Consider the following 144,179-nt stretch of genomic DNA (forward strand, 5'->3'; position numbering starts at 1 on the left):
GAGACAGAGAACAAAACCAAACATACTAACAAAATAAAATAAATAGAATAGATATGTACAAATAAAATAGAGTAAAAAATTAAACTCCATCCTGCCAGCGCTAAGCACAGTGCTTGTCAGACAGTAAGCACTTAACACCAGCATTCTTATCACTGTAGAAATAAAGAAAAGAATATGCCCATGTTGCAAGTCAGGGTTTCCTTCATATTCTTTGAGGTTCATATCTTTTTTTCTTCTCTGCTTTTCCACCGTTTGTGCTGAGGAGAGCCGCAGTCAGGGCGAAAAGCATCTTGAGGGCCAACTAATTCCTTTCATAGTCCATTTGTCGCCTTTAAAGCATTCCCCCACGGATACGTTTTGAACACAGATGCATCCATTTAGTGGGAACAATGTTCTGCTCGGGAAGAAACAGCCAAGCAGCAGCTTGGATGTACAGCTACAGAAACCTGAATTTCTCTTTCATTCCATCACATCCGTTTCCATTTCTGTCCATCTCCGACAGCTCGGTTGTCAGCTGGCCCAGCTCCTCCTCTCCTTTGCTCCCGTCCTTGCGTAAGAAGACCACAAGACCAGTTCCCTGCTTGCCTGCTATTTCATTATTCACGGAGGCTGGAGGGGAATCTGAGATTTTCCAGGCCCTGGAAGAAACTACGCGATTGCCACTTTACTGTTTCAGATTCGAGCAGGACAAACCAAGGTATGTGCACACACGTTGGCCCAGTGTAACGTAGGAGAAGGGGAGCTATTTTGCTGAAACTGCATTGTGGTTCAGATGAGGATGCAGTCTTTATTTAAAGCAGAATTAACAGGTGTTTGCAAGGGTGGCTAGCTGCTGGATGCATTCAATCGTATTTATTGAGCGCTTCTGCGTGCAGAGCACTGTATCAAGCGCTTGGAAAGTACAAATTGGCAACATACAGAGACCCAACAACGGGCTGGGAGAGTCCAGGGGCTGCCCTTCCTCCCGGAGGCAGGGGATTGGACTAGATGACCTCTCAAAGTTCCTTCCAGTTTTATGCCACTGCGGTGAATTATATTATTTGATTCTATCCTCACCAACCCTCAAATCTTGCCTTTTAAAAATCCACTGCTAAAGTACATATTACTGCTATATTTGGGTTTTGCGGTAATAATAATCATCATCATCATCAATCGTATTTATTGAGCGCTTACTATGTGCAGAGCACTGTACTAAGCTCTTGGGAAGTACAAATTGGCAACATATCGAGACAGTCCCTACCCAACAGTGGGCTCACGGTCTAAAAGGGGGAGACAGAGAACAAAACCAAACATACCAGCAAAATAAAATAAATAGAATAGATATGTACAAATAAAATAAATAAATAGAGTAATAAATATGTACAAACATATATACGTATATACAGGTGCTGTGGGGAAGGGAAGGAGGTAAGATGGGGGGATGGAGAGGGGGATGAGGGGGAGAGGAAGGAAGGGGCTCAGTCTGGGAAGGCAGACTGATAATTAATAATAATGATGGCATTTATTAAGCGCTTACTATGTGCAAAGCACTGTTCTAAGCGCTGGACGTAATTATGGAAGTAATACTTCCATAGGTACTTTTAAAAATTAGCAGAAACACAAGCGTTAGGAAGAATTCTTCCCCCCTACCCCCCCTTCAAAGCCCTACTGAAGGCTCACCTCTACCAGGAGGCCTTCCCAGACCAAGCCCCCCTTTTCCTCAGCTCCCCCCTTCCCCTCCCTATTACCCCTACTCGCTCCCTTTGCTCTACCCCTCCTCCCTACCCCGCAGCACTTGTGTGTATATGTACATATCTATAATTGTATTTATTTCTATTAATGCCTGTTCACTTGTTTTTGGTGTGTATATATCTATAATTCTATTTATATTGGTGCCCTTGTTGCCTGTTTGCTTGTTTTGATGTGTGTCTCCCCCCTTTAAGACTGCGAGCCCGTTGTGCGCAGGGATTGTCTCTGTTGCTGAATTGTACTTTCCAAGTGCTTAGTAAAGTGCTCTGCACACAGTAAGCGCCCAATAAATATGACTGAATTAATTGAATGAACTGGAAAGGTACATTTTGTGCTTACTTGATTCCCAGGTTAGAGCTGACATCCTTCCCATTTTAGAGACCGATGAAGGTCTTGTTAGTTAACGTACTTTTTATGATCACTGCCTTGGGTTACTTTCCCAAGCACTTAGCATGGCATGTTGTACATAGTAGTTTCCAAATAAACCTGTTACTGTTACTACTGACGTGCCATTAGAAAAAGTGAGGTGTGTAAACCTGCAATATTCTCCATGATCATCCCTCACTAATATAAAACAGTTAAAAGCCTGATCTTTCTTAGCTCAGACCTGAAAATAAGCACTGGATGGCCTTATCAAAATAAAATATTCAACTAGCTCAGGGCAGGCTCATAGTAAGGAAGAAAGAAGGCATATTGTCCGTGATCTGGAAATACGTGATTTTAAAACTGGTACCGGTGGCTTGGAAAAAATAAAAACTAAATAAATAGGGAAACTGAAACCTATGGATTCTCATGCTTTCTGCCCAAGTATTACCCTGGAAAGGAGGCAATGCCTTCTAGACTGTAAGCTTGTTATGAGCAGGGAGCATGTCTGCTAATTTATATTCATATTTATTTATATTAATGTCTTTCTCCCTCTCTAGACTGTAAGCTCATTGTGGGCTGGGAATATGTCTGCTTATTGTTGTACTCTCCCAAGTGCTTAGTCCAGTGCTCTGCACATAATAAGCGGCCAATAAATACTATTGATTGATTAATTGATTGATTGAGGTGCTCTCAGCTCTCAGGCAGAGGACACTTCCCCCAGGAGGTTGAGGGAAGAGTAGGAGGTAAGAAGGGAATGATATTTTCTATTACAGTTGGTTGAAAACTGAAGTCATGTGAGGAGAGAGGTGGCAGAAAGTCCTGGGGCTCGGTGAATGTTTGCGACCATCCCAGAGGAAACCGCCACTCATTTGTTCAGTTTGCTGTTCAGAGGTCAGCCCGGAGGAGAAATCATTTCAGGGCCTTTGCTCACAATAAAGATAAAAGGCAAAATAACTAAACTGGCAGTGCAGAACTGTTTAATCATTAATGTCTAAGTAGATATTGAGAATAACAATCTAAAATTTTGGAAATTGGCCATGAGGAAGAGAATCAGCATGGCCTAGTGGCAAGAGCACGGGCTTGGAACTCAAAGGACCTGAGTTCTAATCCCAGCTCTATCAATTGTGTGATTTTGGGCAAGTCACTTAACTTCTCTGTGCTTCAGTTTCCTCAACTGTAAAATGGTGATTAAATATCCCATTAAATATTCCTTCCTACTTAGACTGTGAACCCCATGTGGGACAGGGAAAGTGCCGAATTAAGTTGTATCTACCCCGGCATTTAGAGCAGTGCTGGACACGTGGTAAACACTTAAGAAATACCAAAAAAAGAGGAAATGGGTAAATGTTTCTGAATGCCTTAATTTCTTTTCTTCTTGATAGTGTCAGATCATCTGTTTATAATCAATCATCTTAAAAATCTTCTTATAGCACTTATTCCTAGGTTTCTGATAAGCAGGCATGAAGACATTCCCCAGCTTATCCTCACCTCATTCTTGATGATGATGATGATGGTATTTGCTAAGCACTTGCTATGTGCAAAGCACTGTTCTAAGCGCTGTGGAGATACAAGGTGATCAGGTTGTCCCACATGGGGCTCACAGTCTTAATCCCCATTTTACAGATGAGGGAACTGAGGCACAGAGAAGTTAAGTGACTTGCCCAAAGTCACACAGCTGACAACTGGCGGAGTCGGGATTTGAACCCATGACCTCTGACTCCAAAGCCCGGGCTCTTTCCACTGAGCCACGCTGCTTCTATCTTTGTCATAGTATCCCCACAGCCACCTCAGCATCTATGAATTTTCCTGACTTATTTGTCACTGATTATTTATTCACCCATGCTTATTTGCAGCTATTTATCTGTCAGTTACTAGAGCCTAGTCCATTTTTGTTAGCTCTCTTTTTCACTTCTTTTGAATCAATCAATCAATCACATTTATTGAGCATTTACTGTGTGCAGAGCACTGTACTAAGCACTTGGGAAGTACAAGTTGGCAACATATAGAGATGGTCCCTACCCAACAGTGGGCTCACAGTCTAGAAGGGGGAGACAGAGAACAAAACAAAACATATTAACAAAATAAAATAAATAGGGTATGTACAAGTAAAATAAATAAATAGAGTAATAAATGTGTACAAATATCCCCAGGAGTCTAGTTCAGGGCTTTGCAAACAGTATGACTCCAGTAAATATAGTTGATAAGATGTTATTCTAGCACAAGAACGAAATAGATGGGAAGAAAAAGTATAAGCTGAAGTCAATCAAATAGTGGTATTTAGGAACACTGATCATGTGCAGAGCACTGTAGTAAGCACTGAGGAGAGTATATAGAGTCGGTAGACACGATCCCTGCTTTCAAGGAGATTAAAAAAGAAACAGTGTTTTCTTTACGCTTGAAAGTAAACTGGCCTGGTGGAAAGAGCATTTGCCTGGCAGTCGGGGGACCTGGGTTCTAATCCCAGGTCTGCTGCTTACATGCTGTGTGACCTTGGGCAAGTCACTTAACTTGTCTGTGCCTCAATTTCCTCGTCTGTAAAATGAAGATCCAAAACACGTCCTCTCTTTACTTAGACCGTGAGCCCCATGTGGGGCAGTTTTCTTTGTCCGATCTGATGTTTCGACCCCGGCGCTTAGCACAATGCCTGGTCCGTAATAATAATAATGATAATTGGTAACTACTTGGACTTCGGTAGCTGTTTGCCTTCAACTACGGCATTTCTATCTCTACAGCCCAACTTCAGTGTTAGCAATGGCGAATGAAGCCCAGCCTTGCCCGTGTGACATTGGGCATAAGATGGAGTATGGGGGTATGGGAAGCGAAGTGCCAGTTGAGCACATCCAGGCTTATCTCCGCAAGCCACCATCCAGCACAGACAAAGCCGTGATTGTCGTTCAAGATATATTTGGCTGGCAGATGCCAAATACCCGCTACATAGCAGACATGATTGCCGCCAACGGATATACGTACGTATAAAACCTTTGATGTCGCTTCTGCTCAGAGCTCTGTCGGTTTTGTTTTCTAGTCCATCAAAACGAAACGTTTTTCATAGTAGTAATAGTTTCTATTACTCACGCTCTGCTCAAGCGTGGCTCAATGGAAAGAGCCCGGGCTTGGGAGTCAGAGGTCATGGGTTCAAATCCCGGCTCCGCCACTTGTCAGCTGTGTGACTGTGGGCAAGTCACTTAACTTCTCTGTGCCTCGGTTCCCTCATCTGTAAAATGGGGATTAAGACTGTGAGCCCCCTGTGGGACAACCTGATCACCTTGTAACCCCCCAGCGCTTAGAACAGTGCTTTGCACATAGTAAGCGCTTAATAAATGCCATTGAAGCAGCGTGGCTCAGTGGAAAGAGCACGGGCTTTGGAGTCAGAGTTCATGGGTTCAAATCCCGGCTCTGCCAATTGTCAGCTGTGTGACTTTGGGCAAGTCACTTAACTTCTCTGTGCCTCAGTTACCTCATCTGTAAAATGGGGATTAAAACTGTGAGCCCCTCGTGGGACAACCTGATCAACTTGTAACCTCCCCAGTGCTTAGAACAGTGCTTTGCACATAGTAAGCGCTTAACAAATACCATAATTATTATTATTATTATTATTATTAATTTTAGGGTGTTTGGGATTAGTACTGGGCATTAAGTTTCTAATGAGGTGAGTGGAGGTGATCTATATGTCACCAGCAAACCCTGTGTCATGTGTGCCATGGCGTTAGTGCATTCCAGGATCCAGAGAGTCTTCTACGGGGCATCGTGACCTGATGGGGCACTGGGCACCAGGTACAAAATCCATTCCAAAGAGGACCTCAACCATCATTTTGAAGTATTCAGAGGCATCTTGGGGACTGAGTGCTGCAGTTTGGACCAGAAAAAGCAAGGACAGCAGTGTGTCTCCTCACAGCTCTGATCTCATTTCCTTCTCCTGTAGCCATGCTGTCCTCTGAGTTGGCCAAGACATTTTCTTCTCATTTTGGGGAGACTATCTTTCCCATGGGTGTTCCCAAATAGAACATTATCTCCCCCTCCTCCCCCCTCCATCCCCCCGCCTTACCTCCTTCCCCTCCCCACAGCACCTGTATATATGTATATATGTTTGTACATATTTATTACTCTATTTATTTTACTTGTACATATCTATTCTATTTATTTTATTTTGTTAGTATGTTTGGTTTTGTTCCCTGTCCCCCCCCTTTTAGACTGTGAGCCCACTGTTGGGTAGGGACTGTCTCTATATGTTGCCAATTTGTACTTCCCAAGTGCTTAGTACAGTGCTCTGCACATAGTAAGCGCTCAATAAATACGATTGATGATGATGATGATATGGTTGTCTGTATTTATTACTCTATTTTAGTTGTACATATTAATTCTATTTATTTTATTTTGTTAATATGTTTTGTTCTCTGTCTCCCCCTTCTAGACTGTGAGCCCACTGTTGGGTAGGGACCGTCTCTATATGTTGCCAACTTGTACTTCCCAAGCGCTTAGTACAGTGTTCTGCACACAGTAAGCGCTCAATAAATATGATTGATTGAATGAATGGAATAATTCATAATGCAAGGTGGAAGACCTAGAACACAGACAACCCAACCGTTCGAGATTTACTTTCTAGACGCCTCAGATCCCTGGACCCCCTCTCTTTGCCCCCCCTATGCAGAGATCATTCCAGTCCCTGAGATACACGTCCAGAGAAGCTTCAGGAGGCCTGGGCAGTCATTGTTGTAGTGTATTCTCCCAAGTGCTTAGTACAGTTCTGCACACAGTAAGCGCTCAATAAATACGATTGAATGAACTGAATCCTATCTATTGAGCTCTTACTGTGTGCAGAACTGTTCTAAGCACTTGGGAAGTACAAGTCGGCAACATGTAGAGATCAATCAATCAATCAATCCTATTTATTGAGCGCTTACTGTGTGCAGAGCACTGTACTAAGCGCTTGGGAAGTACAAGGCGGCAACATATAGAGATCAATCAATCAATCCTATTTATTGAGCGCTTACTGTGGGCAGAGCACTGTACTAAGCGCTTGGGAAGTCCAAGTTGGCAACATATAGAGACAGTCCCTACCCAACAGTGGGCTCACAGTCTAAAAGGGGGAGACAGAGAACAAAACCAAACATACCAACAAAATAAAATAAATAGAATAGATATGTACAAGTAAAATAAAAAGATGGTACCTCCAGTAAAATTCCCAACTATGGTTTTGCCAGCAGAGGGTACTTTGGAAGAGCACAGCTTGTGGTCATCAGGGAAAACCCATACTAAAAAGGTTTAGCCATCCAATCAATCAATCAATCAATCAATCATATTTATTGAGCGCTTACTATGTGCAGAGCACTGTACTAAGCGCTTGGGAAGTACAAATTGGCAACACATAGAGACAGTCCCTACCCAACAGTGGGCTCATAGTCTAAAAGGGGGAGACAGAGAACAAAACCAAACATACTAACAAAATAAAATAAATAGAATAGATATGCACAAGTAAAATAAAAAGATGGTACCTCCAGTAACATTCCCAACTATGGTTTTGCCAGCAGAGGGTAGTTTGGGGAAGCGCAGCTTGTGGTCATCAGGGAAAACCTATACTAAAAAGGTTTAGCCATCCAATCAATCAATCAATCAATCAATCATATTTATTGAGCGCTTACTATGTGCAGAGCACTGTACTAAGCGCTTAGGAAGTACAAGTTGGCAACATATAGAGATGGTCCCTACCCAACAGTGGGCTCACAGTCTAGAAGGGGGAGACAGAGAACAAAACATATTAACAAAATAAAATAAATAGAATTAATATGTACAACTAAAATAGAGTAATAAATACATACAAACATATCATCATCATCATCAGTCGTATTTATTGAGCGCTTACTATGTGCAGAGCACTGGACTAAGCACTTGGGAAGTACAAATTGGCAACATATAGAGACAGTCCCTACCCAACAGTGGGCTCACAGTCTAGAAGGGGGAGACAGAGAACAAAACATATTAACAAAATAAAATAAATAGAATTAATATGTACAACTAAAATAGAGTAATAAATACATACAAACATATCATCATCATCATCAGTCGTATTTATTGAGCGCTTACTATGTGCAGAGCACTGGACTAAGCACTTGGGAAGTACAAATTGGCAACATGTAGAGACAGTCCCTACCCAACAGTGGGCTCACAGTCTAAAAGGGGGAGACAGAGAACAAAACCAAACATACTAACAAAATAAAATAAATAGAATAGATAGGTACAAGTAAAATAAATAGAGTAATAAATATGTCCAAACATATATACATATATACAGGTGCTGTGGGGAAGGAAAGGAGGTAAGATGGGGGGGGGATGGAGAGGGGGACGAGGGGGAGAGGAAGGAAGGGGCTCAGTCCGGGAAGGCCTCCTGGAGGAGGTGAGCTCTCAGCAGGGCCTTGAAGGGGGGAAGAGAGCGAGCTTGGCGGATAAAGTTGGGGTTTCCCTTCATCTTGCAGAGTCATCTGCCCAGACTTCTTTGCAGGAAAAGAGCCTTGGCAACCAAATGCCGATTGGTCCACTTTCCAGGACTGGCTGAAGACCCGTAATGCCAGAAACGTTGACAAGTAAGTTGGGAAAAGCCAGTTACCCTTTCAGGTGACGCAAGGTACATTGTAACTAATCGGGGGGTCGGGGGGTGGGGGGGTCCGGCCGGCCAGCCGCCTGCTCAAAGCACGAATTAGCACCTCCCCACTTTCAAAGTCTTAGAGAAGCAGCGTGGCTCAGTGGGAAAAAGCCCGGGCTTTGGTGTCAAAGGTCATGGGTTCAAATCCCAGCTCCGCCAATTGTCAGCTGGGTGACTTTGGGCAAGTCACTTCACTTCTCTGGGCCTCAGTTCCCTCATCTGGAAAATGGGGATGAAGACCGTGAGCCCCCCGCGGGACGATCTGATTACCTTGTAACCTCCCCAGTGCTTAGAACAGTGCATTGCACATAGTAAGCGCTTAATAAATGCCATTATAAAAAAGTCTTACTGAAAGCACGTCTCCTCCAAGAGGCCTTCCCCCGCTCCACGCTCATTTCCTCTTCTCCCACTCCCTACTGTACCACCCTTGCACTTGGATTTGGAATAATAAAGGCATGCCTCCGCAGCGTGGTTTAATGGAAAGAGCACGGATTTGGGAGTCAGAGGTCCTGGGTTCTAATCCAGGATTCGCCACTTGTCAGCTGTGTGACCTCGGGGAAGTCACTTAACTTCTCTGGGCCTCAGTTACCTCAGCTGGAAAATGGGGATTAAGACTGGGAGCCCCACGTGGGACCACCTGCTAATCTTGAATTTACCCCAGCGCTTAGAACAGTTCTTGACACATAGAAAGCGCGTAACAAACACCATCATTATTATTATAGGCTGCTACATTACAGAAGCATCGTGGCTCAGTGGAAAGAGCACGGGCTTTTGAGTCGGGTCATGGGTTCAAATCCCGGCTCCACCACTCATCAGCTGTGTGACTTTGGGCAAGTCACTTAACTTCTCTGGGCCTCAGTTACCTCATCTGTAAAATGGGGATGAAGACTGTGAGACCCCCCCCATGGGACAACCTCATCACCTGGTAACCTCCCCCCACTTAGAACAGTGCCTTGCACATAGTAAGCGCTTAACAAATTTGATGCCAACTTGTACTTCCCAAGCGCTTAGTACAGTGCTCTGCACACAGTAAGCACTCAATAAATATGATTGAATGAATGAATGAACAAATGACATTATTATTATTATTATTACATAAATACTGGGATTAGAACAGTGCTTGGCACATAGTAAGTGCTTAACAAGTACCGTCATTATTATTATTATTGCCCACTAGTATCCACGCTTGAACCAGTACCTTGAACCTGGGGCATGTCCTGACAGGGTGACCTAGAACAGATTTTCCCTTTTCTCAGTCCAGGGGAGGAGGTTCTAGGGAGAGGAAAAAGCAGAATAGAAATAAAGCTGGGCAAGACATAAGCACAAAGCAATGCAGCTTTTACAGAGACGCCATAGAGTAAAAATTTAACTCAGCTATTTTACAAATCCAACCCTGACCTAGCCCTTCATGTCTTTCACGCAGTCAATTAAAAACTGCTGCCAGTTTATTTCAAAGCTAAAACGGATTCCTCCGAATACCTTGTTATTGACATGCTATCAAGGTATGAAATCTCTCAGAACTCAGATATGTAATGTACTCACTGGTCAAGTGTGACCAGCTCTGATGGTGACGAAAAAAATCCGAAGGTCAAATTTCTCTTTGGTGAACAACGCTCCCATTAACTTTCAAATAGGCGCCGGGTTTGAGTCATCTCCAAAGGGGTCCCAACCAGGAAGAGATTGTCTCAGAGGGGGATCCCTTAATCTTCAGCCCAAGTTGGCAGATAATAATAATAATAATGATGGCATTTATTAAGCGCTTACTATGTGCAAAGCACTGTTCTAAGCGCTTAATGACTTTGTCCAAGTTGGACAAAGAACACTGATTTGCATTCTAACTTTGATGTTGGATTCATGTCCTTTTTGTCCCATTTCTATCAGTTTAATTTCCTCCAGAAGGCTCTAGCTCCAAGGGACCACGATCTTAGATGCAGGGCCCTGCCTGAGGGGCAGACCCAAGGGCCAACGTGGATCCGGTAGCTCAGAGCCGCTTTTGTCCCAGCACTAAATTGTGGCGAGACCAGTCAGCAGCGCGGTGGCCGCTGGATTCAGTCACGCTTGAGTGTCTCCAGGACCTGTCACCCTCCCCACCGAGTCATTTTGGAAGTGGTTCATACATTAAAATCAAATGGGCGGAAAAGGGGGAAAAAAAACCAGTCCAACACCCTGGATTTTCTTTCCACCCACACTTGAGACACATTTGAGCACTTACTCTTGCTTCTTCACCTTTGTTGGTTTGCAAAATAGCAATCCCAGCAAGTCCGCAATCCCAGAAAGGACTACTGTTGTGTAAATGGATTAATGCCAAAGTGGTGGCAAAGCCTGTGCTCTTTCCACTGAGCCACGCTGCTTCTCTAAGCCACTTAGAGAAGGCTCTATTTATTTTATTTTGCTAGTATGTTTGGTTTTGTTCTCTGTCTCCCCCTTTTAGACTGTGAGCCCACTGTTGGGTAGGGACTGTCTCTATATGTATGTTGCCGACTTGGACTTCCCAAGCGCTTAGTACAGTGCTCCGCACACAGTAAGTGCTCAATAAATACGATTGGTGATGATGATGATGATGGTGGCATTACGGGTTCACGGGGAGGTGCTGACTACGTAATAAGTATGTTAGTATGTTTGGTTTTGTTCTCTGTCCCCCCCTTTTAGACTGTGAGCCCGCTGTTGGGTAGGGACTGTCTCTATATGTTGCCAATTTGTACTTCCCAAGCGCTTAGTACAGTTCTCTGCACATAGTAAGCGCTCAATAAATACGATTGATGATGATGATGATGATGATGATGATGTTGGGTAGGGACTGTCTCTATATGTTGCCAATTTGTACTTCCCAAGCGCTTAGTACAGTGCTCTGCACGTAGTAAGCGCTCAATAAATACGATTGATGATGATGATGATGATAAGCTTCAGCTCTCGTACCAGATAGGGCTCTGGTGACTGAAAGAGTTAAAGCTGCTTTCATGAGGGGTAGACTTTGGCACTGGAAGAATCAACATAAATATTTGCAATGATTTAGCAGAATTGGCAGACTTCATTCACTCACTCACTTGTATTCACTCATTCATTCAATCTTATTTATTGAGTGCTTACTGTGTGCAGTCCACTGTACGAGAAGCTTAGGAGAGTACACTATAACAGAGTTGATACACACGTTCCCTGCCCACAAGAAGCGCCCAACAAGTACACAATAAGAGAATATGTTCCCTACTCCACGGCAGACCCAGAGAAATAGCCTCCTCCCACTCAATTTGCATTGGCATAAAAATGTAAATACCTTTAAAGGCACTAAATACTACTCTCGATGTTGATGTTCACAGATTAATTTTCTTTCAAGGGGTTTTTAGAATAGAATGGTAATTCTTTGTGATTTTTACCTGTTTCAGAGAAGCAGAGGCTGTATTGAGGTATCTGAAGAAGCACTGCAATGCCAAGAGGATTGGGATTGTTGGGTTCTGCTGGGGTGGAGTTGTTGTTCATCATTTGATGGTGAAATATCCAGAATTCAAGGCCGGGGTGTCAGTGTACGGTAAGCCTTTAATGTGACTAGAATTCTGTAAATAGACACTGCAGTCTAACACTACTGATTAGGCTAAAACTAGTGTGCCTTCAATCCAGCAGCTCTATCAAAACAAAGTGGAGGAGATGAAGTAGATTTGCTACAAAAGTGAGCCAGGGCAAGGTTACCCATTGACAAATCAAAAACTAACAATCATGTGGCCTAATAATAATAATGATAGTGGCCTTTGTTAAGCGCTTACTATGTGCAAAGCATGTGCTGGGAGGATACAAGGTGATCAGGCTCATGGGGCTCACAGTCTTAGTCCCCATTTTGCAGATGAGGGAACCGAGGCCCAGAGACTCAATCAATCGTATTTATTGAGCAAGATACTTAACATTTCATTAATAGTAACAATAATAATGGTTTTAAATGCTGGCTTTGAGCTAAGCGCTGGAGAACAGCATCACTTCTAGTGGAAAGAGCATCTGCCTGGGAGTCAGAGGACCTAGGTTCTAATCCCGACTCCACCACCGGTCCGCTCAGTGACCCGGGACAAGTCACATAACTTTCTGTGCCTCCAATTCTTCGAGTGCTAGAATTGGCTGAATGGATGATGCACCTCAGGATGCCGGGAAATATAACGGGAAAAGCTCGTAGGATTTGAATTTGAATCAGGGAGAGCTGTGGCCTCTCTGATGAGAGGACGGAGGGAGTTCTAAGCCACGGGTACAGTGTGATCAAAGGAACAGAGGCACGAGAGTGGAGAGTAAAGTGCAGTTAGATTGGCTTGGAAGAAACAAATACAAACAGCTGGGAAATAGCGGGAGAAGAGGATCAGTATGGTGGGGTCAGATGGCGGAAATACTTTTAGTGCTCAATTGATTACTGGGAAATAAATAATAATAATGATGGTATTTGCCAAGCACTGTTCTAAGCGCTGGGGGGGATACAAGGTCATCAGGTTGTCCCACATGGGGCTCACAGTCTTAATCCGCATTTTGCAGATGAAGTAACAGAGGCCCAGAGAAGTTAAGTGACCTGCCCAAAGTCACGCAGCTGACAAGTGGCGGAGCCGGGCTTAGAACTCATGACCTCTGACTCCCAAGCCCGTGCTTTTTCCACTAAGCCACGCCGCTGGAGATGAGCCCGCTGTTGGGTAGGGACCGTCTCTCTCTGTTGCCAACTTGGACTTCCCAAGCGTTTAGTACAGTGCTCTGTGCTCAATAAATACGATTGAATGAATGAATGAATGAATGTGGCTGAAAATTCATCTCCCTTTTAGATTGGCTGGTAGTAGCTACTGAAGCAAACAATGTTCATATGTCAGGTTTAAGTCACCATTTAAATATTATCTTTTTCAACGTATTCCAGGCATCATCAAAGACACTGAAGATGTGTATGGTTTGAACAATCCTACACTTTTCATTTTCGGAGAGAAGGATATTGTAATTCCTCTTGAGCAGGTAAGTTGTTACTTCAAAACCCAGTGGACTCACCTATATTTTTAATCCTCTCTAGTGGTTTACAAACATTTCACTATCAGCTCCACAGCTCTTAAGCAATTTCCACTAAAGGAACAGGAGAGGTGTTTATCGATTCCTCTAAAAACTAACAGTTCCACACTGTCCTGTATATATGTATATATATATATATATATATATGTATACACCTGTATATATGTATATATGGTTGTACATATCTATTACTCTATTTATTTATTTATTTATTTATTTTACTTGTACATTTCTATCCTACTTATTTTATTTTGTTGGTATGTTTGGTTCTGTTCTCTGTCTCCCCCTTTTAGACTGTGAGCCCACTGTTGGGTAGGGACTGTCTCTATGTGATGCCAATTTGTACTTCCCAAGCGCTTAGTACAGTGCTCTGCACATAGTAAGCGCTCAATAAATACGATTGATTGATTGATTGATTGATTGATTGTCCTTTCGACTCAGATGCAGCAAGGCCTAGTGGAAAGAGACTGGATCAGGGAATCTGAGGATTTGGGTTCTAATCCTGGTTCCATCACTTGTCTGCTGTGTGACCTGCGGCAAGTCACTTCACTTCTCTGTGCCTCAGTTTCCTCCTCTGTAAAATGATATCCCATACCTGTTCACCCTCCTACTTAGACTGTAAACCCCGAGTGGGACAGGGACTGTGTGCAGCGTGATTAACTTGTATTTACCTCAGTGCTTAGAACAATGCTTGACATGTAGGCACTTAACAAATACCATAATCACCAACCTGAAGTGCCCCTGTTGCACAGGAGAAAATGACCAAGAACTTTAATTTTCGTTAAGTTCTGTTGTACGAAACGCAGGATCTAGAGTCAGCAAGGATTACTTGATAACAATAAATTTTGGTTTCAGTAGCTAAAATATAAACAGCAGTGACCTCGGTATATGATCTTTGTCAGTTCTCCCTCTTATATAGCACAAGTGCTCTGAGTAACATTTAAATTGGCATTGCCAGGTGGGATTATACAGGGAAGAGAAACTCCTAATAATAATAATAATAATAATAATAATAGTGGCATTTAAGCGCTTACTATGTGCAAAGCACTGTTCTAAGCACTGGGAGGATACAAGGTGATCAGGTTGTCCCTCATGGGGCTCACAGTCTTAGTCCCCATTTTGCAGATGAGGGAACCGAGGCCCAGAGAATCAATCAATCGTATTTATTAAGATACTTAGCATTTCATTAATAGTAACAATAATAATGGTTTTAAATGCTGGCTTTGAGCTAAGCACTGGAGAATATAGAGAATAATAAAATCGGACATAATTTCTGACCCATACAGGGCTCCCAGTGTGAAAGGGAAGTAGAACAGGTATTAAATCTTCATTTACAGAAGAGGAAACTGAGGCAGAGAGAAGTCAAGTCATTAGCCCAAGGTCACAGAGGGGTCTAGAGGGGTCTGTCCACCCTGAAGAATAGCCATACTGGTGTCCAGTGGAAAGGGCACTGCTCTGGAAATCAAGAAATGTTTTTTTCTAGTTGGGGTGCTGTCATTGGTGGCAAATGTCAATCAATTATTTCAGTTAAGACTGAATCGTCAAATACTTTTTTTTACAGATTAATGTGCTAGAAAAGAAGCTGAAAGAACATTGTAAAGTTGATTATCAAGTGAAAATCTTCCCTGGACAAACTCATGGATTTGTGCATCGGAAGAGAGAAGATTGCAAACCTGAAGACAAGTCATGTATCGAAGAATCAAGGAAGAATCTGATAGATTGGCTGAACAAGTACATGTAACAAATGGAAAAAGGAAAGTTTTGCAAACAATTGTCTCCCTTCCCTGGTCCATAATTCAGTATTCCTTAAAAATTTGATAGGATTTCCCTTTTCTTTACAGAATGTATCACTCAAACCCAAATTTTCATCTTTCATCTGTTCACGAGTAGTTAGTCCTAACACAATTGATTCATTTCTGGAGTAAATACAAAGGAAATTTAAATACCTAATGAAGTTGAATGCAAAAATCACTGTCTATGGCCAGGCTTACATACCTGCTTGCATTTAGCTAAACATTTACGATCCTAAAGTTGATAAGCTATAAAATAAATATTTGAAATAGAGAGCACATGGAAACTCTTTCACAAGCTCAATTGTACTTTCTCTGTTCTCATAACTACTCCTGAATTTCAGTGCTTTTTGAGGTACCGAAAGTACAGCCCAATTATCAGGCCTCACCTGGAAAAAACCTATTGCTGAGCTATCTGAGAATTTCACCTGCTCTAATATGAAGAGTGAATTTTTCCTTTGCCAAAGAGTTCTTGATGCAGGTATGTTGAAAAGTAGAAAAATGAGAGTTGTGTAGCGTATGGCAAGAGGCTTCAGCATCACTTCTAGTTAACACAGCTCTTTTCTAGTCCATTTTTCTGTAGTCAAAGAAAGCAAAAAGATTAGTAGCCCCTTTCATGAATACTTAGCATGAAAGGATAAAATGAAAAATTTCATTTGGTTCCCCAAACACCCCCATTTGCTGTTCTAACTCTCCAGGAAATGAATGTAATTTCTCAGTATCTACTTTTATTATTTTTTCGTCATTATTTATGACTAAACTTTGAGACAAGCATACTCTGCTCACACAATGAACCAGATAGCTTTTTGGGGTTAAGTGATACAGGCCCTGAGAGAACCATGATGGACAGAGGTGGTACCAGCTAGTGGAAAGCACCCTGGGTTGGCAGTTAGAAATTTCAGGCTTTAGTCCCAAGCTTTCACTGGCCTGTAAGCTTGTTTTGGACAGGGAATGTCACTCTTTATTGTTGGATTGTACTTTCCCAAACACTTAGTACAGTCCTCTACACACAGTAAGTGCTCATTAAATACCACTGAATGAATATTTCTGACTCAATTTTCTCATCTCCATACCTCACAAATAGAGTCCATATGGCCCGTGGATTGTGTCTGATTTGATTGTAACTATTCCAGCTGTTAGCAGTGTTTAATATATAGTAAGTGCTTACTAAATAAATCAGAATTACCAAGTGTGTTTTCTCCTTTCGTGGTAGTACTGATTTGTAATTCAACCTTTATGCTTTTGTCTGACTACAGAAAGGACTAGATAAGGGCTGTTAACCATACTGATACCAAGGCCTCCTGCCGTACTGTCATTTTTCTACTTTTCAATGTGTTCAGTGTTGCTGTTCTATCCTGAGCACTAGCTGTTCCCATCTTGAATCACATTTTTAACAGACTTGTGGAGGACTTTTTTTTTTACTCCAAAGACTTCCAGCACACAAACTAGAACATAAAGGCTTTGAATTTGTGCCTATTAAGCTTGATAATATTTATTAAGCACTAAGTACGTGCGGAGCACTGTACTAAGAATTTAACTACAATTCAGACTCAATAGACACATTCCCTGCCCACAAGGAACTGCTCAAATCTTATGACAGCAAAGAAAAATAAGTTACAGAGAAAAGTTCCTACAGGATTCTACTTCACAATTTCTTGGACATTAAGTGCGATCTGGGATTACTACAAAGGGAAACTAAGAAAATTAAAATGTGTAGTGGTTCAAGTTGTCAAGTATGCCTTACATTTAGGAAAATGAAGAGCTCATACAGTCTCTTCTAAAACATTTTTCTGCTTTGGATAGAATATTGCTGGGGAATGGTTTTTTGACAGTATAGATTAATTTGGACACAATTGATGAGGCGTTAGAAGACAGTTATAGCTATATATGTTGTTGGTGAAGGCACAAGGTGCAACTAGATTTTTTTCCTTAATGCCTGGCTTTTCAAGAGTGCAACTCCTGAGTTACAGAACGGACACAATAAATATGAACATTTAAGGAGCAGCTTCTGCTACTGTCAAAATATGGATTAGGTGGGGAGATGAAGCCAGAAGCACGACAGGATCAACAGTTCCGCTTGGCACTTGAGCAAATAACTTTCTACACCGCAGCAAAACCACTATGGAGTTACTGATCTTTTAAATTTTCCTTTCTCTAGCCTGAATTGAGAAAAAAGCATTTTCAGTTTATCCACTTCTAAACAGAACATGCGATTCATCCTTCCACTGAGGCACATTTACAGTTGAGAATACCAACTTGTTTTCTATAACGAAGAAAACCAAGACTTCTCCATTACAACAAATGCATGTTATATGAAGTACATTATCAATACAGCCTTTTGGCCTTGAAAGAAATGACCCCTCCTCATGGGCATTCTCAAGTCATCCTTACATGGTACAAGGTCCAAAGAGTAAATGTCCTTTGTGGTGAATGATAGGAAGATGATGATATGCTATATTTTAGGAAGCTAAAATGGTTATCTTGATTGGAATACTACTGCCAATGATATGGTGCTCCAGAAATGGGTCAAAAGCAGATGGTAATCTACTGCTGCAGCAGGACTGACTATAGAGGAAAAGATATGTACACTTCAAAGAGATCCCTTTAATAATAATAATGATGGCATTTATTAAGCGCTTACTATGTGCAAAGCACTGTTCTAAGCGCTGGGGAGGTTTCAAGGTAATTATGTAACAACAATACGAATACTTCATATTTGTTCAATGATGTGAACAAGTGAAACTGATAACTAAAGAGTGATTTTATTGACTTCAGCATCTGGAACTTACAGGTGCTGTAAAAATGAAAAAAAAAAACAGAAATAAATAGCTGTAGATGTAACACAGGCATCCTTCTAATTAGTCATGGATGTGGCTTCACTACAACATTTTTATTCCATGTTACTTCATTCTTCAGATTCTCCTGGTTTACGGATATCGTCGATCTTCAGAATCATTCTAACCATTTGCGTAGCAAGAGAAATCTGTTGCTTTTTGCCAATCAAGGTTTCAATGACGTGTTGGTGCTTCATGTCTGTAATTTAAAAAACATGTGATTTGAATAATGCCGAGAGAGTCACCATTTTACCATTTAATAGTCACTTTGATTCTCATGGACACAGTCCAAAATTAAATTCTACAAGATAAAATACCAGCCCAGAACTGAATTCCAAATGATGCAACGAATTTACTACTACTAATTGGTTGAAAGTGGTCTCTTCTGGTTCCATGTAGGTAAAATCATACTGACATTTATGACAAATATCCAACCATTTGCTCTACTTTCTAGGTCACTGAACATACCAGAAACCAAGACAAGAGTTATGGATCGATTATAGTTCAGTTCCAATAAATACATGTACTCTGCCAGATAATTCATCACCAGTGACCTACTTATAAAACAGATGGCATTTTTCTGAGAAATCCCCTTTCAGTTCAAAATTTAAGGCAACTTCTCCCTACTAGCTAGTGAAGGAACATTTCCCAAACTTCCACTGTTTCTTCTACAAACTACTTCGGCACTTAAAAAGTAATGATGGCACAAAGAAAACAAAACACAAAAACCCACTACAGTTTGATTGTAATGGAAGTTTTTTTAAAAAAAAATTAGAATACTACGTTAAGGGGTTTGATTGTTCAATGTTCTGCCACCAAGCAATAATAATAATAATAATGATGATGGTATTTGTTAAGCGCTATGTGCCAAGCCCTGTTTTAAGCATTGGGGGAGATAAAAGGTAATCAGGTTGTCCCATGTGGGGCTCACAATCTTACCCCCCATTTTACAAATGAGGTAACTGAGGCACAGAAGTGAAGTGACTTGCTCAAAGTCACACAGCTGACAAATGGTGGAGCAATGAATGGGCTGGAGTTTTTTTACCATTGGTTCCCTTGTGTAAGCAGTCAATCCCAAGAGCGGGGTTCTTCTCTTTCACTTGTCTAGCCCGAACTTCAGTCATTGTCTGGATGGGGTTCATACCACTGTTTTCAGAGAGGGCCATAGGGATGACTTCTAATGCATCGGCAAATGCTCTCATAGCATACTGCTCCAAAGATGGACACTAGAAATAACCAAAAAATACCGCCGCAGGTTACCACAACACACTTGGTCTGAGATAATGGTCAGGGGTTAGCCAGAGAATAAAAACAAATTAGACCTTGAAAACCAAGCCTATATGACATTAGAAAATGAAACCCAATTTCAATAGAATGGATCCTCCTCGCTCATCAATTTCCTGTTCCACTTTGGGAAGCCCAGTCTGTCTGATCAAATGAGCGGTGAAGAAGCTTGGTTGATAACTGAGAGCTATTCTAAGACTAATAGTACTTTTATATCCAGAGCAGCTATAAAATACCCTAAGGTGGAGACAGAATAAGTACTCTGGATAATAGAAAATAGCAGTTCACACACGTGCAGGTGTCATCTCTCTACAGGTAACTGGGACTGTAATATAACCCGGTTTTCCCTGCATTTAATTTTCTAACTCGACCGAGAAGCAAACTACCGTCACTCGAGAGACGTACCTTATCCGCCTTTTCACCAACGGCTAAAGCACAGGATATCTCTGCGGCCCCACCTCCGTACACAATGCGATTATCACGAACTAGGTTCCGGATCACACACAGTGCATCGTGGAGGGATCGTTTTGCTTCCTCAATGATCTTCAATTAAAGTACAAAAAAACCAAGTATGAGCTCACAATAATTTCATCATAACATCATTGAAGAGTAATTCAAGGTCTGTCCCTCTGGCTCAAAGACTGCGTATGTGTACATACATACATACATATGCACACACATTTTACACATTTTCTATATTTACATATATGAGAAAAGGCACATGAAATATGCATTTGACTCTTTGGCTTTAGTTAATTTTATTTAACAGCACGTTTGACTTGATAAGATTCTGGTTCTGTCTTTCCAAAATAGCAAGCAATTCACTTGTGAGAGAAGAACTTACCATCTTATTTCCTCCTCTTATGAAGATGGTCACTGCTCTGGAGTTTTTGCACTGCTCGATAACAAGCATTTTATCTTTTGTGGTCCCAAACGAGATCTCCTTTACAATGCCAGCAAAACCCAGCTTTTCGGCTGTAAGTTCTGAGAACCGTGGAACAATGCGCCCGCCAGTTGCAATGGCGATCAGCTGATGAGGACAAAGGAAAGAACGTTTTAATAAAGACATCTTTCAAAATACCTGAGGGTAAAGGGTGACCCGCAACACCTTAAGCTCACATCTTTTCCAAGAGGCCTCCCCCAAGCCCTCTTTTCCCTGATTCCCTTTCCCTTCAACTAATGTACCCTCTTTATAAATTTATATTAATGTCTGCCTTCCCCTCTAGATCTTAATCTCCTTGTGGGTAGAAAACAAGTCTACCAATTCTGTTGTATTGTACTCTGTCAAGCGCTTAACACAGCGCTCTGCAAACAGAAAGCACTCAATAAATACCACCTACTGATAAATCTATGTAGTTTCATTCATTCATTCATTCGTATTTACTGTGTGCAAAGTACTGCACTAAATGCTTGGGAGAGTACAATATAATAACAACATTCTTGCCCACAGCGAACTCACACTCTAGTGGGGGAGATAGACATTAATATCAATAGATAAATAAATGAATAAATATTCTGACTATAAAGTCACTTACACATCGGTTTTGACTTTACAACACAGCTGACGGTGCACAGAAACAATTGAACCAATCCCTGTTTATTATACTGTTTCTATGTGAAAACTGCTTCTAATTTATGATGTATTTTTCAGGAACCATTTGAGCCGTAAGTTCAAAGACTGCCTGAACAGTCAAAGAGAGGTTACGGAAAATATATTCTCCTACGACGATCCAGGTCAGCCTCTCAGATCTAACACGTAATTCCAATTCTTAATAGTTTGGTTCCGGCCGTGCACTTTTTTTAGTATGTCAGGTATCACAGTGCAGTTTTAACAACTGTGAGGAAGTAGAAATGTCTTGCAGATAATTCAACCACTTCCTAGAAGGTCTCTGGAAGAAATGGGCAAACTTTCAGAAAAATTCTTACTTCAATTTCAGGTCCTCCTACCCAACGAACTGCAGGCAATTCATTCTGAAGGAGTAAATGATTTGCTTCATCATCAAAGCCCCACTGGCAAATAGCTAGGTTAGCACCGGTATCTTTTATCTGAAAACACACAATTCTTTCATTACTGCAAAACACAAATAAAGGTAAAACCAATACTAATCTGCAAGAGCATTATATTTTATTTTACTCGTACACTAAATATTCTGCTGTGGGTGATTTTAACTGAAATGAGGTCGACAAAATTGGCTTTTCAGCCAACATCAGTGATGTCTTCTTCAAATACAAAAGATAACTAACTACATACCGCTACTGATAATTGTGTTATTTGTTAAATGCTTACTACAGTGCCAGATACACTGTACTAAGTGCTGGGGTAGATACAAGACAATCAGATTGGACCAGTCTCTGTCCCACATGGGACTCACAGTCCAATAGCAATACCATCTGTGGTGTGTGTTAAGCACTTACAATGTGCCAGGCATTGCACCTAGGCTGGACACAACTTAAGTAGGAAGGAAAACTGGCTCTTCATGCCCATTTTACTGACAATGAAGCTGCGGCACAGAGAAGTTAAGTGACTCGCCCGAGATCACACAGCCAGTTAGTGGCAGATCTGGGATTAGAACCCAGGTTCGCCAACTCCCAGGCCCAAGCTCTCTCCACCGAGTCAGGCGGCTTTTCAAGTACCGTGCAGATGTACTCCGACTCAAAACTTAGGCTCCCTTTCGAGTGTTAAGCGCTTAGTACAGTGCTCTGCACATAGTAAGCGCTCAATAAATACGATTGATGATGAGTGTTCCTTTCAGGTATGCTTAATACGAAAAGGCTCACCTGCTTAATCATCTCTTCAAACTTCTCTTTCTCATATTTCTGTAGGGCTTTGTAATCTTCCACAGATGTCACGTCAAGCTTATGCTTTGTTTTAGGTTTCGGGGGCTCAAATGGGCAGGTGAGGATGGCAATTTTAGCATTTTTCACTTCCTACAATTTAGAATAGCGAATTTCATTCAGATGTACAAAAAGTTATACAGGGAATTCTAACCACCAAAGGAAACCCACTTACTTTAGGCATCTGTGGATGGCTAAAATCCTTATCCACAATCACTCCCTTGATAAGCTGAGTGTCCTCAAGACGGCCTCCCACTTTACCTTCTACTTTGATGAGTTCAAAATCAACATCTCGGCGCTCTAAATCTGCTACTGTCAGAACAGCATTCACAGCAATTTCTGCCATTTGCCGATGACAGCTATTGATTCTAAGAAAAAATGACAACAGCGTGAGATGATCTTTGAAATTTAACAGAGCAGTTAAAAAGAATAAGTAGGGCATCAAACCCAATGTGTAAGCAGCACAAAGTACACAAACTTGAATGCTGAAGATGCAGACAAAAGGACTGAAGCTGAGGATGAGATGCAATCATGACTGTAATAGAATGTATACGTATACATAATATATATATATTTTAAATATAATTCTGGAACCGTGGGTTTGAGGGAATCTTTGGTTTTCTCTTGCTCTAGTAACATTCTTGTTAGTTATGTAATAGCTATGGCCTGGGTTTCACCTGTTTTTTACATTTACTGCACTTAGGTAGATATCTATAAATTATTTATTTATATTAACGTTCATCTTTTCCTCTAGAACGCAAGCTCGAGAGGGCAGGAAACACATCTGTAGCAGTGTATTCTCCTAAGTGCTTAGCACAGTGCTCTGCACATAGAAAGTGCTCAATAAATACCACTGACATTGATTTACCAAGAAAAAGACTTCTGCTACACTGTCAAAGCCATATCTACTTCAGCACCCTCTCCCAAGTGCTTAGTACAGTGCTCTGCACACAGAAAGTGTTCAATAAATACCATCGATTTCAAAAACGACATTAGAGATTTATAACAGGGCATGGAAAACAAAAAGAGGTCAAGAACTAATGATCTTAATCAAAGCCTCGTATTTTCTTGCGCATAAAGAGAATCAATTTCCCTATTCTTTATTTCTATTTTTAAAACCTAAATAATTTTCAGAAATACTCCAGAAAGACAACTGCCACTTCTTTCACCTCTTCCTCTTCTTTCACCTCTTCCTCAATGTCCCTCCTCTGCATTTGCTTTATTTTTTAGGTAAACTTCTTGCGCTCCAAATACTCCGATTCTGAGCAACGTGAACTCCAGCAAAGGATGGGGCCCGACTAATAATCAATTGGCACGCAACCAAATGCTATGAGAACAACAGCTGGAACAACTAATTCAAAAATACTTTAAATGATTGGCACAGCAAAATGCCCGGCTGGCCAAACATTTCACGAAGAAACAATTTCAATTATTTTGGAAAAAGAAGTAATGAAGATACTAGACGCTGCCTTGCTTTAAAACAAAACGACAATGTTTCCGCTGCATTTAGTACAATGAACCCAGTATGGATTTGGGAACACTTGTATTGTGCTCCAAAATATTTGTGCTTTGGAGCTCACTGGGGAGTCCACAGATCCAACATTTGCTACAGAGAAGCAGCGTGGCTCAGTGGAAAGAGCCCGGGCTTTGGAGTCAGAGGTCATGGGTTCGAATCCCAGCTCTGCCACATGTCTGCTGTGTGACCTTGGGCAAGTCGCTTAACTTCTCTGAGCCTCAGTTACCTCATCTGTAAAATGGGGATTAAGACTGTGAGCCCCACGTGGGACAACCTGATCACTTTGTATCCCCCCAAGCGCTTAGAACAGTGCTTTGCACATAGTAAGCGCTTAACAAATGCCAACATTATTATTATTATTATTACAGAGCCGTGTACTCAGATCTTCCTAAGGTTTAATATTTTAGTTTACCCATTTTGGGGGGCGGGGGGAGAGGAACAGCAACATTAACTAGCACAATGATCACAGCGGCCGCTTTAACTGTATTATTTTGTTTGCTACGTTCAAAAAAATGATTTTTTTTTGGTGTAGTGTGTTACACTGTACTCTCCCAAGCACTTAGTACAATGCTCTGCCCACAATAAGTGCTCAACAAGTATGACTGATGAGTAAAAATCATTCCAACAATTCAACCGAGGACCAAAATATTTTACCTCCATCAGTATGCAGGGAAAAGTGGTGCCACACAAGCAATTTTTTTACTATAAACTTACACTTTGGAACCAAGGGTGGTTTTGGCAGTCTGAATGAGGGGTTCCGTGTTGTTAACGTCAACTGGAAAACTGTCACTGATCTGGTCCAGGTGTTCAATGGCAATGCGGGCGGCCTGTTCATAACCGTCTGCGATTCTGATGGGGTGAATGCCGCGATCTAATAACTGCTCAGCTTCTTCCAGCAAAGCCCCAGCCAGAACTATAAATGAAACAAATGAAAAGATCAATTTTCTCTTCCTTACCACAGTCAATAAAGTAATCTGAGGTGACACGCACCTGGTTGAAGAGTCAAGGGGAAATCAATACTTTAGTCACGTAGTTGAAATCAAATGCGGCTACTATTATTCATTAGGCGAAACAGTTCTAACGAGAAAATGACTTTCTTACCAACTACTCCCGTAGTTCCATCCCCGATCTCATCGTCCTGGGATTTGGAGAGTTCCACCATCAGCTTAGCAATCTGATGGTCCACATCCATCATACTTAAAATGGTGGCTCCGTCGTTGGTCACAGTCACGTCACCGTCTTTATCCACCATCATTTTATCCAAACCTGAGAAAAACCTAAGGTTAGGCTCTGGATTTAGTAAATCAAATTATTAAATTAAAAAAAAAAAAAACACACATTCACGCTTACCATTGGGGCCAAGTGATGTTCTCATTGTGTTTGCTACTGCCTTTGCTGCCATTATGTGAGACTACATAAAAAAAGAAAAGAAAAATTAAGTTGTTGCAATCTACCACCCTATAAATAATAACTACGGCATTTGTTAAGTGCTTACGACGTGCCGAGCACTGTTCTAAGTGCTGGGGTAGATACAAGGTAATCAGGTTGTTCCATGTGGGGCTCACAGTGTTAATCCCCCTTTTACAGGTGAGGTCACTGAGGCACAGAGAGGTGAAGTAACTTGCCCAAGGTCACACAGCAGACAAGTGGCAGAGCCGGGATCAGAACCCATGTCCTCTGACTCCTGGGCCCAGGCTCTTGCCACTAAGCCGAAAGAACTGGACAACAATCAATATTTTTATGCTATCCTTTCTCAGTCCACTATGTGCGGCTGAATATCAAAAATCTAATTCGATTCTACATTAATTTGGGTGTGTGCTTTTTTCCCCAGAAGGTTTTTTGTTAAGCGCGTGCTTTGTGGCAGGTACTGTAACTAAGTGCTGAGGTTGACACAAGCGAATTGGGTCGGACGGAGTCCCTGACCCACACGGGGCCCAGAGACTCAATCTCCATTTTAGAGGGGAGGTAACTGAGGCACAGAGAAGGTAAGTGACTTGTCCAAGGACACCTAGCAGGCAAGTGGCGGAGCCAAGATTAGAGCCCGGTTCGTGTTAATCCAGAGTGTCCCCCTTCAGCCAAAGGCACGATGCAGACAATTTTTTTTCATAGGGCAAGAACAGCATGGACATACAGTACATTCCTTTATTGCTAGCCTGGCATTCGAAGCACACAGCTAACTGGACAACAATCAATATTTTTATGCTATCCTTTCTCAGTCCACTATGTGCAGCTGATTATCAAAAATCTAATTCAATTCTACATTAATTTGGGTGTGTGCTTTTTTCCCAGAAGGTTTTTTGTTAAGCGCGTGCTTTGTGGCAGGTACTGTAACTAAGTGCTGAGGTTGACACAAGCGAATTGGGTCGGACGGAGTCCCTGACCCACGTGGGGCTCAGAGACTCAATCTCCATTTTAGAGAGGAGGTAACTGAGGCACAGAGAAGGTAAGTGACTTGTCCAAGGACACCTAGCAGGCAAGTGGCGGAGCCAAGATTAGAGCCCGGTTCGTGTTAATCCAGAGTGTCCCCCTTCAGCCAAAGGCACGATGCAGACAATTTTTTTTCATAGGGCAAGAACAGCATGGACATACAGTACATTCCTTTATTGCTAGCCTGGCATTCGAAGCACACAGCTAACTGGACAACAATCAATATTTTTATGCTATCCTTTCTCAGTCCACTATGTGCGCCTGAATATCAAAAATCTAATTCAATTCTACATTAATTTGGGTGTGTGCTTTTTTCCCAGAAGGTTTTTTGTTAAGCGCGTGCTTTGTGGCAGGTACTGTAACTAAGTGCTGAGGTTGACACAAGCGAATTGGGTCGGACGGAGTCCCTGACCCACGTGGGGCTCGGAGACTCAATCTCCATTTTAGAGAGGAGGTAACTGAGGCACAGAGAAGGTAAGTGACTTGTCCAAGGACACCTAGCAGGCAAGTGGCGGAGCCAAGATTAGAGCCCAGTTCATGTTAATCCAGAGTGTCCCCCTTCAGCCAAAGGCACACTGCAGACAATTGTTTTTCATAGGGCAAGAACAGCATGGACATGCAGTACACGCCTTTATTGCTAGCCTAGCATTCGAAGCACACAGCTAACTGGACAACAATCAATATTTTTATGCTATCATTTCTCAGTCCACTATGTGCAGCTGAATATCAAAAATCTAATTCCAATTCTAGATTAATTTGGGGGTGTGCTTTTTTCCCCAGAAGGTTTTTTGTTAAGCGCATGCTATGTGGCAGGTACTGTAACTAAGTGCTGAGGTTGACACAAGCGAATTGGGTCGGACCGAGTCCCTGCCCCAAATGGGGCCCAGAGACTCAATCTCCATTTTAGAGAGGAGGTAACTGAGGCACAGAGAAGATAAGTGACTTGTCCAAGGACACCTAGCAGGCAAGTGGCGGAGCCAAGATTAGAGCCCGGTTCGTGTTAATCCAGAGTGTCCCCCTTCAGCCAAAGGCACGATAAAGACAATTTTTTTTCATGGGGCAAGAACAGCATGGACATGCAGTACATTCCTTTATTGCTAGCCTGGCATTCGAAGCACACAGCTAACTGGACAACAATCAATATTTTTATGCTATCCTTTCTCAGTCCACTATGTGCGGCTGAATATCAAAAATCTAATTTGATTCTACATTAATTTGGGTGTGTGCTTTTTTCCCCAGAAGGTTTTTTGATAAGCGCGTACCATGTGGCAGGTACTGTAACTGAGTGCTGAAGTTGACACAAGCGAATTGGGTCGGATTGAGTCCCTGACCCACACGGGGCTCGGAGACTCAATCTCCATTTTAGAGAGGAGGTAACTGAGGCACAGAGAAGGTAAGTGACTTGTCGCAGGCAAGTGGCGGAGCCAAGATTAGAGCCCGGTTCGTGTTAATCCAGAGTGTCCCCTTCAGCCAAAGGCACAATGCAGACAATTTTTTTTCATAGGGCAAGAACAGCATGGACATGCAGAACATGCCTTTATTGCTAGCCTGGCATTCGAAGCACACGGCTACCGGACTAATTCTTCTCTCTCTTTATCCTGATGCCCCGGGTATGAGGATGACTGAATTTGGGCCGCTGCCCTGGCTAGCCTCCAGGAACCAGAAGGTAGCCATGAACTGGAGAGCCGAGGAAGTATCGGCTTTAGCCGAGTTTCTGAACCCCACACAAAACCGCACACACGCTGGTATAGATCCTAAAATGGGATAAATCCTTCAATCATCAATCAATCAATCGTATTTATTGAGCGCTTACTGCGTGCAGAGCACTGTACCTTCAGATGCTCGATGATAAGACTAATGTCAAGGCACTTCTAAAGAGGATAGTCTAACTATGGACCTCGATACAGTTGTTTTTTTTTAAACTTTTCTTTAGGTTTCCTAAATGAGGTAGTTTTGAAAGAGCACTAGGAATCCCAACGAACACAATGAGGGCACCATACTTTCCCTACAGATCAACAGGCACAACTGGTGGTTTAGATCGTTTATTTGACTCAGCGTTCAACTTTTTCTAAATGCTTTTTCGAACAGGACCTGTCGTTCTTCCAAATGAGGCACGGTCTCCAACATTTGGTACAGTTTTAGTCCTCTCACGGGGGTTTTAATCAGTATTAAAATAGGAGTTTCTAGCCGACAGGACAGCCAGGATGGCAAGAAGCAGCAGGATGGGAGGAGCATGGGCTTGAGTCGTAAGGACCTGGGTTCTAATCCCAACTCCACTGCTTGTCTAAGTGACCTAGGGCAAATCAATCAATCAATCAATCGTATTTATTGAGCGCTTACTGTGTGCAGAGCACTGTACCAAGCGCTTGGGAAGTACAAGTTGGCAACATACAGAGACAGTCCCTACCCAACAGTGGGCTCAGATACCCCACCTGTAAAACGAATCAAATCATCATCATCAATCGTATTTATTGAGCGCTTACTGTGTGCAGAGCACTGTACCAAGCGCTTTGGAAGTACAAGTTGGCAACATATAGAGACAGTCCCTACCCAACAGTGGGCTCAGATACCCCACCTGTAAAACGAATTAAATCTGTTAGTGCCATGTGGGACAGGGATTGGGTCCAACCTGATTACCTTGCATCTACTCATTCATTCATTCATTCAAATTTACTGGGCACTTACTGTGTGCAGAGCAACGTACTAAGCGCTTGCCAGCACTTAATACAGTGCCTGGCACATAGTAAGCGCTTATCAAATGCCATAAAAAGATGCTCTTGGGAGAGTACACTAGAAGGGAGTCCTTCCCAGACTGAGCCCCTTCCTTCCTCTCCCCCTCTCCATCCCACCTCCTTCCCTTCCCCACAGCACCTGTATATATGTATATGTTTGTACATATTACTCTATTTATTTATTTATTTTACTTGTACAAATCTATTCTATTTATTTTGTTAGTATGTTTGGTTTTGTTCTCTGTCTCCCCCTTTTAGACGGTGAGCCCGCTGTTGGGTAGGGACTGTCTCTATGTGTTGCCAACTTGTACTTCCCAAGTGCTTAGTACAGTGCTCTGCACACAGGAAGCGCTCAATAAATACGATGGATTGATTGATTGATTGATAGTAGACACATTCCCTGCCCAGTTAAGGGAGGCGAGGCGGGCCACAGGCCGACCAAAACCACCAGTTCGGTCTCCCACGTGCCAGTCACCTCCCCGAAACAAATCGCACCAAGGTAACGTTCAATAAATACCACTGATGGATTGATTGGTTGGTGTAATCCCCCTTTAGACTGTAAGCTCATTCATTCACTCCACCCTATTTTTTAAGAGCAGCCCAGTGCCACCTCTCCAGCCCCAGGCCTGGCTACCTGGGCTCCCATCATCATCATCATCATCAATCGTATTTATTGAGCGCTTACTATGTGCAGAGCACTGTACTAAGCACTTGGGAAGTACAAATTGGCAACATAGAGAGACAGTCCCTACCCAACAGTGGGCTCACAGTCTAAAAGGGGGAGACAGAGAACAAAACCAAACATACTAACAAAATAAAATAAATAGAATAGATATGCACAAATAAAAGAGTAATAAATCTGTACAAACATATATATATATATATATATTATATATATATATACATATATACAGGTGATGTGGGGAAGGGAAGGAGGTAAGATGGGGGGGATGGAGAGGGGGACGAGGGGGAGAGGAACGAAGCCAGACTAAGCCCCGGCGTTCCTCATATCCCCCTCTGGACTGTGAGCTCATTGTGGGTAGGAACACAGCCCTCTCCCGAGCTCTTAGTACAGTGTTTTGCGCACAGTAAGCGCTCAATAAATACGACGGAATCTCCCACACTCTTCCGCAACGCCCTGACTTGCTCCCCTTGTTCTTCTACCCTCCCAGGTCCACAGCACTTAATAGTAATATTTATGGTATTTAAGCGCTTACTATGTGCCAGGCACTGTTCTAAGCACTTAAGTCCATATCAGTTTATTTACTTAATAATAATGATGGCATTTGTTAAGCGCTTACTATGTTCAAAGCACTGTTCTAAGCGCTGGGGGGGGGGGGGATACAATGGGATCAAGTTGTCCCACGTGGGGCTCACAGTCCTAATCCCCATTTTTACAGATGAGGGAACTGAGGCTCAGAGAAGTTAAGTGACTTGCCCAAGGTCACACAGCAGACTCGTGGTGGAGCCAGGATTCGAACCCATGACCTCTGACTCCAAAGCCTGTGCTCTTTCCACTGAGCCACGCTGCTTCTACATTTACTTGTATTGATGTCTGTTGTCTCCCACCCCGCCACCCCCGAAGACTGTAAGCTCGTTGTGGGCGGTAAATGTGTCCGTTTATTGTTGTATTGTACTATACTTTCCTAAGCGCTTAGTACAGTGTTCTACACACAGTAAGCGCTTGGTAAATACTACTGAATGACATGACTGCACACGACTGAATGAATGAATCCGATGAGAAGCAGCAAGGCTCATTCATTATTCAATCATATTTATTGAGCGCTTCCTGTGTGCAGAGCACTGTACTAAGCGCTTGGGAAGTACAAGTTGGCAACATATGGAGACGGTCCCTACCCAACAACGGGCTCACAGTCTAGAAGAAGGAGACAGCTCAGTGGAAAGAGCCCGGGCTTTGGAGTCGGAGGTCATGGGTTCAAACCCCGGCTCCGCCAACTGTCAGCTGTGTGACTTTGGGGAAATCACTCAATTTCTCTGGGCCTCAGTTCCCTCATCTGTAAAATGGGGGTGAAGACTGTGAGCCCCCCCATGGGACAACCTGATCACCTTGTGACCTCCCCAGCAATTAGAACAGTGCTTTGCACATAATAAATGCCATTATTATTATTACTTAACTTCTCTGTGCCCCAGTTACCTCATCTGTAAAATGGGGGTGAAGACTGTGAGCCCCCCACCGTGGGACAACCTGATCACCTTGCGACCTCCCTAGCAATTACAACAGTGCTTTGCACATAGTAAGTGCTTAATAAATGCCATTATTATATTATTACTTAATTTCTCTATGCCTCAGTTACCTCATCTGTAAAATGGGGGTGAAGACTGTGAGCCCCCCGTGGGACAACCTGATCACCTTGTGACCTCCCCAGCGCTTAGAACAGTGTTTTGCACATAGTAAGCGCTTAATAAATGCCACCATTATTATTATTATTAGTTAATTTCTCTGTGCCTCAGTTCCCTCACCTGTAAAATGGATATTAAGACTGTGAGCCCCCCTTGGGACAACCTGATCCCCTTGTGACCTTCCCAGCGCTCCGAACAGTGCTTTGCAAATAGTAAGCGCTTAATAAATGCCATTATTATTATTACTTAACTTCTCTGTGCCTCAGTTCCCTCACCTGTAAAATGGGGATTAAGACTGTGAGCCCCCCGTGGGACAACCTGATCCCCTTGTGACCTTCCCGGCGCTTAGAACAGTGCTTTGTACATAGTAAGCGCTTAATAAATGCCATTATCATTATTATTACTTAACTTCTCTGTGCCCCAGTTCCCTCATCTATAAAACGGGGGTGAGGACTGTGAGCCCCCCGTGGGACAACCCAATCATCTTGAGACCTCCCCGGCGCTTAGAACAGTGCTTTGCACATAATAAGCGCTTAATATATGCCATCATTATTATTATTATTATTATTACTTAATTTCTCTGTGCCTCAGTTACCTCATCTGTAAAATGGGGTGAAGACTGTGAGCCCCCCATGGAACAACCTGATCACCTTGTGACCTCCCCAGCAATTAGAACAGTGCTTTGCACATAGTAAGCGCTTAATACATGCCATTACTATTATAACTTAACTTCTCTGGGCCCCAGTTCCCTCATCTGTAAAACGGGGGTGAGGACTGTGAGCCCCCGTGGGACAACCCGATCTTGAGACCTTCCCGGCGCTTAGAACAGTGCTTGGCACATAGTAAGCGCTTAATAAATGCCATCATCATTATTACTATTATTACTTAATTTCTCTGTGCCTCATTTACCTCATCTGTAAAATGGGGGTGAAGACTGTGAGTCCCCCCATGGAACAACCTGATCACCTTGTGACCTCCCCAGCAATTAGAACAGTGCTTTGCACATAGTAAGCGCTTAATAAATGCCATTACTATTATTATTACTTAACTTATCTGTGCCTCAGTTACCTCATCTGTAAAATGGGGTGAAAACTGTGAGCCCCCCATGGAACAACCTGATCACCTTGTGACCTCCCCAGCAATTAGAACAGTGCTTTGCACATAGTAAGCGCTTAATAAATGGCATTATTATTATTATTATTATGAGGCCTAAAAGTCAGGGCGGGAGCTTCTCGGCCTTTCCCTGGAGCACATGGTGAGGCCGCGCCCAGCCCACGCGCAGGCGCACAACACCTCCCCCCCCCCCCCCCGCCCCGGCAACTTGCGCAGGCGCACAACACCTCCTCCCGCCCCAATTTACGCAGGCGCACAACACCACCTCCGCCCGCCCCAACTTGCGCAGGCGCACACCTCCTCCCGCACCAATTTGCGCAGGCGCACAACACTCCCCCAACTAGCGCAGGCGAACACCCCCTCGCTCCCGCAACCTGCGCAGGCGCAGAACACCCGCCCCCCCCCCCAAACCTGCGCAGGCGCACAACACACTCCACCCCCCCCACTTACGCAGGCGCAGAACACTACCCTCCCATCCCCCTTTCCCACCCCCCGACTCTCCCGTTTTTCGATCCCGGCGACTACCTTCAGGGCCTCGAGCCCCATAAGGCGAGACTTGCGGTCCTGATCTTTGATGATGAGAAAAGGACGGCCATATTCATCAAACGCCAGAGTCCCCACGGACGACATGCTGCCGGAGGACCAGCTCCCAGCAGCCGGCTGAACTGAACGCTGGGGGGCGGGGCGAGGGGCCGAAGCTCTCGCGACACCTCCCCGAGCCGCGGCGCAGGCGCAGAGCGGCCCCGGCGGAACTTAATTTTCGGACGCGGGACGAGTTTCGCGCCGAGGCGTACCTTCTGGAATCGGCCGCCGCTCGACCTTTCCATTTTCAAAGAAGAGGGGGAGTGGGGGAGGGGGGAGAGTATCCGTCGGGAGTTCGGAGGGCGAAAACGATCGGGAAAAATCCAGAAATTATATATTTTTAGTCGGAAACTCTGAGGGGTCATTAGTGTGTTGGATTTAATAGCTGAAGGGAGGGTTTATCTCTTTGAAAGAGAGTTGCCCCCCCCCCCGTCCCGAGAAGTGGTGCAGCCCGCGCGGCTTGGAGGAGGAGATCTCGCGATAGGAGAAGGAGGTGAGCGGCCTGCGCGTTGCCTTGGTTTCTCCCATTGAGAGGGACGGGGGGGGGGGGTGGTCCAGGGTCACTGTGGCACTCGTGGCCCCTCCCTGGGCATCATCTTCATAATAAAATAATTATAAATAATACAAGAAGAGTAATTAATAAGTATAATAAAGCGCTTATTATGTTCATTCAGTCATTCAATCGTCTTTATTGAGTGCTCACTCTGTGCAGAGCCCTGGACTAAGCCCTAGGGACTTAGTTGTGTGACCTTGGGCAAGCCACATCTTTGGCCCGCCCCTGGGCATCATCATCATCATAATATAATAAAAAATAATGCAATAATAATAATAAGTATAATAAGGCGCTTACTGTGTGCAGAGCACTGGACTAAGCCCTAGAGACTTAGTTGTGTGACCCTGGGCAAGCCACTTCTTTGGCCCATCCCTGGGCATCATCATCATCAAATAATAATAAGTATAATAAAGCGCTTACTATGTTCATTCATTCATTCAATCATATTTATTGAGTGCTCACCGTGTGCAGAGCACTGGACTAAGCACTAGGGACTTAGTTGTGTGACCTTGGGCAAGCCACTTAACTTCTTTGGCCCGTCCCTGGGCATCATCATAATATAAAAAAAAATACAATAATAATAATAAGTATAATAAAGCGCTCACTGTGTGCAGAACACAGGACTAAGCCCTAGAGACTTAGTTGTGTGACCTTGGGCAAGCCACTTCTTTGGCCCGTCCCTGAGCATCATCATCATCATAAAAATAATAATAAATAAGTATAATAAAGCGCTTACTATGTTCATTCATTCAATCGTATTTATTGAGTGCTCACTGTGTGCAGAGCACTGGACTAAGCCCTAGAGACTTAGTTGTGTGACCTTGGGCAAGCCACATCTTTGGCCCGCCCCTGGGCATCATCATCATCATAATATAATAAAAAATAATACAATAATAATAATAAGTATAATAAAGCGCTTACTGTGTGCAGAACACTGGACTAAGCCCTAGAGACTTAGTTGTGCGACCCTGGGCAAGCCACTTCTTTGGCCCACCCCTGGGCACATTCATCATCATAAAATAATAAATAAGTATAATAAAGCGCTTACTATGTTCATTCAGTCATTCAATCATATTTATTGAGTGCTCACCGTGTGCAGAGCACTGGACTAAGCAGTAGGGACTTAGTTGTGTGACCTTGGGCAAGCCACTTAACTTCTTTGGCCCAATCCTGGGCATCATCATCATAATATAATAAAAAATAATACAATAATAATAATAAGTATAATAAGGCGCTTACTGTGTGCAGAGCACTGGACTAAGCCCTAGAGACTTAGTTGTGTGACCTTGGGCAAGCCACTTGACTTCTTTGGCCCGTCCCTGGGCATCATCATCATCATAAAATAATAATAAGTATAATAAAGCGCTTACTATGTTCATTCATTCAATCGTATTTATTGAGTGCTCACTGTGTGCAGAGCCCTGGACTAAGCCCTAGGGACTTAGTTGTGTGACCTTGGGCAAGCCACTTCTTTGGCCCGCCCCTGGGCAGCAGCATCATCATAATATAATAAAAAATAATACAATAATAATAATAAGTATAATAAGGCGCTTACTGTGTGCAGAGCACTGGACTAAGCCCTAGAGACTTAGTTGTGTGACCTTGGACAAGCCACTTAATCAATCAATCGTATTTATTGAGCGCTTACTATGTGCAGAGCACTGTACTAAGCGCTTAATAATAATGGCATTTGTTAAGCGCTTACTATGTGCAGAGCACTGTTCTAAGTGCTGGGGGTGGATACAAGGTGATCAAGTTGTCCCATGTGGGGCTCACAGTCTTAATCCCCATTTTACAGATGAGGTAACTGAGGCTCAGAGAAGTTAAGTGACTTGCCCAAGGTCACACGGCAGACATGTGGCGGAGCCGGGATTCGAACCCAGACCTCTGATTCCAAAGCCCGTGCTCTTCTCCACTGAGACACGTTGCTCCTCTGTCTGCTCCTCTGTTGCTCCACTTAACTTCTTTGGCCCATCCCTGGGCATCATCGTCATCATAAAATAATAATAAATAAGTATAATAAAGCGCTTACTATGTTCATTCATTCATTCAATCGTATTTATTGAGCGCTCACTGTGTGCAGAGCCCTGGACTAAGCACTACGGACTTAGTTGTGTGACCCTGGGCAAGCCACTTCTTTGGCCCGTCCCTGGGCATCATCATCATCATAATATAATAAAAAATAATGCAATAATAATAATAAGTATAATAAGGCGCTTACTGTGTGCAGAGCACTGGACTAAGCCCTAGAGACTTAGTTGTGTGACCTTGGACAAGCCACTTAACTTCTTTGGCCCGTCCCTGGGCATCATCATCATCATAAAATAATAATACATAAGTATAATAAAGTGCTTACTATGTTCATTCATTCATTCAATCGTATTTATTGAGTGATCACCGTGTGCAGAGCACTGAACTAAGCAGCAGGGACTTAGTTGTGTGACCTTGGGCAAGCCACTTAACTTCTTGGGCCCATCCCTGGGCATCATCATCATCAAGCACCTATGACCATTTTTCGATCTAGAAAGCTGTCCTTGGACCTCTTAACAGTGAAAGTATTGCTTCCATCCCTACTGAAGGTTATGCACTATGTTTAAACAAGTGGGAAAATACAACAAAAGCCCAAGACGTGTTTGCTGCATCAGCCTTCTCTCTGATCTCCCCTCCTCGTGTCTCTCTCCACTTCAATCCATCCTTCATGCTGCTGCCCGGATTATCTTTGTCCAGAAACGCTGTGGGCGTATCACTCTCCTCCTCAAAAATCTCCAGTGGCTACCGATCAATCTGCGCATCAGGCAGAAACTCTTCACCCTGGGCTTCAAGGCTGTCCATCCCCTCGCCCCCTCCTACCTCACCTCCCTTCTCTCCTTCTCCAGCCCAGCCCGCATCCTCCGCCGCTAATCTCCTCACGGTACCTTGCTCTCGCTTGTCCCACCATCGACCCCCGGCCCAGGTCCTCCCCCGGGCCTGGAATGCCCCCAATCCCTCTGCCCATCCGCCAAGCTCGCTCTCTTCCTCCCTTCAAGGCCCTGCTGAGAGCTCACCTCCTCCAGGAGGCCTTCCCAGACTGAGCCCCTTCCTTCCTCTCCCCCTCATCCCCCTCTCCATCCCCCCATCTTACCTCCTTCCCTTCCCCACAGCACCTGTATATATGTATATATGTTTGGACATATTTATTACTCTATTTTATTTGTACATATCTATTCTATTTATTTTATTTTGTTAGTATGTTTGGTTTTGTTCTCTGTTTCCCCCTTTTAGACTGTGAGCCCACTGTTGGGTAGGGACTGTCTCTATATGTTGCCAATTTGTACTTCCCAAGTGCTTAGTACAGTGCTCTGCACATAGTAAGCGCTCAATAAATACGATTGATGATGATGATGATGCTGCCCCAGAGCAGCTTCCGATCTAACAATTTTAAGTTTTGGGGTCTTAGTCGTTTTCCCAGTCTCAGGGTGCAACTTAGGCCAGGTTGAAATTTTTTGATCCAATCCTGTTTTAGTTTTGTCCTTCCTTCCCCTTTTCTCTTCTCTTCCCTCAGCACATAAAACTGGTCAGCTGCCTCTCCCACCTTGAGTTCTCAGCATCTTGTGTAGGTCAGTTCTTTGAAAATTGATTTTTCCTTCAGTTCTTCAAAATATTACCGAATAGACTATTTCAGATTCCCAAATTGATAAAAAAAATCTCGATTACTGGAAGCCCCTTCCTCTTCCCCTCGGACCCCCATCTTACCTCCTTCCCTTCCCCACAGCACCTGTATATATGTTTGTACATATTTATTACTCTATTTTACTTGTACACATCTATTCTATTTATTTTATTTTGTTAGTATATTTGGTTTTGTTCTCTGTCTCCCCCTTTTAGACTGTGAGCCCACTGTTGGAGAGGGACCGTCTCTATATGTTGCCAACTTGTACTTCCCAAGCGCTTAGTACAGTGCTCTGCACACAGTAAGTGCTCAATAAATACGATTGATGATGATGATGACTGTCTCTATATGTTGCCAACTTGTACTTCCCAAGCGCTTAGTACAGTGCTCTGCACACAGTAAGCGCTCAATATATACGATTGATGATGATGGAGTTCGCAAAGGTTGTTAAAAGCCGATGATGGCTTTCCTTAAATTAAAAAAGTGAGTATTCTCGAAAATAATTAGGGTTTAAATTTAGAATTGACAGCTTAAAGCATTTAGTATAAAGGATCATGAAGTAGGAACAGTATTTTAAAAATAACGGAAGCCAGGTTTTTGGTTGTGAAACAGTGCTACTGAGGACTTAGAAAAGTACACATTGATGGGTTCTAATTCTTATTAAGTGTCTCTATGTAAAAAGTACCTGTTAAATCAAATATTTTCTGACTACAAATTTATGGCTATTCTGTAGAAATACTAAGAGTAACCAAACAAGCGTGGAAAGGTAACTGCTGCAAACACACATCTGTGTCTAAAGAGGAAGTTCATCGGGATTTTTAGCACACACTTGTGGTGTTTGTAAACGGCAGCTGCGCTCAGCTCCCCTGAAGGAGCTATTCTGGTTTATCAACTAAAAGTCGCTATTATGAGACGTCTTGAATTGTTATTTACATAAGGGTAAGTATATCCAGCTGTCTTCCTGAGAAGTTGTTCCGTCAGGTGGAGAGTGGGGCTGGAGCGTCAGAATTGAGTGAACTCTGGATCTGACCTGTGTAAGACCTCTCCCCGTTTGCCTATTCTACAGAGAACAATATTTCATCGGGGGATTGGGGGGAATAACTAATTCAATTATGAAATATGGTACTTTCCTCTAAAGTGCTTCCATTGCAGTCAAAACATTTAACATTTCATTTTTTGACGTACGCTTTGGGCTGCAGGGAGCTCGAAAGGCCACCTCCAAACAACCACCACCAAGAAGAGTTCATGGATAGGAGCACTTAGAAGATAAGATTTAGGTGTTGGGGAAAAGAGGAGCAAAAGAGTATGTTTTTTCATGCTATCTCTGAGGTGTTTACTTTGTGATGATGATGATGACATTTATTAAGCGCTTACTATGTGCAAAGCACCGTTCTAAGCGCTGGGGAGGTTACAAGGTGATCAGGTTGTCCCACGGGGGGCTCACAGCTTTAATCCCTATTTTACAGATGAGGTCACTGAGGCCCAGAGAAGTTAAGCGACTTCCCCAAAGTCACCCAGCTGACAGTTGGCAGAGCTGGGATTTGAACCCATGACCTCTGACTCCAAAGCCCGGGCTCTTTCCACTGAGCCACGCTGCACTGTTCTAAGCACTGGGGTAGATACAAGTTAATCAGGCCAGGAACAGCCCCTGCCCCACATGGGGAACACAGTCAAGTAGGAGGGAGAACAGGGATTGCATGCCCATTTTGCAGATCAGGTATTGCAGTTGGGGAAACAGACACAGAGACGTTCAGTGACTTGTCCTTAGTCATCATCATCATCATCATCATCATCAATCGTATTTATTGAGCGCTTACTATGTGCAGAGCACTGTACTAAGCGCTTGGGAAGTACAAATTGGCAACACATAGAAACAGTCCCTACCCAACAGTGGGCTCACAGTCTAAAAGGGGGAGACAGAGAACAAAACCAAACATACTAACAAAATAAAATAAATAGAATAGATATGTACAAATAAAATCAATAAATAAATAGAGTAATAAATATGTACAAACATATATACATATATACAGGTGCTGTGGGGAAGGGAAGGAGGTAAGATGGGGGGATGGAGAGGGGGACGAGGGGGAGTGGCAGAATCGGGCACTGGCTTCAGGCCTGTGGTTTATCCTCATCAATCATATTTATTGAGCGCTTACTGTGTGCAGAGCACTGTACTAAGCGCTTATCCATTAGGCCATGCTGTTTCCCCAGTCTAACAAATTCTGCTAGTGCTTAACGAACTCAGTAATAACTGGGCCATAGCTACTTGACACTGCTGGAATATTCTGGAATCCGTTAATATAATATAACCTGTATATATGTTTGTACATATTTATTACTCTATTTATTTTACTTGTACATATCTATTCTATTTTATTTTGTTAGTATGTTTGGTTTTGTTCTCTGTCTCCCCCTTTTAGACTGTGAGCCCACTGCTGGGTAGGGACTGTCTCTATATGTTGCCAACTTGTACTTCCCAAGCACTTAGTACAGTGCTCTGCACACCGTAAGCGCTCAATAAATACGATTGATTGATGGATTGCTGAAGTCCTGCTTTGAAAAAGATCAGGTCTGTTGCTTCAAGCCGCTATTGGATTAAACTTTTTTTCTACCAAGTTCAAGAAGCATGTGAATAAAGTGAAATGAGTTACTCGATGCCTCTTATTGCAGTGGTGTTTTCTGACCAACTGGCTGTCCCCAAGTATGGGAATTTCAAAATGAAGTCTACAAGGGGTGGTGGTTGTCGCACATGATGACTTATTCACCTGACTTCCATGGAGGCAGATGACTTCAAATATAACGTTAGAGCTGGAGATTTCTTTGTGAATTATTGAGGCAGCCTGCTCCTGTAAAATGAGTTTGTCCAGTTGTAACATGCAAACGAAGGACTTCTCCCATACTTTTCCCTTTGTACTAAATATTGTTCTTTTTGAATGTGTGAAATACTGATTTACATATCCAGTATTTGTCATTTGACACTCTTCATAAAAAGCACATTCATTTAATCAATCAATCAATCAATCGATCAATCGTATTGAGCGCTTACTGTGTGCAGAGCACTGTACTAAGCGCTTGGGAAGTACAAGTTGGCAACATATAGAGACAGTCCCTACCCAACAGTGGGCTCACAGTCTAAAAGGGGGAGACAGAGAACAAAACCAAACATACTAACAAAATAAAATGAATAGATATGTACAAGTAAAATCAATCAATAAATAGAGTAATAAATATGTACAAACATATATACATATATACAGGTGCTGTGGGGAAGGGAAGGAGGTAAAATGGGGGGGATGGAGAGGAAGGAAGGGACTCAGTCTGGGAAGGCCTCCCAGACTGAGGACGACACTAAGAGTCCAATAACTCACTTCCTTTGTTTAATTTTCTTTAAAGATTATTACACCAGTAACTTGGTGCTATTCTAAAGAATATGTTGAATAAAGGAGAACTATGAGTTCTTATTACTGTATTTACATAAGTGTCATTTGTTAGGAAAAAATGCATGCATTATCTTGCATGCTAAAATGCTCGTTCATTTGGTGCTTGAGAACGTTATAGCCCAGATAACAAATTTAATCTTTACTTAGTGGCAGGATTTGTAGCATTTTTTCTTTTTTGCAATCACAAGACTTGTGTTCCCAATTTTCTGTAAATTGCATTCATGAGATTTATAATAGAAGTCAGCTCTCTTTGGCTGAGGATTTTCCCTGTCCCCAAGGGTCTGTGTTAAAAAATAAAATTGATAATACTGATGGTTGGATAATTATATGGTTATGTGGCTATGTTCTCATCAATAAATGTATGGGATTCATACTCAAAATCTGTGTTTGTGTTACTAGATTATTGTACCCATAAATCTACTCCAATCCAGATAAGAATAGACTGCCTTCCATTTTGCATTTATTCAATGTGCAGTTTCCTTAGATGACTATGGTCACACAAAAACAATGTGCTAGAAAGAAAACATTCTGGAATCCGTTAATATAATATAATTTTCTCTGAGACACTTGAATATTGGTAACAGGATTTATGGCTCTTATTTGTGCCCTTAGATTTTAAAGTAGATTATATTTCATTTATATTCATCATAGTTCATTCACAGCTTTCTGTCCTTCAATGAGATGAGATCACTGATGGTGAGATTTTATGTGTGTGCCTGTTTGCTAAAAACCAATGTGAGACCGACAATCCCTTCATCACTGTGCTTATTAAGAAGCTTCATTTGCTGCAGTTGTTACCCCCAGTGCCAACTGCTGTTTCCGTTTCTTCCGCTTGGTTCCATGATGTTCCCCAAATCCCTGCCCTATGTATCAGTAGAAAAACATTCTATTATTTCAGGTGATGTGATAGATTACGTTTGTCCCTTTCTAGATGCCTGTACGATGAAGACGAAAGAGCTTCAGGAAGGAAAACACACAAACGATGATGCGTTTGCCAGTTTTGATACTGACCATTTGGGGAAAAGAAATTGGGGTCTCTTGGTCCCTGGGGTCGTTGGGGGGACCTTGGTGGCTCTGTATGCAGTTGCAACTCCATTTGTAACCCCAGCGCTCCGAAAAATTTGCCTTCCTTTTGTACCGGCGACCTCAACCCAGATCGAAAATGTTCTGAAAATGTTACGGCGGCGAAGTGGATCCCTGGTAGACATTGGCAGTGGTGATGGGCGTATTGTGAGTTACATTCTGAAGTGCTCGACATACCTATGCAAAATGACATTATAGTGGGGGTCAGGGTGATTACTGTTGCTAAGGTGGTATATGCTCCTGGTCATTTGGGTAGGGACTGTCTCTATATGTTGCCAACTTGTACTTCCCAAGCGCTTAGTACAGTTCTCTGCACACAGTAAGCGCTCAATAAATACAATTGATTGATGGCCATGGCCTCCCTCCCTTCCTCTTTCCCTCCCTTCCTCTTTCCCTCCCTTCCTCTTTCCCTCCCTTCCTCTTTCCCTCCCTTCCTCTTTCCCTCCCTTCCTCTTTCCCTCCCTTCCTCTTTCCCTCCCTTCCTCTTTCCCTCCCTTTTTCTTTCCCTCCCTTTTTCTTTCCCTCCCTTCCTCTTTCCCTCCCTTCCTCTTTCCCTCCCTTCCTCTTTCCCTCCCTTCCTCTTTCCCTCCATCCCTCACCTTTTTCTCCTTTCTCCCCTTCCTCCTTCCCTCCTGACTCTGAAGGGTTGCGGAGCCCCCGGAAACCTCCATGGTAGGTGGGAAAATTCTCCGCGCGGTCCTCCCTCGGGGGAAGGGACAAAGGATTCCCCGGTGGGAACGGTGCAAGGTGAGCAGTCCTAGGGGCCCCATCCACAGCCACGGGTCCCTGGCCTCTTGGAAGTTGCCCCAACCTGGCCGCGGGCCCTAGGCAGACTTCCAGGCATAGATACCCACTGCCCTCTCACCCTGGCAGCAGTGTGGCTTTGTACCATCTGCTGCAGCTCCTATGGAGATCGTGGTGGCCTTGGATTACCCGTTGTGGGGTGTTTGGTGATGAACCCCACTTAGCTGAAGCCCTGGGTGGTGGTTTTATTAATAATAATAATAATAATAATGGTATTTGTTAAGTACTTACTATGTGAAAAGCACTGTTCTAAGTGCTGATTTTAAATGCCCCATCCACTTTCCAGCTGGAGAGAGACATTTGGTTTCAGGAAGAGCCAGATATGGCTCCCAGACCAAAGGTTGCAGACCTCCATGTGCCCCAGTAGAAACTCTGCATCTGCAATCTCAGTTGGACAAACTTTGTGCAATTATTGGATATGATGAAATGTGGTAGGCAATAAGAAGCCTGCTATAAAAGAATTTGATTTTGGCCGAAAACACAGGGAGCCAGACTCAAATACGGTCTTGTCTTTTAACTATCACGCCATGCTGATTTGCTTCTCGGGTTTGAGCGAATGTTATTATGTTTCTGTAGGTGATAGCAGCTGCAAAAGAAGGATTCAGAGCTGTTGGTTACGAGTTAAACCCGTGGCTAGTGTGGTACTCTAGATACCGAGCTTGGAGAGAAGGCGTACACCACACTGCCAAATTTTACATCTCAGATCTGTGGAAGGTATGTAAATTGACGCTGTCTCTGGAGATCGCTCTTTAAAAAGTGCAGCAAGTTGTGATTAAGAAGAGCCCAGGTCGTGCTCGGGTGCCAACTTTCGATTGTGGGGTTGAACTTAGGGTGGGGCTTTGAGGCGGCAGGGCAAGGCGAAAGAGGAGGGATGAAGGAGGATTAAATGGGTGGAAAATAATAATGGCATTTGTTAAGTGCTTACTATGTACAAAGCACTGTTCTAAGTGCTGGAGAGGTTACAAGGTGATCAGGTTGTCCCACCGGGGGCTCACAGTCTTAATCCCCATTTTACAGATGAGGGAACTGAGGCACAGAGAAGTTGTGACTTGCCCAAAGTCACACAGCTGACAATTGGCAGAGTCATGATGTGAACCCATGACCTCTGACTCCAAAGCCCGGGCTGTTTTCCACTGAGCCACAATAAGGGCGTGGAGGAGAAGGGGAGGCAGAGGCAGGGGGACAGTTTAGATGAAACAATAGTGATAATAAGATGAATTGGCAAGATATTCAACTTTCCTGCCATTTTGTCTTCTCTTTCTGCTCTGCTGCAACCTATGCCTTGCCCTTCCTGGTTGGACTGTGGCCTTCTCATCTCTGCACCCCTGAGATTGGGCTGTTCACCACCTTCACCCCATCCAAGTGCATGCCCCCGGCAATCTGGGGGACCCCAGGGGGATGAGGCAGCGGCTGCATCCTCCCCCTAGCCCTTGCCATACAGTGACTGCGTCTTCATTGCTTGCCGCTGCATTCCTGCCCCAACAGCCACCCACGCAACCTCCGCTATCCCCCCATGGGTCGCCCAGGACGGACCGGGTTGGGGTGGAGGCAGGCAGATAATAATGATGGTATTAGAGAAGCAGCGTGGCTCAGTGGAGAGAGCCCGGGCTTTGGAGTCAGAGGTCATGGGTTCAAATCTCAGCTCCGCCAATTGTCAGCTGGGTGACTTTGGGCAAGGATTAAAAGCTTAGTACAGTGCTTTGCACACAGTAAGTGCTCAATAAATACGATTGATTCTCTGAGCCTCAGTTACTTCATTTGTAAAATGGGGATTAAGACCGTGAGCCCCCAGTGGGACAACCTGATCACCCTGTAACCTCCCCTGCACTTAGAACAGTGCTTTGCACATAGTAAGCGCTTAGTAAATGCCATCATCATCCTCATTGTTAAGCGCTTACTATGGTCAAGCACTGTTGGGAGATACAAGGTAATCAGGTTGTCCCATGTGGGGCTCACAGTCTTTCATCCCCGTTTTCCAGGTGAGGTAACTGAGGCCCAGAGGAGTGAAGTGACTTGCCGACTCCTAAGCCCATGCTTTTTCCACTGAGCCACGCTGCAGATGGCTCAACCTACAGAGCATTGGAAACGGGAGGGTCACCCAGTCAGTCAGCCGTACTTATTGAGCGCTTACTGTGTGCAGAGCACTGTATTAAGGGTGCAATATAACAATATAACAGACACGTTTGCGAGGCTGTCCTGTTCCTCAAGTGGATGGATTCACAGATATCAAGCGCTTAGTATAGTGCTCTGCACTTAGTAAGCGCTCAATAAATACGATTGATGATGATATCGTAAAAGAAGTACTGAATAATGGGTATCATGCATTGGTACCACAGTCAGATCTCAATGGGAGTTCTTATTGATTATCATTTAGATCATGCCCTTGTCAATCAGGTCCACTTTATATACTGCTTTTTTCTTTAAAGCAGTGACTGTATTAAATCTACAGTAACAGTCCTCACTGTGCTTTGTATTTTAGGAGCATTTAAAACTCCCCCAGGTGTACACTACTTTCCACGGAGTATCTGGAACGTTATTTTTTCTTACATACGATTTCTCAAGTGTAGCAATATTAGTGTTTCGCTTTCCAAAATTCATTTGACGCTTCAGTAACCGGGACTCCCACGAATCAGCATTTCATGGCTTTGCTTCTGCAGTGTTGTAGTAAACAAATGCCTGCTATGCATGAATCTCTCTCTTTTTAAAAATAAAATGGGAATTTTTCCGTGTGCAGTGTTGGCTATATAATCGTTTACTTTTTTCATCTTGAAGACCGGTTTAATATTTATGGTAAAAGGAAGAAGGGGGAGGAGCACAGAACTGAAAAAGTTGCAACAATTGAAAGTGAATTAAGATAATTCTGGAGTGGCAGAGGTAGAAAGTGCTTATGGTTGCTTGCAAAATTCCGCTTTTATTAGAAAAGAATAAATGCAGACTGTCAACTCGTACTTGTCACTGCATCTATTCGGAGTGTGCTTAGTTGTCAGTTTTCACATTTAAGTGGATCTCAATTTTTTTTCCGTATAGGTTAGTTTTTCACAGTATACGAACGTCGTTATTTTTGGGGTACCTCAGATGGTAAGTGTTTTCTCTTTTTCTCCGTGTCCATGGGATTATTTTGATAAGATAGCCTGTGACTGCTTATTGATCTGTCGCAGATTGTTAGCATCTGTCGATGTGCGATAAAACAGGATTTTGCTTCAGGCTCTGGAAAAGTTTATAAAGTTTAAGATGTTGGTGCATTTAAAAATCTTTCAGATAAAAATCTCAATTATCTCTTCACGATTTGAATTTCCAGTTGGGAGTACTACTTCATGGGGTCCCAAACTGTAATATAGTTCAAAATCAGAATGGTATGACCACTTACACGCAGCTTAAATTACTTGGAAAAGTTTAATGGAATGTTCACTTGGAATTGATCATTCTTCAGATTTTTCGGTAAGATAATTTTCAGGGCGGATGAGCATTGACTAGTTTCAATTTACCTCTGTAGAATGAGCCGCCAAAGAACAGAATATTGAACTTTGATTACGTACTTTCAGAAGTGAAAGTACCGGCGCAAGGTCGTGGTGGGTAGTTTGATTATCCTTCCCAGCCTTTGGAAAGATTAGCATGATGGGATGTTTTTTATGCAACTGCTGGTTTGCAGGCCATTCAAGGAAGCTGTTTTTCATTTTTAGAAAATCAATATGTATCGCTTCAACTGTGTAGTGAAATTGTGTGTGGTCATTTAAAGTTTTTATGTAAATTTATTTTTGTTGAACTCATTCAGACTAATCTTTTCGAGAACTGTCATTTTTGTTCTCAGTACACAGCCTGGGAACATCAGTTTTATTTTCTGTACAGTTTATATTTTATTGAATATTCAGTGCTGTTTATCTTTTCAGTTGGTTCAGATGTTTCCTTCTGTCTCTCACCTCCCATAATTAGTCCTCCCCTCTCTTGATTTTGGGGGTTAAAGGTGGAGGTTGGTTTATTTAGCCATCTCTTCATTTCAGCAGTGAAGAGAGTAAAATGGCAACAATCTAGAACATTATTGGACTTCCAGTAATTTTGAAATCACAACAGCGTTAAGATCATCCTTATGCGATATTCTTTAAAGCACTCAATCAGCACTCTCCCCATCGTACCTCAGCCCACTAATGTACTCCAGCCCTGCGCGCACACTCCGCTCCTCTAGTGCCAGGTTACTCACTGTTCCCCGATCTCATCTGTCTCTCTGCCAACCCCTTCCCTCCGTCCTCCTCCATATATACTGGACCACCAGCCTCTCCACCTTCAAAGTATTACTAAAGTCACATCTCCTCGAAGGGAAAGCTGTGTGGCTTAGTGGAAAGAGCATGAGCTTTCGAGTCAGAGGTCGTGGCACATAATAAGCACTTAATACCATCATTATTATTAAGGGACCTCCCCCAATTAAGCCCTCTTTTCGCTCTCCCTCCTGTGTCGTCTATGCATTTCAATCTCTGAGCTCTGAACACTTGAGTTTTGCCCTCCCCCTTCAGCACCTAAGTACGTATAATAATGATCATAATAATAATGATGATGGTATTTGTACTTCATGATAGATGATTGTATTTGTATTTGTAGATGATGGTATTTCTTACTATGTGTGAAGCACTGTTCTAAGCGCTGGTATAGGTACAAGGTTTCCAGGTTGTCCCACTTGGAGCTTTCAGGCTTAATCCCCATTTTACAGATGAGGTAACTGAGGCCCAGAGAGGTGAAGTGACTTGTCCAGGGTCACACAGCAGACGAGTGCCAGAGCTGGGATTAGAACCCAGGACCTCTGACTCCCAAGCCCGGGCTCTTTCCACTGAGCCATGCTGCGTCTCTAATATAGCTTTAACACATCTTTCTCTAACATATCTTTAAATTATATATTTATAAATTACTTATTCATATTAACGTCTGTCTCCCCCTCTAGACTAGCTTGTTATGGGCCAGGAACCTGTCTGCTAATTCTGTTGCAGTGTACTCTCCCAAGAGCTTACTACAGTGCTCTGCATAGAGTAAGAGCTCAATAAATATGATTGATTGACTGACTAATGCTCTTTTTCATCATCATCATCATTTATCGTATTTATTGAGCGCTTACTGTGTGCAGAGCACTGTACTAAGCACTTGGGAAGTACAAGTTGGCAACATATAGAGACAGTTCCTACCCAACAGCGGGCTCACATTCAGTTTTAGGAGGTAAGGGGACTAGGTGTTGGTTTTAATAAGATAAAATTTTCAAACTCTGGTATATTTCTACTCTTGTACCTCTTTTAAAGAAAGTATTTTTATACAGGGAGCAGAAATGATATGAATTGATGAAAATTTATTGTTAGGGATAAGTAGTATTCCAGGAGAGGGCAGTAGACACCTTTACTAAAAGGACTGTTGCGCTTATGATATGAAGAAATACAGACAGTGGATATTAGCAAAACTCGCTTGCCGATAAAGAGAGGGTATTTTCCAGATCCTAAAGTAGGACAGGATGTGGGGCTTCCAGGGAGGTAGGTCCAGGTAAGTGATGAGAGATGGAGAGAATGAGAGAGAAAAAGAAGACGGGTGAAAAAGGGAGAGGGGGGAGAGAGGGAAAGAGAAACGTACCCACAAAGGAGGATCAATCAATCAATCGTATTTATTGAGCGCTTACTGTGTGCAGAGCACTGTACTAAGCGCTTGGGAAGTACAAGTTGGCAACATATAGAGACAGTCCCGACCCAACAGTGTTCTCACAGTTTAAAAGGTGGGCTCACAGTCTAAAAGAAAAAATACAGCACCCGGTATTCCCAGGCGGTCTCCCATCCAAGTACTAACCAGGCCCGACCCTGCTTAGCTTCCAAGATCAGATGAGATCGGGCGCGTTCAGGGTGGTATGGCCGTGTCCATCACGCAGACGGACATGTTTGCAGAGCAAAGCAACAACAACACGTTAAAGTAGCAGCTGAATGCAGCCACTACTGATCCCTTGGTGAAGTGCCTGGTCAAGACTCCATAGAGAAGCAGCGTGGCCTATTGGATAGAGCACGGGCCCGGGAATAAGAAGGACCTGGGTTCTAATCCCGGTTCCACCACTTGTCTGCTTGGGCAAGGCACTTCACTTCTCTGGGCCTCAGTTTCCACATCTGTAAAGTGGGGGTGAAGACCGTGAGCCCCATGTGGAACGCGGACTGTGTCCAAACCGATTAACTTCGTATCTATCCCAGCGCGTCAAACAGTGCCTAGCACACATGGCCCAGTGGAAAGAGCCCGGGCTTGGGAGCCAGAGGTCATGGGTTCTAATCCCGGCTCCGCCACTTGTCAGCTGTGTGACTTTGGGGAAGTCACTTGATTTCTCTGGGCCTCAGTTACCTCATCTGTAAAATGGGGATTAAGACTGTGAGCCCCAGGTGGGACAACCTGATCACCTTGTCTCCGCCCCCCCCCCCCGTGCTTAGAACAGTGTTTCGCACATAGTAAGTGCTTAACAAATGCCATCGTTATTATTATTATTATTATTAAATACCATTTTTTAAAAAGTCCATAGGCAGTGCTTCTATGGGGCAGGCAGAGGTGGGACTCAGGAGATCTTTCCTCTTTCTACAACTATTGCTTGGTTCAATGCTGGGCTTCCCACTTTCTTGCCAACCTTAGTGACAGCCACAGCAGTCATAGCCACCAAAGCACGCGGATAAAGTTTGCCAGTTCCTGTTGCTTTCTGGTAGTGGGCAGTTCCAGAGATAAAGGGCAGGATTTTCATCATCATCATCATCATCAATCGTATTTATTGAGTGCTTACTATGTGCAGAGCCCTGTACTAAGCGCTTGGGAAGTACAAATTGGCAACATATAGAGACAGTCCCTACCCAACAGTGGGCTCACAGTCTATGAGAGGAATGACCATTCTTTTGGAAATATTGGCTGTAGGTGAATTTGGACGCTTGCTGTTCCGTGTCATCTCAGAATACATACGCCCAGGGCAAGCACATTTTTTGAATGCATTTTTCTACTGGAAAATAATTATGCTAAGGCAGGCAGCACTCTGCTCGTAAATGGGCTGCAAATTCTAACTGTGGGGTAGCCGTCACTCCAGGGAAGCTTTCTGCCTGTTTTAACTAGTAGCCTGGACTTCATCGCTGCAATGTCCAGTTTGGGGTGGGCACTGGCCCCATGTCTAGGTGCTTTGCCTGTAGGGAGGGAAAAATAATTATTACAACTGCCACCTCTCCCCTTCTGACATCCTGCAGGCAGTGGTGGAGTCTTAGCTCCATTTCAGCATAATCCAAGGTTCCTGGACTCAGTGCGTGACTTCCTCATCTTGTATCCAAACCAGCTCTCCCTCTTTGGGGGTTTGACCTCTCTGATTATGCCAGCACCAGAGGTCAGCTCTTTTATCCCCGCTTAGTGGGGCGAGGGGCGAAGGGGCGATACCCAGTCAGGAGCAAAGAGGTGTATGTGTTCCATACTTCTGAAGAGGTCCTGTCCAGTGAGCATGTTGACAGATTCCAGAGGATGAGTGAACCGCTTCCTTGGCATAGTTGATGTGGTTTCCAGTGAGTTGCCAAGTTATCCCAGTCTGTTGGCTAGTTTGTCCTTGCCCAGGGGACGGTGGATAACACCTGCTGCCCTTAGGGATAGGAGGGGGATCCTAACTAAGGGTGAAAGCCCTGGGAAGTTTGGATCCAAATATCTACAGGCCACCCACCCCCTGCCATCTCAGGTAGGAAAAGCACAGGAGGAACATTGCGCTACTTACCCTACCTTCAGTAGGGACCGCCTCTATATGCTGCCAACTTGTACTTCCCAAGCGCTTAGTATGGTGCTCTGCACACAGTAAGCGCTCAATAAATACGATTGATTGATTGATTGATCTTTCAGCTGCCCTTTGCCAGCTGCCCTCCTCCAGGAGGCCTTCCCAGACTGAGCCCCTTCCTTCCTCTCCCCCTCGTCCCCCTCTCCATCCCCCCATCTTACCTCCTTCCCTTCCCCACAGCACCTGTATATATGTATATATGTTTGTACATATTTATTACTCTATTTATTTATTTATTTATTTATTTATTTTACTTGTACATATCTATTCTATTTATTTTATTTTGTTAGTATGTTTGGTTTTGTTCTCTGTCTCCCCCTTTTAGACTGTGAGCCCACTGTTGGGTAGGGACTGTCTCTATATGTTGCCAATTTGTACTTCCCAAGCGCTTAGTACAGTGCTCTGCACATAGTAAGCGCTCAGTAAATACGATTGATGATGATTGATAATGATGATGATATTTTCCTTCTTTTCCCCTCCGTGTCTTCCTTAAAATTATGATGTTATTGTGGAATTTATTAAGTACTTTTTATGTGTAATGCAGTGTTCTAAACACTGGACTAAATGCAAGATAATCAAGTTAGACACAGTCCCTGTCCCACAAGGGGCTCCCAGATTAAGGGGGTGGGAATAGGATTTAATCCCCATTTTACGGATGAGGGAACTGAGGCACAGAGAAGGTAATGATGACCAGGTGGGATTCGAACCCAGGTCCTCTGACTCCAAGGCCTGTGCTCTTTCCATTAGGCATGGCTGCCGCCTCCTCTTTTTTCAACTTTCTGTTCCTTCACCTTGGGTTCCTTGATGCAGTAAATCTGATGAGTAGGAGCACTGATGAACACAGCTCAGAAAAAGAGGTGGCAAACATATAAGCGCTTAGCGCTGTGCACACAGTAAGTGCTCAATAAATACGATTGAATGAATTTAAACACAAGTGTCTCCCCTAGGCTATAGAAGGCCAATCGAACAACACCATGTGCAAGAAAGTCACGCATTTATTTCACTTACAGGAAAAGAAACACACCTCTGGAAGATTTAACTTCTCGAAGCCAAGGTGGCTGCCAAAAACACAATGCCTGTAGTATTTATACACCTTTCCTACCTCTTTTCCCCATAGGTTACTAAATTTCATTATCAAGGAAAGACCAGTGAAAATATTGCCCTAATTTGGCCCAGGAGTGTATTACATTTTTCTACTACATTTCTAGAGCTCAGAAAGAGCAAATACTAGGGTGAAATGATTTAAAAAGTCCCATCAGCTCCTTTGATGTAAAAGCACATATCTAAGCCTTCAATGTGGCTGAGTCATTTATTCTTATTAATAGCTTTTTGGTGAGGCCAATTTATCTTGAGACTTTTGAGCTCTTAAACTTCTGCTATTTGAAGTTTTCAAGGTATAATTGGACTATCATGAGTTAGTGTCACTTTCAAACATAATTGTGTGTGTGTAATTTTGCCTTCTATTAAAGCAGACATACCACATCACTGCTTCTCTTTGTGTGTGATATCATGAATTACATTCATTGCATATTTATGCATAATTTAGTCAGTTAATTTCTTATGATGTAAGTAGTTCCTTTCATTTTCACATTTATCTTGACTCAGCACGACAGTTATTTTTATGTAAAAGAAACCCTAAAAAAGAAAAGAACACTAGTAAGATGAAGAAGCCTGGTATTGTCCTTGTTATGAGCAAAACTACCATATGAAGCCCTTGAAATTTTAGAAAAACAGTAAATACTGTATTCTTTGGCATATTTTAGTGCATTTTATTTTCAGGAAAGGAACTCATACATTTATCCTACTAGCAGTAAAATGATAGTTTTGAAATATTCTGAAATTACCAAAATTCTCACTAAGATTTTTATAAATGTCATTTGAGCCAATATTTTGTTAACTTTTTATCTTAATGAAGTAGTAAACCCACCTCACCACAACTACTTATAAATCCAAGGGTTCTCCTCAAATCTCTGTAGAATCATTTTTGATTAACTCAATACTAACTCCAAAAATATATTCATTCAGTCAATCATATTTATTGAGCACTTGCTGTGTGCAGAGCGCTGTACTAAGCGCTTGGGAAGTACAAATCGGCAACACATAGAGACAGACGTTCCCTAACCAACGACGGGTTCATAGTCCATTGTTACTAATTTGCTTCCTTTTTCATTTCTATATTTCAGGGTGGAGTGGAAAACTTGAAAACTGAAAAAAAAATAATTGTTTACAGTGGCTAAAAAGAAATAATTATTTCTTTAACTTACTAAGTCAATGAAGTAACTAACACAGCATTTGGAAACAAATTATAAAAAAGCCTGTTACAAGATGAATAGCAGCAATTGTACAAATAGAGATAAAATGAACAGTATTCATTTTCTTAGGTCAGATCTGATATTAATTAAAACTGGGAGAAATTTCCTCCGTATAGTATTATTTAGTTTTCTAGAAGCACTTTTTAACCTGAAGCAATAAGCTTTTGCACAAATGAGGTGTAAATTTGACATACCATTAATCTACTCAATAAAACCCATTGCAAATGGTAAGACAGATAAATCACTGTAAAGTGCTCTTGATCTTTAAGTTGTTATTGAATAAGATTTAGCCAAACCCAGTTGAAGACGTAGTTCCCTAATTTTTAAAGTGCTTTGAGATGAGCATATTTATAAATTTGCTATTTTAAGGTATGCGGATAACTGCTGCTTATTGTTCCGTAGATGCTGCAGTTGGAGAACAAACTTCAGTTAGAACTTGAGGAAGATTCTAGAGTCATTGCCTGCCGGTTTCCTTTTCCACACTGGACTCCAGATCACATAACTGGAGAGGGAATAGATACTGTATGGGCATATGATTCCAAGTCATTCAAAGAAAGTGGAAAGAGATGCCCGGTGGTACTCAGTCAAAGAAAAAAGAAGCATGACTGAAACATCTCCTTAAATGTTAAATGAGAGGATCTTCAAATGGTGCTGTTGACGTAACTGTACTGACAAGAAAGCTACCGAGGAGACATCGGGCAGAAATATGAACCGGTCTTCGTGTAGAATATCCCGAAATGATGGAGCAAGAAATCACAGAACGAAAGAATAGATGGTCAAGCATATAGGTAGATTTTTAAACCCCGAAAGTAAGTCCTCCCAAATGCCAAATATTTTGTCATTATACCTTGTAGATTCTCAATCAGAATGAATGGACAATGATAATGATGAAATATATCAGTGGGTAGAGATTTAAGAAAAGAGTGTCCTTTTGAAAATTTGAGTCTGGAAAAAAGCAGCAGTATTTCCGTGCCTTGAAATACGTGTTTTCTTAATGTCTTGGTCTTTGAGGATATTTTATCCTATTCCAACTCCAGAAACTCTAATCACACAAGGTTCATTATCAGCAACTTCACTGTGTTTGGCAAAGTTGTCAGTTGATAGTCTCTGAAGAGGCATTTAAATTTAGACATAGATTTGCTAAGTGTTTGGCACATAGCACTTAACAAATACCATAATAATAATTATTATTTTCTCAAACTAATGGAGGGCGATTGACTTTGTGTACTTAGTATAAGACTGAAGGTAGCTTGAAAGCATTTCATGGATTCTGCTGTTATCTCAGTGGCACAATTGACATATCTCTATCCAGGTAAATGATAGGGGGAGTTGCTATTTGAACTTGTGGTCACAATTTGACACAGTGGGGCTGAGATTAGGTTGAGTTTGCAGCTAAAGTGCTTGCATTGTGAGATTGTAGTTCTTCCACATGCCTCCTAATTAGCTCACTTGCTCCTCACCCCACCCTGTTCATCCAACTACAGCCTTTCTAAAATCTGTCAGTCTCCCAGGGCGGTAGGGACATATGCTACAAGACTGAGGGGTGGGAAAGTCTGAAACATTGTCAGTCTATCAGACTGATGAACTGATGACAGGGTCCCTGGTGTTCCAAATTGGGACTAGTCATATTTGCTTTCCCAAAACATCACCTCGTCTACTGGGCTTTTGGGGATATGGGTTGTGTTTATCCTGTATACATTATGGGCTTTCTCCCGAAAAGAAAAAGTCTTCAAAAAACATGCTTGTTTTGGGCAGCTATGACCACCATTTACCATTCTTCAGAAAAGACTGAATTGTTGATTACTCCCTTAATGTTGGAGGATGAGCAGATTTCTATCTATCTTTCATATTGATATAAAGGCTGCGTCGAGCCCATGGAGGAATATCATAGGAAATGCAAAGTGAAGGAAAATATTTATATATAGGGAGTCACGATTTTTATTACGAAATAGCGCGTTACACCTCAAGGGGATTCCTGTTTAGCATATAAATTGGCTGATTGGTGATAATATATTTCAAAATGATAAAACTTTGGTTGGTGATTTGATTGTTACTCCCTTGACTGGAAAGCTGATTTTTTTTTTTCAAATGAGAAGTAACAAGGAAAAAAATACTTCTCACACTAGTGATCCTGGAATTTTCGTTTTGAAGTTAAACTATAATGACGGTTTTAGCAGCTTTTTGTTGCTAAGGAAGGAACATTATTCATCAATTACTGGTTTACCTGAAGAGCTCAGTTATTGAGATGCAACTCATTTGGTCCTCACAACAGCAGAAGATATTCATCAAAGGTTTGTTTCTCCTACAACTGAAAGAGCCAGAATTAGATTAGATATTGGGTCAGTAACAGGTGCTAACTAAAACTCTTAAACAAAGAAATGACAGAGTTGAAGGCCTATCTTTTTGGTGTAATCTCATATCTTCCCATAACTTGTACTTCCCAAGCGCTTAGTACAGTGCTGTGCACACAGTAAGCGCTCAATAAATATGATTGATTGATATCTTCTAGATATGTGTATATAAATACATCATTTTACTTTAGCTCTCCTACTCTGACTCTTTTGAACTGTATTAATATGCGAAAGCACCATTAACCCAGATAGATGGACACACTGCTGTAATAACAGACTTTCGGTAAAAGAGATTTATTTTTTCTAAATGAGAGCCCACGTCAGAAATGAAGCCAATTTACAAGGCAGTATGAACGGTAATAGTGGTTTCTATTGAGCCCCTAAGCCTAAGGAACTTCTACATCACCACATCATCATCATCATTAATAGTATTGCGTTGCCTTCTTTATGCAGAGTACTGAAAAAAGCATGCGTGTTTATGACTTTATGTACTGGAGGCTCATACTGATGAGTCTCAGCGGAATTTACTGTGTGCAGAGCAATGTACAGAATTAGAGGACATGATCCCTGTCCTCTAAGAGCTTGCAGCCTAGACAGAGTCTAGAATAGTATCTAGAAGGACATATGAATTACCTTTTGGAGGAAGAATTAGAGTATTAAAATTTGTACATTAAGTGCCTTGGGGAGGAAGTGCTTAGGTTATGTGGAAAGCTGAAGAGGCTGTGGTGAGGAAATAGGGTGGGAAGATCAGAAATGAATCAGGGAAGGCCTCCTGGAGAAGATGTGATTTCAGGAAGGCTTTTAAAATGGGGAGAGCAGTGTTCTGTTGGAAGCAAAGGGAGGGAGTTTTGGGCTGGGGCGGGGAAGCTCGTGAGCAACCAGTTGATAGTGGGAGAGGTGAGCACAAGGCATGGTGAGTGGGACCTGAGAAGCTGCAGGAAAAAATGGATTAGAGTGCTTAGAATAATAATAATAATAATAGTACTTGTTAAGTGCTTTCTATGTGCCAAGCACTATTCTACGTGCTGACGTAGATACAGATAATTGGGTTGTCCCATGTGGGGCTCACAGTCTTAATCCCCATTTTACAGACTGAGGCCCAGAGAAGTTAAGTGACTTGCCCCAAGTCACATAGCAGACTGGTGGAGGAGACGGGATTAGAACCCATGACATCTGACTCCCAAGCCTGTGCTCTTGTTATGATTATGCCAGTCATCCTCTCTTATGTTCTCCCTGCCTGTCCTGTTCCCATGGGGTTAATGGACACCACGACCAACTGCAATGGTACAATAAACCTACTAATTTTATATGCAAAATGTATTTATGGCCAATATGACAAAATGAGTGCTGATACTGTAGTATCATAGACCAGCAGACTGTTGCCAGGATAACTGTCTTGAAAGCCACTCAGGCCTTGCTGCCCAGATTAGCTGTTTTTAGGATTTCTGTTGAATGTGTATATTTTACAAGATGCTTTAAGTGAAACTTTGGTCAGAAACTTTCACCACTGTTGGCAAAACCCCTATTGTTTCACTCCCTAACTCCCATCATGGTGAGCTGTAGGTAAGACTCGGGAGATAAGCAGCGTGGCTCAGTGGAAAGAGCATGGGCTTTGGAGTCAGAGGTCATGGGTTCAAATCCCGGCTCCGCCACTTGTCAGCTGTGTGACTTTGGGCGAGTCACTTCACTTCTCTGGGCCTCACTTCCCTCATCTGTAAAATGGGGTTGAAGACTGTGAGCCCCATGTGGGACAACTTGATCACCTTGTAACTTCCCCAGCGCTTACAACAGTGCTTTGCACATAGCAAGCTCTTAAGAAATTCCATCATTATTATTATTACTATTATTATATTTAGCCTAGGAAACTCCAGGAAGGGATGGGCATGAACCCTGCTAGGATGCTGTGTCCTGCAGGAAGTGGATGGATGGTGGCTTTTGAGAGCTCAATTAAAATTGTGAGCTTTATGTGGGACAGGAACTGTATCCAACCTGATTAGCTTGTACCTACCCCAGCGCTTAGTACAGTTCCTGGCACAGAGTAAGCATTTAACAAATACCATTAAAAAAAGGATGTCTCTGTTTTCACAGCCATCTTCAATGCTCTTGAGCTCCTGAAGCCCCTCAACTTCCTCTCCTCCAGTTTCCTTTAATTTGGGTTTCTCATGAACTGGATCTTTTTTCATCTCTTCTCTATCCCAAACCGGATCACAGCTCTTCCATCCCCTGCCCTTCTCTTCAGTTTGACAGTCTGTTTTCTTTCTCTAAGTAGCTCACGATCATTTATGTTACTACCTTTTCCCCTTGTCACATTTCGTCGTTCAGAGGTTGAAAAACTGGTACAAGTATTATTCGTAAAGAAAATATTTGAATAGTTATATAATAGCTGTTCAAGTTGGGGACTTTAGCAAGTAAATAGTGCAACCTACTTGAAGGTTGCTATTAAAAATGTAGTAACTTCCCAATAAAAAAAAATATTGAAAAATATAGACTGTTGTCCTGGAAGTCATCAGGCCGTCACTTACATTCATTCATTCATTCATTCAGTCATATTTATTGAGCGCTTACTGTGTGCAGAGCACTGTACTAAGTGCTTGGAAAGTACAAATCAGCAATAGAGACTATCCCTAAATCAGTTGGAAAAGATATTTAATCCCATTTTACAGTTGAGGAAACTGAAGCCCAGAGAAGTTAAGTGACTTTCCCAAAGTCGTGTAGCAGGCAAGTGGCAGAGCCAGAATAAAAGCCCACAGGAAGCGGTGTGGTCTAGTGGAAAGAGCAGGGTGATCCTGGGAGTCAGAGGATCTGGGTTCTAATCCCAGCTCCGCTACTTTTTGGTTTTTAATGGTATTTGTTAAATGCTTACTATGTACCAGGCACTGTTCTAAACACAGGGGTAGTTACAAGCCATTCGGGTTGGACACGGTCCCTGTCCCACATAGGGATCACAGTCTTAATCCCCATTTTACAGATGAGGTAACTGAGGCACAGAGGAATTGAAATGTCTTTCTCAAGGCCACAAAGCAGACAAGTGGCGGAGCCAGGATTACCTGCTGTGTGATCCTGGACAAGTCACTTTTCTATGCCTCAGTTCCGTCATCTGCAAACACATCTTAGAATAAGACGGTGCTTGTTTGACACTGACCTTGACCCCAGGGTTGGAAAGAACAGCTTCAACTGTGCTCTCTATAGCATAGTACAAGGTTCCCACCTGTCCTGCCAGCAATCCGTGGCCCACCTCCGACCTCTGACATGGAATGCCCTCCTTCCTCAAATCCGCCAATCACCCTCCCACCCTAAAAAGCCCTACCGAAGGCCTTCACCTTCTCACTTCCCAGGCTAAGTCCCTCTTTTCCTCAGCTCCCCCTCCTCTCCCCATCACTCCGATTCACTCCCTCTGCTCTCTCCTCTCCCCACCCCACAGCACTTGTATATCTATGTACATATCTATAATTCTATTTCTATTAATGCCTGTTTTACTTGTTCTGGTGTGTATATATATATATATATATATCTCCATCCCCACCTTCTTACCTCCTTCCCTTCCCCACAACACCTGTATATATGTATATATGTTTGTACATATTATTACTCTATTTTACTTGTACATATCTATTCTATTTTATTTTGTTCGTATGTTTGGTTTTGTTCTCTGTCTTCCCATTTTAGACTGTGAGCCCACTGTTGGGTAGGGACTGTCTCTATATGTTGCCAATTTGTACTTCCCAAGCGCTTAGTACAGTGCTCTGCACATAGTAAGTGCTCAATAAATACGATTGATGATGATACAAGGTGGTATAACCCTCCCAGAAGAATATTGTAGGTTTGCAGAGTAGTTTTGAGGTACTGTAGTTACCCTGTTTTCTGGCAAAAGATAAGCTGACTTTTGGGTAAGTTCACATAGGCTTACGTGCAAACGTTAGCATTTGCAGTAGTATAGGTTAGTTCCCCTAATGAGCTCTTTGACAGAGGCTTGGAAACTTGTTCCACGCAGAGATATGGCAGTATCTTGAAGCAAGACAGCTGGACCAGAATTGGTGCTCAGCAGAAGCGGAGACGGAGTATCACGGCGCCTTATGTTGTATGAGTGTTTAGTGATGCATAGGCTAAATGTTATTCTGTAGATGTGCCCTGACTATAAAACACTCTTCCTGCCTTTGGATTAGTAGAAAAATTCGGCTTTGTATATAGGAGAAGGAAGGAAAGTTGCCAGGAATTGCTGGTTTCCATCCGCTTCCTCCGGCCGGAAGAGGCCTCACGGAGAATTGGCTTGAGCTTGGTTCCTATTATTCCTTGGCCCACTGTGGCCTTGCCCAGCCTGTCCATTCACTTGGCCTGGTTTGCAGGACTTGAATGAAGAGTAAAATAGTGGAAGACAAGGGGGAAGGAGAGAGATGGAGACCATCAGGTTTAGCAGGAGAGACCCAGAACTCGTCGGATTCATGTCAGTGTCATTCCTCCGGTTCTTCTTGCCTTCCTGCCTGCCCTATATCTTTTCAAATTATGTTTCTGCTGTCCTTGCTTTCCTCTCTTAGACCCCACAAAACAGTGCAACTCCCTGCTGGCATGGTTGGGACGCGGGGGTGGGGAGCAGGAGGGAGCAGTCCCCGGCAAAGCCGGCCAGTTGAATGCTGTTAAGCTTACTGTATTTCCAAATTCAGTCAGTCGTATTTATTGAGCACTTACTGTGTGTAGAGCACTGTCCCCTCTCCATCCCCCCATCTTACCTCCTTCCCTTCCCCACAGCACCTGTATATATGTATATATGGTTGTACATATTTATTACTCTATTTATTTATTTATTTATTTATCTTACTTGTACATTTCTATCCTATTTATTTTATTTTGTTGGTATGTTTGGTTCTGTTCTCTGTCTCCCCCTTTTAGACTGTGAGCCCACTGTTGGGTAGGGACTGTCTCTATGTGTTGCCAATTTGTACTTCCCAAGCGCTTAGTACAGTGCTCTGCACATAGTAAGCGCTCAATAAATACGATTGATTGATTGATTGATTACAGAGTGCTCGGGAGGGCATAGTACCACAGTACAAAAGCATTTGGGTCAGAGACTAAATGCCTTGTCTTTGCCTTAGCTTTTTTAAAAATATTTATTCAGCACTTTGTGCAGAGCAACCTTGGTGTCATCCTTGACTCCGCTCTCTCATTCACCCCTCACATCCAAGCCGTCACCAAAACCTGCCGGTCTCAGCTCCGCAACATTGCCAAGATCCGCCCTTTCCTCTCCATCCAAACCGCTACCCTGCTAATTCAAGCTCTCATCCTATCCCGTCTGGACTACGGCACTAGCCTTCTCTCTGATCTCCCATCCTCGTGTCTCTCTCCACTTCAATCCATACTTCATGCTGCTGCCCGGATTATCTTTGTCCAGAAACGCTCTGGACATATTACTCCCCTCCTCAAAAACCTCCAATGGCTACCGATCAATCTGCGCATCAGGCAGAAACTCCTCACCCTGGGCTTCAAGGCTCTCCATCACCTCGCCCCCTCCTACCTCACCTCCCTTCTCTCCTTCTACTGCCCAGCCCGCACCCTCCGCTCCTCCACCACTAATCTCCTCACTGTACCTCGCTCTCGCCTGTCCCGCCATCGACCCCCGGCCCACGTCATCCCCCGGGCCTGGAATGCCCTCCCTCTGCCCATCCGCCAAGCTAGCTCTCTTCCTCCCTTCAAGGCCCTGCTGAGAGCTCACCTCCTCCAGGAGGCCTTCCCAGACTGAGCCCCTTCTTTCCTCTCCCCCTCGTCCCCCTCTCCATCCTCCCGTCTTACCTCCTTCCCTTCCCCACAGCACCTGTATATATGTATATATGGTTGTACATATTTATTACTCTATCTATTTATTTATTTATTTTACTTGTACATTTCTATCCTACTTATTTTATTTTGTTGGTATGTTTGGTTCTGTTCTCTGTCTCCCCCTTTTAGACTGTGAGCCCACTGTTGGGTAGGGACTGTCTCTATGTGATGCCAATTTGTACTTCCCAAGTGCTTAGTACAGTGCTCTGCACATAGTAAGCGCTCAATAAATACGATTGATTGATTGATTGATTGATTCATAGAGTACAATACAACAGAGTTGACAGATGCGTTCCCTGCCCACAACAGGCTTACATTTGAGGTTGGGGGAGGGTTTGTGCTGGGATTCCGTGGGCAGACACAGGACCCTGGAATGGTTCCAAACATGCCGTAGCTCATCACTTGGCAGGACTAGGGATGCTCCAGGCATTGGAATGATGCTCCAACCTCGGCAAGAACCACCGTTAGTCTCCAGGGTCTTCGGAGGCCCCAGACGGTCCAGCCCCAACATGAACCAACATTGGCCAACAGTGATCCAATACAGTGAGCTAATGGCTTATACCCTGATTGATCCTTCCACCTTACTAGTCATGCCATTCCATCGATCTTCAGTGCTCACGTACTTATCGATCTGTTTGTTGGATTCTACTCGCTTCTGAATAGAGACACAGGTATGTGTATATATTCTCTCTCCTACCCAGGATATATTTGTCAATTTGTGTTAATGGTCCTCCCCGTTAGATTATAAACTTCTCGAGAACCGAGATTTACTCGTTTCCCAAATGCATAGTACAATGCTGTGCACACATTAGGCCCACAATCAATACTATCGACATAATCAGTTCTCCCGTAAGACAGAAATTGCATTTTCGAAGAACCTCCCTCATATAGGTATTGTGCATATTTGCACAAAATTTCTCCCAACATTGCATCCCATTCCATCCTGACAAAAACGCATTGTTGGAAGAACATTCTCTAATTCCTCAATAGTATACTGTCAAAATGCCTAGTGAAAACATATGTTACGGGAGAACTGGCATTCAGTTTTCCATATTGAACACCCAGTAGGTCAGAAATACGTATATTGTGTAGTCCCAAAAAGGTTTTGCTTGAGTGTCAGAAGCTATGGCTATTTCTTCTTTATTATCTTTTTATCTGCTTTAAAAAAAAAGAAAAAAGAAAATCACTTGTATGCAGTAAACCTCAAGTGCCCTTGTCCCAGGTGACAAATTTAACAGAACTGGGGCCCAGCTGATCTTACCTTTTGGCCAAGTCCTCTGGCTTTTAAGAAGCTGGGGAATGGAGTTGGGAATTCTTTACTTGTCCCAGACTGGACCCCTGGGAGACAATTTGCCTTTCCCAGGCAACTCAGCATCCAGACCACCCCAGCAACAGCAAAATTCCCAGGAGCTGCAGCCAGCAGTGATTGGGAACAGAACAGAAATAAGAGAAACAGAACATAAGTGAGGGAGAAAGGTGTATCATAAAGAAGAGAGATTGGGAGGGGAGAAATAAGATGATAAAACGCTCCTAACCTCTTCCCTCACATAAATTTGGCCAAAAATATTTTTTAAATTATGAAAAATTTGCGGTTTCAAGAACCTCAACCTTTATTGGTTCCAATGGTTAAGAAGAAATGCTTTCATAATACATAGGGCGTTTTCCAATAATATGTGTTTTGCTGTACCAGCAGATGAATCGACGGAAAACCACTCTGTGCCTCAGACTGGTTCAAAACGTACGTTTCCGTGAAGCCCTTGCCAAGCCATTCCAGATGTGCATGTGAGGAAAAATCACCCATGTCTACATATTTTACCAATCGGTTCCTCCCTAAAGTAGAGCGTTGCCCTGCCAGGTCCAGTGTAAACTGAAAGTTGTATCAGTAAGCAGCCAGCTAAAATTCAAGTATGTTCGCCAGTCTATTTAATCGTCATCATCATCATCATCATCATCATCAATCGTATTTATTGAGCGCTTACTATGTGCAGAGCACTGTACTAAGCGCTTGGGAAGTACAAATTGGCAACATATAGAGACAGTCCCTACCCAACAGTGGGCTCACAGTCTAAAAGGGGGAGACAGAGAACAAAACCAAACATACTAACAAAATAAAATAAATAGAATAGTTATGTACAAGTAAAATAAATAAATAAATAAATAGAGTAATAAATATGTACAAACATATATACATATATATATAACATATATACATATATACAGGTATATACATATATACATATATTTAATAATAATAATGGCATTTATTAAGCGCTTACTATGTGCAAAGCACTGTTCTAAGTGCTGGGGAAGTTACAAGGTGATCAGGTTGTCCCACGGGGGGGCTCACAGTCTTAATCCCCATTTTACAAATGAGGGAACTGAGGCACAGAGAAGTTAAGTGACTTGCCCAAAGTCACACAGCTGACAATTGGCGGAGCTGGGACTGCCTGCATCTCATGAAGACCTGCCCTCCTGCTGCTCTCTCCTTCCTTGAAACGCCGTCATAGTGGGTTTCCTTCCTGAATAATTCTACTACATTTGAGGTTCTCACTGAAAATAATCTAGTGTTGCCACCGGGCTTTAACAAATTATTTATATTTTTGGCTCTTTAGACCGAAACCAGTGGGCCATTTTTTAGCACGTATCAGTATGAGTGATGAGAACAAACTGTGTCACATTCATAGTGACATAGAAGCAGTGTGGCTCAGTGGAAAGAGCACGGGCTTTGGAGTCAGAGGTCATGGGTTCAAATCCCGGCTCCGCCAGTTGTCAGCTGCGTGACTTTAGGCGAGTCACTTAACTTCTCTGTGCCTCAGTTACCTCATCTGTAACACTGTGAGCCCCCCGTGGGACAATCTGATCATCACCTTGTAACCACCCCAGTGCTTAGAACAGTGCTTTGCATATTGTAAGTGCTTAATAAATGCCATTATTATTATTATTTATTTTTGGATATTCTTGAATTGCAAAAATGAATGATTAGTCTCTTACAGTAAACCATTTCTTGATTCTTATTTTGTTTTTATTTACATATCCATTATATATTCTTTTCAGCGTGCCTGGGTTTTTGCTTTCTTCAAGTGTGTGTGTGTGTATGTGTGTAAATTCCTCTTCCGGCTTTTAGCTTTCTATTTGTTTTGATTTATCTACTAATTTGAATACCCTGAGTCTGCAGCCTACCCAGTGGGTGACCTGGTTATATTTCTTTGTACTTAATTAGTCTCTTGTATTTTTGTTTCCCCCTTCAAATTGGTCTCCATTGCTTTTCTTGTTCCTCTTCTTTTTCATGTATCCCGTTTTTGGGCACTTATAACTTTGGGCTCCATCTTGTTTTTTATGCTTATGTTTCAGCCCATGTGCTGATGCAGCATCATTTTTGTTTCCAGTAAATGAAAGAAAAACATGTCCACCCACATAGTCCTTAGACAAAAAAAAAAAGAAAAAAAAATAGCCTTAACACTCAGGAGTCTTCTGTGCTTAAACGAATAAAGTACTTGATGGTTTTACATTTTTAGTCTATTTCCCTATTTGGCACACACACAGACATTTTATGCATTCAGTAGTTTGGTGATTATTTGTTCAGGTGGATTTTGAGCTGTTTGCTTTTTAAGATATAAATTTGGATGGTCCGTTTTCCACTGAAACACTCCAAACTGTGATTACTTTGCAGCCTTAAAGAATTATGGTGTTCAGAAACCAATGGATTATGCTTGGTTTGATCAAAATAAACAAATATTTCAAATTAGTTGCACATTTCCAACAGACACTTAAATAATTCAGGTTGACTTCTTAGGATTACTTCTGCAGGAACAAACTCACTATTTCCTGAATTCTAACAAGAATGAAACTTCTAACTCACTGTTTGTGTGTGAAAGAAAATCATTAAGGAACGTTGTTTCACACAACCCTCTTTTGCTTTCCTGTGCCTGAGATTTTTTGTGTAGAAAAGTGGGAGTTTCGTGCCCGGGAAAATAAAAACATCTTCACGAAACAAAGACCAATAATTGTAATGCAGAAATACAGTCAATTTTCTCAAATGCGTTTTCCCTGCACATTTTGGATAGAACACTGTTGGGGAATTAGGGAACATTTTTCTTACCTACACGTCTGACTGGATAGAACATAATGAATGCACTGCGCATACAGTGCCTTTCTAAAATGCCACCCCTACAATGAGCCTTCTAGATTATTTTCTAGCTCCCTAAATCAAACAAACCCACTAGCACTCTGCATCACTGACCTTGGTTTAGCTGACATCGTACTCTCAGGCTCTCATCCAAGTTCTTCAAGTTCTTTCTTGTCCCTTAACTTTAGAGACCCCCCAACCCTCTGTTTTGAGTCCCATACTCTCTTCACTCTACATTCATTTTCTTGGCTATTCCATCCATTCATTTGGCTCAGCTACCGCCTCTACGCAGGTAATTCCCAAATCTAGATCACCAAACCCAACCTCTACTTGTCTTGTAATCTTGAATTTCCTTCTGCCTGGCTGCCAGCTCCACAGGACTATCCCAATGGCAGTTGCAGCCAATGTAGCTAAAATTGAATGCCTTATTTTGCCTCCTAAATTCTCAACCTTCTAATTTTCCCATAGTAGTTGACAACTTCATCCTCCCTGTCACAAAAGCTCCACATTTTGGTATTAACGTTGTCTTCCCTCTGTTTTTTTCTTTTCCAATATTCAGTCTTTTGTTATATTCTCCTGGATTTCCTATAAAGTACTTCCCAATCATCCCCTTCCTCTCTACGTTCTGACAGGACTACTGTACTAGCCTCCTTCTCCATCTTCCTGGCTCTAGACTTTCCCTTATTTTATTACACTCCTCCCCTGAGCATCCCAAATGTTATTCAGAACACTTCACTTCCTCCTTAAAAATCTCCTCAAACTTTTCTTTGCCTAAATTACAGCTTTTATGCAATTTTTCTTGTGACAGAATCCGACACTGTGTGGTGTTGTTATGGCCTGTTCTCTTGCTCTTGTTAATTTCCGTTCCTGTTGTTAGATGAAAATTGATCAAGATCAAGGTTCCTAGTGGTTAAGAGATGGTTAAATTACGGTTAAGAAATAGCTCCCTCACTAGCTTTTTTTCTCCTAATTATGTTCTGAAATTGACCATGGTAATCATCATTACTGAATAATTTTATGCTCATTTGATGAAGTTTGAAAATTTCCTCTCCAAAACGTCTTCAGAAATTTAAGGAGACAGTGGTTCTGAAAGGAAGAAATAACTAATTCTCACAGCTCAGGTACTTAGCAAGAAATGCTCAGCAATATGGATTGGAGAACTGGATTTAATAAACTAGAAATGCTCCCTTTGCTGGTGACATAATCATCTGAATTCCTTGAGTCTAATTTTATTTTAAATTACACAATGTGCTGCAGAAAGGGAGAAGGAACATAACTCGGATGGGAAAGGAGAAGATTATTGATTTTTTTCCCCACCAAGATGACAAATAATCCATGTGGGATTTTTCATTATAATTATTCTAATCTGAACTGGGGAAGAGATAAATTGAAAGGGAATTGCTCACTCCTGAGTGCTAGTTGGTGATTGTGTGTAATCATGACCCTTTGGAATGATGTCTTCTACTATGAAATATTTGTACATTGCATTATGAGATATGAAGAGATTATGATTAAAAATCAAAGTGGATTATGACGTAAAGCAAAACCATGTCTTCTTCTTTATTAAAAAAAGTCTTTGTAAAGTGTTTACTATGTGCCAAGCACTGTTCTAAACACTGGCATAAATACAGGGTAATCAGATTGGACACAGTTCATATCCCACATGGTGCTCACAGTCATTTAATTCATTCATTTAATTATATTGAGCACTTACTATGTGCAGAGCACTGTACTAAGCACTTGGAAAGTACAATTCAGCAATAGAGACAATCCCTGCCCACACCGGGTTTACAGTCTAGAAGTCTTAATCCCCATTTTACAGACGATGTAACTGAAACACAGAGAAGCCAAGTGACTTGCCCAAGGTCACACAGCAGGCAAGAGGCAGAGCCCGTATTAAAATCCTGTTCCTTCTTTCTCCCAGGCCGTTCCTCTATCCACTAGATGCATGTTGCTTTTCTAAATAGAACCCTTTTCGAGATACTTTATCTTTATGAAATTTCCGCAGACTTTTTTTGACAGAATCAAATCATCGATCCCTCTCATCTAACAACTTCAACTTCAACAATGTTAAATGCTTGATGCTTCTGAAGAAAATGACATTTATTTTTATTCATAAATATCTAGTAATGCTATTGTGTCAGTAGAAGACATTGATAACCCAAATCTTAACACTTTCATAAACTTATCCTCCCATTCAAACCCTCTCCTCCCTGTCAACTTTCACATTACTGTTGACAACATCACCATTCTCCTTTTCTCAACCATAACGGTGGCATTACCCTTGACTCAACTCTCTCATTCAACCCACATATTCAGTTAGTCACCAAATCCTGTTGCTTTAACCTTCACATCATCTCTAAAATCCACTCTTCCTCTCCATCCAAACTGCTACTGTGGTGGTCCATGAACTTAAATTCTTCCTCGACTACATCACTGACCGCATCAGCCTTCTCACCGATTCCCTGATTCCAGCCTCTGCCCTGTCCAGTTCATACTTAATAATAATAATAATGGCATTTATTAAGCGCTGATTATGTGCAAAGCACTGTTCTAAGTGCTGGGGAGGTTACCAGGTGATCAGGTTGTCCTATGGGGGACTCACAGTCTTAATCCCCATTTTACAGATGAGGTAACAGGCACAGAGAAGTTAAGTCACTTGCCCAACGTTACACAGCTGACAACTGGTGGAGCCGGGGTTTGAACCCATGATCACTTACTTCATTCTGTTGCCCAGGTCTTTTCTCTTAAAAAATCACTCAGTGCACCTCTCCCCGCTCCTAAAAACCTCCAGTGGTTTGTCATCCATCTCTGATTCAAGTGGAAACTCTTCACCATTAACTTTATGGCACTTGACCTATTCTTTTTCCTCTCTCCTACAACCTAGCCTACATACTTTGCGCTTCGAATACCAACTTCTGTATTGTACCTCCATCTCATATCTTTCACTGATGACCTCTTGCTCCCTCCCTTCTCTCTGTGGCTCCTTCTCCCCATTTTCATAGCCCTACTAAATTCACATCTCCTCCTTCCCTGACTAACCTCTCATCTCTCCACCCTAATCTCCCTCCCTTCTGTGTTGTGCCTATGCACTTTTATCCATACTTCCTAAGCATTCATTGTACCCTCCACCCCCTTATGTACTCATCTTTATATCCTATGACATCCTCTCATCTCTAATTTATTTTGCTGTCTGCCTCCCTGGCTAGATTGCAAGCTTCTTGAGGGCCGGGATCAGGTCTATTTTCTCAATTGTACTTTCCCAAGTATTTAGTACAGTGCTGTGCACACAGTAAGCACTCAGTGAATCCCACTGATTGATTGATCGGTGACCTCTGCAAGTTTTCTCAAAGATGGATTCATCTTCGGACTCCCATTTGAATGCTTTTCAAAATCTGAAGCAGAGCATATGCTCCCGTCAGAAATCCAGATTTCTGTTTTTACAGGGAATGGATGTAGAAACTCATAATTCAAAGCAAAAATCTCTGTCTGTACCAGGCAATCAAGATTTCCCTCCCCCTCCTCACCTACCATCCCCTCTCTGAGTTGGGCATTAAATCAGCTGCTGATGGCTCTCAGAAGATAGGTATTAAAGTCAGTTTTCCTTTAGGCGGGCAACCAATTTCAAGGTTTTCTTTCCCCTCCAGGCAGTAAGGGTCAAAAGTTTGGGGGGGGGGGGGGTGCTCTGGTTCACTTCTCATTCATCATAAACTTTTTTTCCTGTCAAACTTCTTTCCCTGTTCCCAGCAACTTTCACATCTCATTGATTTCTTCAGCCAGACTTCCTCCCCTTCTCCTCCATTATTTTCTTCCCTCCTCAACAGCTTTTTCTCCATTTCTGCCATACCATAATATTGTATACCCTCTCTCACCCCCAATCTCTTGTTCCTCTTCTTGCTATCTTTTTTTCTACAATTGCCCCTAAAGTATTTACAAACTACTGACAATCTATATGGAGTTTTATAAAATTTTGCTAGCAATGGCTGATTTTAAAGTTACTCCAAGCCAATACTCAGAATCTTTCCTTGTTTTATATAGGAAAGGGGAGCCTTTTGCCAAAAGATGCTTTCTTTCCTCTGCACTTTCCATCTTAAGGATGCTGGTTTGTCATTCTTGGATTTTATATTTTCTGTTTTCTTCTTGTCTGGTGAGTTCTCCAGGTGATTGGCATGTAACTGGCCCCAAATACGCTTCCATGGAGAATGTATATTTTTTCACCACTGTTGTGCTACTTCTCAGGATACTTCTAAATGCATGCAACAAGAAACAGCTTTGGAATGACTTGGAATTGGCTTTATAGACTTTCCCTGCTCCAGTGTGCATCACCTAGCAAAAACTCCCAAGAACTGGCTTACATCTCTTGAATGCCGTGTGTCTCTTTAGTTTTACTTTGGTTAGACCTGGTACCAGGATCAGGAACTTGGAAGGAAGTTTTCGGAACTTGCCATGTACAATTGCTTCAAGAAACCTTTCAGCCATTTGAGGCCCCAGGTAAAATTGTACCGAGGGGCCTCATATAGCCTAAAAGATTTGTGGGAAGGGAAATATGTCATTTTGAGGGTGGGACCCCTTGACTCTATCATAAATAATAAGCAGGGTTAGTTGTTTTTTCATGCAGCATTTGCTCTCTGAACACAGCCTCTCTGTGTCTAGCATGTCCCACCAAGGGCTTTTAGGAAACAGCCCTTTCTAGGACACTTCTGAAATGGAATAAATTCACCAGCTCAAATCCTTGGCTTTATTTCAAATGAGGAAAATGAAACACCCCTTCATCACCTCCAAACTTGGAAGTCAGGGTATAAATAGGAGTCCAGAATTCTTAAGTCTGGGGGCCAAAGCCAGAGACTGGGCTGGTTCCCATCTTCCTTCAGGCTAAAACTTAATTGGCTGCTCACAGGCTGGTGGGAAGGTGGCAGCCAGAATATTTATTAAGCACTTACTATATTTATTTATTCATTCTTTCATTCAATCACATTTCTTGAGCAAAGCACTGTACTAAGTGCATGGAAGTGTACAATACAACAGCAAATAATAATAATAATAATGCTGGTGTTTGTTAAGCGCTTACTTCAAGCCCTGCTTTCCATGTGGATAGAGCTACCACAATATCCAACAAAGGCTGGAAAATTCCCCTTGTGGAATGGCAGTGAAGCTATGGGGGAAGCGGGATGCTGGGGTTGAGGTCGAGGCATTATCTGAAATCAGAAAACAGTTTGGCTGGCCAGAGGCGCTTCCTTCCACGCCCTGGGGAGATGGCCAGGGTCACAATGTCCATTTTAGCCCTGGAGGCCCCAGGGTAGCAACTGGAGCTATGCTTATACTAATTAACGAGCTCTACTGTCTGAAATAGCACAAATGGCCACGATCATTTCACACCTAGTTTACCTGTAACAGGGGAGTCGCAGCCTCACAACACCCCATTGTAAGGAAAACACGTGTTGTAGCTACTCACTTTGATGACACAGGCTCGGACTCAACCATTCCTTCCGACACAGCACCACGTGCTATCCAGATGGATGCCCACGGTCAGATGAACGTTCCCTAATTCCCCAACAGCGTTCTTTCCAAAATGCCTAGTGAAAACATGCTTATGGGAAAACCGACTGGATTTTCAGCAGATTTTGTCCCCCTTTCTGACTGTAAGATTAGTAAGAAGTTAGGGAATTCCAACATCTTCATTCCATTTCCTTAATGGTAGCCAACTGGATGTTGGTACTGGATCATTAAGGCCTCCGCCTCCCATTTCCTCTTTGGAAGCACACTGGCAAGAGTTTGTCCCCCGTTGCAATTTCTCTAGCTGATGTTTTCTTAATGACCTTCAGCATAGATCCTTTGAAAATAACATTTCTTTAACTTGTCGGGAGTCAAAAAGTACATAAACTAAAATCGTTACAGTACTTCAAGTAAAGATCCTGCAGATCAGTGACAAGTCCTGCTTTAAAAAAAATTAAGTGCTATTTATGGATATTCAATTAAACAGCCCCAGAACAATAGTGAGCCCTTTACAGTTTCAGAACTGGATTTCACAGTCTTTGTAGCTCACCATATGTTTGAAGTATGACATAATCCTTATGGAACACATTCAATTTGTTGCTTCCCAACTTCAATGGAAGCAGTTAAGTCTGTCTCCTTTTAGACAAACTGGTAATGAAAAGGTAGCTGAACAATCATTTTCTTGTAATATGCAATTTTGTCTCCTTAAATACAGAAGTCTGACAGAACCATTCAGCAGTTAACAGTTTCTCTATACTACTGAACTTTTGCTGACCCTCTGTTACCAACAACTTTAGCAAAAGGAGAGAAATGGAAAGGTGGGGGAAAGAACGCTAAAAATAAACACCCATTTGTAATAAATGCATTCCTAAAAACCTTACAGTTTCTGATAACCTTTGAAGAATTGCTTACTGCTGGCAAAGAAAAGTTTTTATCAGTTTTTCAGTTGTTTTTATGATCTCTGAAGATGTTTGGTGTGTCAGGTTTTGCCTTAAAGAGTTAAATATTCCAGAGTCCTGAGTTCTCAAACTTTCTGGAATGTATAATGATACTATTAATGCTAATAATATTAATGGTATCTGTTAAGCCCTTTCTTATACATATTTACTATTCTATTTATTTTGTTAATGATGTGCATCTAGCTTTATTTCTATTTGTTCTGACGACTTGACACCTGTCCACATGTTTTGTTTCATTGTCTGTCCCCCCCTTCTAGACTGTGAGCCCGTTGTTGGGTAGTGACCGTTTCTACATGTTGCCAACTTGTACTTCCCAAGCGCTTAGTACAGTGCTCTGCACACAGTAAGCGCTCAATAAATACGATTGAATGAATGAATAAATATACCAGGCACTGTACTTAATATTGGGTTGGATACAAGAAAATCAGGTTGAATACAATCCCTGTCCCACATGCAGCTCACAGTCTAAATCCCGATTTTACAGATGAGGAAACAGAGGCAGAGAGAAATTAAGTGCCTTGCCCAAGGCCACAGAGCGGACAAGTGGCAGAGCTGGGATTAGAATCCAGGTCCTACTGATTCCCAGGCCCGTGCTCTACCCATTAGGAAGCACTGCTTCTCTAGAAGCAGCGTGGCTCAGTGGAAAGAGCCCGGGCTTTGGAGTCAGAGGTCATGGGTTCAAATTCCGGCTCCACCAACTGTCAGCTGTGTGACTTTGGGCAAGTCACTTCACTTCTCTGTGCCTCAGTTACCTCATCTGTAAAGTGGGGATTAAGACCGTGAGCCCCCCGTGGGACAACCTGATCACCTTGTAACCTCCCCAGCACTTAGAACAGTGCTTTGCACATAGTAAGCACTTAATAAATGCCATTATTATTATTGTGTGGTATTCCTTCCCTAGAAACCTAATTGGAGGAAGTCAGGGCATCCACTTACTATAACTCAACTACATCATCAAGCGGCATTTATTATAGGACCATAAACGTGACACCGATCTGGGAACAGAGTGGCAGTCTTTGTCATTTCAAAACTTTCAAGCAGAAACATACTGCACCATTCAACTGGGACTTGGATCCAGGTAGAATGAGTGACATATCTAGAGCTGAGAAATCGAAATGTGTTGCAAGTGAATACTGTTCAGTCTTTTGTTGTCTGTTTTGCCTTCCTTTCTGCCTGCCTCATGCTCACTGTTCGGAAAGTACAAAAATCTTCCATATTGTGACTCTTAGGTTGAGAACCAGCAAAATAAAGCAGTAGTTATATGTTTAACTAATTGCTTTGGGAAAATGATGCTAAACCTATCTGTATGCAAAATGCACCTTTGGAAGTTCATTACTGTTATTAGAAAATGGTAATGCTTACTCGCGGAAACATAAATTGTGTATAGCCTTTGCTGTGTTTTCGTCAAAGTGGTTTCTGGAGCACTGGCCACTTGCCAACCTATTAGAATGAGCCACTTTACATCTTAATGTGTTGTTAATTTAAAGATTGGTGTATTAGAAGTCTCTATTAGGACCAATTATTAATGGTATGCTGCTCAATAGTGGCATATTCCTGAGAACAGATACCTTCCAGGAGTGCAATAGTTAGCTGTTCTGTCATTAGCTGTGTCATTCTGCTAAATCTGGAGGTAGTCTCTCTTCCATCTTTTCCGTTGGCCGGAAGACAGACGAAGCTAGATCAACGTGGTAGCAGTTTGGATGGAAAGGAAAGGATGAATTTTAGCATAACTATCCCAACATCTCTCTAAGTGACAGGGAGTGGAAAATACTACATACTTTAAATGGCTTTAATAATAATAATAATAATGGCAGTTGTTAAGTGCTTACTATGTGCAAAGCACTGTTTTAAGCGCTGGGGGGATACAAGGTGATCAGGTTGTCCCACATGGGGTTCACAGTATTAATCCCCATTTTACAGATGAGGGAACGGAGGCTCAGGGAAGTGACTTGCCCAAGGTCACACAGCAGACATGTGGCGGAGCTGGGATTAGAACCCATGACCTCTGGCTCCCAAGCCCGTGCTCTTTCCACTGAGCCACCATGTAACAGAATTATCCTGTGGATGCTGCACTATCCAATTATTTTCCTTCCTAGTAGCTCAAAATCATCAGAGTGTAATGAACAGGCAAAAAGTTGATTGAATATCAGTGTTTTTGGAAACCTGGAATTGCATGAGACCCACTACTGTTCCAGACTGTTTTCAACCCCAAGGGTTCCCGTGGGAGTTTCTTGAGCCTCGACCTCTGCAGATAGTGGGCAATTCTCAGGCCCATGAAGAGCTGTTTTAGGAAATTTCTCATCACCTGCCTAGGCTGTCCTAGGAATTTCTGACCCCCAGTCCATTGGAGTTTGTTTGTTTGTTTTTGGTAGGGTTTCGGTGGGCCATTGCATTATTCTGATGATTCTATCTCTTCTTTCTGAGTGGTGGGATTTTTTGAGCATTTTAACAATGGTTGTGGCATTTTTGCCTTTTATTACTGCTTTACCGTTTGAAGATTTTCTTGAGGACTTGAGGTCCCAGGAGAAGAATTACTCCTAGACAGAGGTTTGGAGGTCACCATCCCACCTGCGGAATCTGGGAAAGCTTCCTACATGAGGGAAATTTGAGGAGTTTCTTGAATGACGGGAGGGAGAAAGCTTGCTACCGAGAGATAAATTATCCAGACAGAATATCTATTTATACAGCTTGAAAATTTACCGGATAGCTGCTCAGCTCTTCTTTTCCCTTTGCCTGTGTGGAGACAAAGTCCATGTTGCCACCTGCTGAGACTGTGTTTTAGAAACATGAATAAAAACTATCCACTTGCAAATTTTTGTCCTGACAGGTCAAAGGTAGCGGTGAGGGGCTGGGTAGAGGGAGGGCTCGTGGCTCTTCATTCATTCATTCATTCATTCATTCATTCATTCATTCAATCGTATTGATTGAGCACTTACTGTGTGCAGAGCACTGTACTAAACGCTTGGGAAGCACAAGTCGGCAACATATAGAGACGGTCCCTACCCAGCAATGGGCTCATAGTCTAGAAGGTGGAGACAGACAACAAAACAAAACATGTAGGCAGGTGTCAAAATCATTAGCAAAATGAATAGTACAAATGTACTTAAAGTAAAATAAAATAAAAAAATAAAAAATAAAAATAAATAAAAAAATAAAATAGAGTAATTAATCTGTAAAATATATACAAGTGCGGTGGGGAAAAGAAGGAGGTAGGGCAGAGGGGGGATGGGGAGGAGGAGAGGAAAAAGGGGGCTCAGTATGGGAAGGCCTCCTGGAGGAGGTGAACTCTTCCTGTGGAAGCAGCCAGTTGAACTCACAACAAAGTCCACATCCACCATGACACCCTAGAGAGTCTTCCTAAGTGATGCTGGCTCATATTTACAGACACCAGAAATATTTTTCGGGATACTCCAACTTGAGCACGTTTTTACAGGAAAACCATAAGTTTACCAATGATTGGTGCAGCTCTGACCCAGACTGTTTGGATGTAAAAGGCACTGGAGTTAGAGAAAATTGGGCAGAGTAAGTAAGGGTCATTGGGTAGGAGAAACCTTGGGGATAATATAAGCCCATTCTAATTTATCTGTGTGCTAAAATCCTCAGGCTGGTTTGGGTGCATCTGAAAGCCAAAATTTGGATATAAATATTCTCCCATAAAAATGCCAAATCTGGGCCATTACATTTCCATTACACCTCTGATGATCATTAGTGTATTTTTAAAAAAGCACCCTCAGGCCCAGGAATAAATATAAAAGCAATTTCTAGAGAGAGAGAAAAAAATGTTTCTGAGATTTACTTAAACTTTTCTGTATTTTATCATTTTGTTTAATTGTGAAGAGCTATAGCATGGGTTTGTGTGAAAGATATGATACAAAAGTCACATTTTATAGTATTGTTCTAATAATAAAAAAGTGATACAGAAGTCACATTTTTCATATTAATAATGTAAACCCGGGCTTTAAATAAGACTAAGACTTCAAGTTTCCAGTTCTGAGTATAGAATCCGTTGTTTTACTGCTAATAATAATGAGATTCTTCCTCCTTTTGGAAAAGGTGTAAATTTAGCTCTGGAATTGCAAGGGACAGGTGTCAAAAGAACGTGTAAATTTAACACTATCTTTCAGTCTGACACCTTTGCCCTACATAACTGCATGAAACTGAAGTAAAGGGAGAATGGAGGGATATTATTTAGATAAAGACATTTTTCTCCTAGGAGGTCAAGGCGCTTGTTAAAATCATACATAGCTAATAGCAGCATGCACTAATGAAAGGAGGTAAGTGGGTTTTTTTTAAAGTCAGCTGATCAGTGGTATTTAGTGAATGCTTACTGTGTGCAGAGCACTGTAGTAAACACTTGGGAGAGTACACTACAGTAGGTAAATACTCTCCCCCTGAGGAGCTCCTAGTTTGGTGGGAGGCTAGACCTAAAATGTTTCAGTTTACTGGTCACGCTATTTTATACTAGCGCAAATGAAACCCAGTGCAGCCTAAGGAACTGGTAGGAGGTCGCAGTTTGCATTTCTGTTAAGAGTTTCAGTAGCCCATAACCTAATTTTGTTCAAGTCCAGCCTAATAGCTTGCTGTCCTGGAATCTTTACATTTCTCGTGATGGGTTTGGAAGTTGTACTTACAAGTTATGAGGAAATGAGAGCAGTGTTGAAAAGCTCATTTGTCCATTTAAAACAAGGGGAAATGAGAAAAGATTAGAATAGCATTTTTCCAGTTTCATTACTATCTTCCATTATCACAGAAAAACTGGAGGGAACTTTAAATCTTCTTGTTCTTTTGCTCTTCACAACTGAGGGAAACTGTGCTCTGTTTGCCACAGAAATCCCAGATAAATCTGCCTTTCTGTGTGTCTCTCATGGCCAGTGTCTCTCTGCCATTGTCAATAATTTACATACCAATGGTTAATCATTTTATCTCCCTTAAATTGCCTTAGATCTTCTGTTTCTGAAGGAACTTCTCTGGGGCGTTGATGGTTGGAGTGCATATATGGAAGATATAGGAACAAGGGGGTGAGCTGGGTGGAAATTCTTCTCCTGGCCTGAATTTCTATGTGACAAACCTTTCCTTTGCTATTAAACTAACACCAGCAGGACTCTTCCTAAGCAGGCATCACTTTTCAAGCCAATCTCCAGCAGTCCTGGGTCCAAACCCACTCTTACCCTGGTATTAACCCAGTTGCCTGAGTGACTCATTGTTTTTCTAGTTTTTCTACCTCCCCCATTTCCATTTTAGCACTGACTCCATGTCCCCACAGCCACCTTGGGTAGACCTAGAGTCTATAGTCTAAAACTGACTATAATACCACAATGTAACTACAGAAAACAACTCAGGAAATAATGAAGGTGATAAGAAGGAGATTAAGTGTCACTGACCTCCTGGGGTTGTGTAAAACAGTGGGGATTAAGAAGACAAATGGGGAGATGCTTTCTTGACATATTAAAGATGCCCGCTGACAAAGGTAGTCAGCCTTCCCACCTAATCTCCATTCAGGTAGACTGTAAACTCAGGGAACACGTCTACCAACTCTGTTGTACTGTATTCTCCCAAGAACATCTCTCCCTCCCTCCCTTCTCTGGTCTCTAGGACTAATATCTCTCAATAGAGAGATCTTATCTTCTGATCCTCGGTTTCCTAGCCAGGTTGGACCTGAATATTGATGTTCCAGGACCTTGTTGTAAAGAAAAGAAAATCCCTGGGGAAGACAGTGTGGGTTAAATTTAGCCAGGTCTCCCTTGTTTAAGTTTCAAGGGTCCTAGTTGCTGTGGAGATAAATGTATCAGTAGCAAACTTCCTGACTAAAGAGCCAAATATCACTTGAATCATTCCAATATATGTGGATTTTGCAATTAATGTTCAAATTACTTGTTTGCCCCATGCCCAACCAGATGAAATGTTATCAAACCTATGTTTAAGAGATAACAAGCAATCATATCAAAGCGGGTTCCTCTGTTTCCAACTTTGCATGCCAGCCGAATGTAAAAATAACAGCATTTCTTGCAACTAAACCCAGCTAAAGATAAACTCATGACTGTCAATCATTGGTATTTATGGAGTTCTTACTGTGTGCAGAGCACTTTGAGTGTTTGGTAAGATACAATATAGTAGGCAGATAAAATCCCTATCCTCAGGTTGCCCATTGTTGGGTAGGGACCGTCTCTATATGTTGCCAACTTGTACTTCCTAAGAGCTTAGTACAGTGCTCTGCACACAGTAAGCGCTCAATAAATATAATTGATCGATTATTTTCCATAGCTTGCAATGCCACCCATTTTTTAACGTAGTAATATGAAATTCTGCAGTTTCAGTCAAACTTCTTATCAAAATTTCATTATGAAAGCGGTTTCAAAGTTAAAGTTTTAATCATGTTTTGGTGTTAAATGTTTCTGGTTGTAGGCATCTAGCTAAAATATGGTAATAAAGTTAAAGGGAGGGCTTAATTGGGGAAAGTGGCTAGAGACTATATTAGATTTTAAAATCTATTTTATTGGAATTTATTTTAGTCCAAATGTTAGCTAGCAGTTAATTGGAAGCTTAGTTTTAAATGGCAGTGAGCTCTTACAGTGCAAATATATTTTTCAAAGTACATGATGGGATAGAAGCTCTAAAATTGGTCTTCATATTACTTTTCCAAATGTGTTTTTTATAAATGTTTTGTGTAGTACAGAATCAACTAGAAATGATTCAACTGCTTTTGAATCACCCACTTGCATGCTCTTCATGCTAAGGGGACTCCACAAATCAGTCTTGAAATCACTGGTTCCACTTACCCTACTGATAAGCTGCATTATATTGTCTCAATAGTAGCATTTGCAAAAAGAAAAACACTTGGAACAGTAGCACTGCCTAACGCTCAGATATTTTAACTTTTTTATGATATCTGTTAAGTACCTACTATGTGCCAGGTACTGTAGTAAGCACTGGGGTAGATACAAGATGATCAGGTTGGACAAAGTCCCTGTCCCACAGAGGGTTTAGTCTTAATCCCCATTTTCCAGGTGAGGTAACTGAGGCCCAGAGATGTTAAGTGACTTGCTCAAGGTCACACAGCAGACAAGTGGCAGAGTCAGGATTAGTACGCAGATCCTTGACTATACTCTTTCTATTAGGCCCACACTGCTTCTCAATTTTTATTTTTTAAATCTCAGATGGCCTATAGTTAAGGGAAGGGCGGTGGGGCGGGTAGGGGGGGACGACATGCTGTTGAAAGAAGGGACAGCCTGGAACCTCAGAGTGTGGAAGGCGCTTTCTTTAATAACAGAACCAGGCCATCCCGGCAGTCCATTTCAGGGAAACAAACTTTTGGCTTGGAGACGTCGCCAGCTGTTTGGGTCTGTCGGTCTGCTGAACGACCCTCCTGTAAAGTGTCATGGAGGTGGGGGATTGCCGCTGCTTCTGCCTGCCATCCAAGTTGTCAGTGGTCATTGAGAATGCTCAGTTCTGACCACTCAATACCATCTTAGCTAGGAGAAGAACACATGGGAGGGAGCAGGGGGAGGGGGTTTGTTGGTATGTGCCAGGCACTGTACTTAGCTGGGGCAGGTACAGGATAATCTAGTTGGACCCAGACCCTGTCCCATTTGGGGTTCACAATCTTAATCTCCATTTTACAGATGAGGTAACTGAGGCTCAGAGAAATTAAGTTACTTGCCCAAAGTCACGCAGCACGTTCGTGGCAAAGGAGGGATTAGAACCCAGAGTCTCTTGACTCCCAGGGCCGAGCTCTTTCCACTAGGTCACGTTACTTCTCTACATTTATTGAGATGGAAGCATCTTGTGGTCCTTCCTCCTCTTATCATTGTTTTCAACCTCCGTTTCCCTCACCCTGACTGGTTCACCCGATTGACGTACTCCTCCCAGCCCCGTGACAATAGAGAAGGGGTCTTCCTGGGGTGGAGATGGCCGAAATGACGAGTAACCTGGAAATTATGCAGCTCCACATGCCTCAGGGCTCTACCTGGGGCTTTGAGGGTGGGTGGGAAAGAGAGGCTCCAGTCTACTCTGTGGCTTCCTGGAATGGGAGGATTTGGCTAGAACAGTTGAAGGAGGAACAAACAGAAAGCTCTGCAGGGATCCAAGTCAGACTAGGAGCAGAACAGGTTGCTGGGAAAATGCCCAATCCACGGAGAGCTAATCATCCTAGCCACAGGACCTATCTAGCCACATAAACCACACTGGTAGGGACTGTCTCTATATGTTGCCAATTTGTACTTCCCAAGCGCTTAGTACAGTGCTCTGCACATAGTAAGCACTCAATAAATACGATTGATGATGATAAACCACGTACTTTTGTTGTTGCTCCACTTCCTGATTAGCCATGGACAATGATAAAATGGAGTGGAGGACTCACAGAGAAGCAACATGGCCTAATAGAAAGTACGCAGGCCCACGTTCTTATCGTGGCTTCTCAACTTGCCTACTGTGAGACCTCAGGCATGTCACTTAACTTCTCTGTGCCTCAACTGCCTTATTTGTAAAATATAGAATATGAGGCAGAGACTGGGTTCCATATGCTTATAGTGAATCTGTCCCATTGCTTGACACATATTAAGTGCTTAACAAATGCCATTATTATTATTATTGTTATTTGGGGCAAAATAACTCTGCTTCCTGGAATATACTTGCTTTGAGCAACTGCCTATTTTGACCACAAAGTGGGAGCATAAAGTCACTTTGAGACAGTCCTTGCAAAAGGAGAAAATATATAAATTAAAACTTCTATTTTTAATTTCCTGTTCAAGTTTTTTGTTGTCTTATTTCCATGTTTCTGCTACTCTTGGTGAAAAATTCCAATTTCCCTGATTAAAAATATCCAGTTAACAGAAACATTTCTCTACCCACAATGATTCATTCATTCATTAATTCATTCAGTCATATTTACTGAGTGCTTGCTGTGTGCAGAACACTGTACTAAGCGCTTGGGAAGTACAAGTTGCCAACAGATAGAGATGATGCTTACCCAACAATGGGCTCACAGTCTAGAAGGGGGAGACAGACAACAAAACAAAACATGTGGACAGGTGTCAAGTCATCAAAATAAATAGAAATAAAGCTAGCTGCACATCATTAACAAGATATTTCCACTATCTTAGAACCTAGATTCCTGGGACCCCTACTAGAACATGAAATTGTCCAAGCAAATTTCCAATTTGTTCTAATGCTGGATTCACATTTAGCAAAGCAACACTTGTTAAATATTTCTACTAGAACATGAAATTGTCCAAGCAAATTTCCAATTTGTTCTAATGCTGGATTCACATTTAGCAAAGCAACACTTGTTAAATATTTAATTGAAACTGTTAATTTTAAAATTTTTGAGTTCTAATTATTAGTCTTTTATTTATATAGCAAAGTCGATGAAGTGCATCTTAAAAGTGGTTAAGTATCATTAAAAGACTCAAGAAATGGATTGATGGTCTCTCTCCGCTCATGGAGGCAGAATATGCACATGGTGAACATGTGAGCTAAGTAAACTAAAGAGGGATGTGAGGTATGAAAGTAGTTGTTTCAATTAGGTCATTGCATAAAAAGGTTTGGGAGAGGTTTAGAAAATGAGAGAATGGTCCATATGAAGAAAATTTAAGTTTCAAAATAGTTGTTTTTTTCATTAGGTAGCTTGATTCGATGGAATGAAATTTCATATTCTTGTGCTGTTTTTGTTTTTGCTTTTTATGGTATTCGTTAATCTTACTTTGTGCCAAGAACTGTACTAAGCACCAGGGTACATACAACATAGGGCTCAAGGTCTTAACCCCCATTTACAGATGAGGGAACAGAGACACAGAGAAGTTAAGTGAATTACCCAAGGACACACAGCAGACATAAATACCATAAAAATGATAAAAATCCTCAAGACTAATACCCTTTTTGTGTCTATTTTATAACAAAAAGTAATGTATTAAATTTATTAAAATTTCATCATCCAGGGTTCCCCATCAAATTCACGTTCAAGAGACATTGATTATTCAGGAAAACGTGCTTTCAAAAACACGTTCCCAATTCCTTTCAACTTTCACTTATGGAGCTGAAAATGAGAATTAGGACAGGAAGAAATCCAGTGGTGGAAAAAATTAGGGTAGTTACCATTTGCCCAGCTGCAAAAAGTAGGCTCTGGGAATAAAGTGTGGGATGAGTTTTAGAGAGGTTTTGAGAGAATTCAATTATATTACTAAAGGCACAGGGCACAGGTTGGGGTAATAAAATTCATTCCAAGCAGTCAATAGGAAAGGGAGAAAACTCTACATCTGCCTTTACCACTCAGCTCTAACAGGGTGCAAATGAATTAACTGACTCCCAAACAGTCAGTTTCCAGGAATAATTTGTATTCCAAAAACTAAATTTCAGCAAGAAAGAGAGTTATGGAGAGGCAAAAGAGAGGACAGTGGGGAAATAGCTAAGGTGAGATACTTAAACCAAGTTGAAAGTTACTTAAAGTTTGAACTTGAAGAAACAAAATACATTTACATTCAATTAGTTTCTCCAACTTTATTATTTCATCAATCATCAATCGTATTTATTGAGCGCTTACTGTATGCAGAGCACTGTACTAAGCACTTTTCACCTGAATCAATCAATCAATTGTATTTATTGAGCACTTACTATGTGCAGAGCACAAAACTAAGCACCTGGAAGACTACAATAACTTAGCGGTCTGTTATTCTTAAATTTGTGAGTTATACCATTTGGTATCAGTGATAATAATGGAATTTAAGTGCTTGCTATGTGCAAGCACTGTACTAAGCTCTAGGGTAGATACAATCAAACTAAGCAGAAAGGAGAACAGGTATTGAAGCTCCATTTTAAAGATAAGGGAAATGAGGCATATAAAAGTCAAGTGGCTTGCCCAAAGGCATACAGCAGCATCTGACTCCTGTGCTATTTCCCCAAGATCACACTGTTTCTCTCTGATAAGTAAAAACAATCCTGCAGTTGTGTTTGTAACAATAGTCTGGACCTCTGTCGTGGAGTTTGTTTTAAACCTGCAGGTGTTTTGAGTGATTAGAGCCCAGTCCCCAGAGGCACGTGGGTATCAACAGGTGCTTAAAATTCCAAAATTTGAAGGAAAACAGGTGGGTGAAGAGGCTTCCAACAGCAGCTCTTTTCAAAGGTAAGAGCTGGGTTAGCCTTATTTAGTTTCCAGAGGGGTTTCAAGCATGCCTTCTCACAACTCGGAGCTCTGCAGACCCCATTTTAGGAAAGTGGGAGTAATTATATGGAGGCCTGCGGGCGAAAAGGAAAGATGCAGTATGAGATTATTTCTGATGGTGTGGTGACACTTTGCCCCCAGTCAGCAGGTAACTTTGTGCTCTTTGAGGAATGTGTTTGTTATATTGTTATACTGTATTCTCCAAAGCTTAATAACAGTATTCTGCACACCATAAATGCTCATAAGTGCAATTGACTGACTAGGTTTTAATACAGTGGAGGGGGATAACAAGAATTTTGTCACTTTAGGAAAATCTAGCCTACGTTCCCACACCTTCTTAATCAGGTCACTGCTAAAGCTAGTTGAGTAAATGTTAGTTATTTGATGTGATGGCTCAGGGAACTCAGAGGTGAGAGAAACAAGAACTCTTTTTGAACTCACTGCTGGTTAGGTTGAAAGATACAGATTATTGTAAATGTGACCCGTGTTATCGTGGGAGCAGCTTTCTCGTGTTAAATTGGCTTGAGTGTAACTCCAAGACTTGCTTCCATTGAGGTCGTGTCTGATGATTATCTGGGAAGATAGAAATATGGTAATCCATATTCTGTGCTTCCCAAGAATTCAGATAGGGGTATGGATAACTGAAATAGAGTCTGCGGTAAAAAGCTGATGTGCTGAGGCCAGGTACAAGGTTTCAATTCTCACCCAAGGAGCTTATATTTATGGGATATCAGTGAATTTCTGTTAAATATTCTGGAGCTACATCATGCCCTGTATTTGTCAAGGATTTTACTGTGTTCATTAATACTCTACAGAAATTTTAAAGTGTTCACTTTTTTTTTTTTGCTTTTGAGATGAGCTTCAGGCTATGATAGTTTATTCTGAAAAGCAATTTTAGCAGTTACTGTTGTAAGTTCAAATGTGGGTTGTTGGCTTTTAACTACTGATAATACCCTGATAACAAGTTAACAATTCTAGCGGTTTGGCTTTGCAAGCTATTTTGTTTGTTTTCCTTTGCAACTAGATTCCGCACCCCACTCCACCCAAAGCAAGTATTCAAAGGAACATTTTGGTACTAAATCACAAATAGAGTGGTTAACATTCCAGCTATCAGACTTGTCTGCTAGAAAAAGGACTTTCTTTAACTTTGTTTCATGAGCTTCTTCCCCTTAAATGACTTTGCATAGCTTTTGTCAATTTAAGTGAAGTTTATTCTTTTTTTTAGCCTTTAGGATTATTAGTCCTTAAGATTCTCTATTCAAATGGCAGCAAGGGTGAGAGTTTCCCTGGAGATGAGAGAGGATGATTTGTGCCTGTAGCGCTCACTGGTTCTCTTCATCCCTTGGATCTCCCTCTTGGAGGTTTTCAGCTCCAAGACAGCATTGCGCCTCAGGCCCCATAATGACAAACCGCAGCCCTTGGCCTGGGCCACTGTGGTTTTCCTTCTTCTCTCCTTCCCCATTCATTCATTCAATCGTATTTCTTGAGGGCTTACTGCATGCTGCTGACCACTGTACTAAGCGTGGCTCAGTAGAAAGAGCATGGGCTTTGGAGTCAGAGGTCATGAGTTCAAATCCCAACTCTGCCAATTGTCAGCTATGTGACTTTGGGCAAGTCACTTCTCTGTGCCTCAGTTCCCTCATCTGTAAAATGGGGATTAAGACTGTGAGCCCCACGTGGGACATCTTGTATCCCCCCCAGCGCTTGGAACAGTGCTTTGCGGATAGTAAGTGCTTAACAAATACCATTATTATTATTATTATTACCATACAATAAACAGACACTTTCCCTGCCCACAATGAGCTTACAGTCTAGAGGGGGCAGAGAGACAGTAATATAAATTACAGATAAATACATAGTGCTGTGGGGCTGGGAGAGGATCGGCAACCACTGGAGTCTTTTGAGGAGTGGGGTGACATGTCCTGAACATTTTTTTGGAAAAATGATCTGGGCGGCAAAGTATTCTTGCAGAACCCCCCAATACAAACTACTTGACATGTCGAAGGCCAGTTGTATGCATGCAACTTTTCTTTCTCACATGGTGTCACTTTTATTAAGCAGATGATCTTGCGTTTTTGTGGGACACTCCCTAACTCCACGTTCCATTGAAAATACACATTTTGGTGGAACAAAAAGTACCTTATCTCTTGCAAAGGGGTGGCAAAAAAGATAAAAGTAGATTGATGTCATAGGATGGCAGGGTCAAGGACATTTTCAGTGTCACCTATTGATAGTGAACCACGTTCCTTTTTTGATGGGTAAACTCTGCAGTGAAATTAAGCCTTTGAGGGAAGGAGAAATGCGTGGTTGTTCAGTCCTGAGGAGAGGAGCATATCTTCTGTGCAAACTGTTAATACCAATTCAGTACATTAGGTAGGGTGTTAACTATCTTGGAATGGTGATAAACTACTGTTCTACTCTCCCAAGTGTTCTAATAAGGTAGCTGCTCAGAGTGATTTAGAAAACTGGAAGAAAGAGCATGGTGAGGAAGCCAAGTGCTCTGAAAAGGTTTTAGTGGCCCATGGGAGATTTGCAATATCAGTGAAGGAAAAAAAAGTATTTTATATGGAAAATACCTTTTAAAAAAATGCCAGATATGATCAGACCACTTGTTTTGCAGCAGGAATAATTCAGTGTGGGAAACTTCACCTCTCAAGTGACTCTGTTTTTTTTTTTATAATAAGTTAACTAGGTGTTTGCCAGACTCTAGCATTTAGGAAATATTTCATTTCACAAATGGCCCTTTTAGGCAGAAAAAATGTAGGTAAGAGTTCAGATGATGATGATTAACTGTGGTACTTACTATGTGCCAAGCACTTAAGTGCTGGAATAGGTATTAGATAATCAAGTCAGACCCAGCCCCTGTCCCATATGGAGCTTGGAGAGGAAATGAGAAAAACAAGTATTTTAACCACATATTAGAGATGAAGAACAGAGGTGAAAAAAAAAATGAAGTGATTTGCTCCGTTCACACAGCAGACCAGTGGCAGAGTGGGGATTAGAACTCGGGTGCCCTGACTCCTAGGTTTGTGTTTTTTCCACTAGGCTATACTATAGTTTCAAGTCATGCTGAACTGGTACCACGTACCTGCTGAGGTTCACTCACTGTGTGGCTCCTAAGGGCCTAAGTGATATAGCTGCGATGCTACAGCGAAGCGGAGCTTGTCACCCCACTTGGTTCACCTGCTGGTTCATCGGGATTCATATCAGCTCATAACTATCTCCCTTGGAATTTTCTGTGGTATAAACCTTTCTCTGGTTTTACTTTTACTTCTAATAACAGGCTTAAATTTGAGCTTCCCAGGATGTTATTAAATGACTTGGTGATTTCAGCAGGTTAAGTTGAATAGCTGTCTGCATAGCCCCCTCTTTGCTCTCGGCAAATTAAAAGAGAATCTTAACCCAGAATCAGCTCTTAAATCACAGGAATTCATGATCAGAATTAATAGCTTTCCTTCATTCCATTCTTTCCCTCTAGCTGGGAGGGCCTGATTAGGAAGTAAAATGAAATAGGATCAACTAATGACTTGGAGGGAGGAAAAGGAAAGGGGTGGGGGGTCACTTGTGGTATATCCTAAAATGAAATGAAGGATTAATGCTGTCACTTGCTTGATTAGCACTGTCACTCCCTTGACTTTTCACTTTGAAATGTATTAAATGAGATAATTCAAAAGAGCATAGTAGGCATTGTAATTGTCATGTCCCAGATTGCATCTAACCATGTAAAATTATACGGTAATGGTCTAAAATCCAAGGCACTACATAGTGTTCCTGAAATACTATTAATCCATAGGTATCTATTGTATTCTTTTTTATGGGGGCTTTCAAAATAATGTTGAAATGATTTCTGTACAGTCTCCAAGGCAATTGCTCAGCTGAGCATTATGTTCCAATTGACACATTCTTGCCAAGTAGTCAAAGGCTATTACCTTAAATTTGGTCTGTTTGGAACATAGAATCATTCATGGAAATCTTTTGTATGGTATTGAAGTGCTTTATTATGTGCCAGGCACTGTAGTAAGTGCTGGAGTAGATACAAGCTAATCAGGTTGGACAAAGTCCCTGTCCCACATGATCTTAATCCCCATTTTACAGATAAGGTGATTGAGGCATACAGAAGGTAAGTAACTTGGCCAAGGTTTGGATTAGAATCCAGGTTTTCTGACTTCAAGGCCCATGCTCTTTCCACTAGGGCACATTGTTCCTCAATAAATAGAAAACCTTTGCATGTGTTTGACCTGTGAACATATCACAGCTAAGGTCTGTGGGCTTTTTTACACTAAGGAACCAAAACAAGTTTTCCAGTGTAATAGGACAGAAGACTGTGAGTCACTGACTTTGTTTTAAATTGTGACCCAGTTTAGTTTAATCCTTTTTAGATATGTTAGTCAATTGGACAGTACCCTTTGAGGCTTTAAGGTACAACAGCTTGGGAACAGTAACTGCTTACGTGGTGCCCTAGGGAAAGGCAAGAGTTAATGAGGCAATTCAAATAGTCACTATTTAGAAGAGAAACTAGTATCCAACCAGGTCTGTCCTAAGGAAGTGAGGTATACTCATAGCTCTGCTTAAGTATTTGTTTTCAAATGATCTTACCACTTCTTGATTACACTATTTCCAAGGTATTTTATTATTGAGCTAAGTAACTTCATAAAATGCTACATTTAAAGCACCCCATGAAAGTGCACTGGTAGAATTCAGGACATCCTCCTATTATGTTCCACCAATGCACTTGCCTTGGCTTACAGAATCATCACTTATGTTTAATTATCATCATCATCATCATCAATCGTATTTATTGAATGCTTACTATGTGCAGAGCACTGTACTAAGCGCTTTGGGAAGTACAAATTGGCAACATACAGAGACAGTCCCTACCCAACAGTGGGCTCACAGTCTAAAAGAGGGAGACAGAGAACAAAACCAAACATACTAATAAAATAAATAGAATAGATATGTACAAAATTAAATTTTAAATTTTAAAATTAAATTTAATTGAAATTTAACTCAGAATTTAACAGAAATAAAGCTAGATGCACATACCAGAGTACTTTACAGATTTATTACTCTATTTTACTTGTACATATTTATTCTATTTATTTTGTTAGTGATGTGCATTTAGCTTTAATTCTATTTGTTCGGACGACTTGACACCTGTCCACGTGTTTTGTTTTGTTGTCTGTCTCCCCCTTCTAGATTGTGAGCCCGTTGTTGGGTGGGGACTGCCTCTATATGTTGCCAACTTGTACTTTCCAAGCACTTAGTACAGTGCTCTGCTCAGTAAGCGCTCAGTAAATACGATTGAATGAATAAAAAGGGAGTAAGGGAAAAAAGGACTTAGGGAAGGCCTCTTGGAGGAGCTGCTTTGAAGGTAGGGAGAGTGGTGATAGGGCGAAGGGGAGGGTGTTACAGGTCAGAGGGAGGCAATGAGGTAAAATGAGTAAGTTGGCATCAGAGTGAAGAGTTTGAACCCTGGGATCCTGGTGGTCAGGGAATGTGTCTGTTACATTCAACAAATATGACTGATGATTGACTGGGTTGTAAGAGGAAATGTGAGGTAAGGTAGGGGGGTGAACTCAATACTTATCACTTAGAACAGTGCTTGGCACATCGTAACCATTATTATTACTTTAAAGCAAATGGTGAGGAGTTTGGGGTGGATTTGTAGCCACCGGAGGTTCTAGAAGTGTGGAAATATATGGAATGAATTTTTTTTTTTAGAAAAATGATCTGATCTGCAGTCTGAAATATGGACTGGAGTGGGGAGAAATGTCAGGCAGAGAGATCAGTTAATAATAATAATAATAATAATGGTATTTATTAAGTGCTACTATGTGCAAAACACTGTTCTAAGTCCTGGGGAGGTTACAAGTTGATCACGTTGTCCCGCAGGGGGCTCACAGTCTTAATCCTCGTTTTACAGATGAGGTAACTGAGGCACAGAGAAGTTGTTAATAATAATAATAATAATAATGGCATTTTTAAGCGCTATGTGCAAAGCACTGTTCTAAGCACTGGGGAGGTTACAAGGTGATCAGGTTGTCCCATGGGGGGCTCACAGTCTTCATCCCTGTTCTATAGATGAGGGAACTGAGGCCCAGAGAAGTTGTGACCTGCCCAAAGTCACACAGCTGACAATTGGCAGACCTGGGATTTGAACCCATGACCTCTGACTCCCAAGCCCAGGCTCTTTCCACTGAGCTACACTGCTGATGCGGTAGTCAAGGCGAGATGCTATAAGTGCTTGGATCAGCATAGAAGCTGAACTCCCAGGATTTTGTTACAGATTGACTATACACGTTGGATAAAAAAATGAGTAGAGGCTTAGTGCCAAGGCTATGGGCTTGTGAGATAGGGAGGGTAGTGGTGGTGTTTACACTGATGGGGAGGACAGGATTTGGGTGGGAAGATGAAGAGTTCTGTTTTGGACATGCTTAATTTGTAAGAATGATAATAACCATGACATTTGAGTGCTTACTCTGCATGAGGCACTGTACTAAGTACTGGCGTAGATACAAGCAAATCGGGTTAGACACAGTCCCTGTCTATGTGGGGCTCACAGTCTTAATCCCCATTTTACAGAGGAGGTAATTGTCATTTTAAGACTAACTGGCTGATACTCATTCTGCCTAGAGACTGTTAAGTAGTATATAGTGGAAACAATGACTCTCTAGGGGCATAGAGAATGTTAGAAATTCATTCTTCAGCTACTTGTATGGGTACCGACTTTCAAGTTTTTAGTTATTATGCTCTGAGAAAATGATAACGTTTTCCTCTGAGAAGGAAAACACAGAAACTGTACAGCTGACCTTTCTGCCCCAAGGCTTTTCCATATCTCTTGAGAGGAGATGCCGGCTCTCTGACCTTCTAATTGACTGACTGTGGAAGGTATTGTGTATAGGAAGTATTGATCTGCATTGGATACAGAGCTGAAAACGACTTGAGGATAAAGGGCTTTGTGCCAGTAATTATGTAGCTGCTTTTAATGAGGGACCAGTGTACTCTTTTTTTTTAAAGGTGGTATTTAAGTGCTTAGAATGTGTCAAACACTGTTCTAAGTGCTAGGGTAGGTACAAATTAATTAGGTTGGTCATAGACCCTACCACATGAGCCTTGCATTTTAAATAGGAGGGAGAACTGTAAAATGAGGATAGTGAGGCACAGAGCAATTGTGACCTGCCCAAGGTCACACAGCAAGCAATTGGCAGATAGGGGATTAGAACCCAGGTCTTTCTGACTCCCGATCCCATACTCTCTCACCTAGGCCATGTTGCTTCCAGGATTTTTAGAAGAGAAAGTCTTCAAAATCCCCAAATAAGAGAACCATCATGGCCTAATGGTTAAAATATGGGCCTGGGAGTCGAAAGGTCATAGGTTCTTATCCCGGCTCCAGCACTTTCTGCTGTGTGACTTAGCAAGTCACTTCACTTCTCTGTGCCTTAATTACCTCATCTGTAAAGTGGGAATTAAGACTGCGACCGCTGTGAGGGACTGGGACTGTGTCTAACCCAGTTTGGTTGTAATACCCCAGTGCTAAGCATGTTAAGTGCTTGACAAATACCACAGTAATAGTAATGATTATTATTAAGAGGCTAAAAGCAAGGAATAATGTAAAAAAAAATTTCCTTGATTCATCCTTGTGCTGGTTTGTGAGGAAAATAGACTTTCTTCTTTTAATGTTCTCATCTACCATTGGTTGAAATTCTGACTTTTGGCTCAGTTGTCTTTGACTGCCCCAGAGCACTTCACTGGTGCCTTCTTATAAGCAGCATGGCTCAGTGGAAAGAGCACGGGCTTTGGACTCAGAGGTCATGGGTTTGAATCCTGGCTCTGCCAATTGTCAGCTGTGTGACTTTGGGCAAATGACGTCAGTGACCTCATCTGTAAAATGGGGATTAAGACTTTGAGCCCTCCATGAGACAACCTGATCACCTTGTAACCTCCCCAGCACTTAGAACAGTGCTTTGCACATTGTAAGCGCTTAATAAATGCCATTATTATTATTATAATAACCGGGCACTGTTTTAATAATGATGTCATTTATAATGATTTAATTATAATGATAATAATAATGAATATAATAATAATGATGTTTTAATAATGATGGCACTGTTTTGAACATGAACCTTTATCATTTTCTTTCAGAAAAGCTTTTCTGTTTCCCTTTAAGATGCTAAGTAACAACATTTGCCTAGATATGGGCAGATAAAGTTGGAGGCTTTTATTACAAAAGTTTGCTATAACCACCACAACCCCTGTAGCACTTATGTCCCTATCTTATGTACTCCATTACTCACCTATTTCAGTTTAAATGCATGTCTCTGCCACTGGACTATAAACTCTTTGAGGGCAGGAACTGTGCCTTCTTTGTTTTTCTTTTTGGTAGGCACTTACATGCTATTAATTGATGAAACTAAATAGAATCAAGCATATAAGAGGGAAATGATCTTTTGGTTTTCTGTCAGTCCCACAGGATTAAACAGTTTTTTCCCAAGTCACTTCATATTCATGTCTCTTTCTCTGTAAGGATTCATATTCTCTCAAGTAGCTTTTCCTTTTGATATGACATGCGCTCACTTTCTTTTCAGTTTGCAGTAAAGACAAGATGGCCCTATTCTCCACAAATCAAATGCTTCCATTACTATAATGCTTGGGTAGATTTTTAATAAACCTTAGAGAGTATGCGGTCACTAACTCTGTTAACATCTCAGCTTACAAAGTTACTGGAGGTTATTGGGAGGTTATTCACCTCAAGATCCAAAATGAATGAAGCAGAAATGCTTCGGGAATGTAATGGTCTGTGACTGTATTCTGGATGAGGGGATGCAATGACTCTGGCTGTAAGAACTGAAGTAATAATTGTAAAATAGACCAAGAATGTCTAATGCTGTCTGTGATGTGCTTCACAAAGATGCACAGTAAACTGCTATAAGGCACATAACAGTCTGGAGGTATTGGTAAGCATATTTGGATTCTAATCAGAGTATGCAAGTTCCTAAAGACAATTTAATGAAGAGAGACTTTCAAATGGGAGTAAAAGAACCTATTTGAAAACCAGAGGCCAGGGCTCGCTAATGTTACTCTTACAGCATGTGAAGCTATGAGACCATTTCTAGTTATTGAGTAGCTAACTTTTAACAGAATTATGCAGCTTTTTCCAATAGATGAACTTGAACCTAAATGGTTTTAGCTTACTTAATATTGATGTCTGTCTCCTAGACTGTTAATTTGTTACGGGGGGCAGGGAACATGTCTGCTAATTCTGTTGTACTTACCCAAGTGCCAAGTACAGTGTTTAGTGAATTCGGTTGATATTACACCACTTACTTGAGATTAACCAGTGTACTCCTTATCACATTTAATATTCTGCAGACTAGACAGAATATATTCCAGGGGTATTTGTGAACATCTACCTCCCCTAGGCCTGGCAGAGTCCAAGCTGCCTATCTCAGAAGATTGTGAGATTCGTCTTTAATTGAAGCCAGCCCTGATAGACATTTTAGAATAGTTTTGTCGCTAGTGTTACTACTACTGCTATATTTTTGTGAAATTTTATTTTTTCCTACTCAATTTTTAATCAGAACACATTGAAAGAATAAAAATTCACTCTGTCTCCATCTTCAAAATGGAGATGATGAAACTGGTGGATTAGCATGTGGGCTTAGAAATTGGATGAACTGCGTAATAGTGCTTTATTATATTATAGTGTTTACACTATAAAATGAGGCTTGAAGATAGGAGCACGTCTCCACTGGCTGGGGAACACCAGTAAAAGAGTATCATCAACTTGAAATTTACTTTAGCTCTGGTCTGCCTAAAGACTTGAGTTTATCTTAAATGTTGGTTTTTCCAAAGTAGCAAAATACAATTTTAAGGCATACTTAGTAGTCTCACTTGGCAGCCGAGTAGCAGAGCGCAGGCATTCACTGGAGCAAAAAGCCCAGAAAGATTATCAGCTCATCTGAATCCCCAAATCATCCCATATATTGCTGTACAATCCTAGAAAACTCCTGAACAACCATTCCGTCTGTAGTGCCTAGCCGTCTTTTCACTTAAAACTTTAAGCACCATCACTAGCAATATCATTGTTTGGAGTAAAGAAGCTTAATACTATTCAGAGATCACTAACTATAGTTTGGCAAATATTAAAAGGGTAAACAAAGTTGCAGTACAGTAATTGGGAAGCAGCAAGGCCCAGTGAAAAGAACATTGTTTCTGGGAGTCAGAGGACCTGCTTGGATGAGTCAGTTAATTTTGCTGTGCCTGTTACCTCATGTGAAATGGGAATTAAGACTTCGAACACCTAGTGGGACATAAACAGTGTCCCATGTGTTTACCTTGTATCTACCTCAGTGCTTAGTACAGTGCCTGGGATATAGTAAGCACTCAAATACCAAAAAAGGGTCATTTGGCTTCCCATTTATTACCATAAACTGAAATTTTTTGAATGTTCACTCAGTGCTTTATTCTTCCAGCCAATCTTGAGTTTTTCTTCACTGTATTTGACAGTATTTTAATTAGCATTATTAAACATGCTTACTGATGTTATAGACAGTTATTTGAATTAAGCCCATGACTAGGTCAGTCATTAGTGTGTTTGTACATCTAAAGTCCGTCCTTCACTTTTGAGATGATAATGATGAGGAAAGGCAGAAAACCAGTGGAAAAAAATGTCTAAAAATTCAGCAAAAGGAAAAGACAATAGCTCACAGTCACGATGTTTTTAAGGCACACGTTCCTCTAAGCATTCTCCCTTTTTAAGAAAGAACCTCAACGATGCCTTCCTAGGCAATTTGAATTATAGGATTCAGTGATTGCTAAGTGCTGGGAAAGAGAATAATCATTAGTAAAAATCAAGATATTTGTTAAGCACTTATTATGTACCAAGCACTGGTCTGTGCACTAGGATTTGTATATCTACCCAAATACAGAGACCAGTGCTTAATACATACAGTGTAGATACACATGTGACCTTGGGCAAGTCACTTCACTTCTCTGTGCCTCAGTTACCTTATCTGTAAAATGGGGATTAAAAGTGTGAGCCCCACGTGGGACAACCTGATTATCCTGTATCCACCCAGCACTTAGAACAGGGCTTGACACATAGTAAGCGCATAACAAATAGCATAATAATAATAAACCCCAGCGCTTAGAACAGTGCTTGACACATAGTAAGCGCATAACAAATACCATGATAATAATAATGTTAATCAGGTTCGACACAGTCCCTGTCCCACGTGGGGCTCCTAGTCCAAGTAGAAGGAAGTAGAATTTACTCCTCATTTCACAGACGAGATAACTGAAGCAAAGATAAATTACGTGACTTGCCCAAGGTCACACAGCAGACCAGAGGCAGTTCTGAGACTAGAACTCAGATCCTCTGACTACCAGTCCTATGCTCTTTTCATTAGGAAACACATCCTCTCAAGACAGATTGGACACATTATCCATTCATCCATCAATCAAAGGTATTTATTGATCACGTACTGTGTGCATAGCCCTCTACTGAGCCCTATGAGAGTATGAAAGTCCAAAACAACATAGTAGACACTTTCCCTGCCCACAAAAAGCCTCATCTCATGCACACACACACACACACACACACACACACACACACCCTTCACCCACCCCCTTACAATTTGAGGGAAAGAACAGATATTTTATCCCCATTTTACAGATGAGGGAACTAAGGCACAGAGAAATCAAGTAATTTGACCAAGGTCACAAAACAGACCTGCGGCAGAGCTGGATCTAGAATCCAGCCCTCCTGATTCCCAGATCCATGGTTTTCCTGCAGCTCCTTGACCTCACCCAAAAAACAAGGAATCATTTCTTTCAGAACACTCACTATACTGAACCAAGAAAAAAGAAAAGCATATTCATGTCCTGCCTTTCTAATCCAGGAAGCTAGAATTTTAGGTTGAGAAATGTACTTGGGCTGCAATTCAAGGGCACCCTCCTTTCCATAGATAATTGTCAAATTAATATTCTTCTCATCCATACCCCTACCTAATGACCATACTGAAATGTCTGAATTGAGGAGGGTTAGGTACTGAATTGGGGACATTGATGGGGCAAAGAAAAATTCTGCCTAAAAGCCAAGTGTTACGTCTAGCTGACTAGTAAAAAAAACAAGAACAAGCTATTCTTTAAGATGGTGTTCAATATTCTGTACAAATTGCTTTATGTTGATTAAACAGTACATTAGAATTCCTCTCTTAGATTAAATGGGCTGCCGTGAAAAATGGTATTCTGTACACCATGTACAATAGACTCACTTTGAGGACCTGTGAATTAGTAATTTCAAATTAGACTAGGAAATCACAATGCATGGTGTCTCCTAGCAACAACCATCTCCTGCAGACTCCAAATATGTAAGTTTTGGGTCACTTTGCAGAAGAGGAAAAATTAATTATCTGAGGCAAAATTAAGTGAATTTTTAAAAGTAGCACCTGTGTTAACAGAAATGATTTCCAAATAATCATGCCACAGGGAGTAATCTTGGTGCTGAGCAAAAGAAATCAAGATTCTGAGTACTCTTCTATGTCACAGCTCCTTCACCCGCCACGCACAAGGTTGAACTGGGCCGCTCCAAGTAAGCTTGGCCCTCCTGGGCAAAGTGGAAAGCAGCAACCTAGCCAAGGCCACCTTAAAGAAGAGAATAATGCAATTTCCATTATCCGATTATTCTGTGGGACATTATGACCTGCTGGAAAGAGCCTGGAATCAGGGCAACCTAGGTCCTGGTTCCAGTTCTGCTTCTCAGGCAAGTCACTTGACCACTCTGGGTATCAGTTTTCCCACCGGGAGAGTGGACATCCTGTTTCTTACTATCTCAAGCATTGTAAGGGTGCCAGAAGGCAATTGATTTTCAGGTGCTTAATGAATTCAAGTTGCTTTTGTTCTTTTACAATCAAGGCCCGCTGCCTCTGGTCTCCTGTGAATTATGGCTTTAAATAGGATGCAGAAATCTTTTATACAATTTCCTGTTTAGTAACTTCATTTCTTTTTCTGCTTGTCCTAGATCTTTGTTAGTATGGAAGACTTTCTCCCCCTTTTAGACGGTGAGCCCACTGTTGGGTAGGGACTGTCTCTATATGTTGCCAACTTGTACTTCCCAAGCGCTTAGTACAGTGCTCTGCACACAGTAAGCGCTCAATAAATACGATTGATGATGATGAAATCCACTTCTTATTTCATTTGATAGTCCAACTCCTCGACTCACTGTGTGTTTGCCCTGCTAGATTTGTAAACTCCCTGAGGTCATGAATTGTCTACTCACTTTGTTTCCTCCCAAGTGCTTATTAACCCTGCACTGCACACAGTAAGGTACTCAAATACCATGGATTGAGACTTCAAATAGTTTTCATTCTTAGCAGACACTATGAGAGATTGAGTTCACAGCCACCCAAGTCTCGTCTGAACATTACTTTGATCAGGGTTGTGGGTTGCTTTTTGTGCTCTTCCTTTAATTTTCTCCATTATTCACTAACTGGTTTCTCTTTAGAATGAAAGCTTGCCTGAAGGTTAATGTAGCATACAGTTCAATTTGAGAGGCTGATGCAAAAACTGCCTTTTAAAAACTGAGCGTTTTTCAAAGGCTCTAAAAAGATTGAGAAGGAGCATGTTGTAAGGAATAGAGCCCTGGCCTGGGAATCAGAAGTCATGGCTTTTAATCCCACTCCCGCTACTTGTTTGCTATAATAATAATAATCACATTTAAGTGCTTACTATGTACAAAGCACTGTTCTAAGCCTTTAGGATTATTATTAGTCCTTAAGATTCTCTATTCAAATGACAGCAAGGGTGAGAATTTCCCTGGAGATGAGAGAGGTCGATCTGTGCCTGTAGGGCTCCCTGGTTTTCATCCTTTGGATCTTCCTCTTGGAGGTTTTCAGCTCCAAGACAGCATTGCACCTCAGGTCCCATAGTTAGAACATAATGGCATTTGTTGAGTGCTTACTATGTGCAAAGCACTGTTATTTAGCCTTTAGGATTATTAGTCCTTAAGATTCTCTATTAAAGTCACACAGCTGACAATTGGTGGGATTTCATTCATTCATTCAATCGTATTTATTGAGCGCTTACTGTGTGCAGAGCACTGTACTAAGCGTTTGGGAAGTACAAGTTGGCAACATATAGAGACGGTCCCTACCCAACAGCGGGCTCACAGTCTAGAACCCATAACCTCTGACTCCAAAGCCCGTGCTCTTTTCCACTGAGCCGAGCTGCTTCTCAATGCTATGTGACCTCAGGCAAGGCACTTAACATCTCTGGGCCTCAGTTACCTCACCTGTAAAATGGGGATTAAGATTGTGAGCCCCGTGTCCAACCTAATTAGCTTGGCTCTACCCCAGAGTTTAAAGTGGTGCTTGACACATAGTAAGCACTTAACAAATACTATTATTATTATTATTATTATACAGTACACCACACATGGTTTTCTTCAGACCATAAGTGGGGCCTGCCTGGCTCAGCATCCTGGTGTCAAAATGCTACTTGAGGATTTCACAAACCTGTGATGGAAGTATCCCGGGATGCCTAGGAAGGAAAACTTCTGTAATATTCCCGAGGAGGCCTGAATGCAGTCACTTGTTTTTCTCTTCTCACATCTTTTACCGCAGGATAATTTTCTGTCATACAGCAGCTATGAGACTTCCTAGTCAAGAATGGACTAGCATCTGAATTTAAGCATCCTGTTTCAAAATAGTCCTAGCAACACTTTCAAGTGTTTCTTCTGCACTTTAAAGGGACAATGTTCCTTTGTGCCAACCTTTAAAAAAGTTAATTTGCAAATCATTTGGGAAATCAAACGCTGCAATGAAACTGTAGGAAAATCGGAGGACATGATAGCATCAGCCTACAAAATATTCAGTACCTGTTCAACTAATTTTGACAGACGGAACCCCATGGTGCAGTGGGGTGCAAAGCAAAGAACTGGAATTCTTGGCTCAAAGTTAGGACTTTTTATTCAACTTACATAATGAGCTCATGAGTTCCTAACTGCACACATGTTGGTTGATTAGTGGAGCCTAGTGCATATGATTTAAAAATACTGCTGTGCAGAGCCCTATATTAGGTGCTTGAGAAACTCCAGAAAAATGATTTAGAAGTGGTTCAAAGAACTCACCACTTTGGAGGGAGGAACACAAACATATAAATAAATATGAAAAAATTACCTGTCAGCATATAAATAATAAAGTAGGGTCCTATAAACACTTTCCCACACCAATGTTCTTATAAAATTGATCCTGAGGCCCCACTGTCCCAGTAATAATGGGACATAGGACTTTTGGCTTATAGTGGTGGAGGGAGGGGAAATTAAATACCCTCTTTTCTGCACAGTTGTGCCTTGACCACAGGATTCCTGGGCAACATGCCAGTGCTTGCCATTCTTTATTGCAGTTTTAAAAAGACCAAGCATCATAGAGAGATGATTGTCAGCCCTTCTTTAGGGAGAAAGAGAGAGTCCTTGCCCTTCGTACCCCAAAGGATGTCAACTGGAGCCAGGGGTGGCAACTCTTGAGAGTAGAAGGGGACAATGGAAGTCCTCGTGGCTGGTCCGATAAAGGTGTGAGGCCACTGTTTTCGTCTCGATAGGTGTCTGGGCTCATGCAGCGTGGCTCAGTGGAAAGAGCATGGGCTTTGGAGTCAGAAGTCATGGGTTCAAATCCCAGCTCCGCCAATTGTCAGCTGTGTGACTTTGGGTAAGTCACTTAACTTCTCTGTGCCTCAGTTACCTCATCTGTAAAATGGGAATTAAGACTGTGAGCCCCCTGTGGGACAACCTGATCACCTTGTTACCACCCCAGCGCTTAGAACGGTGCTTTGCACATAGTAAGCGCTTAACAAATGCCATCATTATTATTATCTGGGCTGGATTTCCAGCCTCACTTCTCCCCCGATCTCCAGTGAGACAGAGGGCTCCAAATAAGGCTGAAAAGATGCAAATCAGGTCTGTCTGTTTCAAATCTGGCCTGTCAGTTTTGAGTCTCCCTCCCCACCCTCCACACTGGATCCTACCCCTTTCTGCACTTACACCAACAAGAAAAGATGGCCCCTCCAACTGGGGCCGCCCGCAGTTTAACCCAAAGCAAAATTGCCTCAATTTGTCTTCGATCCGCCTCTGACAGGAAGGCATCCTAATTGTCAAACTGATTACAGTCCCCCTTTTTTTTTTCTTGCTAGTGAATGACACCAATAGCCCTTCTCTCAGACTTTCCAACCTACTATACATTATGGAAAATTAATTTCCTTTTTATGTAATTAATAATAATAATGATGACATTTATTAAGCGCTTACTATGTGCAAAGCACTGTTCTAAGTGCTGGGGAGGTTACAAGGTGATCAGGTTGTCCCATGGGGGGCTCACGGTATTAATCCCCATTTTCCAGATGAGGTAAATGAGGCACAGAGAAGTTATGACTTGCCCAAAGTCACACAGCTGACAATTGGCAGAGCCAGGATTTGAACCCATGACCTCTGACTCCAAAGCCCGTGCTCTTTCCACTGAGCCATGCTGCTTCTCATCAACTTTCTGATCAAACTCCAGTGATGAATAGCAAGAATGAACCTTTTACAAGACCCTTTGTTGTGTGTGTTTTGTTTGTTTGGTATGCCAAATTTAAGTGCCTGGGTGTCTCTGCTCTTTGCTTCTTTGCATTTGTAATCCAGTCCACTGCGTTTAACATTTCAAACTGGCTATTTCTTTTATTGATCCTACATAAATTCCTTCCTTTTGAAAAAATTAAATTATCATTGACTTTTTTTCCAAATATTCCAACCATTACCATCTGTCCCTGAGCTGAATAAAGATTTGTTCAGAATTTTAGATTGGCTGCAGTTAAACCAATAGAGTAAATCTCAGCTTGAATTATAGCTTTGAACCAACATTACTCTAGAAATAATTCCATACAAATGCCATAAAAGAGGATGATTTTTTTTATGTTATGCCCTTGCTAGTAGCTTCTTAGATGGCTCTCACCATTTTTAAGGATCTTCATATGTGAATTTTACAACTCTAAAATGTATTATTGTAAAGTTAATGTACATACCCTATCCTGTAACTCTAGAAATTTGCTTTTTAAATCCTTGTGGTGGATCTAAATTTATGCATTCTCATGGCACTGAATTCCGGCCCCAACGTTTTGACTCCCCAGCAATCACCAGTAAGATGTTAATCAGTGCTTTTTGGCATAAATCCCAATTCTTTTTTTTTCTTCAAATTGCCTGGGGGAAAGTCGCTCTTTTGTCGAAGTATGCTACGAATGAGTACACATGGAAAACTCTCTCACAGGTACTGAATGTTAGTTATCTAATGAATTCTGAAATGAAGAATTGGATCACCTCTCTTAGCCCTGCAGCTTGGAGCTCCAAGAAGGAGCAGGCTAAAAGAGCTTTCCATCCCTGGATTGGAAATGAGAAGCAGCATCACTCAGTGGAAAGAGCACAGGCTTTGGAGTCAGAGGTCATGAGTTCAAATTCCGGCTCTACGAGTTGTCAGCTGTGTGACTTTGGGCAAGTCACTTAATTTTTCTATGTCTCAGTTACCTCATCTGTAAAATGGGGATTAAGACTGTGAGCACCCCGTGGGACAATCTGATCTCCTTGTAACCTCCCCAGCGCTTAGAACAGTGCTTTGCACATAGTAAGTGCTTAATAAATGGTATTATTATTATTATAGGTCTAGGCAGCCTCTGACTCTCAGGTGCCTGAGAAAAATCATTCCAGCACAATCGTATTTGAGTGCTTACTTTGTGCAAATCACTGTATTAAGCACTTGGGAGAATAAACCATAACAGCTGCTAAAAACACATTCATTCAACTGTATTTATTGAGCTCTTACTGTGTGCAGAGCATTGTACTAAGTGCTTAGGAGAGTACATAAAACAATAATCAGATACATTTCTTGCCCCCAGTGCCTTAGAGCCTAGACGGGGCCTTAGGCTAATATAAATACAGTCCGTTGTTGGGTAGGGACCATCTCTATATGTTGCCGACTTGTACTTCCCAAGCGCTTAGTACAGTGCTCTGCACAAAGTAAGTGCTCAATAAATATGACTGAATGAATAAATTGCAGATGTTTCTGTGGAGCTGAGGGAGGGGTGGATTAAAGGATGCAATTCAGATCCCAGCATGATTGTACCTTGTATGTACTGGTGCAGAAATTTTCAGGTCAGAGGGTTAATTATTTCAGTAGTTCTTTGACAGCTATTTTGGTCCAACTTTCATCCATTTTTCATGTTGACTCTGCTTACTAGTCATACTTTGTACTATCTTTGTCCATATGCTGCACAGATTTTCTCCCTTAATGTGGTAGTAGTATTTGAGTACCCACCGTATGCAGAGCTCTGTACTGTTTGGGAGAGTATAGTAGTTAGTAAACAAGATCCCTGTCTTCCAGGAATTTAGGATTTAAAGGAAGAGGCGGACACTAAAATAGAGGGAGCAATGGAATATAAAGAGTATAATAGCATATAAAGATATATACACAAATTCTGGGAGGTGGGTGTTGAGAAGGAGAGAGGACCCAAATTCTTGGGTGACATGGAATTACTGAAGTTGAGGTGGGTGGGGGAAGCAGATTGGGAGATAAGAGATTAATCAGGTAAAAGCTCCTGGAGATCTGATTTCTGGAGGGCCTTGAGGATAGTGACCTGCTGGCTGTAAAGCAGTAGGGAAGGTGTGAACAAATGCTCCACAGGTGGAGAGACCAAAACAAGGCACAGTGAGTAGGTCGCTTTGAGAAGCAGGTAACATGGGATTTGGAAAGGAGTGGGGAAAAAAGTGGATGAATAGGAGGGGGGAGAACTGATAAAGTGCTTCACAGATGATGGCCAAGAGCTGGTGTTTGATGAAGAGAGGAAGGGACAATCATTGGAGTTTGAGGGGCGGGAGGGATGTGCAAAGAATGATGGTTTAGAACACGATCCAGGCAGCAGAATCAAGTACAGATTGAATACATAGTCGTGCTGAATTTCCTAGGCAGAGTTACAAACAGGACTGATAAATTGCCATCCAATCGATTAACTAGTTGGAAATTATGTTGCTGGCAGAGCCTTACCAAGTTCTATCAATTAGAAAAGTAGCATGGCCTAAAGCGAAGAGCACAGGCTTGAGAGTCAGAGGACCTGGGTCCTAATCCTGCCTGTGCCATATACCTGCTGTGTGATCTTGGGCAAACTACTTAACTTCTTTGTACCTCAGTTCCCTCATCTGCAAAATGGGGATTCAATGCCTGTTCTCCTTCCTACTTAGACTATGAGCCTCACGTGGGACCTGATTATTTAGTACAGTGCTTGCTATGTAGTAAGTGCTTTCCTTCTTCCAAACATTCTACCCAAATTGTATATTTGAAAGACAGCTTAGAGAAAAAAGATTTTCCTACAGTCTGAAAAGTGTCAAAGCTCTTGTCCGGAGGAAAATTTCATTCACAGGATCCTCTGGTGAATAACAGCACGGCTCGGGTCTGAGTCGGAGGACCTAGGTTCTATCTCTGACTCCCATTTGTCTGCTGTGTGACCTTTGGCAAGTCACTTCATTTCTCTGGGCCTCAGTTACCTCATCTGTAAAATGGGGATTAAATTGAGCCCCTTGTGGAACAGGGATGGTGTCCAACCTTATTATCTTGTATTTAACCTAGTGCTTAATACCGTTCCTGGCACATAGTAAATGCTTAATGAATAACATTTTTAAAAAAAAGAAAAGCAAACCTATTTGTGGGAAAGATTTTTTTAAAAAATGAGCTCTACCTTTGAAGGTATGTGCAAGTATTGCAGGAAACTGCAGACTAAGAATGCATAATGGAATAATTCCAGTAATATTTGATTCTGGACAACTGGTCTAGAAGCTAATTTAGTATGCTTGTCTCATGACAGTATCGCTACCTAGGTTCAGGTACACTTGTAGACTGTCTCTTGTTCTTTTTTCTTTTTTTCCTCATCAAAGTATATTTTCAATCATAGGTTCTGGGGCATTAGACTTCTTTTTTCCTCAGGAAAGAAAGGTCAGGGCATTGCAACTACATGGTTCAACAAGCCACATAGTTTTCACTTGGAGCCACAACTGAACTACACAAAATCTTGGTCCATGTAGCACATCTTTATCACTAATCTTTTTAAAGCCAAAATATGGCTGATTCCATGATGCAAATTGAGCCTTGAGTAGTGAAGTACACGACTATAGATAAATACACATTTTGGAGAATTTTAAGCAATAAAGTTCCTTGTGGATAGGGAACTCATCCACCAACTCTGTTGTACTATACAATGTTCTGCACACAGTAAATGCTCAATGAATACCACTTATTTGCACTGGATTTGCATTGTACATAGCAGAAGTGTTGAAACTAAATACAAATATTAAAATTTTCTTTGTTCACTATCAATGCTATCACCTCTGAAGCATTGGACAGTGCTATAGCACTTGGTAATGAACAATTTTGTGTGTTTTGCTTCCGTCTATTAAAGAAACCAATACTTGTTTCCTGAGTTGTGCAGAGAAACTAGAATTGATTGCCAACATATTTATGGGATTGTTGCTACTAAGAATAAGTTGGAAAGAGGAAAATGGCTTTTTACAGGGTGCTTCTACATTTAATAGGAGTGCTCCATCTATGACACAGCTGATTAGAAATAGAAAATGCTATAAAACTGTACAGAGGACATGAGTCTCTGCTAGTTAAGTAAATTGAGTTGCTTTTTTGGTTGAATAATGATGACATTTACTAGATAAATGCAATGCAATCTCATCTGACCTTTGGCCTTGACTCAACCAAAATTATTTCCAAGGTCTCCAATAACTAATTACCTTAAAGTCCAAAGTACTCCAGTCCTGCTTGAAACACTATTGAGCCTTGGTTTTGCTGACATCTTGGTTCTCCTTCTGCCTGTCCTATCAGTCCTTCTCATTTCCACTCATTGACTCTCATCCACTTACCTAAGCTCTGTTCTAGGTCTTTAATTTTTCTCCTTTTACACCCACACTTTCTTGGGAGCTCATCTGATCCCATTTTCTCAGCTCCTGCACGTTTGCAGAAGACACCCAAATCTATCATTCTAGTCCAGACCTCTCCTCCAACCCGCAATCGTACATTTGTTTGGATGTGGAACATCCTGATCATCTCGTATCCCCCCCCCCCCCCAGTGCTTAGAACAGTGCTTTGCACATAGTAAGCGCTTAACAAATGCCATCATTATTATTATCTACCATGTCCACTGCTGCTTGGAGGCAGGGACCTTGTTTACCTACTCTATTGTACTATCTCAAATACTTAGCTCAGTTCACTACAGGGAAAGCACTAAATATTATTGATTGTCCCAATGGCACCTCCAGCTCAGCATGTCAAAGATTTTGCTTCCTTATCTTTCTCCCTTAAGCACCCTTCTAGAATTTTCTCTCTGTCAACAAGATCAAAATTTTCCTCATCCCAGGAGCCCACAACATAGGGGTCATTTAATTCTCATATTTAATTCAGGGCCAAATCCTGCCGTCTCTTCCTGCACATTTCCCAGATCCATTCGTTCTCCACCAAACTGTTGCCACCCTAGTAGAAGCTCTGTTCTTGCCCAGACAGACTACTATATTTGCCTTCTCACTGGTCTCCCAGCCTTTCTCTTCTGCAGTCTATGCTACATATTCTCACCAGGGTCATTTCCCTGAAGCATGGCTGGAGCCACATGTCTCCTCTCCTCTCAAAACCTTCCAGTAGCTCCCTATACGTCTGCAGAAAACAAAAATTCCCCACAGATGGCTGCAGAGTTTTCCATCTGGCCTCACCATACCTATCTGCCCTCTTCTCCCACTATTCGCCAACTTGATTTCTTCACTGGGAGAAGCAGCATGGCCTAGTAGAAAGAGCATGGATCTAGGAGTTAGGAGGACATGAGTTCTAATCCTGGCTCTGCCACTTCTCTGCTGTGTTACCTTGGGCAAGTCACTTCACATCTCTGGGCCTCATCTGTAAAGTGGGAATGAAGACTGTGAGCCCCCCGTGGAACAACCTGATCACCTTGTAACCTCTCCAGTGCTTAGAACAGTGCTTTGCACTTAGTAAGCACTTAATAAATGCCATCATTATTATTAAATGCTTAACAAATACTATTTATTATTATGCTTAACCTCTTGCCTCCTTTTATGTCCTAGGGAGAACATGCTGGTGATTTCAAGTTATATTCTACAGTGAGCTACCTTCAAGCATCAATTAAAGTGTGTCCCTCCTCCCTCTTCAAGGAGAAGATCCTACCCAGGTTGAAAGGATGAGAATAAGGAGACCCACTGGATGAGGATCAAGTGTGAATTCTCAAATTAAGATGGTAAGAGCTCTAGCTGATCTTCATCTCTTTTCCATCTGGACTATCGTGTGTGTGTGTGTGTGTGTGTGTGTGTGTGTGTGTGTGTGTGTGTGTGTATAAGAGCAAGCAAGCATGTGTGTTAGAGCTGGGAGCCCCCCCAAATAGAGTCTAAACCCTGGACAATATCCTGTTTTAAAATATGAGCGTCCATATGGGTCAAAATCACAAAGGCAAGCGATTTCATGTGTAGCAAATCCCCTCATGGCTGATATCACTGGTTCCTTGGGAGTATCCCCATGCTGCATCAACTTGTCATCTTTTCCTCCAAATATGTTTTTCATCTAAATGAAAACTCCCAGGTACACGGAGCAGCCCAGTCCAGCTTCAAACACTGTCAATTAGATTAGTCTCCTTTCATTTGGCTTGGGGATGAGATACGATGCGTTTAATCTTTTGTTCAATAAACCTGAATCATAGGTCCATGGAGCATTTACTCATGTACTTATGAATTCTGTGCCAAGTATGCATGTCAAACTCAAGCCCTTGTCTGACTCTGAACTTATCTGGTATTCTGAAGAAAACTGAAATTATGGAAGTAGAGTGTATCTAACTTTCAGCATTTCAAGAGAGATTAAAATTAAGGGAACGTTACCGACAGCCGAAAACCAGAGACTGATCAATGGGAAAAGCTGATTAAAAAGCATAGTAACAGGGTGTAGGACATCAACATAATGGTAAGCAACACAGAAAAAGGAAGAACATGAATTACTTAAGGACCAAGATATTTCATTTAAAAATGCAAAGAATACTTTTTTCTCCTCCTCTTAAAAAGAAAACAGGCTACGGTGGCTGTCTTTTTCAGACTTTTGGAAATTGTTTTGATTTTTGTAGATATTGAGATGCTTGGTGAAAAGCAAAGTTAGAGGCCAGTGGTTAAATCTTGTCTCAGCCAAAATGATCCCCAGACAGGATTAGAAAGGAGCCATGTTTCTTTCTCATGTGAAGATCCACTACTAATCCAAACACTGACTTCAACTAGTCAGTGTTCTAAGGTCTAGTTTTTCCATCTTTCAATAAATCATTAACCATTACCCTTGATTTTTCTTTGACCACTCCAAAGTTCAATAAGGCTGAAAAGTCTGTCTCCTAGAGTCCTTGAGCAGTGAGCTCAGTACATGTTGATGATGGCCTCCATAAATCACATTATCCCACTACTTAAATTTTAAAAACTGTCCACTTCATAGGTTCCTGCCTTTTCTGATTCTATAATCTGTACTGTATAAAGCATTGCTTCTGTCCATTTCTGTTGTGCATGTGCAACCTCCTTATTTCTTAATATTGTGAGTCCCCTTTGGTTTCCCTCTACAAAGCCATGATCAACTTTCCCTCTTAGTTAAAATATCCTGAACTAGGTGTATTTCTTTAACAGAGATTCAGTGGAAATGTAAATGCATATAGGGTAAAGAAAGCTTTCTACAAAATTCATTTATCAGAATAATGATAATGAGAACAATGCTTTGCACATAGTAAGTGCTTAACAAATACCATTATTATTATTATTATTATTATCATTATGCACTCAGTATGTGCTGGGGGTTTACAGTCTCAATCCCCATTTACCAGATGAGATAACTGAGGCACAGAGAAGTGAAGTGCCTTGCCCAAGATCACAGAGCAAACGGTGGCGGAGTCAGGATTAGAACCCATGACCTTCTGATTCCCAGGATCTACCCGTTAAACCATGCTGCTTCTCAAGGATGCTAGTCATCATTTGATCTTTCCTTTTCAAAAATTTATTTTTTTAGAGGAATGTATTCCCTGAAGCTTGTAATGTAGTCAACTTGATTATCATGAACTATTCTTGAGAGGATTGAGCTATTCATTGAAGAACTGATTCCAATCTGCTGACTAATGTTTTGGCTGATGTTCTTTAGTACTTTTTGATTAAGAAAATTGCCTGGTAACCATTTCAACATGTTGCATCCTTTTCCTGGCAATAACCTGTGAAACAAAAGTGTTTCTGTTTGGAGTCGTATCTTAGATTATCTGCATGTTCCATATTTAAGCATTCTATGTAGCACGATCCCCTGCCATATGCGATATAATACTGAGGATAAATATTTATTTTGACCTTTTTTTGCCAAGGAGTCATCTTCCAGATACTTGTTTCTGTGTAGGCAAGATGGGGCAGAGATTAAAGTGAGAAAATCAGTAAATTTTGTTGCTTCCCTGGCATGTCAGCGTTCTCAGGCTGAGAGTGTGAAACTGGTTCTGTGCAGCTCGTTGTGGGCAGGGAATGTGTCTCTCTGTTGTTTTATTGTACTCTCCCAAGTGCGTAGTACAGTGCCTTGCACACAGTAAGCACTCAATAAATACAATTGAATGGTTTATTGTAATTTTAGACTATGGGATTAGTGGTCACCATTCTAAGCCTGACTATTCTCCTCCATTTAAAAAGGGTGATCTCCAGGGTGGTGAATCGAAACATAACTGATTATTGCTATCAATATTGTTATCAATAATGATTAATTATTGATAATTGAGAGAAGCAGCGTGGCTTAGAGAACCAGCGTGGCTCAGTGGAAAGAGCCCTGGCTTTGGAGTCAGGTCGTGGGTTCAAATCCCGACTCCACCACATATCTGCTGTGTGACCTTGGGCAAGTCACTTAACTTCTCGGAGCCTCAGTTACCTCATCTGTAAAATGGGGATGATGACTGTGAGCCCCATGCGGGACAGCCTGATCACCTTGTATCCCCCCAGCGCTTAGAACAGTGCTTTGCACATAGTAAGCGCTTAACAAATACCATTATTATTATTATTATTATTATTGAAGAGGAGATCATTATAAAATTCTGAGTAGGATGAGTGAGATGATCCAATGTAATCTGAAACTAACAAGAGAGTGTCTATCGGTCTTTCAAGTTTAATGCTTTTGGCAGGCCCTGTCAAAGAAGCAGCATGGCTCAGTGGAAAGAGCCCAGGCTTGGGAGTCAGAGGTCGTGGGTTCTAATCCCAGCTCCGCCACTTGTCAGCTGTGTGACTTTGGGCAAGTCATTTCACTTCTCTGGGCCTCAGTTACCTCATCTGTAAAATGGGGATGAAGCCTGTGAGCCCTATGTGGGACACCCTGATTACCTTATATCTACCCCAGTGCTTAGAACAGTGCTTTGCACATAGTAAGCGCTTAACAAATTTGATCACTGTTATTATGAAAAGTGTAAGCTTCCTTTGGATGTGGAGTTAATCAGGGTGTGGAACATAAGTAAGAAGCCTACTTGGGAACTACATTTCCCAAAGGCAAAGGTTTACATCTCCAGCGTGGCTCAGGGGAAAGAGCCCAGGCTTTGGAGTCAGAGGTCATGGGTTCAAATCCCAGCTCCGCCAATTGTCAGCTGTGTGACTTTGGGCAAGTCACTTCACTTCTCTGTACCTCAGTTCCCTCATCTGTAAAATGGGGATTAAGATTGTGAGCCCCAAGTGGGACAACCTGATCACCTTGTATCTCCCCAGCATTTAGAACAGTGTTTTGCACATAGTAGGGGCTTAACAAATGCCATTATTATTATTATTACTATTATTATTCCAGCATTGTCTATGTGTCATTCATGCTGGGTAGAGTCCTTTAAAATAAGGAGAGGAGATGCTTATTGTCTTTCCTTTCCCTGCCTCTCCTTGCCTTAGTCTGCCTTACTATGGAACTGCACTTAGTCTTGGGAAAAATCCTGCCCAGTGCCCAAAGTATAAGGGGAAAAAGGAATAACTAGAATGCCAGTGGCACCTGCTATCCTGGTCCTGGTAGAGACTAGAGTTTCGGGACATGTGGAGACAGAGTCAGGGCTGTGGCTGCTTGGAAACCAATGAGTTGGATAGGGTCTGGAGGTGTCTGTGGATAGTAGCATCACCCCAGAATGCCCATTCTAATACTCCTTTGACTGGGAAAATATTCTGGTTTACTTCTAGCAATGCTTCTGCTTTGGGTCACTTGAGAGAACATCATTTTATGGCTTGGGGTGCATAAGGACTTTTGCTTGTATAACCATGGATGTTTGGGTTTACAGAAACTTTGGTACCGGTGTGTTGTAATGTGCTTATCTTGGAGAGCTTTCGGAAAATGTCTGGAGGCACCCAAACATTTCAGACCCATATCCTGGTAACTATGGCAGATCAACTCTCACTGGATGCCATATGGATAAGCACCACAGTTGTGGTAAGGACAATTTTGTACATCCGTGTGGTAATTCTGTTCTGAGATGTCTTAAAGGACCTATAATCCATCAGTAGCCAAACTCTAACTTTATGACATGGAACTCCTTACAAAGAAGTCTGTTGTTTTATTTCATTTTTTTTTATACCCAAATTGACTACCTCAATTTCCAATCATTTATTTTCATGAAACACTAAATATTGCTCCACTCAGGGGAAAAAAAATGAAGAACCCTTATTATAAGGCAATTGCCAAGCATTCCAAATAAGTCTTTCAATGTAGTGCTGGGGAATATTCTGGTATGTATTCAGTGCATTTGTTCTGCATGTTAATCCCATCTCTAAACTCTATTATGAAAATCAGGGACACTACTGAAGTTAATCAGGGACAGAGGACCAATATGACAAGGATGTTGACTAAAGTGATGAGCCACTGGGTTGCCCAGTCCAGAATTTTAATTTAGAACATGATGCAATATTAATTTTGATATTAGCATCTTTATTTACATTAAGTGAGAAGGCTTAAGATAGTTTGCAAATGAAAGATGAGTTTTTTTTGATAAAGAACAAAGGAAAAGAAAAATTGCAAGGCACAGGAAAATGGGTCAAGATTCAAGTATTCAGAATCTTAAATATGTTGAGTTGGTTCTGATTGAAAATAGTATAATTCTGTATGATATTACTTTGGTACCATGAAGGTAGGCATGCAAAAACAAAGTAACTATAAGAATTCAGGTCCTTTTTGAAATTTTCTAAATTAAAAGTGAAGTTGTGGTCAGAAGGTAGGACTGAAGGGATTTAGGCTGCAAGTAGAGGGCAAATGGGGTTCAATATATGTTTTTCAATTGCATGGAAGAGCTGTGTAGCAAATTTGCTGCTGCAAATCTTCATTTCAAATTTGATATGGGGAAATAAAACAACTCCAGCAATCAATCTAAAATGAGTGACCTGTTGCCAATTTCAACACTTTTCTATGGAACAGGACATTAGTAGAGACTGCAGCAATCTGCAGCAAGTGAGACTAACACTTAACAATAAGACTGTTAGCCACAGAAGTAAAATTTAAGGGAGTCCTTGCCCAATATAAAACTAAATTCCCCATCCTATCTCCCAGACTTTGACTCTCTTCCCTCTTGTATTAGGCTGATTGTCTGCTCAGCTCAAATATACAAACAATAAAACACTATGGTGGCAATTTGAGACTTTCAGGTGGTGAATGAAGCAGGTGTCCCTAATAGTATAACTGGGGACACAGGTCTCCTAGGTAGGGAGTGGGTCATAGGACATCACATGCTTAAGAATTGTGCTCAGTAAATACCAATAATACTATAAGGTCTGCAACTTCCAGGTGGCTCTAATGACTACTCACCTGAATTTCTCTGGAATTCTGCTCGTGGTAAGGTCAGATAATAAGCCAAATACAAATCCCCCAGCCCCTCCCCGACAGCACTAATGTACGTATCCTTGCTGCCCCTACTGTGATTTATTACAGTGCCCGGTCTGCTCAGACCAGAATCTCCTTGAGGGCAGGGACCGTGCATATAGTACTTTCCCAAACAGTAGAGTACATTCTCAGTTCAGTATTTTCAAATTCTGAGAGTTTTTTAGTTCAATAATGGAAAAGAATTTAAAAATTCCTCCCCATTAAATATGGCTCCCTGTCTGGCTGCTGTATTTCAATCACTAACATTTGAATGCTTTCTGTGTTCAGAGAACTGTTCTAAGCACTTGGGAGAGTACAATGCAGCAATAAACAGACACATTGCCTTTCCATAACGAACTTGCAGGTGAAACTGTATTTATTATGCACGTTGGAAAAAACATCAACTCTTTCTGACCAGTAACATGTATATTGCTGCAATGCACTCAAGACACTTTAGTTAATCTTCCTCCAACATTGTGTAACTTGCCACTCCCAAGGAGGAAATATTAGAAATGGTAAAATTAATATGCAAATAGGGCTGTGACAGATTGCTACCCAGGCAATAATGACTATACTCTTCTCATAGGAGGTAACAAACTTTGTAGGGGTGGGAGGGAATGTTGGTGATGGAAGACTCCTATGATTAACTGTAGATCCTCCTGACATGGGGGGGTCAGTTTTGTCAAGGAAAATCACAGAGGATTCATTTTAAATAGTAGAAAAAGAATTTCTTTTTTCTCCCCTCAGTCAATCAGTGGTATTTATTGAGCACTTACTGCGTGCAGAGCAGTTTACTAAGAGGTTGGGAGAGTACAATGCAAGGGAGTTGGAGGATATGTTCACTGCTCACAACGAGTTTACAGTCTCATCCCCCAATCTCCACTCCTACCAAAGTTCACCTCTGACAGGGGACCAGAAAGTGGAGGTTGTCTCTCTGCGCAGATAAGTGGTCACAAGTTCATGTAGATGACTAGTGTAGCTTTAAAGACCGCTGTAACCACAACGTGGGCTACTTGTCATATAGGATGTTTTCTCTCATCCTGTGTGTACTGAAATACTCCTGCTCTATTTCCTTCTGCCACAAGGATTTTCTCTTGACTTGCTAACACAGTTGTGACATTTCAATGCTGTCTCTGTGATAAATAAATCGACTGTGGAGGGCTGGTCATTCAGGGACATTTTTGTGCCAAAATAGTTACAATTATTCTGGCCACCTTGGCAACAGAAGCTTTCTTCAAGATGAAAAACAAAAATGACCTTTTTTTTAAAAAAAAAAAAAAAAAGATAAAATTCATGACAACTCTGTCCTCCGTGCATTTTGGTGCATTCAGATATGTGTGTTTGGGTAAATCTTCTCATCAGAAATTTCTTAATTTAATTTCTGGGTAGTGACTGCACCCATGCAAAAGGAAAGACAAAAACCATTTTCTTCCTCATGTCTTAATGCCAATACAGGTGTTATGCAATGCCAGGCATGTAATTACTTAAAGAGCTGCAACATAACCAGTGCTGTCTTGATTCATTTATTCTAGGACAATTGAGTCCAGTCCCACTCACTGAAAATGTAATTCAAGTGGATGACTGTTAGATAACCTTCAGTCTTTATTACTAATTTAGATAAATCCATTTGAAAGGCCTCCTTTTTGGTTATGTATTGTCTCGATCAACACTGACTCACTGGATATCAATTTGTATTGGGATGGATAATTTGGGAACCTGTGGACTAAGGTACTTGTTTTCCTGGACAGGTCCAGATTTCCATCTTGCAGGTGATTCTAGCAATTTACTTTCCTCCTTTGACAATGTGGGGTCATATCAAACTTACATGTTTGCACCATCCCTAGCCAAGGGACTTGGTGAATTCTCCTAATACTGGATTTATGTTTCTTTATTAAAATTGGAATCAACCTCCGCCTCTGTGAGCCATGTTCTGATTTAATTAAGATACACTTGGTTTGGTCCATTACCACTTATGTACCCAGTTTAATTAAAATTTATAAGAACCCAAATTATTTTACAACAAAGCCCTAGTAACTTGGGTTTCTGATAAGAAATGTAATTATGTAAAATATGGAGAATGCTGAGAAATCTTGGGATTTATAGTGGTCATTTCGGATCAGTCTTAGCCCTGGAAAGAGCTTTATGCTGGGGATCTGGGTTCCTGTCTCAGTTCTACCTGCAGCCAGTAACATGGGCAAAGGGTACTCATATACGTGAGTACTGTGAGCCCACTGTTGGGTAGGGACTGTCTCTATATATTGCCAACTTGTACTTCCCAAGTGCTTAGTACAGTGCTCTGCACACAGTAAGCGCTCAATAAATACAATTGATTGATTGATATATGTCTCAATGCGTTGCATCCCTTCTCTCTCCTCCTGCCACCCCCAAACTCGCTCAGAGCAGCCCATGCTCCGGGGGGGAAAACAGATGAGCAACTGCGAGTGATGTTGCTGAGCAAGCACATAGCATTACAATCCATTCTTTCATGGATTGCCAGGCACTGTATGAAGAGCTGGGGTGGATACTCATCATCACTTGGCAGTGTATCCTAGGGAGTCAGAGGATCTGGGTTCTAATCCTGCCTCTGTCACTTGCCTGCCGGGCAAGTCTCAACTCTTAATGCCAACCTAATGGACAGCTAATGCACTAATGTTAATGTTATCAACCTACCAGCTCCCCCGAAGTATTCAATCATTGATATTTGAGAGTTTACTGTGTGCAGAGCACTGTAGTAGGTGCTTGGGAAAGAAAGGAGTATAGCCAAATGGAAGGAGCATTGACATGGGTTCTAATTCCGGCTCTGCCCATTTCTTGCTGTGAACTTGGGCACACTTAACTACTCTGTGCCTCAGTTTCCTCAACTGAAAAAGTTTCCTCACTTGAAAATGTGCATTCTCTCTCCTACTTAAGCTATGATACCCCCCCACCCCAAAATGGAACAGGACTTGTTTGCAACCGGATTAATTCTCGTCTACCCCAGCACTATGAACAGTGCTTGACGTGTAGTAAGCCCATAACAGATACATAACGTCCAAAGTCCAGACGTTTGCTTTTTTCCCCCCTACCTCCTCCACCACTCATTTCCTGGAATTACCTTTAATACAGTGAGGATATTTTCTGCAGATCAATTGATGATTCCTAAATCTACACACATACTGCAGTAAGACAATCTGCAGCATAGAAGCTTAAGAGAAAACTACATAAACTTGAAAAAAATGCTCTATCTTGAATCAGTCCACATTCACTTCCTTGTGAAGATTGGCAAAAACTGACATGCCTGTTCTTATTATACTGAAGTGAGATTTAGTGAAACAAGTGAAGTTAACACCTGAGGCAAAGTGTGCAGTGTGAAGCATTTTTAAGCATCTGGACTCACTGATTATTTTGACATCTTTTTGCTTGCCTGTGGTGAGGATACTAGTAAAATCAGCATTTTCACTTGTGGTATGCTGTGCATCCTGCTGTATATCTCTTAGAAACACTTTGTGCACTTGAATTCATCGGCTTTATTCTGGACCCATGGAGCAGGGCGTGACACAATTGGTAGATTTCATGAACTTACATCCCCATGGCATCAGCTGAGAGAATAAGGGAGAAGTGCTTCCATATGTTCTGATAAAGATAAATTGAACATCTTCAAGGAAGACTAGGACCCAGAACTTACCTCCAACCTCTGGATGTTAAAAGTCTTTGATAATGCCTCGGGCTTGGAGACTGATCCACTGAGTTAGGATCAAGCACAGACCCATACCCTGGAAATCAGTTTTCAAGGTTTTGCTTCAGGCTACAATGTGAGATGGTACAGAAGTGGCAGTTGAAGCCATGGGAGTCTCACCTCCCCAAGGAGTGAGACTTGAGAAGCAGAATAGCCTAGTGGATAGAGCACGGGCCTGGGAGTTAGAAGGTCCTAGGTATTAATTCTGACTCTGACACTTGCCTGCCGTGTGACCTTGGATAAATCATTTCGCTTCTTTGAGCCTCAATCACCTCATCTGTAAAATGGGGATTATGACTGTGAGCTCCATGCAGGACAGGGGCTCTGTCTAACCCAATTTGCTTGTATTCACCCCAATGCTTAGTGCCTTGCACATAGTAAGCACTTAATAGATACTATAATCATTATTAAAAGAGATCTAAAACCAAGCTTTGAGGGACTCCCTGCAATTAAGGAGTGTGAAGCAGAGGAAGAAGTAGTGAACAAGACTGAGAAGGGTCAGCCAGAGAGGAGAAGAATGAGTAGGTAACTCTCAGTGAAACTGAGAGTGGTGGGTTGCAACCATGTCAAGATTTGAGAAGGAGCATGGCTTGCTGGAAAGAGCACGGGCTTGGGAGTCAAAGGTCGTGGGTTCTAAACCTGGTTCTGCCACTTGTCAGCTGCATGACTTTGGGCAAGTCACTTAATTTATCTGTGCCTCAGTTACCACAACTGTAAAATGGGGATTAAGACTGTGATCCCCACTTGGGACAACCTGATTACCTTGTATTTATCCGGTGCTTAAAAAGGTACTTGGCACATCGTAAACACTTGACAAATGCCATCATTATTATTATTTTGTCTTGGGCACATCATGGGCGGGACCTGCTATCTCTAGGCTTCCTGGTGTTGATCTTGATTTCTCTCAGGAACTGACAGCTCCCCACTCCTTTATTTGTCTTCAAATTCTCTTTTTCACTCTTTGCTTCAGTAAACTGAGGGGATTAAATGGATACTCTCCCACCTGCTTTCACTGGGGGAAATATTAGTGTAAGTAAGGTGATTTTAGTATATAAACATGTCTTACTGTCTTTATTAAAAAAAAGATTTTGGGAATTTAGGAAGCTGCATTTTGTAGGTTGGCCTGTTGTCCTAGTGCAGTCTTTCAGTTCACTTGCTCTGGACTTTCTTTCAATCTAGTCAGGCTCAGTGTTGCCCAGACATTTCTTAAGTCCCAAGTTAGATAAGAAACAATAAGAGCAATCAATCATATTCATTGAGAACTTACTGTGTGCTGAGCACTGCATTAAGCAGTTGGGAGAGTACGATACAAAAGAGTTGGCAGGTATGTTCCTTGCCCACAATGAGTTTATAGAGCCTATGGATAGAATCCCCACCTTGATTCCAGCAATCATAATTGCTGCAGTCTCAGACCTCCCGCAACCCTGAAGGTTGAGAAGAGACTGAGATTGTTTTTGCTGCTTCTGCTTCTCCATGTCGCGACAAAGTAGAGCAGGGGCGTTTGGGTAGCTTCTCTCTTCTCTGGAGAAGAGATCAACAGAGACTGGTGTTGTTGCACCTTTAGAGCTACATTCCTGTGAGGAAAACACTAGAGCACTTCCCCCTGACAGCATACCTGGAGTAGTCAACACAACCGGCAGAGTAATTTCTGGGGTTCTGCTTTCATTTGATGCAGGTTCTATAATTCAGGGGTTAAAACATCATACAGAACCTCCTGCGAGGGAAAACTCAAAGGCTGTTTCATCCGATAATTTGAGCACGCTGAGCCCAAGCAGGCTTGTGCTGTCGGAAGAGTTCCCTAATTTCCTAACAACTTTCTAGCCAAAACGTGTAGTTAAAACATGCATTATGGCAGAATTCAGAACGCTGTGCTTTATTGTGTTTTCCCATAAAATCATTGGTGGGGTTTTCTTGCCAGCTCTTCCCTGACTCTCAAATATCTGTTAAATGGGTCTCTTGGTCGCGTTTGGAGCTTTATTACTTAATTCTGAAGACTTCCATTATATCAACAAGAAGTAACCTATTTTTCTTTCCCTAATGAGTTCAAATTCCCTTAACTTTCCTTCTGAAATCCAGTTCTCTGGATCAAATTTCAGTGGTTTTCCACTGTGCCCAATCCAAGGACAAATGATCTTTCAAGGCTTTTCTATGTGTGGTGTAAATCACATTGCCTTGGGTGTTGGAGTAGCTGTGGACAATTAACCTACAAATCATGCTTGAATAAAAGCAGCAACACAGCAGTTTTGAGCAGGGCATTCTTACTGTGTGCAGAGCACTGGACAAAACACTTGGAAGAGGGCAATAGTAAATGTGATTATCCTCAAGCACGTACTATGCAGTTGGGAGAGTACAACAGTTAGTGGATATGATTTCTGCTCTCAAGGATTTTACAGTCTAGCAGACAGAGCAGCAGGAGGGAAGCAATTGGGAAAAGGCGGTTCTCTTCTTGAGCAAAGGGTTCTCAGGGACCAGAACAGCAGAATGTATGGTTGTAAAACAGATGTCCTGTGAGGGACAAACCGGTAATGTGTGCACAAAACCGATCCAGGATGGACTGTCGAGTATACATCAGTCTCTTCATCCAATAATAATAATAATAGTGGAGGTATTTGTTAAGCACTTACTGTGTGCCAGGAACTGTACTATATATAGTATAGTATAGTGTCGAGTATACATCAGTCTCTTCATCCAATAATAATAATAATAGTGGAGGTATTTGTTAAGCACTTACTGTGTGCCAGGAACTGTACTATATATAGTATATAGTATAATATATAGCTTGGCTATATATAGAGCATGAGTCTGGGAGTCCGGAGGTCACGGTTTCTAATCCTGGCTCTGCCACTTATCTGCTGGGTGACCTTTGGTGAGTCATTTAATTTCTCTGTGCCTGTTACCTCATCTGTAAAATTGGGATTGAGATTGCGAGCTCCATGTGGGACAGGGACTGTGTCCAACCCAATTTGCTGGTATGCACCCCAGCACTTAGTACAGTGCGTGGCCCACAGTAAGTACTTAATAAATACCATAATTATTATTATTAATTAGGTTGGACCCGGGCCCTTTCCCACATACGGCTCACAGTCTTAATCCCCATTTTCCAGATGAGGTAATTGAGGCCCAGAGAAATGAAGGGACTTGCCCAAGGTCATGAGGTCTGCCTTCTTCTATAACTCCCTAAAGCACCTAGCACAAAGTTATGCACATAGTGAGCTGTTGATAAACTTGGTTAACTGAGTACTGGATGGTTGATCCTACCCATATAAATCCTGAGAAAAACTTCCAAGGCATTAGAACCACATGTTGCATTACGTAGCTTAGTCTGCAAAGAAAGAAAGGAAGGAAGAATTAAAAGGTAGGCTCAACTATGGTATAGTCTCATTTTTTTGTTAATCTTTCCCTTAAAGAAACCATTACTTTTTATTTCTCTGAAACAGAGCTAAAAGATTACTGCCCAGTACTGGCTTGGATAATAATGATGGTATTTGTTAAGCGCTTATATGTGCCAAACACTGTTCTAAGCACTGGGGGGGGTTAAGATGTAGTCAGGTTGTCCCACATAGGGCCCAAAGTCTTAATCCCCATTTTACAGGTGAGGGAACTGAGACACAGAGAAGTTAAGTGACTTGTCCAAAGTCACACAGCTGACAAGTGGCAGAGCCGGGAATAGAATCCATTACCTCTGACTCCATACTCTTTCCACTGAGCCACAGAGCTGGAGAGATAGGACTGAAAAGCGGGAGAAAGCACAGACCCAAAATGAAGCCAATTACTTAATGGTGTCTTCTTGTTCCTAGGTTGGGAGCCTTATTCATTTACTGACTGTTCGAAAAGCCGTTATGTATTAAAGGAAATCAATATGTAATTTCTTTCCTACATGTGGTCCTGTTAGTGACCAGGAAAGATGTACTCACCTCCAGGTGGGATGGATAATAGCTGGAAAAAAATAATGTGAGGGCAAGCAACTAGTTGTAATCCCTGGGTGGAAATAACATAGGAAAGCAAATATCTATCAGCATATGTTGATATGAAAGGACACTTTAAATGGATCAAGAGACATAAAACTAATTTTGCCACAGCAAGTATGACCCCATTCTTAGGATTCTAAAAAGCCCCACAGAAACAATCTATTCAGTAGATTGATAAAACAAACGTGAGCTAAAAATTGAATCTGAATGTCATATTACCACTTCACCTATGTCATTATTACTTTGTAGAATGTCAAGTAGATAATGTAATGAGGTAATGACATTTCTTCATTGATTTCTTCTCAAATATAATCTGTCTGTTCTTATGGAATGCCTCATATAGCACACATTTGGTCTATGTGGAGACAACAGTAAACAGTTCCGAACTAGCTTTATATATTTATTTTTTAATCTTTTAATTGTTTAAGAAACTAGTGACTTAGTCAACTTTTTTTAATAAATAGGAAACATACTTGGTCTTTAAAAAATGGTTTAAGCCCTTAAAAGGAGTCCAAATGAATGTCGTCTTTGGAGACACAAATGCATTCTTTAGACTGACCCAGGATAATTACTAATGTAAATTTAGATATAACCTGTACCTCTTTGGAGCACATATATGTAACACAAATGCAAATGTAATTATTTCCTAACTGGTAGTAATGATACTGAGCACCTACTATGCAGTGATCCATACTGAGTGGTTTGGAAGATGAAGCAGAGGCACAAGACAAGTTTCCTGCCCATAAGAAGCTTACCTTCTAATCCATCGAAATGACAGAAGAGGGAAAAAATTCTGAGATCCATTAATAGGATGTCTGTGTGATTTAAGAGCTGGTCTTGCTCTGTTTGTATCCTGTGGACCACTCTTTAGAGGATGGTTTATAAGGAGGCAGGCAGCTACTGCTGTGGAATGATCCTCTTACTACAGTGTCATTTCTTATATTCGAGTCCCATAATGGTCCATATGTTCCCTTGCCCTTAAGGAAGTTGTCCTTAGGGACAGGGAAAGCCTGGAGATGTGGCTAATTACACATGTTAGGAGAAAATATTTTTTTTTGCTTCTAAACAGTAATAAACTTAAGTTCCTAAACATCTTTGAGAAACCCTGCAAAATAGCATCAGAAAGAACATACTATTTTTTTTTTATTAAGTACATTCCAACTTCAGACACCAAACATTTAAAAATACTGCTATAAATTTACTTCTAGCAATTCAGGAGAAAGTTTGGTTAACTCGACAGTTATTTCGATGTCTTGTGCTCATTTTTCCTGAAAACAGCGGTACTTTCCCTTTTAAGTCTGGTTTAGTTGGGATGTTGACCAAATGCAGTTTCATCTTGCACTCAATCTGCATAATGATAACAGGCAGTTTTAGTGATTCTCTCCTTTTCATAACTGAAAAAGCTAGAATGTCTTCTCCTCTTGACCCGAGTGAGCTCCACCAATATAACAAGGTGATCACTGAAAGATGGTGTTCCAGCCCCATCTGTACATTCTGGCTAAAGTCAGAGCTTGGCTTACAAAATTCAAACAAGACCTCTGATTTTCACTTCTCTGCTTAATTTTGAAACTGAGTAGAGTTATGATGATTGGGTCTCTTTCTGAAGTTGGAAACTTACATGAAACAGTTGGTCTGTTTGGCAAAATGACTTATTCAATTCCCAGCTCTGCCACTTGCCTGCTGTGTGAACTTTGGCAAGTCACTTAACTTCTCAGTGTTTTAGTTCCCTCCACTATAGAAGTGGAGATAAGATGCCTGTGCTCCCTCCCACTGTTCTCCATATGAGTTCTTCGTGGGAAAGACTGTAATCTTCTTGTAGGGAGGGATCATGTCTACTAACCCTGAGAAGCAGGATAGAGCACAGGCCTGGGAATCAGAAGTATCTGGATTCTAAAATTGGCTCCACCACTTGTCTGCTGTGACCTTAACTTAACTTCACTTAACTTCTTGTGACTGTTACTTCATCTGAAAAATGGGGATTAAGATTGGGAACCCCATTGGGACATAACCTGTGTCCAACCTGATTACCTTGTATCTACCATCGCTTATAAGAGTGCCTGGCACATAGTAATTGCTTAACAAATACCCATAAAAAAAAACTCTAGTGTGTTTCTGCAAGTGCTTAATGCAGTGCTCTGCCCCCAGTAATTGCTCAATAAGTAGCAGTGATTTCTTTGCTTGTATTTTATCTACCCCAGAACTGTGATTTACAAGTAATAACACAATACCAGTATTATCACTTTAAATAATATTTTTGTATTCTTTATACCCTTTAGTCAAGCAGTTTCACTTTTTAGAAGCCTAGTTAAATGAATAGCCTTCTCAAATTCTAATTCTCTTTCCCCCAAAGGCCCGCTAGAAGCCACTCATTAATTATAAATGAAAAACACAGAGATTGGTTCCCATGTTATGTTATGTATTGTACTCTTGGAGGTAATTGGAATAAGACCAATTTCATTTGGTCTTAAGTCAAAATAGCCTTAAATTCTCCTTCAAATTCATATTTTACCCCCAAAATGACTGTTCCACAGAACCTCCATTTACTCATTTAATATATTGTCAGTAATTTTACTTTATCAAGAACTGAAAGAAGAAGAAAGCCAATGGTAGTGCATAGCCTGGATGAGGCCTAAGCAATAAGTAATTGAAGCTCTATTTAATTCCCATGTGTTTTGAGACAATATAGTTCTGCACTATACAAAATTGCGATAAGGCAATGGAAAAATTGGAGGAAAAAGGAAATTACTAGGCAGTATTGGCAGGCCCACCTCACAGAGGTCATGGTTTCTTGACTTGATTCCAAAGGGAGAAGAATCTGGGAGGTACTAAGAGAATTATCCCTAATCCAGTATTTAGTATGAATTATTTGCTGATACTCAATTATGGAGGAGGGATGGGAGAAGTCTGGATTTCTTACTGTTAAACAAACTTCTCTCTTTCTCATGTCATTAAGGATATACAGGAGGCTAAGGAATGTCCCATACTTGCTACTAACACCAAGCCCCTCTGCCAACCTATGGGCACCAGTAGTAAATGTAGGCTGTATAGCTTCAGTTGGAGGGAAGCACTCAAAGATGACCAAATTGGCAAAGATTAAGCTAAAGACTGGAAAGAGGATGGGCTTGGAAGTCGCATGACCTGGATACTACCTGGCTGTGCCATATGCCTTCTGTGGCCTTTTCGGTGCCTCAGTTTTCTCATCTATGAAATGGAGATTAGATACTCTTTCACCCTCTGCCTTAGACTGTGAACCCCGTGTGGGACAGGGATTGAGACTCACCAGATTTTGTTTCAACCTCAGTGCTTGGCAAGTAGTAAAGGCTTAACTATATTATTGTTGTCGTTGTTATTACTATTGCAGCGATTATAGCTAAACTAAACGAATCTCACAGGAATTGAAGCCCAGCTCCTGTTTCCTGTTATTACATAAGCCAAAACTCGGTGGATTCTAGTATTATACTTTGGAGTTCTGGGGAGCATTCTGTCTTGGAGGATTTCAGTCTTAGTCAATCAATTAATCAATCATATTTATTGGGCACTTACTGTGTGCAGAGCACTGTACTAAGCGCTTGGGAAGTACAAGTTGGCAACATATAGAGATAGTCCCTACCCAACAGTGGGCTCACAGTCTAAAAGAGTGGGCTCACAATCTAAAAGTCTTAGTCTGAGAGTTTGTATAGTGTTACCCATTTGCTCCTTTGCCAAGCTCATGAGCAGATCGTGGAGAACATGCTTCAGATCTTGGAACTCTACCAGTGCCTGCTGGAGCAAATAGTTAAGGCAATAATAATGATATTTAAGCTTACTGAAGGCAGTGAGCATCTACTATATTATCCCCGGCACTTAGGTCAGTGGTCTGCATTCTGAATGTGGGAAGAGCTATGGTCTGTCTAATGGGAGGGAGGGAGGTTTTTTTTTCGTGTGTGTGCTCATGTGTGTTTGTGTGTGTGTGACACCTGCTCCACACCTACTAGCGTCATTCATTATTAACTCTGCTTTATGGTACTCTCCCAAGCACTTAGTACAGTGCTCTGCACATAGTAAGCACCATAATACCATTGAAGATGATTCATTATTGTCATATATTGAGCTCATTCAGCTGGAAAAACATGTTCCCAAAATAAGTCTGATTATGTTTTTCTTCGTGCCAGTAAAATAGTCATAGATATTAAGAAGGCATGGGACATTTAATTAGGAAATGAATCTAAAGCAGGTATAAGAGTCTTAATATTAATGTATGCAGCCAACCCTGTAGACTGTGAGCCCTTTGTGGAAAAGGAATGTACCTATCAACTCTATTATAATGTACTCCCCCAAGCTCTTAGTACAGTGCCCTGCACACAGTAAGCACTCAATAAATGCAATTGATTGAGACTTCCTTGGAAAAGGCACTGTGTGTATCTCACTTTTCCTGCAGCTTCTCTATGAACTCTGGGTATTTACCTAAAAGCCTGCTGAATCATTTTCTCAGCCTTGATTTTAAGGCATCAAACTTAGCCAAGATATAGATGCAATTGAAGTTGAAACACCAAGACTTGGGGATTAGCTAACACCTGCTTCTCAGGGTAACTTGCCTTGTATAGAATTTTTAAGGCAGTTTTAAATATTCTAATAATCAGTCAGGCACACTGCCCGCCATGAAGTGATCTGGCAGGTAGCTGAAATGATTGTTTGTGTTTTGCCAATCTTGGATCACTGTAGGGGATATTGGCTTTTGTAGACGGAGACAGAAACTTGATCTGTGTCACATTCTCTAAAACAAAAATAATTTTCTCTCACAACTGGGCTTCATTTTTGTAATAGCGTATTGATAAAACAAGGCTCAAGTTCAAAGCAAGGAGAAAGCCTAGGACTTATTGTTTTAGTTTTCTACAGAAGGTTTTATGATCACAATCACAAGCACATCAGATAAGTCATTGTTGTCAACCATCAATAATTTCTTCTGCAAACCGGAAACAAGCCCCGCAAAAAGAAGTTATTCATCCACATTTTCCGGTAAGCCTGTAGTAGAGATACATAGGAGTAGAGCATGTGAGATGGCATCCTCATCCACGGCAGTCTTGGAATGAAATGTTCTAGCCTGAGGATTGATTGATTCGATAGCCATGACTAAGTGGAGTATGTTAATATTTAATTTTTAATAATTTTTAATCATTCAATGGAAAATTCAGACTCTTTGCTCATCCACATGAGGAAAACATTACTAGCTAATGCGAGTGGGGATCATGCGATGCCTATCCAATGATGTGTGGCTAAAATCAGATATCACTATATTTCTGATATGTATATATCATCACCTTTGACAAAGAACTGATATATATTTCCTATATAGCTCAGTAATGACACGTTTTTATAAAATATAAGGTACATTAGTATTGATAAGACTAAGCAGGGAATGTTTCTTCTAATTCTGTTGTAATCTTCCAAAAGCTCAGTAAATACCACTAATTTGATATTTATGCATCAGTTGTTCTAGTTCCAAAAGTGGATGATAACTACTAGGTTTCAATGGTGGAAGATAGCTGAATATCCCAACTTCCTGTATGAAGAGTGAGACGAATATATGACTGACAATCCCTTCTGCAGCAAGTGTATCCTTATTTTTCAAAAATCCTCCCATAATTACCCATTTATCTCCACTTTGATAGTCAGATACTCCTGACTATTGACTTCAAGGTACTCGTTCAGATTTCTCTCCTGCCAACGTTATCTTCTCTCTGCTCTTACTACAGCCCAGCTTGCCACCTTTGTGATAATCTCAAAATATTCTCTTCATTGCCTCATTCTTTTCTCACTTACTGTCAACCTCTTTCTCATAGCCTTCTCATTTCCAGGAACTTCCTCCTCTTTAAATTATGACAGACCACACTTTTCCACCTCTCCAAAAGTCCTCTAAAATTATATCTCCTCCAGGAGGCCTTCCCCAACTTTCGCATCACCCTTCCCCTAGATGCTTCTTCCAACACGTCCACAATATCTAGGCATTAATGCATTCATACCCCATTAGCTCTTATACATTTCTATCTGTAATTTATTCTGCTATCTCTATGTTTCACTGTGAGTTCCTTCAGGACAGGGATCATGTTTATCAATTAAACATTTAGTACAGTGCTGTGTACACAATAGAGAAGCAACATGGCCTAGTGGAAAAAGCACAGACCTGGGATTAAGGGAACCTAAATTCTAATATCAGCTCCACCACTGCTGTGTGACCTTGACCAAGTCACCTAACTTCTCTGTGCCTCAGTTTCTTAATCTTTAAAATAAGTGTAAAAGACCTGTTCTCCATTCTCCTTAGACTGTGAACCCCATATGGGACAGGGCCTGTATCTGACCTAATTCATTTGTATCTGACCCAGTAATTAGTACAGTCTTTGGGACTTCGAAAACTTTTAAATCCCACGGTTACTATTAGGTGCTCAATCATTTTTTTTATGGTAGTTTGTTAGTCACTCACTATGGACCAGGCACCATACTAAGTGCTAGGGAGGATACAAACTGATCAAGTTGGACGCAATTCGTATCCGAAATAAACTCAGTCTTAATCCCCATTATACAGATGAGGTAAGTGAGGGACAGAGAAGTTAAGTGACTTGTCTAAGGTCACACAGCAGACAAGTGGAGGTGTCAGGATTAGAACTCAGGTCCCTCTGGCCTCCAGGCCTGTGCTCAATCCACTAGGCCATGCTGCTTCTCAATAAACACTATTGGTGTGTGCCAAACTCAGTGCACCCCATTTTTTTTCTTTGACTCTCAGTGTGTGAACATATCTTTCATATTATCAGTTCAATCCTGTGATGATATCTCAGGTTTTGGCATAATTCAAAATTGTTGGGATAGCTAATGGCCAAGAGATGCCATAAACATTGTTATTGATGAGCTCTGTCTCTCCTCCCCCGATCCCCCCCCACACCCTTTAAGTACTCATGTTGCCTTTTCTGTCAGCTGCCTCCAGTTTAAGATTCCAGGGTTCTTGGCACATACAGGCAGTGTCATATTTCTTTTCTTAATTTTGTTTGAACTCCCTTGAATTGTGTCTGATAGAACACACTGCACACCATTAAACATATCAGTATGCACTCTGCCGGATGGCTCTTGGTGTTTGTGGTTTGGACTGGGAAACCTTACAAAGGAAGTCAGTCCCAGCTCCCTTGCTGGATAATCATTGGCTGAGTTGATTGAAAGTATAAATTCCCGGGAAGCCAGGATGACTGAGCGACTTGGATGGGGAGATAGGAAGCTGGCGAGTTCATTTAACCTTCACATAAGTGTCCTCAGCTGGTTTTTTTTTTTTAAATCAGACCCATCTGTAAGATTGGTTAGTACTTTAGTTAAGTCTTTAGCTCCTTGAAGGAAGCCCCATTTGTTTCTATTAAGTCAGTAGTTGACTGTGTCCCGAACCCTTTGGAATTTTTGTGTTTTTTTTCTTTATTATTTTATTAGCAAGCAAGTATTTAGCACGGGGCTATTAAATATCTAGACCTCACAGCCAAATGAGGTGAGGAAAATCCCTGCACACTTGCTCAGTGAGTCAATGGCAAGAGTGAGGGACAGAGGCCATAGAGACAAATTGACTCTAATTAAGACCGGTGTTGCACACAAGCAACTGTAGAGGGGGGAAACTGCTCATGGGAGTGAAATTCGTGTCACCCCTCGTTCTTGTGTCTCTCTCCCGCCCGATCACTACTTTCCAAACTCGTTGTTTCCTATTGCCTATTTTATTTTTTGACTGCTAATTCTTCCCCCACACATTCTTGTAAGTGGAGGGGTGGCTTGGAAGTGCTGGGCAGGGGGAAACGAATCCAGGTCTGGAGGTACCAGGTCAAAGTGAAATCTGACAGGGAAACTTACACACATTCTCCAGGTGTTGGCTGAGAAAAGCAGTAATGCAAGAGCTGCCAGAGACTAGAGCTATAGCTTGGCCGCTTTTTCTTTAGCATCTCTGGTGAGTCGGTGAGTACAGTCCTCTTCCTCACTGCTATTGTTGCAACACTTTTATACACACACACACACACACACACACACACACACTACTTCCTGCTGTGCTTTGCACCTATTTAATATTTTATGTTTGAACACTCGTTGCTCCTATTTGCAAATTATTTTGTCTCTTTCCCCGTTGTCTCCCTTCATTAAAATCTACTTTCCTCTCTATCCAAACTGCTACTGTGCTGATCCAAGAACTTATATCCCTCCTTGCCTACTACATCAGACTTCTCGCTGACCTCTGTCCTCCTGTTTCCTCCCACCCCAGTCCTCCCTTTATTCTGCTGCCTGGATCATTTTTCTAAAAAAAACGTTCAGTCCACATCTCCCCACTCCTCGAGAAACTCCAGTAGTTGTCCTTCCACCTCTGTGTCAAAGAAATTCCTTACCATCAGCAGTTAGAAAATTTGGTCAGCTTGCCCTTCTCTCTGATTTCCTACAATAACCCAGTTCTCACACTTTGCTTTTCTGTCATTGTACCTTGATTTTGTCTATCTCACTGCCGATCCCTTTCCTACATCTTCCCTCTGGCAGGGTGTTTGTGGCTTGAATTGGGAAGCCTTACGAAGGAAGGCAGTCCCAGCTCCCTTGCTGGAGAGTCACTGGCTGACTTTATTGAAAGTATGAATTACCAGGAAGGTGGGATCAAGTGATTTCTGGACAAGGAAATGCTTGTGATGGTGTGTGTATCTCAGAGATGTAGGGTAACATGATGACAACACATGTGCCTTTTTGTGGAAGTGAGTCTGGGTTTGATGATCCTGAAATGTACCTGAGAAGCAGTGTGGCTCAGTGGAATGAGCCCGGGCTTTGGAGTCAGAGATCGTGGATTCAAATCCCGGCTCCGCCACTTGTCTGCTTCGTGACTTTGGGCAAGTCACTTCACTTCTCTGTGCCTGTTACCTCATCTGTAAAGTGGAGATTAGGACTGTGAGCCCCACTTGGGACACCTGATCACCTTGTAACCTCCTCAGCGCTTTGAACAGTGCTTTGCACATAGTAAGTGCTTAATAAATGCCATTATTATTATTATTATTATTATTATTATTATTATTACCTCTTGGAAACGGGACGGAGGGACCCTACCCAACTTAACCCCACCCCAACTTATTCTAGAACTACTGTATTCCACTTCCAGGTCTGTATGAACTCTACCGCTACATCATAGCAACTGAATTTGGTGGCAGCAGAGGGTGATGGAACTTTTAAAACCATATAATAAGAATAAGAAGAATGGTATTTAAGTGCATACTATGTGCCAGACATAGTGCTTAGTGCATAGTGCTTAGAGAAGCAGCGTGGCTCAGTGGAAAGAGCCTGGGCTTTGGAGTCAGAGGTCATGGGTTCAAATCCAGGCTCCACCAATTGTCAGCTGTGTGACTTTGGGCAAGTCACTTCACTTCTCTGTGCCTCGGTTACCTCATCTGTAAAATGGAGATTAAGACTGTGAGCCCCCCGTGGGACAACCTGATCACCTTGTAACCTCCCCAGCACTTAGAACAGTGCTTTGCACATAGTAAGTGCTTAATAAATGCTATTATTATTATTATTATTATTACTAAGCGCTATTAGTTCCAGAGAAGGGACAGGCTAGCTGTAAACTAGACTTTCCAGTTTGAAACTAGGAAACTGGCCTCCCTAAGAATTGTAAACCTTTGGCGTGACACCTTTTTCATTAGTTGGTGAATGAACCAGGCATAGGGATTGAACTCTGGACTAGGGTGGCTGTGGAACCAGGAGACTCTAGAGAGAAGGCGTCTGTGTTTCAGATAGTAACAGCATTTATATCCATTCTGTTTCTTGGGGGTCTCTTAACTGGAAGGAGTCCACACTAGTTTTCCCCTCAGCCTGTATCTCAAATGTCAGGGTTAGTGGCTTCAGAAGCTCAGGGATTCCTCCCATTCTTTAAAGAGTAGGGCCCTGCCATTAAAAAGAAAGAAAAAAAAATCTCTCCACTTCTGCTCCCAGTGGGAAATCCAGGGTGAGTTCTGCTACATTAATCTGTCCCCAGATAGCAACATGAAAATTATCCTCGCTGTTTTAATTTCAATAAGCTTTACCAAGAGGAGCCCCACCCAAACCTAGAATCAGTTTCATCCAGTCACCCCGAGTCAGGTATTTAAATCTCAGAATAGATCAGAGAGCTCTGCAGCCCTGTGACAACTGACACTCTGATGACAAGATTAATCCTTGAGTGACTTTTAAATGAATTAATCAGCAGGATTTTTCTTTTCCTTGTTTTGAATATCATTGTGGGCTTGCTTTTCTAAGAGCAACAATGAATGACGGGAGAGAAAGGGAAATATTTTGCATATATATCGAAATTCGTAGGAATATCATTAGAATTTTCAATAAAAAAACCTATTGAAATTTGTTGTTTTCTGGGAGGGGTCAAATAACAAAGCCCTGGATGACCTCGTTTATGGACAATTCCACCTCAAGTGACCTCTGCTGAATAATAGAAGCCAACTTGGCTGTATCACCCTAATGGGAAGGAAATTGAAGTATAAGGGAGAGCAATGAAGGTGGGGAAATGTAAAAACTGATTGTCAAGATATGGCAGTATGCAAAGCTAAAATAAAAGAGGATCCAGGCATAAAGGGATAGTATTTACAAAGCTTGTGGCTCATTAATATCAGACAAGTCAAAAAGTTCAGAATAGGAGTTGAAACACTTAAACATATGCTCTCAATGATGACTCTGAGCTCTGTTTTGATTCTCCTCCCCAACCTGTACCTTCACATTAATGTAATGGTGGGTGTGTTTGATGGTCGTAAATCAATAGAATTTATGCTGTTACTGTAGTAGACACTGGGGAGAGTGCAATAGAGCAAGAGACCAAATCTCTGGCCCTTAGTTGGAAGTGGCTTGGAAGGGAAGATGAGGAATTCAGTTTTACACCGATTGAGTTACTTCAGGGTGAGGATTGTGCCCCATGCTTGTGAGCTTTAACCAGGCCCACAAAGCAGACAGCAAATACTGTTGAGCAGGATGAGAGGCAAGGAACAATCTTGGGCTAAAGAACAGTTTGCTTTTTATTTTGATATGTGACTCTCAGATTAATCACTGTGTTTAATCACCAAAGGAAATGGGGAGCAAAGCATAACTCCCACAGCTCTACCATATCAAATATTATTCCTTTTTTTAAGCAAAATCAACATAATGGTGACTTCTCCGAAAAGGGGATAAAGTTTAAAATATTCTAGATGGTGAAAAAGCTCATGTAGCATAAATGGCTCTCACACATCGTGGCTCAGTGGAAAGAGTCCAGGCTTGGGAGTCAGATGTCATGGGTTCTAATCCCAGCTCTGCCACTTGTCAGCTGTGTGACCTTGGGCAAGTCACTTAACTTCTCTGGGCCTCAGTTCCCTCATCTGTAAAATTGGGATTAAGACTGTGAGCCCCACGTGGGACAACCTGATCACCTTGTATCCTCCCCAGCACTTAGTGCTTTGCACATAGTAAGTGCTTAACAAATGCCATTATTATTATTATTATTATTATTATTATTGACAAATTAATAATTGAGCCTATTGTGTACAGAACACTGTACTCAGTGTTTGAGAGAGACAATAAATTAGTGGACATGATCTCTGTCCTCAAGGAGTTTACAGTTTTTAGTGGAAAACAATTTGATTCCCTTATGGCTAGTGGAAAAATCACAGGCTTGGGAGTCAGAGGACCTGAGCTCTAATATATAACATTTATTATTATATTATCATTATTAGATCTAATTCTCACTCCTTCAATCTGAAAATTGTGATTAGTTTAATGGCAGTAATAAGCCAACTGCTTTAGCATTTAAAGGGTCTGATGTACTTGTACATTAAAGCCTACTTAAATCTGCGGTAAAATTCATTTCAATAAGGACTGGCCCAGCATTGAAATTACCTTGAGATAATTGTCTCAGAGGTAGGTGGCTACTGAAACCCATTTGGGGTCTGTTGTGAGAAAAGTGAAGCCTGATTAAGCAGCCCATCTGTGAAGGAAAGAAAAAAGACTCCGAGTTGGCTTCAAAACAGGTTCTTTATCTAATGGAAATTAGTTGCGAGTCCCCAGGAGAGTTGGCTCTCTTTGGCAGAGAGTCTTTTTATTTGAATGGGAAATGACAGATTTCACTGTACCTGTTTAATAGGTACAAAGACTTAGCCGTCCAGAGCCATCGATGCTGCTCTTCATCTGCTCTCATTTTGTCCTTCAGGGCCCTTTCTTTGTCCATTTCTTGTTCCTCCTCCTTCTCCAACCAACATCCCTGATTATGGTGGCTCACTATTCAAGACTTGCCATTGCCTTGAAAACCCGAAAGGGACTTGGAAAAGCAGACTATTTGGAAAAAAAAAAAAGTCATTATTGTCATTGTCATTTATTTAACATCTACTGAGTGCTGAACACTCTACTATTACTAATAATAATATCTGTTCAATGCTTACTATGTGCAAAGCACTGTTCTAAGAACTGCGGAGGTTACAGGTGATCAGGTTGTCCCACAGGGGGCTCACAGTCTTGGTCCCCATTGTACAGATGAGGGAATTGAGGCACAGAGAAGTTGTGACTTGCCCAAAGTCACACAGCTGACAATTGGCAGAGCAGGGATTTGAACCCATGACCTCTGACTCCAAAGCCTGGGCTCTTTCCACTGAGCCACGCTGTTTCTCTCTGAGTTCCTACAACAGAAGTAATTGTTTGGGAAAGTGCAGCAGAAGCATGTCCCCCAGTCCCAGCCACCAAGTCGCTTACTTTCTAGAGCGGGAGATAGACATAAAAGTACTTATAAGGAAAAGTAATCAGAATGAATAATTGACTGTACAATGATGTGTGATCACTTAAGTAGTAATTAAAAATGGCATTTGTTAAGCGCTTACTATGTGCCAGGCGCTGTTCTAAGTGCTGGGGTAGGCACAAGCTGATAAGATTGGGCACAGTCCCTGTCCCACATGGGGCTCACAGTCCTAATCCACATTTTTAAAGATGAAGTAACCGAGGCCCAGAGAAGTGAAGTGATTTGCCCAAGGTCCCACAGCAGACAAGTGTCCGAGCCGGGATTAGAACCCAGGTTCTTCCGACTCCCAGGCCCAAGCTCTAGCCACTAAGCCATGCTGCTTCTCAAGTATTGAGGTGGCTAAAGCGTTGCCGTGACTTGGGAGCTACCGGAGAGATGTCTTGCTGTAGAAGGATGGATTTTAGGAAAGCTTTAAACGTGGGGTGCGTCTGATTTGTGGAAGCTCGGAGGTTCAGGCCAGGGAAATAACCTGATTCTCCCAAGCACTTAGAACAGTTCTCTGCACATAGTATGTGCTCAATTACTCTATTTTATTTGTACATATTTGCATATTCTATTTATTTTATTTTGTTAATATGTTTTGTTTTGTTGTCTGTCTCCCCCTTCTAGACTGTGAGCCCACTGTTGGGTAGGGACCATCTCCATATGTTGCCAACTTGTACTTCCCAAGCGCTTAGTACAGTGATCTGCACACAGTAAGCGCTCAATAAATGCGATTGAATGAATGAATAAATACCATTGACTGATGGATGGAGAAGCAGGAGAGTGGAGAGCGAGGTAGAGTTACCGGGTTAGCTTACTGTTCAAAGGAAATGTAGCGGTGCAATCTGTTATTCCTTGTGTCAAATGGAAGCTTTTGAAAAACTTATTTCATTCATTCAATCATTTATTGAGCGTCTACCGTGTGCAGAGCACTGTACTAAGTGCTTGGGAAAATACAACAATTAACAGACACAATCACTGCCCACAATGAGCTAACAGTTTAGAGGGGGAGTCGGACATTAATATAAATGACAGAGACATAAGTGCAGTTATGTACGTAAGAGCTGTGAGGCTGGGAGGGGGCACGGATAAAGCGAGCACGTCAGGGACACGCGGAAGGAAATGGGAGGAAAGGAAAGGAGAGCTTAGGGAAGTTCTCTTGGAGGAGATGTGCCTTCAATAAGGCTTCGAAGCAGTGGAGAGTAATTGAACAGAATCTCATGTGTAGAAAAGGCCATTTTATGGTTTCAAAATTGCTGATTCAAATACCCAGGCCCGGCATTCCTCTCAAAAATCTAAAGCCACTCCTGGGTCAATAAATATCATCAGCCTTTGGCTTTCACATTACAAGGCTATATTACCAATATTCTTATCCAGACAATGGGAACCCAAGTGCATTACCTCATAGCTTTTGCTGTAGCGGCATGTTTGGAGATGAACAGTTCAGATAACCTTATTTTTAAACTGTTATTCATTTAGCTGTTGTGGGACTTTTAGCCTTGCCATTGCTCTGAGATAAATGGTATCTTTTAGCCTGTCAGCTTTTTCAACCATCATGTAAGTCCCAGGTTGTGGATTTTTGGCTTCTGCCTGAAGATAAGGCATTATGTCTAAATGCTACTAGGAACCAGAAAGGATGTTTCCCCAGTGCCACTGATATTTCCAGCCAAAAGCTATAAAAGGGTAGAAATGTTCATTCAAATCCCTCACCCTTTTCTGGGACCCTTTAGTCAATACAGCTAAAAAGCCCATCTAGTCCCAGATCTTAAAATAATGTATGAAGGATAGCTCGCTTGGAACTTATATGTGCAACTTCCTGATTCCCTAATGTATCAACTGACAGTAGGAAATTTCTGGTTGTTCAGTGTCAGGGTTGAAATTCCTGACTAAAACGCTCAAGCCCCATGCACATGCTTGTTATCTTACTTGCTTACACTTATACCCATCTGTTTGGCAGGCGAGATGCCCGCGGAGAAGGTGGTAAGCCAAATTTGATACGGCGTATTTGCCAATCAGTGATGGTTCAGAGGAGCAATCTGCAGAGCAGAGCAAGTGCCAATTCTCCTGCCAAGAGAACCTTCTGTTTGGCAACAATGCCGGAGTAGCACAACGTGCTTCTTCACAATGGGGAACATCTGCACACGAGCTGCCGGTGGGTGTTTACCAGTTGGCCAAGGATTGCCTCCTGTGCCCACCTCCTTCCCCATGATGTCAAACTCACAGTGAATTCTTAATGAGCAGGAGATGGAACCTTGCTTAGGATGTATCATTATAATATCAGAGATTCATACATACCTGAGCTCTCCCACTTTTCAAACTGAATTGGCATTCCTAAAACATCAGATGGATGGCAGGATTTTTTCTCTTCCCCACACCAGATCTTCCAAATAATGAGTTCCAAATATGCTTTTGATCCAATAGTAAACTTGAGAAAAGAACTGACTCCGGTCTGCTGAACTGGGAAATTTATATGGAGGAGGCACTCAAATATTATGTTCTATTATGCCTGGTTCCTATGAAAGTTTAGGTACTGAAAAAACACCTATATTGACATCATATTTGTACTTCATGAATTTTATTGCCTTTCTCTCCAGCTTGTGTGTTTAGGATTAGTAAATGGGGGATTTTGGCCCAAATCAAGGTGGTGCGACATCATCTCTATTTCAATGCCTTTTGTAAATCAACTGTTGCAGCTCTTACTCATTTGATGAACATTGGCCATTGGGAGCTAAAGAAGCCGTATCACCTGTCACACCCTCAAACTCCTTCAGCTAAAAGTTCTTTTTACTTCAAAGCAGTCTAAGATATGGAGGAGGAGGAGCACAGGATGGCTTAATGATTTTCCTGAAATAATACCGTTTTAGAAGTCACTGACACTTCTATTGAAGGCCAAAGAATCCCCGCCTTTGCCAGCTTCACATGATAGGGGACTTTATGTGAAAATGAATTATGCATGATCTGTAAAGCGTTTGGCATGCTCCAGGGAAAATGATCAGTGCTTATGAATGCAGTGTATTGCTAGCTTTGTTTTTTCTGCCCATGAGATTTTTGCCTTCAGCTTTCATTTCCCAAAAGGACTTCTCATGCTCCAATACTTTTGTCAACTGCTTTCCTTTTTTAAATATATTTAAACTTATTAATTTGTAGTAGATATTCCTGCTACTTTTGCTGTGCTTCTTGTGGGCAGGGATGAATTCTATCAACTTGCATTGTGCTTAGGACAGCACTCCATCACTGAGAGCTCCATAAATACCACTGATTTAAGATGGACAAAAGCTTTCCTTCAGAGAAGCTTTATCCCCAAATCTCTGCTATGCTAATACATGGAATCATTGTATTTATTGTATTGATTGAACTTCTTGTGGAATTTTTTTGTAGTCTTTTCCAATCAATCAATCAATTATTTATTGAGCACTTACTGTCTGCAGAGCATTTTATTAAGTGCTGTATACACAGGACCTGTATATATGTTTGTACAGACTTATTACTCTATTTTACTTGTACATATTTACATATTCTATTTTGTTAATATGTTTTGTTTTATTGTCTATCTTCCTGTTCTAGACTTTGAGCCTGCTGTTGGGTAGGGACTGTCTCTATATGTTGCCAACTTGTACTTCCCAAGTGCTTAGTACAGTGCTCTGCACACAGTAAGCGCTCAATAAATATGGTTGAATGAATGAATGAGAGAGTACAGTATAACAGAGTTAATAGACATGTTCCTTGCTAACTAGGAGCTTACAGTCTAGAGTGGGAGACAGACATTAATAAAAATAAATTATGGGTATGCACGTAAGCACTGTGCAGCTGATAGATGAGTGAATAAAGGCTGCAAATCCAAGTGCAAGGGAGACACAAGAAAGTGGGAGAGGAAGGAATGAGGGCTTAGGGTTACCCCCATTTCCAGAAATGGGATTGTGGGTACCTACTTCTCCCAAGCACTTGCTACAGAGCTCTGCACACAGTAAGAACTCAATAAATAAAACTGATCGATTTAAATGAGAGACCTACATTTCCCAGAATCATCTGGCAGTGAGAACCAATTAACATGCTGGGCAGAACTTTTCAAATTCAGGAGAGGGCTCTCTGGATGGTTTTCTCTCTCTTTCTGTTTTTTGGGACATGCTGACTTGTGAGCAAACCTGTTGAGAACTCTGCATCTCTTAGGAAGCTTTCTTGTATAATGATAGTATCCGTGGGTGTATTGAATGTTGGATACACAGGGTTGCATTTCGCCATTTCAATATGGTTTAGCTTTCCCTTATTTCTCTGCATTCAGTTTAACTTCGGAGCTCACGTTATGAATGTTTGTCTCGTGTTTGGAGGTACCATGAACTGTTTTCAGATTCCTCCTCAGAATGCAGACTGACCAATTCTCACTAAATACGACATAGCAGCACTCCTATGGGTTCTAATCAAGATCCAAGACCTCTTAAAGAACTGGGTGTAACGAGCCTGTCTGTAATCTTTCTGCCTCTTCCCTTTTCTGACCTGGTTTCTTTGGACTCTCCTGGTGCATAATTCCTTTGACCCCCAGTGCTATTTCTAAAAGATTTAAGGTCAGAGGGTAGTCTGAAGTAACACATGATATTTGAGGTCCCATCAACCTGAGGAAGTCTTGACTAGCAAGATGCTTAGTATTAAAATATTTATTTTCCTTAACCAGTTCTTTAACCAACATATTTGCTTTGCATAGCCTGTCTGTTTCTCCGTGACTAATGCTGCTGTTAGAGGTAAATATGCTTATGTTTGCAAGAACTTTAAGATTCTTAAAGACTAGATAAGAGATTGCTATTATCACCATTATAATAGTACTGGAGAGAACACAGTCCCGTGTCTAAGAACCAATTGAGAAGAAAACTGCCCTCGAAATACCTGATTTCTCTATTCAAGACAGCAAGGTTTATGGATTACTTATGGCACTCTCTTCCCTCTGTTGCACTGGAAGATTTCCAGGTAGGAATTACATAGAGAAGCAACCCCCGGGCTCACATATCCACTAGCCTTGCAGAAAGTTGCTGGAAGATGTGGGAATGAATTATCTAGGCTGGGTTAGGAGATAATTGAGTAACTCTAGGATTTGAATGGAAGAGGAAAGAAAGGTTGTCAAAATTATAAGACAAGTTTGACAATCTACTCCTTCTTATAATTTATTAGAAGGGTATTATCATTTAACACAGTACTGGCAGCATGCATATGTACAACATTAATCAGTCAATTAGTGGTTTTTATTGAGTGCTTACTGCATGCAGAGCACCGTACTGGTCTCCCGGAAGAGTCCAAAACAAACTTAACAGACATGATTCCTACCCACAAGGAACTTACAGTCTAGAGGGAAAATCCTCTCCAGAACATGCCTGCTAAGGCACAGAGCTCCTAGCTAACTTCAGGATGGGCTTGGCAGCAGAATAATGATAGTGGTTATACTGACTAATAACAATAGTATTTGTTAAGTAGTTACTATGTGCCAGCACTGTACTAAGCTCTGGGGTAGATACAAGGTAATTAGGTCAGACACAGTCCCTGTCCCAAAAAGGGTAGAGAATCAATAATGACAACTGTGTGTAGAAGTCCTAGAGAAGCAGTGTGGCTCAGTGGCAAGAGCCGAGGCTTGGGAGTCAGAGGTCCTGGGTTTGAATCCCGACTCCGCCGCCTGTCAGCTGTGTGACTTTGGGCAAGTCACTTCACTTCTCTTTGCCTCAGCTACCTCATCTGTAAAATGGGGATTAAGACTGAGAGCCCCATGTGGGACAACCTGATCACCTTGTATCCCCCAGCGCTTAGAACAGTGCTTTGCACATAGTAAGCACTTAACAAATGCCATTATTATTATTATAGTTCCATTTGGTAGAATATTGGTGTCAGCCTGAAGAGGAATAATTAAATGCATCATCAAGATTGAGTCTTAAAGGAACACAATGTACTTGAGGCTACCTAGCGTAAACTTAGGGTGGACTTCTGCTAATCACTTCACTAACCCTTCTAACCATCCCTGTAAATGAAAGCCAAGTTAGATGATTCAATTTCACATAGTCAAGTCTTGTCCAAATTCCTAGAATTTTGTTGGTTAAATGCTTAATGTGGAACTTTGCTTTCAAGTAACTTGCAGCATTTGATATAACTGCCTTAAAATATGTGAAGGGTTTTCATCTTCATAACATCCCTGAGAAAGAAACTTCATGGACATGTTTTCAATTCATTTGGTTTGGTCTTCAGTAGATATTAAATAGAACCAATCTCGGGACCAATCCCCATGGCATGCTGTGTAAAACAGCACTCACCTCACAGATTAATTATACCCAGCTTGTGGAATGGAATCGAAGGCTTCCTGATGCTTAAAGAGGTTGTGTATTATGTGGTCTGACGCTTTATCATAGAAGCATATTAGCTTGATCTGGCATGATTTTGCTCTTTGTGTGCTAGTTGTCCTGTATCTTAAACTCTTTTAGGTGGTTCCAAATCAATAGTTTGTTCTGGGTTCTTCTGTGAAACCATTCTTAGGTTAACTAATTTGAAGGGTCATCTTTCTGAAAAGATGGATTCAGCATTTGCCCTTTACGATCCTCAGGAAATTTTCCTGTTCTCCATTACTTCTCCCAAATATCGGCTAGTTGTTCTTCAGTAACATCTTGCAGTTCCTAAAGAGCTCTGAGATACTTGCCAAAATGCCTCGATTTGGAGTGCACTGGTCCCTACGATGATGGAACTTCCAAGAGTCCGGGTCTTTGGAATTGCTGGAATTCTAGGGGTGACGAGTCTCTTTTCTAACTGTTATAGGAGGTTCAGGTTGACTTCGCCACCCCCCCCCCCCTTTTTTTATTTTAATGCTATAGGACTGCTTAAGGATAGTGCAGTGTTCTGAACAGAAATCAGTTCACCAAGCAGAGATTATCTCAGGGAAATGCACCATGCCCACAGTGAGATCATTGCATTTTACACCAGCTCTAAAAAAATGTACGTAAGACCCCACAGTCATTAGGTTTACTGTGATCTGATGCCAAGAAGAAGTTTTCCTTTTAAAACAATGCTTCTAGATGGAATTTCAAATCCCCATAACCTCCGATGGATTCTGTCTACGTAATCATTGATGCTGAAATCTGAGGACATGTCAGCAATTTCATTTTGCTGAAGAACTGAAACTTCTGGCTCATCTTACACCCTTACCAGCTGCAGGTGCTGATTACAGGGAAATCCCATCTACCCTCTGAACTTGAGTAGGAAAGAGTCTGGCAAGGAATAGTAGCTGCACAGTTTTGCAGTCATTTCACAAAATGAGCCAGAGTTGGGCCAATTCCCCATCTTGGGTCAGGTTCGCGCTGCTTTGTTTTCCCCACATCTCCAGCTTCGAATGGGGCCCTGATTTAAGCAGGCGTTCCTCAAGTGGGCCCAGAAGCCAATGGCTAAGGAGAGGTGTAGCCGAGGTTGGGAACCCAAAACTGCTTCTAGGAGCTAATTAACACTGCAGATTGTTGCCCCTGCAATAGGTAGCAGCTGTCTGCAAGACATCTGCACCCCCAGCCCCCTTTGGTAACTGCCAATTCCTTGATTGGATGTAACTGAGGTTATCTTTCTGCGTGAAAACTCTCCCGTGTTCTGTAAGGCTCCATTCAGTCAGTCAATGGCATTTGAGTACCTGCCCTGCAGCGTGACTCAGTGGATAGAGCATGGGCTTGGGAGTCAGAGGTCATGGGTGCAAATCCCGCTCTGACAATTGTCAGCTGTATGACCTTGGGCAAATCACTTCACTTCTCTGTGCCTCAGTTTCCCCATCTGTAAAATGGAGATGAAGACTGAGAGCCCCACGTGGGACAACCTGATCCCCTTGTATCCTCCCCAGCTCTTAGAACAGTGCTTTAGCACATAGTAAGTGCTTAACAAATGCCATCATTACTATTATTATTACTAAAGTGCTTGGAAGAGTACCCAGAATTAGTAGAAAGTATCCCTTCTCTCAAGAAATTTAAAGTCTAGTGGGAGAGACTGACATGGAAATAAATTCAGGTAGGAGAGCTACAAGCTTAAAGATCTTTACATGGTGGGTGAGGTGGATGAGTACCTAAATGCCTAGGGGAGCCAAGTGTCCCAATCTGACTCACCTTTCCAACCAAGCCACGGCTTCTTTCTGCTCTCCGTATCAACAGGCTAGTATAATTCAAATAAATGACTGCTGTCGAATACAGTTACATATCCCCAAACGCCAATTTCCATGTAAAAAGGCGATAAAAAAGGAAAGGCAAAGTTTTCTAAATTCCCTTTATGCCATCTGACTGAATTTCTTTTAGCATTCAGGGAACACCCTAACTTTTACTAAGCAAAAAATATACCCATATAAAGACGCATGACCGACTGTAGTATAGGAGCAATAGGGGGCAGTAAAATCGGGCTAAATGTTTGGAGTTTCACTCACAGGTTGTAATAAATAATTTTCAGCACTTTGAGGATTCTGAGCTTTCCATCATCTCAGGGAGCATTTTGTAGCGGTGGGGTTTATTTACATTTACTGGAACCAATTTTCAGCAGAAGGCCCCTTCTGTAATCCAACCACTGTGTCCTCACTCCGAAGAAAAAATTATGCCGAAGAGGAAAATGTTGCAGTAATAACATCCTACGAACGCTTGTTTAGGGAGGCTCAGTCTGCTTCGTGGAGCTGAACTATATGGTTCATAACTGCCACCGTCTGTGAGTGACCCTGCCAGGATCCAGTCGCGGAGCAAAATGGAATTCTTTGCTTTTCTAATGGCTTTCCTGTTAACTTGAATGGATGGTATCAATTATTCTTTTCCCCTTTCACAGATGTTTTCTGGTCTTATTTCAGTGGCACAAAAAGATACATTTCTGTGCCATGGAAACACAGCCAGTCCACCCTGTGAGATCAAATGAATGAGAAACAAGACAATTTGGACTGACTTGCTCATGTTGTACCAAGTGTGTTTGTTCTTTTACATGAATGAACTGCACGTGTGAGCTAGGCAGAATGGGACTTCTCACTGAGACACCATAGGACCAGCTAATACTGGCCTTTCGAAGGGCACCCTTTGGCTCTCCTGCAAAGGTGCTGTTTTCTTGGTTCTCACAAGTGCACTCACTAGCCCTCCTCTGTTGGTTTGACTTCACTCAAAATGAATTTGGAGCCACCTTTGTAATAGACATTTTAGTTTCTGTTGGCATTTGCTCAACTCTACACCTACAGTCGGTTTGTCTGGGCTCACAGATGACTACAGAAACTAAAATGTTTATTTCCAAAGTGGCCAAGAATCTATAACCTGTTACAGGAATGGATGAAGAATCGTAAAAGGGATTTAATCTTTAAAGATTGAGCATGAAGTGCTTTTAAACATCCACATTAGATTCATTTGATGATTGTGAAAATGGCAATAAAGCAGGTAGGAAAGTGTCTTAACCAAAGTGCCTAAACAGTCCCATTGAATTTATATTGAAGGGGGGGTGCTTCTCCCCAAAAATAATCCTTCCTTGAAAGGTCAGACTGAGAAGAATTGTTTTTGAAGTCAGTAATAACATTTATAAAGATGAAGTTACCGAAGTTGTCACTCATTTCCAGAGTCGAATCAACAGTCAGTTTCACCCTGCAGACCCCTTGAGAAACTCTTAGGCATTTAAAGCTTTAGCTAATTTGCAGTGCTTTGGTCTCTTAAAATACTTTCATTGTTTTAATGGGGTGGGAAGAGAAGAGCTATGTGTGGCTACACAGTAAACATTAAGGATATATGGTATTGTCACCCCATTATACATTTTTTTTCTTTATGGTTTTTAAGCACTTATATGCCAAGCACTGTACAAAGTGCTGGAGTAGATACAAGCTAGTAAAGTTGGGCACGGATCATGTCCCATATGGGGTTCACAACCTTAGTCCCCATTTTAACTAAATCACAGAGAAGTTAAGTGACTTGCCCAAGGCCTTACAGTAAAGTGGTGGAACCAGGATTAGAACCTAGGTTCTTCTGGCTGCCAGGCCCATGCTCTAGTCACTAGGTCAGAGAAGCAGCGTGGCTCAGTGGAAAGAGCCCGGGCTTTGGAGTCAGTGGTCATGGGTTCAAACCCCAGCTCTGCTAATTGTCAGCTGTGTAACTTTGGGCAAGTCACTTCACTTCTCTGGGCCTCAGTTACCTCATCTGGAAAATGGAGATTGACTGTGAGCCCCCCGTGGGACAACCTGATCACCTTGTATCCCCCCCCCGCCCCCAGCACTTAGAACAGTGCTTTGCACATAGTAAGTGCTTAATGAATGCCATTATTATTATTATTAGGCCACACTGCTTCCTCAGATACAAAGGACAGATATATTTGTGTAATGCCAGAGCATCTTTTCTACAATAGTTTAAATCAACTATTACATTGCAATCCCCCTCCCCATCCCCCCACCTTACCTCCTTCCCCTCCCCACAGCACCTGTATATATGTATATATGTTTGTACGTATTTATTACTCTATTTTATTTGTACATATTTATTCTATTATTTATTTTATTTTGTTAATATGCTTTGTTTTGTTGTCTGTCTCCCCCTTCTAGACTGTGAGCCCGCTGTTGGGTAGGGACCATCTCTATATGTTGCCAACTTGTACTTCCCAAGCACTTACTACAATGCTCTGCACACAGTAAGCACTCAATAAATACAATTGAATGAATGAATATAACCAATTCATCTCCCTTGGGCCCTGAGAAGAGGGGCTTGTTGAAATGAATTTGAGGCAGCCTTACAATGGGGGTGAGGGAAGAGGTGGATTCCTTATATGCACACAGGTGCATTTCTGGGGCTTTGGCGAGCCCAGGCTGCAGCTGCTTTAAGATGTTAAAGCCAGGGAACCCTCACATCAAGGTGAGTAGCAGAATGCTCTTACCAACCTAGTCTTTAGCCCTCTAGTCCTAGATGAAGGGGAGAATTTCATGGCAAGAAGCGTTTAGCCTGGCTCATCTCTTTTGTGATATAGTAGGTGCATAGCCCCGGGAAGATACTAGCCAAGGGGAAGAATAGAGCAGATTCCTGACTCTTTATTATTCTAATAAAATAGTGGAATAAATTCAAGATATATGGGGGGGGGGGGCGGTGTTTACGCATCCTGTTTAACATTTAGAGAAGTTTGAAGTGAAAGGTATGTTTTATTTTACATCATCAGAACTTAGTATTGGTTGAGCTTCAAAACCCTGGACCATCTCAGCCAAGCCATTACGAGACAAAGTTAATGATGTAGAGGAAGGAGCTAGAGATGTTAGATGATATATCTCTAAACATTAGGATGAGGTCTAGGAGGGCAACAATCACTGTTTTCCTCCAAGAATTGAAGGCCCATCTCCTCCAAGAGGCCTTCCCTGACTAAGCCCTCCTTTCCTCTTCTCCCACTCCCTTCTGCGTCACCCTGACTTGCTCCCTTTATTCATTCCCCCCTCCCAGCCCCACAGCACTTATGTACATACCTGTAATTTACCTGTTTATATTAACGTCTGTCTCCTCCTCAGTACGGTAAGCTTGTTGTGGGAAGGGAACGCGTCTGTTGTTATATTGCACTTGTTCTCTGCACACAGCGCTCAATAAATATGACTGACTGACTGACTTGCCCCCATTGGTGACAGCATACTGAGCTGGAAGAGCTATTGGTCTGACCCATTTGGGGGAGAGATTGTGTCTGTTGTTTTGTGTCATAGTCTCCCAAGCACTTAGTACAGTGTTAGGCACACAGTAAGTGCTCAGTTAATATGATTGAATTAATTATGTCAGTAATATTTACTAAGAAATTACTGTGTGCAAAGCCCTGAGCTAAGGACTTGGGAGAATAACAGAAGCAAAGAGGAGTGTACACTCTGTGGGGAAAGACAATTAGGCACATTATTTACATATAATGGGCATAGGAATAACAAAATAGATTTAACAAGGAGTTGCATGAGTATTTCAGGATATAATGACTGAATGAATGTACAATTGAATATGCATCTATACATAGTTACTTTGCTGTGCATATACATTTGTCAAAATTGCTTCCAAACAGCTTTAATCAGTATTAGTGGGGCAGTACACCCAGTTCCTCTATAATGTGGGGTTTATGTTCTTGCAGAACCTTAAATCCATTTTCCCCCTAGGGACTGATGCCAAGTCCATGCACACACAACTGTTTCTTTCAACAACACATCGAACTGTATCCAATCAGGCTCATACTGTTGGAAGAACATTTGCTAATTCTGCTGTCACCTTGTAGCCAAAGCATGTTGTGAATACACACGTTATAGCAGAACCGAGTGTGCTATATAATCTAATACTGACAGATTACTCTGATAGAAAAGGGTTTAAGGGCCAAATGGAAATTATTCAAGACCTTATGCTAACTTGAATGAAAAGAAATGTGGTTTTTGAGGCCATCTATGGGCTCAGTTTCAAGGCTAATACATCATCCTTTCAAGATGTTCGTAGAATGTGAAAAAAAAGCTTAGAAATTCTTGACAGTGAATTGAGTGGGGCTAATTGTCTTTGAAAATGGGGTTAAATAAATGCTTTCATCTTTGTGTTTCCTGATTATGAACATTGTCTCCAACTTTGTAACAAAGCAGGAGAATAAAATGTTCTTGTTTTTAGAAAGTTTGTTATCCTCCATATTCACAGGCCCCGCATTTGGTGAAATAAGGAGTTGTGTGGGTGTATTGTGTGTGTTGTTGAAAAGGCCAAAGGGGAACCTACAATCCTGACCACACAATGTATACACAAAGACTGTCCTTTGTTTTGATGTTGAGCGAACATGGCAGTACAAGGAAGGGCAGTAGTTTTTCTGTTTACAGTGGGGGTCCTGCGTTGACTTTTTCAGCCACACACACACACCCATAGGAGAATCTGTCACTCATAGTGGCTTCTTCAAATACAGAGCACAACTAGTATGTGTTAGCAGCACCTGGTGCTATTTTGCCTCCATTTCACAATCTCTCAAAACTTTCATTCAGAATGACATGTTTCCTTCCTGATTGCAATATACCATCCCAGCTTGTCTGCTGCCATTTTCTCCTAGCTTTAAGCTCAACCATACCCAAGTTTCAGCTTTGCCATTAATAACATTTTAGGAAGCCTTAATTATCAACCTACATAATGGTCACCAGTATA

The 144,179-nt window shown here is 41.7% G+C and overlaps 3 protein-coding genes and 1 non-coding gene across 4 annotated transcripts; 2 read left to right on the forward strand and 2 right to left on the reverse strand.

The window, feature by feature from the left end:
- The first annotated feature begins 524 nt into the window (after window positions 1-524).
- Window positions 525-15,549, forward strand: CMBL (carboxymethylenebutenolidase homolog). Its single transcript, XM_038770357.1, has 6 exons — window positions 525-697; window positions 4,827-5,060; window positions 8,565-8,672; window positions 12,112-12,254; window positions 13,599-13,690; window positions 15,303-15,549. The coding sequence occupies exons 2-6, from the start codon at window positions 4,846-4,848 to the stop codon at window positions 15,480-15,482; spliced, it is 738 nt and encodes a 245-aa protein (XP_038626285.1). The 5' UTR covers window positions 525-697; window positions 4,827-4,845; the 3' UTR covers window positions 15,483-15,549.
- A 2,723-nt stretch (window positions 15,550-18,272) lies between these two features.
- Window positions 18,273-33,316, reverse strand: CCT5 (chaperonin containing TCP1 subunit 5). The gene is made up of 11 exons (XM_038770240.1): window positions 33,159-33,316; window positions 25,351-25,411; window positions 25,102-25,266; window positions 24,715-24,913; window positions 22,660-22,852; window positions 22,428-22,577; window positions 21,576-21,695; window positions 20,494-20,679; window positions 20,055-20,192; window positions 19,411-19,591; window positions 18,273-18,564 (listed from the first exon to the last, which is right to left on the reverse strand). Exons 1-11 carry the CDS (start codon window positions 33,261-33,263, stop codon window positions 18,437-18,439), a joined length of 1,626 nt encoding a protein of 541 aa, XP_038626168.1. The 5' UTR covers window positions 33,264-33,316; the 3' UTR covers window positions 18,273-18,436.
- A 339-nt stretch (window positions 33,317-33,655) lies between these two features.
- ATPSCKMT (ATP synthase c subunit lysine N-methyltransferase) lies at window positions 33,656-54,860 on the forward strand. The gene is made up of 5 exons (XM_038770420.1): window positions 33,656-33,708; window positions 41,792-42,090; window positions 43,324-43,461; window positions 45,775-45,825; window positions 53,245-54,860. The coding sequence occupies exons 2-5, from the start codon at window positions 41,803-41,805 to the stop codon at window positions 53,449-53,451; spliced, it is 684 nt and encodes a 227-aa protein (XP_038626348.1). The 5' UTR covers window positions 33,656-33,708; window positions 41,792-41,802; the 3' UTR covers window positions 53,452-54,860.
- Window positions 48,507-48,625, reverse strand: LOC119948965. The gene has a single exon (XR_005457066.1). It is a non-coding gene; the product is annotated as a 5S ribosomal RNA (ribosomal RNA).
- Window positions 54,861-144,179: the final 89,319 nt, after the last annotated feature.

The sequence above is a fragment of the Tachyglossus aculeatus genome, chromosome X3 (genome assembly GCF_015852505.1).
Source record: "Tachyglossus aculeatus isolate mTacAcu1 chromosome X3, mTacAcu1.pri, whole genome shotgun sequence".
Classification (NCBI taxonomy): domain Eukaryota; kingdom Metazoa; phylum Chordata; class Mammalia; order Monotremata; family Tachyglossidae; genus Tachyglossus; species Tachyglossus aculeatus.

Excerpts from the sequence above, each read along its gene's own strand:
- CMBL (XM_038770357.1), top strand. The coding sequence starts at position 4,846 with ATGGCGAATGAAGCCCAGCCTTGCCCGTGTGACATTGGGCATAAGATG. Across the intron at positions 5,061-8,564 it reads ATTGCCGCCAACGGATATAC|AGTCATCTGCCCAGACTTCT; the intron begins GTACGTATAAAA and ends TTCATCTTGCAG. Across the intron at positions 13,691-15,302 it reads TTGTAATTCCTCTTGAGCAG|ATTAATGTGCTAGAAAAGAA; the intron begins GTAAGTTGTTAC and ends TTTTTTTTACAG.
- CCT5 (XM_038770240.1), bottom strand. The coding sequence starts at position 33,263 with ATGTCGTCCGTGGGGACTCTGGCGTTTGATGAATATGGCCGTCCTTTT. Across the intron at positions 22,853-24,714 it reads ACCACCCTTGGTTCCAAAGT|AATCAATAGCTGTCATCGGC; the intron begins GTAAGTTTATAG and ends ATTTTTTCTTAG. Across the intron at positions 20,193-20,493 it reads TAAGAGGAGGAAATAAGATG|ATCATTGAGGAAGCAAAACG; the intron begins GTAAGTTCTTCT and ends CTTTAATTGAAG.
- ATPSCKMT (XM_038770420.1), top strand. The coding sequence starts at position 41,803 with ATGAAGACGAAAGAGCTTCAGGAAGGAAAACACACAAACGATGATGCG. Across the intron at positions 43,462-45,774 it reads ACATCTCAGATCTGTGGAAG|GTTAGTTTTTCACAGTATAC; the intron begins GTATGTAAATTG and ends TTTTCCGTATAG. Across the intron at positions 45,826-53,244 it reads TTTTTGGGGTACCTCAGATG|ATGCTGCAGTTGGAGAACAA; the intron begins GTAAGTGTTTTC and ends ATTGTTCCGTAG.